Source organism: Haematobia irritans, chromosome 1, assembly GCF_050003625.1.
Source record: "Haematobia irritans isolate KBUSLIRL chromosome 1, ASM5000362v1, whole genome shotgun sequence".
Classification (NCBI taxonomy): Eukaryota; Metazoa; Arthropoda; class Insecta; order Diptera; family Muscidae; genus Haematobia; species Haematobia irritans.
The window spans coordinates 247,622,408-247,766,586 of NC_134397.1; the positions used below are offsets into that span (position 1 = coordinate 247,622,408).

General features: G+C 33.6%; 1 long non-coding RNA gene across 1 annotated transcript; it reads right to left on the reverse strand.

Moving 5' to 3' along the window:
* Window positions 1–106,001: 106,001 nt before the first annotated feature.
* On the reverse strand, window positions 106,002–106,803 carry LOC142219610 (uncharacterized). The gene is made up of 3 exons (XR_012717663.1): window positions 106,651–106,803; window positions 106,324–106,556; window positions 106,002–106,256 (listed from the first exon to the last, which is right to left on the reverse strand). It is a non-coding gene; the product is annotated as an uncharacterized LOC142219610 (long non-coding RNA).
* Between the last annotated feature and the right edge of the window lie 37,376 nt (window positions 106,804–144,179).

Genomic DNA, 144,179 nt, shown 5'->3' on the forward strand with positions numbered 1-144,179 from the left:
TATAAATAAATTTTTGACAACATTTTTCTATAGAAATAAAATTTTGAAAAAATTTTCTATAGAAACAAATTTTTTAACAAAATTTTCTATAGAAATAACATTTTGACAAAATTTTCTATAGAAATAAAATTTTGACAAAATTTTCCATAGAAATAAAATTCTGATAAAATTAGCAATAAAAATAAGTTAGTTAAATAGAAATAAGTTTAGACTTGACTCCCTCACATTGTGCAATTATTTATATTATTATATTATTAGTGTCGTGTTGTCCAGTTTTATAGTAATATAAAAAATTATTTATATTATTATATTATCAGTGTCGTGTTGTCCAGTTTTATAGTAATATAAGTATTTTTTATAATGTAAAAAAAAATTGACAAAGTTTTCTATAGAAATAACATTTTCCCAAAATTTTCTATAGAAATAAAAGTTTGATAAAATTTTCAATAGAAATAAAATTCTGATAAAATTTGCTATAGAAATACAATTTTGTCAACATTTTCTATAGAAATACAATTTTGACAAAATTTTCTATAGAAATACAATTTAGACAAAATTTTCTATAGAAATAATATTTTGACAAAATTTTCCATAGAAATAAAATTTTGACAAAATTTTCTATAGAAATAACATTTTTACAAAATTTTCTACAGAAATAACATTTTCACAAAATTTTCTATAGAAATAAAATTTTGACACAATTTTTTATAGAAATAACATTTTGACACAATTTTTTATAGAAATAAAATTTTGACAAAATTTTCTAAAGAAATAAAATTTTTTTCTATAGAAATAAAATTTTTAAAAAATTGTTCATTAGAAATAAAATTTTTTTTCTGCAGAAAAAAAGATTTGATAAAATTTTCGATAGGAGTAAAATTTTTACAAAGTTTTCTATAGAATTAAAAAGTTTGACAAAATTTTCTATAGAAATAAAAAAATTTAACAAAATTTTCTATAGAAATACAATTCTGACAAAATTTTCCATAGAAATGAAATTTGGAGAACATTTTGTATAGAAATAAAATTTGGACAAAATTTGTTCATACAAATAAAATTTTGATAAAATTGTCTATAGAAATAAAATTTTGACAAAATTTTTTATAGAAATAAAATTTTGACGAAATTTTCTATAGAAATAAAAGTTTTATAAAATTTTCTAAAAAAATAAAATTCTGATAAAAGTAGCTATAGCAATTAAATTCTGATAAAATTAGCTATAAAAATTAGATATCGACAAAACTTTCTATAGAAATAAAATTTTGACAAAATTTTCTATAGAAATAAAATTTGACAAAACTTCCTTTAGAAATAAAATTTCGAAAAAAAATTTCTATAGAAATACACTTTTGACAAAATTTTCCATAGAAACAAAATTTTAAAAAAATTTTCTATAGACATAAATTTTGACAAAATTTTTCAATTGAAATAAAATTTTGACAAAATTTTCTAGGGAAATAAAATTTTCACAAAATTTTCTACAGAAATAAAATTTTGAAAAAAATTGTCTATAGAAATAAAATTTTGACAAAATTTTCCATAGACATAACATTTTGACAAAATTTTCTATAGTAATAAAATTTTGACAAAATTTTCTAGAGAAATAAAATTTTGAAAAAAAACAAATTCTATAGAAATAAAATGTTGACAAAATTTTCCATAGAAATAAAATTTTGACAAAATTTTCTATAGAAATAAAAGTTTGATAAAATTTTCTATAAAAATAAAATTCTGATAAAATTAGGTATAACAATAAAATTCTGATAAAATGAGCTATACAAATAAAATTTTAACAAAATTTTCTATAGAAATAAAATTTTGACAAAATTTGCTATAGAAATAAAATTTTGACAATTTTTCTATAGAAATAAAATTTTGACAAAATTTTCTACAGAAATAAAATTTTGATAAAATTTTCTATAGAAATAAAATTTTGACAAAATTTTCTATAGAAATAAAATTTTGACAAAATTTTCTATAGAAATAAAATTTTGACGAAATTTTCTACAGAAATAAAATTTTGACAAAATTGTCTATAGACATAAAATTTTGACAAAATTTTCTACAGAAATAAAATTTTGACAAAATTTTCTGTAGAAATAAAATTTTGACAAAATTTTCCATATAAATAAAATGTTGACTATATTTTCTATCTAAATAAATTTTTGACAACATTTTTCTATAGAAATAAAATTTTGAAAAAATTTTCTATAGAAACAAATTTTTTAACAAAATTTTCTATAGAAATAACATTTTGACAAAATTTTCTATAGAAATAAAATTTTGACAAAATTTTCCATAGAAATAAAATTCTGATAAAATTAGCAATAAAAATAAGTTAGTTAAATAAAAATAAGTTTAGACTTGACTCCCTCACATTGTGCAATTATTTATATTATTATATTATTAGTGTCGTGTTGTCCAGTTTTATAGTAATATAAAAAATTATTTATATTATTATATTATCAGTTTCGTGTTGTCCAGTTTTATAGTAATATAAGTAATTTTTATAATGTAACAGAATCGTAAGTCTGAACTAAATATTTGAAATCAAAAAACTAATTAATGTATACAAAATTGTTGACAGAAAATCCAAAATAAATACACTCTCCTGATGAAGCTGAAAACCCATACCAGCGAAAGGTCGAGAAAAAATAAAATGAAAACACATCGTTTTATTTACAAAAAAATTAAAAACTACTGACCAAAAAGCCTATTAGAAAAAAATCCAAAACTAAAACAAATAAATTGGTCATAGAAAAAATTCCAACAATAAAAATAAAATTTTGACAAAACTTTCTACAGAAATACAATTTTGACAAAATTTTCTACAGAAATACAATTTTGACAAAATTTTCTACAGAAATACAATTTTGACAAAATTTTCTACGGAAATACAATTTTGACAAAATTTTCTACAGAAATACAATTTTGACAAAATTTTCTAATTTGGCAAAATTTTCCATAGAAATAAAATTTTGACAAAATTTTCTATAGAAATAAATTTTGACAAAATTTTCTATAGAAATAAATAAGTATTTAAAATACAATTCTGAGAAAATTTTCCATAGAAATAAAATTTTGACAAAATTTTTCGATAGAAATAAAATTTTGTCAAAATTTTTCATAGAAATACAATTTGGACAACATTTTGTATAGAAATAAAAATTTGTCAAAATTTTTTCATACAAATAAAATTTTGATAAAATTGTCTATATAAATAAAATTTTGACAAAATTTTTTATAGAATAAAATTTTGACAAGATTTGATGTAGAAATAAAATTTCGACAAAATTGTCTATAGAAATAAAATGTTGACAAGATTTTATATAGAAATTAAATTTTGACAAAATTTTCTATAGAAATAAAATGTTGACAAAATTTGCTATAGAAATAAAATTTTGACAAAATTTTCTATAGAAATAACATTTTGACAAAATTTTCTGTAGAAATAATATTTTGACAAAATTTTCCATAGAAATAAAATTTTGACAAAATTTTCTACAGATTTTATAAAATTTTTTATTTTAAAGAAAATTTTCCTTAGTATAGTAAATTGAGCATCCTAAGTTTTTTTATAGAAATAAAATTTTGATAAATTTTTTTATAAAAATAAAGTTTTGACAAAATTTTCTTTACGCACCATCATGGTGGTGGGTATGTAAAATTCTGCCAAGCCCTATTTATGATTGCATATAGATTTTTTTATAACAATCTCTGAATTTTTATGTGTTACATACAGTCTATTATATTTGCCTTCAGCTTTAGTTAAAATAACAATCGCAAATCAGAAATAATAAATTCAATTCATGAGGTTTTATTTTTTCAATTCATCATATAGATGTAACAATATTGAGTTTTTAATATCCTTTTCCGGTTTGATTTTCTACATGGAATAGCATTTATTAGACATTGGAATTGAAATTTGTGTGAAATAAATTTAACAGAGAATAATAAAATAATAAATTTTCTTTTAAACCTTTGTTTTATGACGAATATTGCGTAGCTTAAAGACTAAATTTTTCGGTTTATTTAAAGAGGATATTTTTAAAACAAAAATGTTGTTCTTTATATTAAGGAACATTTGCTTTATTTCAAAGACATACGATTTTAACGGAGGTACGTAGATTTCCAAAATTTGTGCCCTATCTTTTAATAACAAAATTTTTTTAAGCAAAACTTTTAAGCTTTCATTTAATTAAAATTTTATTATTTTAAAGAAAATTTGTCCTTAATATAGTGTAAATTGTACATTCTAAAATTTAGGTCGTGTAACCCTTAATACCAGGTAAATAATTGTTCAGCGTAGTGGTCAAGTAAGCACCTCTGATAAAAATCTTGCTTGCAAGCCAAAATTGAATTTTACTTTCTTATACCAAATGTTAACGCTATTTCTGTCTCTTAAAAAATTCTTTTTTTTTGCTAGTTTAAAATTAAAAAAAAAATCCTAAAACATTTTGGCTTTTGTCAACATACACACTCTAAACACCACATCCTAAAAAGGAAATATATGGAAATACAAAGAAACTAAAAGAAAATGTTGACAACTACTTCGAAAACCAAGGGCGTTGATGATGAGATGATGTTGATGACAATGGCATCGTTGACAAAATCCTAAATCGAGCTTAACTCAATGCTTGACTGCGGTAATAAAGTTGAATTCTTGTTTCCGTTGCATATCCTGTGTCTGCTCATGTTGATGTTCATCATCATCATCATCATTATCAGCCGCGTCGTTTGTCATATGGTTTTTTGTATTTCATTTCCGTGCCAGCAGCTAGACAAAATGTGATAGAGTCCAAATTCTATTCTAACACTATTCCAGATGCAGATGGCAAAAAACTAAAACACGTATCGCATTAGACAATAGATTTTTGTGACGGAAATAAATACACGAAAAGAATTTTTTTTACGTCTTTCGACTGAGATATATTTAAATCGATACAGGGTGGCTGATATGTATTGCAACCAACTTCAGTTTGTTATCATGGCAAAACATCGGGAGCCATCGTGGAGCAATGATTAGGTTAGGTTAGGTATAGTGGCAGTCCGATATTTCAGGCTCGCTTAGAATATTCAGTCCATTGTGATACCACAGTAATGAACTTCTCTCTTATTACTGATTTCTGGCCGATTCTATGTTAAGCTCAATGACAAGGGACCTCGTTTTTGTAGCAGAGTCCGAACGGCGTTCCACATTGCAGTGAAACCACTTAGAGAAGCTTTGAAACACTCAGAAATGTCACCAGCATTACTGAGGTGGGATAAACCACCGCTGAAAAAATTCTTGGTGTTTGGTCGAAATTGGGTTTGAACCCACGACCCTGTGTATGCAAGGCGGGCATGCTAACCATTTCACCACGGTGGCTCCATTGAGTAGCATGACCGGACTGCCGCTATACACCCTCAAAAAAAAATCGCTTCTGTAACGTATACCCAAAAAACATTTTGCTTCAAGCATATATATTTTGCAGGGTTGGTCCAACCAAAATATTGTTTGTATTCTTCAAACATATTATGTTTTACCTTAAATTTTCTTTGTGTAAATATATACCCAGCGGGAAAATTGCGAAGTACCGCAAAAATCATGCCTTCTTAACCCATGATTTTGGGATCCTTAACACCTTCCCATATGCCTTCTCCTATCATGCATGCTAAAATGCCTTGCACTTCCTTTCTAAAAAATGCCCGCAAACATTATTCTGTGCCTTCTTTGGGAATTGGAAAAAGAAGGACCTGCATTGTTGTTATAAGAATGAAAATTCAGTTTTTTATATAATCATCAAACAAACATTTGTATCAACATTTTTAACAGGACACGGTTTTAATCCGATTTGCCTCAAAATTAGAATTTGCTGTTATTTCGCAAGATGATTTATATTTAGATATAGTTGTTGATTTTAGTTCTAGAGCATTTAATGCACTATTCTCATCCATTTGCCAGAAATTTGGAAATTAGTATCGCTCCCCGCCTTCCAATGTATTTAAAATAGAATATATTTTTTTACCCTCCACCATAGGAACAAACAAATCAGAAAAGTGAAGTTTTGTATTCGAAACAGCATTTCTGACGATGTCTTAAAATTTACTTATTTTTGGGATTAAGTTGGACATATAGTTAGTTGTAGATCAATTTACCCACATATTTTCCATTGGTTTTACTTTATACGTTTGTTTTGATCGTGATATTTTTCTATTTGTCTTCTAACATATATTATTTGTTGTTGTTATATTACAGTTTTGTAATGTTGTTGTGAGAACATACACACAGAATAATTTATTTGACTTCAAATCTTTTGAACTTTCCTTAAGGATTTCGTTATTGAATCTGAAATATTGTTTTTTTTTTTAATATAAAGTCACTTTTTGGATGTTAACTAGCTCTAGATCTAGGCTCTGTGAATTTAAAGCTAGGATACAGGTCTCATTTATTGAATTTTTGTTCACTTTTTGCGATATATCAACACAGGTATACAGCTATAAATAAATTTCGAATAAAAAATACATTTTAATGCAACAAATGTTTTCGGATTTTCAAATAAATGTTTAACCAAAAATGCAAAATTCTCCAAATAAGTATTAGCCTACTTTGAAGTTTTTTTATCTTTAATACAAGGGTTCAATATCACAGTTAATTACAAGATTATTCACTTAAATCATTTTTTTCTTCTTTATATTAAGTGAAATCGGCCTTACTTTAAGGTCCTATAACTTTGATATAGGCACGATCATTTCAAAGATTCGTGTACTAAATTTAAATAAAATAGATTTTAGTTTAAGATTATGAACTTTTTTCAATTATTGTTTGTTTGTATATGTGCAGTTTTATCTCTACATGGTCACTATAGTTTGTTCTCCCTTGTTTTTGAAAAATAAAATAAAAAAAAAATAAAAAGTATAGCACTTGTTGCATTTCATATCAGCCACCCTGTACATATGGATAGGTATATATAACTCCGATCACGTTTGAACTGAATATAGTAAAAGTGCTTGCCACTCAAAAAAAAGTTTGTTCAAATTTCAAAAAATTGGCTGAGTAATATGGGATATAAACTCAAATCGGACGATTAAATATACGGGCGCTATATATATACCTGACACGATCTCTTTGAAAATTGACAGAGATACTACTATTAACAAGAGCAAACGCTTTGCCAAATTTCATGTAAATCGGTTGTTCCCTTGAATTAATACCAGTTTGGGGGTCAAATACCCCACTGTGCGACAGGATACTTTGTACAAGTAGCTACTATTTATGTAGGTCGGATGGTATTGCAAATGAGCTATATCGGACCACATTTAGGTGTAGCCCACGATCCTCTTGGAGGAGACAATTTTATCACATCCGTGGCCTGTAACAACCAGGCAAAAATTAGTCCTAACCGATCCCCCGATTTTATTTCCTGCGCTTTCTGGAGATGAAAAATTCATTCGATCCAGTTGAAATGTGGTACGTGGTGTTAGTAACTGGCCTCTAACAACGATGCAAAAGTGGCCCATATCGTTCCAAAGATATATATATAGCCTCCATAAAAAGCAATTTACATTATTTATTTATTACAATAAACTTATTTATACGGGCACTAGCAAGTAGAGGCTATCTGCCTAAGCAATTTCCATATTTGGTTTCCTGCGCTTCTGCAGGGGCATATTTCATACAATCCAATCGAAATTGTAAATTTTTATGTTAACCGATCAAGAACTGATTTAGCTTATATAGGTATTTAATCTACCTCCATGTACATTAAGGCAATGTTAAGAGGTTTTAAGATACCTTGTCTTTAGTAGAACTTTCTTCGTAATACATGGTGGATGGTCCATAAGACTCGGCCTGCCTGACATTCCGGTCGTATTTACTTATTTTTATAGTGCGGTTAAATAAATAAACATAAATCTTTCTAAATAATTAATAATTAAATTAATAATAACAAAAATCTATAACTTTGCCTATAGTAGAATCTGTTCGAACCCACCAATGATCCCATACTCATTATTTGTTGGCTGCCAAGCTATTAATTTGCTTATGTCTAGTTACTCCTAACTTTGGCCTTCTAGAAGTCATTCTCTGTAACATATAAAAGATCCGATACCCATTATACGTTCACTTCCAACAGAAGGGAACGCGGAATGACCTCTCGTGTAGCTTAAGTTCACCTTTTGGCGCCCACATCACATAAATGTGTCGTAGGCCAGTGGATGAGTGTAGGACTACCAATAACGAGGACCCCGGTTCAAATCCCGACGGAGCAGAAAAATAAAAATACACTTGAGGTAAATATTAAAATCAAAAAAAGAAGATAAACTGTATAGGAAAAGTAAGTCAAATTAAATTCTAACGTAAAATGTATGAGGGCAAATGTTCAGTTCATAGACAACCTTGCCTTCAAAATATTTATTTTTACACGCTTTCTTTTACGCCTTCCTGGCCAGGCCTGTTTGAGGGCCTTCTTTGGAAGGCATGATTTTTGTACTTAGTATGAAGGCCTGATAACATGGCATCGACGACACCACCTCTAGAAGGCATACGAATAGAAGCGAGAGGCAAGGCCTTGGTCTCCAATCCAATCCAATGTTATTTTGAAATGAACACGTAATGCAGTGCCCAGGCCTTATAGCTACCCGAACAGCACTTCCATCATCGATTCCACGTCGCTTCCATTTCCCGCTGGGTATTTAAGGCGCCAATTGGTTACTTCGTACTATAGAAATAAAATTTTGACAAAATTTCCCAAAGATATACAATTTTGATAAAATGTTCTCTCTTTCTAAGCACATAACAGGTTGGCTGATAAGTCCCCGGTCTAACAAAGAAAAACGCATTTTTTTTGTCAAAATTCGTTTTTATTATTCAACATAGTTCCCTTCAAGAGCGATACAACGATTATAACGACCTTCCCATTTTTATACCCTCCACCATAGGATGGGGGTATATTAACTTTGTCATTCCGTTTGTAACACATCGAAATATTGCTCTAAGACCCCATAAAGTATATATATTCTGGGTCGTGGTGAAATTCTGAGTCGATCTAAGCATGTCCGTCCGTCCGTCCGTCTGTCCGTCCGTCCGTCTGTCCGTCTGTCCGTCTGTCCGGCTGTCCGTCCGTCTGTGGAAATCACGCTAACTTCCGAACGAAACTAGCTATCGACTTGAAACTTGGCACAAGTAGTTGTTATTGATGTAGGTCAGATGGTATTGAAAATGGGCCATATCGGCCCACGTTTACGTATAGCCCCCATATAAACCGATCCCCAAATTTGGCTTGCGGAGCCTTCCGGAGCAGCAAAATTCATCCGATCCGGTTGAAATTTGGTACGTGGTCTAAGTATACGCTCTCTAACAACCATGCAAAAATTGGTCCATATCGGTCCATAATTATATATAGCCCCCATATAAACCGATCCCCAGATTTGACCTCCGGAGCCTCTTGGAGCGGCAAAATTCATCCGATCCGGTTGAAATTTGGTACCTGATGTTAGTATACGGTCTCTAACAACCATGCAAAAATTGGTCCATATCGGTCCATAATTATATATAGCTCCCATATAAACCGATCCCCAGATTTGAACTCTGGAGCCTCTTGGATGAGCAAAATTCATCCGATCCAATTGAAATTTAGTACGTGGTGTTAGTATATGGTCTCTAACAACCATGCAAAAATTGGTCCATATCGGTCCATAATTATATATAGCTCCCATATAAACCGATCCCCAGATTTGACCTCCGGAGCCTCTTGGAGGAGCAAAAGTCATCCGATGCGGTTGAAATTTGGTACATTTCGTTAGTATATGGCCTCTAACAGCCATGTAAAAATTGTCAAATTTTATTACTATAGAAAGTCTTGTCAAAATTTCATTTCTATAGAAAGTTTTGTAAAAAGTTTATTTCTATAGCAATGTTTGTCAACATTTTATTTCCATAGAAAATTTTGTCAAAATTTTATTTCTATAGAAAATTTTGTAAAAAATTTATTTCTGTAGAAAATTTTGTCAACATTTTATTTCTATGGACAATTTTGTCAACATTTTATTTCTATAGAACATTTTGTCAACATTTTATTTCTATAGAAAATTTTGTCAACATTTTATTTCTATAGAATATTTTGTCAAAATTTTATTGCTATAGAAAATTTTGTCAACATTTTACTTCCATAGAAAATTTTGTCAACATTTTATTTCTATAGAAAATTTTGTCAAGTTTTTATTTCTATAGAAAATTTTGTAAAATTTTTATTTCTATAGAAAATTTTGTCAAACTGAATTATATGCGTATTTAATCGGCCTTTTTTTGTTTAATATATACCCCTTATGGACTAACTTACAATTTAGAAGACAGTGTTAAAAAGTTTTACGATACCTTGCCATCGGCAAGTGTTATCGCAACCCAAGTAATTCGATTGTGGATGACAGCCTTTAGTAGAAGTTCCTACGCAATCCATGGTGGAGGGTACATAAGATTCGGCCTGGCCGAACTTACGGCCGTATATACTTGTTTGATACTATTTTAGTAGTACTCCTTCAGTTTTGCCTCAAAATAAGCCTCAGTTTCGGCGATCACCTCTTCATTGCAGCCAAATTTTTTCCCTGCGAGCATCCTTTTGACCTCTGAGAACAAGAAAAAGTCGCTTGGGCCAGATCTGGAGAATACGGTGGGTGGGGAGCAATTCGAAGCCCAATTCATGAATTTTTGCCATCGTTCTCAATGACTTGTGGCACGGTGCGTTGTCTTGGTGGAACAACACTTTTTATACCCTCCATCATAGGATGGGGGTATATTAACTTTGTCATTCCGTTTGTAACACATCGAAATATTGCTCTAAGACCCCATAAAGTATATATATTCTGGGTCGTGGTGAAATTCTGAGTCGATCTAAGCATGTCCGTCCGTCCGTCTGTTGAAATCACGCTAACTTCCGAACGAAACAAGCTATCCACTTGAAACTTGGCACAAGAAGTTGTTATCGATGTAGGTCAGATGGTATTGAAAATGGGCCATATCGGTCCACTTTTACGTATAGCCCCCATATAAAGGGACCCTCAGATTTGGCTTGTGGAGCCTCTAACAGAAGCATATTTCATCCGATCCGGCTGAAATTTGGTATATGGTGTTGGTATATGGTCTCTAACAACCATGCAAAACTTGGTCCACATCGGTCCATAATTATATATAGCCCCCATACAAAACCGATCCCCAGATTTGGCTTGCAGAGCCTCTAACAGAAGCATATTTCATCCGATCCGGCTGAAATTTGGTATATGGTGTTGGTATATGGTCTCTAACAACCATGCAAAACTTGGTCCACATCGGTCCATAATTATATATAGCCCCCATACAAAACCGATCCCCAGATTTGGCTTGCGGAGCCTAAAAGAGAAGCAAATTTCATCCGATCCGGCTGAAATTTGGTACATGGTGTTGGTATATGGTCTCTAACAACCGTGCAAAAATTGGTTCACATCGGTCCATAATTATATATAGTCCCCATATAAACCGATCCCCAGATTTGGCTTGCGAAGCCTCAAAGAGAAGCAAATTTCATCCGATCCGCCTGAAATTCGGTACATGATATTGGTATATGGTCTCTAACAACCGTGCAAAAATTGGTCCACATCGGTTCATAATTATATATAGTCCCCATATAAACCGATCCCCAGATTTGGCTTGCGAAGTCTCCAAGAGAAGCAAATTTCATCCAATCCGGTTGTAATTTGGAACATGGTGTTAGTATATGATCTTTAACAACCGTGGCAGAATTGGTCCATATCGGACCATAATTATATATAGCCCCCATATAAAACGTTCTCCAGATTTGACCTCCGGAGCCTCTTGGAGGAGCAAAATTCATCCGATCCGGTTCAAATTAGGAACATGGTGTTAGTATATGGTCGCTAACAACCATACCAAAATTGGTCCAATCACACAAAAATTGGTCCATATCGGTTCATAATCTTGGTTGCCACTAGAGCCAAAAATAATCTACCAAAATTTTATTTCTATAGAAAATTTTGTCAAAATTTTATTTCTAGAGAAAATTTTGTTCAAATTTTATTCGGTTCATAATAAAATTTTCATCATTGTCAGAATTTTATTTCTATAGAAAATTTTGTTAAAATTTTATTTCTATAGAAAATTTTGTTAAAATTTTATTCGGTTCATAATCATGGTTGCCACTCGAGCCAAAAATAATCTACCAAGATTTTATTTCTATAGAAAATTTTGTCAAAAGTTTATTTCTATAGAAAATTTTGTTAAAATTTTATTTCTGTAGAAATTTTTGTCTAAATTTTCTTTCTATAGAAAGTTTTGTCAAAATTTTTATTTCTATAGAAAAATTTGTGAAAATTTTATTTCTATAGAAAATTTTGTTAAAATTTTATTTCTGTAGAAAATTTTGTAAAAATTTTATGTCTACTTTCTCAAACTGAATTATATACGTATTGGATCGATCTTTTTTGATTTAATATATACCAGGTATGGACTTACATACAATTTAGAAGATGGTGTTAGGAGGTTTTAAGATACCTTGCCATCGGCAAGCGTTACCGCAACTTAAGTAATTCGATTCTGCATGGCAGTGTTTAGAAGAAGTTTCTACGCAATCCATGATGGAGGGTACATAAGCTTCGGCCTGGCCGAACTTACGGCCGTATATACTTGTTTCTTCTCCATATGGGGCCGTTTTGCCGCGATTTCGACCTTCAAACGCTCCTATAACGCCAAATAAAGGGTGATACGGTCAAAATTTGGTCAATATAAACTTGACGTATTTCTTTAAATTTTGCATTTAAAAAACATGAACACCCCTCATTTTGATGGCGTGTGTGTGTGTAGAATGTTGCTCCTATTTTGATTTTGGACTCACTCACTCTTCAGTTGTCAAAATGCCGTCCAAGCAAGAAGAGCAGCGTATCAAAATTTTGCTCGCACATCGCGAAAATCCGAGCTACTCGCACGCAAAGCTGGCAAAATCGCTAAAAGTTGCCAAATCAACCGTTACAAATGTAATTAAAGTGTTTGGGGAACGTTTGTCGACAGCCAGGAAGTCTGGATCGGGGGGAAATCGAAAACGGGAAGCCGCTGAGACGACAAAGAGAGTTGCCGGTAGTTTCGAGCGAAACCCTAACCTCTCTCTCCGAGATGCCACAAATAAGCTGGGTGTATCGTCTACAACCGTGCATCGAGCCAAAAAACGAGCCGGACTATCGACTTACAAGAAGGTAGTGACTCCAAATCGCGATGATAAACAAATACGACGGCCAAAGCGCGATCCCGGAGGCGGTACACGACGATGCTGACGAAGTTTGACTGCGTGGTAATGGACGACGAAACCTACGTCAAAGCCGACTACAAGCAGCTTCCGGGACAGGAGTTTTATACGGCAAAAGGAAGGGGAAAGGTAGCAGATATTTTCAAGCACATAAAACTGTCAAAGTTCGCAAAGAAATATCTGGTTTGGCAAGCCATCTGTACCTGTGGCTTGAAAAGCATCATTTTCATAGCTTCCGGGACTGCTAACCAAGAAATTTACGTGAAAGAGTGTTTGAATAAACGTCTGCTGCCTTTCCCGAAGAAACACGGTTGTTCCGTACTGTTGTGGCCGGATTTGGCATCTTGCCATTACGATAAAAAGGCCATGGAGTGGTACGCCGCCAACAACGTGCAGGTGGTTCCCAAGGACAAGAACCCTCTCAACACGCAAGAGCTCCGCCCAATTGAGAAATACTGGGCTATTGTCAAGAAGACCAAAAAACTGCTAAGGACGAGCAGCAGTTCAAGGCAAACTGGCTTTCTGCGGCGAAGAAGGTGGACAAGGTGGCTGTACAAAATCTGATGGCAGGTGTCAAGCGTGAGGCCCGACAATTCGGTTTTGGAAAAGCGAAAGCCTAACTGAATATTTTTCCTGAATTTTATACTAATTGAACTTGAAAAAGAAATTTAATTTGATTTTTTAAATAAACGATTTCACCGATTTACACGCGTTTTCCCTTGACCAAATTTTGACCGTATCACCCTTTAATAGTCACTGTTGATGGGTTTTCCCTTCTCAAGATAATCGATAAAAATTATTCCATACGCATCCCAAAAAACAGAGGACATTAATTTGCCAGCGGACTTTTGAGTCTTTCCACGCTTCGGAGACGGTTCACCGGTCGCTGTCCACTCAGCCGACTGTCGATTGGACTCAGGTGTGTAGTGATGGAGCCATGTTTCATCGATTGTCACATATCGATGGAAAATCTCGGGTGTATTACGAGTTAACAGCTGCAAACACCGCTCAGAATCATCAACACGTTGTTGTTTTTGGTCAAATGTGAGCTCGCGCGGCACCCATTTTGCACAGAGCTTCCGCATATCCAAATATTGATGAATGATATGACCAACACGTTCCTTTGATATCTTTAAGGCCTCTGCTATCTCGATCAACTTCATTTTACGGTCATTCAAAATCATTTTGTGGATTTTTTTGATGTTTTCGTCGGTAACCACCTCTTTCGGGCGTCCACTGCGTTCACAGTCCTCCGTGCTCATATCGCCACGCTTGAATTTTGCATACCAATCAATTTTTGTTGATTTCCCTGGGGCAGAGTCCGGAAACTCATTATCAAGTCAAGTTTTTGCTTCTATCGTATTTTTCCCCTTCAGAAAACAGTATTTTATCAAAACACGAAATTCCTTTTTTTCCATTTTTTTCACAATAACAAAAGTTGCTTCATAAAAGACTCTCTATCTCACAAACTAATTGACTTACAGACGTCAAATTTTGACACGAATCGTTTGAAAGTTGGTACTATATAAAAATAATATGCATTTAATACTAGCGATGCCATCTATGTGTCAGACCGGGGACTTATCAGCCAACCGTTATTATATGTTTAAATTACATTAATATATGTTTGCAACCAAACATATTATATTTACAAAAAATGTTATGTTCCAAACATAATATGTTCTAACATATTAACATATATGTCCCAAAAATGTTATGCTACTTTAATAACATTATATATTTGCACTTAAATATAATATGTTTTTGAGTTCCAAACATATAATTTGTACATCCCAACATATGAAAAACAGTCTTCTTCGTCCGTGTACCTAACCGAAGGTCATAATTCTTGCCAAAGATAGCAAATTCGGGCAAATCTAAACTGATTTAAAATTTTATGAAAACAAAAAAAAAAAAATAAAAATTAAGTCTTTATTTTGTTGCATTACATATCAGGCACCCTGTGTACTTGATTTTTTCTGCATTGTATTAACTGTGTTGTTTTCTATTTTCAGAATAATGGTGTGTCGAAGTTGTCACTGTAAATAAGGTAAGTGTATGATTTTTTATAGTAATAAAGGGTGATTGCTTTAGAGCTATAAGAATATTTTTTTTTTAAACAAAAGAAACAAGATAAAATTGAGAAATGAATATCGAAAAAAGTCGAAATCGATTATTAACCTAAAATCGATTTTATATTTACAACTAATTTCTAATTTGGACTACCAAAAATCGATTTTGGATTTTAAACTATTTTTTAATTTTGACTATGGATTTTAATGTTTTATTCAATGTGAGGAAGAGAGCACATAGAATTCTATCACCAAAAATAATAAAAATTCTGATTTGATTAAATAAAATATCAAATTGTTTGAAATAAATCCATTGTGTCTCAATTTCATTGAATTTATACAGATAATTATTTGAGGAAATAATGATAAATGATTCGTACATGTAAAAAATTTTATATTGAAGATTTGAAAAATACATTAAACAAATTAAAAAAATAACATGTTTGACTGGAACAATAATTTTTGCCATTTCTTACCAACTATTGTTGATAACACTCTCAAAAGGACAAATACTTTTCATAAATTCGAATATTTTGTATATAATCATTATTTCTATGAAATTCGAATATTCGAATTTTGATTGGTACAAAATAATCGAAAATCGATTTTGATTAAAGGTTTGTACTATAGATCCATAAGACCAACACACACTCATACACAATCCACCCCTATGTATCATGATGAACAGCTTAGTGGCAGTCTTTGGCTGCATATGAATGAATTTTGTTGACAAAAATTAATTAAATACTTGATGCAACGAGCGATAATTCTCAGTCACTTCATTGCAATCATTACTTATATGATGGACGTTTTGCTAACCAAAGGCAGACTGGGATAGGCGACAGACTGAGACATCGGACAAACACCTGCATCTACTTTATACAGCTAGGTGCGGATCGTGCTACGAGTGGCTCATTGTTCCCTGATATTTTCTTTGTGTCGACTGAGGAATTTATTACCAGACGCGAAATAAATACTACATAAAGACCTTCAGGCCAACTATTCCACCACAGAGACCTTCAGGCCTACTGGTCGCCCACAGAGACCTTCGGGTCTACTGGTCGCCCACAGAGACCTTCGGTCCGACTGTTCTCCCACACAGAAACCTTCGGGCCTATTGTTCCAACTACAGTTCCACTTCGACCTACTGTTCCCCCACAGAGACCTTCAAGCCAACTGTTTCACCGCAGAGACTTTCAGGCATACTGTTCCACCACAGAGACCTTCGGGCCTACTGTTCCACCACATAGACCTTCAGGCATACTGCTCTACCACGGAGACCTTCGGGCCTACTGTTCCCCCCACAGAGATCTTCGGGCCAACTGTTTCACCACAGAGACCTTCCGGCCTACTGTTCCACCACAGAGACCTTCGGGCCAACTGTTTCACCACAGAGACCTTCCGGCCTATTGTTCCACCACAGATACTTTCGGGCCTACTGTTCCACCACAGAGACCTTCGGGCCTACTGTTCCCCCACAGATACCTTCAGGCCAACTTTTCCACCACAGATACCTTCGGGCCTACTGTTCCCAAACAGAGACCTTCAGGCCAACTGTTCCACCACAGAGACCTTTAGGCCAACTGTTCCACCACATAGACCTTCAGGCCTACTGTTCCACCACAGAGACCTTCCGTCCTACTGTTCCACCACAGAGACCTTCGGGCCTATTATTCCACCACAGATACTTTTGGGACTACTGTTCCACCACATAGAACTACAGGCCAACTGTTCCACCACATAGACCTTCAGGCCTACTGTTCCACCACAGAGACCTTCGGGCCTACTGTTCCACCACAAAGACCTTCAGGCCTACTGTTCCACCACAGAGACCTTCAAGCCAACTGTTCCACCACAGAGACCTTCGGGACTATTGTTCCCCCACATAGACTTTCGGACCTACTGCTCCACAACAAAGACCTTCAGACCAACTGTTCCACCACATAGACCTTCAGGCCTACTGTTACACCACAGAGACCTACGGGCCTATTGTTCCACCACAGAGACCTTCCGTCCTACTGTTCCACCACAGAGACCTTCGGGCCTATTATTCCACCACAGAGACCTTCGGGCCTACTGTTCCACCACAGAGACCTTCGGGCCTATTGTTCCACCACAGAGACCTTCAGGCCTACTGTTCCACCACAGAGACCTTCAGACCAACTGTTCCACCACATAGACCTTCAGGCCTACTGTTACACCACAGAGACCTTCGGGCCTACTGTTCCACCACAGAGACCTTCCGTCCTACTGTTCCACCACAGAGACCTTCGGGCCTACTGTTCCACCACAAAGACCTTCAGGCCTACTTTTCCACCACAGAGACCTTCAAGCCAACTGTTCCACCACAGAGACCTTCGGTCCTACTGTTCCACCACAGAGACCTTCGGGCCTATTGTTCCACAACAGAGACCTTCAGGCCTACTGTTCCACCACAGAGACCTTCACACCAACTGTTCCACCACATAGACCTTCAGGCCTACTGTTACACCACAGAGACCTTCGGGCCTATTGTTCCACCACAGATACTTTCGGGCCTACTGTTCCACCACAGAGACCTTCGGGCCTACTGTTCCCCCACAGATACCTTCAGGCCAACTTTTCCACCACAGATACCTTCGGGCCTACTGTTCCCCCACAGAGACCTTCAGGCCAACTGTTCCACCACAGAGACCTTCAGGCCAACTGTTCCACCACATAGACCTTCAGGCCTACTGTTCCACCACAGAGACCTTCCGTCCTACTGTTCCACCACAGAGACCTTCGGGCCTATTATTCCACCACAGATACTTTTGGGACTACCTTTCCACCACAGAGAACTACAGGCCAACTGTTCCACCACATAGACCTTCAGGCCTATTGTTCCACCACATAGACCTTCAGGCCTACTGTTACACCACAGAGACCTTCGGGCCTACTGTTCTACCACAGATACCTTCAGGCCAACTGTTCCACCACAGAGACCTTCGGGACTATTGTTCCCCCACATAGACTTTCGGACCTACTGTTCCACAACAAAGACCTTCGGGCCTACTGTTCCACCACAGAGACCTTCAGGCCTACTTTTACACCACAGAGACCTTCGGGCCTACTGTTACACCACAGAGACCTTCGGGCCTACTGTTCCACCACAGAGACCTACAGGCCAACTGTTCCACCACATAGACCTTCAGGCCTACTGTTCCACCACAGAGACCTTCGGGCCTACTGTTCCATCACAAAGACCTTCAGGCCAACTGTTCCACCACAGAGACCTTCAGGCCTACTGTTTCACCACAGAGACCTTCAGGCCAATGTTCCACCACAGAGACCTTCGGGCCTACTGTTCCACCACAGGGACCTTTTGGTTTACTATTCCACCACAGAGACCTTCGGGCCTACTGTTCCACCACAGAGATCTTCGGGCCTACTGTTCCACCACAGAGACCTTCAGGCCAACTGTTCCACCACAGAGACCTTCAGGCCTACTGTTCCACCACAGAGACCTTCAGGCCTACTGTTCCACCACAGAGACCTTCAAGCCAACTGTTCCACCACAGAGACCTTCAGGCCAATGTTCCACCACAGAGACCTTCGGGCCTACTGTTCCACCACAGGGACCTTTTGGTTTACTATTCCACCACAGAGACCTTCGGGCCTACTGTTCCACCACAGAGATCTTCGGGCCTACTGTTCCACCACAGAGACCTTCAGGCCAACTGTTCCACCACAGAGACCTTCAGGCCTATTGTTCCACCACAGAGACCTTCAGGCCTACTGTTCCACCACAGAGACCTTCAAGCCTACTGTTCCACCACAGAGACCTTCAGGCCAATGTTCCACCACAGAGACCTTCAGGCCTACTGTTCCACCACAGGGACCCTCAGGCCAACTGTTCCACCACAGAGACCTTTTGGTTTACTATTCCACCACAGAGACCTTCGGGCCTACTGTTCCACCACAGAGATCATCGGGCCTACTGTTCCACCACAGAGACCTTCAGGCCAACTATTCCCCCACAGAGACCTTCGGGCCTACTGTTCCACCACAGAGACCTTCAGGCCAACGGTTCCCCCACAGGGACCTTCGGGTCTATAGACACCATTTTCGGCACTCCTATTTGTGGCCCTAAAATACCTCTAGATTTCCCATTTCAGGGAAATCGGATATAAACTATGGTTCCTAGAAGCCCAAGAAGTAAAATTGGGAGATCGGTCCTTATGGAGTCTACACCAAACCATGGACCGATACACACCATTTTCAGCATACCTACTTTTGGTCCTAAAATACCTTTAGATTTCAATTTTAAGCCAAATCGGATAGCAAATACAGTTTCTAGAGCCCAAGAAGTAAAATCGGGAGATCTGTCTGTATGGGGGGCTATACCAAACCGTTATCAATCAATCCCATTTTATCATTAAATAGTCCTGACATAATTATAAAGCCGTGACCGAAGTTTCACGATGATAGCTCTATCGGAAGCATTTTTGGCCGCTATCTCCATATAGCACCGACCACTGTGGATTGGTAAAATTTTTGATGTTTTGGAAGATTTTGTACAATATTCCTCTCCAACTATGAAATGCTTCATAAATTTTCTATAGAAATAACATTTTGACAAAATTTTCTATAGAAATTGTATTTTGACAAAATTTTATATATAAATTGTATTTTGACAAAATTTCCTAAAGACATAACATGTTGACAAAATATTCTATAGAAATATAAAACGTTGACAAAATTTTCTATAGCAATACAATTTTGGTAGATTATTTTTGGCTCGAGTGGCAATCGTAATTTTTGATTGGAGATCGGTTTATTTGGGGGCTATATATAATTATGAACCGATATGGACCAATTTTTGCATGGTTGTTAGAGACCATAAAATACTAACACCATGTACTAAGTTTCAACCGGATCGGATGAATTATGCTCCTCCAAGAGGCTCCGGAGGTCAAATCTGGGGATCGGTTTATATAAGGTCTATATATAACTATGAACCGATATGGTTGTTAGAGACTATATAACAACACCATGTTCCAAATTTCAGCTGAATCGGATGAAATTTGCTTCTCTTAGAGGCTCCGCAAGCCAAATCTGGAGATCGGTTTATATGGGGGCTATATATAGTTATGAACCGCTGTGGACCGATTTTTGCATGGTTGTTAGATACTATATACCAACACCATGTTCCAAATTTCAGTCGAATCGGATGAAATTTGCTTCTCTTTGAGACTCCGCAGCCAAATCGGTTTATATGGGGGCTATATATATATATATATATAGACCGATGTGGACCAATTTTTGCATAGTTGGTAGAGATCTTATACCTACACCATCTACCAAATTTCAGCCAGATCGGATGAAATATGCTTCTCTTACAGGCTCAGCAACCCAAATCTGGGGATCAGTTTATATGGGGGCTATACGTAAAAGTGGACCAATATGGCCCATTTGCATTACCATACGACCTATATCAATAACAACTACTTGTGCCAAGTTTCAAGTCGATAGCTTGTTTCGTTCGAAAGTTAGCGTGATTTCAACAGACGGACGGACGGACGGACATGCTCAGATCGACTCAGAATTTCACCACGACCTAGAATATATATATTTTATGGGGTCTTAGAGCAATATTTCGATGTTTTACAAACGGAATGACAAAGTTAATAAACCCCCCATCCTATGGTGGAGGGTATAAAAATACCCTCCAATTGCTAATTGCAATTTTTTCAGTGTACTCAAATTTCCATATACCATACTAACTTGAATATATTTTAATTCTCTTACACGTATGTAGCTATCCATGTGACTATATGTAGGTGTTGGTGTATATATATGTGAACAAAAACTCCCGTATATTTACGCTAACACTCTGCGAATTCAACTTTAATTCGGAAAAGTTGTCTCTATTTACCATTCGACATACCATTCGGTGGCTTGGAATTCAATGGTGTCGCCTAAGGTTGTTAGGAAATTTGTTAACAACAACCCTTAAAATTTAATTATTAAACAGATGCAGCATAGTTTTGTGTGCAAAAGAAATTAAAACTAAGATTTGAATTTCCCGTCAAAAAATGGAGATAAATGTGAAAGTTTTGTTAAGCAAATTGTCAAAGAATGTGGTTTCCAAATTTGTTAGGGGGCGAAATTTTTGTTTGTATCCTAAATTTAATGAAAAAAAAACAGAAAATTGTTTTTAATATTTTGTAAATTGCATATCCTAAAGTTTAGGTTGCATACTCTTTAATATCACGTAAATATTTTTTTTAGTGCAGAAAGATTTTAAGTAATAAGTTAACATTTTGTAAAAACTCCCACAATTCATTGTGGTCATTTAAAAAGTCATTCAATATAACTGAAAAATTATCAGGGTTTGCATTTCAAATCCAAATAACTCTTCCTGCCTTTCATTTTCATCTGAAGTATAGAATTTGATGTGAACATTTCAATTAAATTCCCCCGAAAAAAAAAAAAAAAAAAAAAAAAAAAACACAATGGTGAACTTGCTGGGTGCCACCATGTCTGTCTGTTACAGGACAAAATGTAAACAAGTCGAAAGTAACTCGTAACCATTATGTGATTCACGTAAACAAGGACCTAAAGACATGTATGCATACTAAGTGTCCTTTTTTTTGTGTAGTTCCATATTTGCCGACGTACATATGCCTTCCGCGTATGCGAAAAGAAGGAGTTGAAAACACGTAAACTACATCCGTGCATAGCGAAACCAAAAATTACATGGAGCACGTAATTAAAGGCGTGATGCATAAAAACCAGTAACAAAATTATCCACGCAAAGAAAAGAACCCCCACTCTTCTGCAGGGAAAGGTGTCCAACATTATTTTCATCCTTGAAGCAAATGCACCCTCCTCCCTCCCCCGCCATTAACTTTAACTTTTATGCAATAAAAGGCCGCTAAGTAGGTAAGTGTCTAAAGGTCATACAGGTCATAGCTCTATTGGAAAACTCACATCTCAGTCCCCAAATTCTAAGGTATCCTACTCATGGTTGCCACAGCTGATGGAATTCTACCAAAAATGGTAGATTTTCTACAGCTTGTTTGCAAAACAAGAGATATTTCAAAAATTTCCTCTAGAAATGAAATTTTGACAAAAATTTCTATAGAAATAAAATTTTTAAAAAATTTTCAATAGGAATAAAATTTTAACAATGTTTCTATAGAAACGAAATTTTGATAATATTTTCTATAGAAATACAATTTGACAAAATTTTTTATAGGAATGAAATTTTGACAAAATTTTTTATAGAAATAAAATTTTGACAAAATTTTCTATAGACATAAAATATATTCAACATTTTTTATAGAAATATAATTTTAAAAAAATTCTTATAGAAAAAAATTTTGACAAAGTTGTTTATAGACATAAAATATAGACACATTTTTTTATAGAAATAAAAGTTTGACAAAATTTCTTCTAAATGTGAAATTTTGACGAAATTTCTATAGATATGAAATTTTGACAACATTTTGACAAAAATTTTTATAGAAGTAAAATTTTCACAAAATTTTATATAAAAGTAACATTTTGACAAAAGTTTTTATAGACATAAAATATAGGCAACATTTTTGGTAGAAATATAATTTTTACAAAATTCTAATAGAAATAAAATTTTGACAAAATTTTATGTAAAAACAAAATTTTCTATAGAAATAAAATTGTGAAAAAAATTTTCATAAAAAATAAAATGTTGACAAAATTTTTTATAGAAATAAAATTTGGACAAAATTTTATATAAAAATAAAATTTTGACAAAAAGTTTTATAGACATAAAATAAAGACAATATTTTCCATAGAAATATAATTTTTACAAAATTCTAATAGGTATAAAATTTTGACAAAATTTTATACAAAAATAAAATTTTGACAAAATCTTCTATAGAAATAAAATTGTGAAAAAATTTTTCATAGAAATAAAATTTTAGCAAAATTTTTTATAGACATCAAATATAGACAACATTTTTTATATAAATATAATTTTTACAAAATTCTAATAGAAATAAAATTTTGACAAAAGTTTTTATAGAAATAAAATTGTGAAAAAATTTTTCATAGAAATATAATTTTGACAAAATTTTTTATAGACATAAAATATAGACAACATTTTTCATAGAAATATAATTTTTACAAAATGCTAATAAAAAGAAAATTTTGACAAACTTTTTTATAGAAATGAAATTTTGACAAAATTTTCTATAGAAATAAAATTATGAAAAAATTTTTCATAGAAATAAAATTTTGACAAAATTTTTTGTAGACATAAAATATAGACAACATTTTTTATATAAATATAATTTTTACAAAATTCTAATAGAAATACAATTTTGACAAAATTTTTTATAGAAATAAAATGTTGACTAAATTTTTTATAGACATAAAATATAGACAACATTTTTCATAGAAATATAATTTTTACAAAATTCTAATAGAAATTAAATTTTATATAAAAATAAAATTTTGACAAATTTTCTATAGAAATAAAATTTTGACAACATTTTTTATAGACATAAAATATAGACAAAATTTTTTTATATAAACATAATTTTTACAAAATTCTAATAGAAATAAAATGTTGACAAAATTTTTTAAAGAAATAAAATTTTTAAAAATATTTTTGAGTGTTGTTGACCTATTTTATGTTTATTCTGATTATTACTTTTGCTCGGCTTGAGGTCATTTGACAAAATCTATATATATAAAATTCAATCTATGTTTGTTTATTTGTTTTGATTGTTTGTTTGTATGTTCCGAGTTGGCTCCGAAACGGATGAACCGATTTACTTGAAACTTTCAGAGATCGTAGGGGGCGTTCATGTGGTGAAAATAGTGTACCTCATTTTTTGACACCTGGTCGTGGAGAGGGACCTCCCCTTTGTCGGACTTTTTGAAAATTGGACCAAAGTTGACCGATTTGCTTGCAATTTTCATTGAAGGTTGGGTTTGGTATCTAGACAAAGATCCGCTACTTTATATTTCGATATTTGGTGGCGGAGGGGGGCCTCCCCTTTGTTCGACTTTTTTTTAAGTACAGTGAAAAAACTAAAATTCTCTAAGTTATCTGAGATTTGCAGAGAACATGTGGTGAGGTTATGGAATTAATATAGGGTACCTGATGATTTCATATGTGGATGGGGAGGGAGACCTCCCCCCGTGCCCTACTTTTTGAAACTTGGAACAAAATTATGCGATTTGCTTGAAATTTTCATTGAATGTTGGGGTTGGCATCTAGACAAAAATCCGCTACATTATTTTTCGATATTTGGTCGGGGAGGGGGGACCACCCCTTTGCCCGATTTTTTGTTTGTTTTTGAAGTACAGTGAAAACAAAACTGAACTCCCCCGACTTAAATTTTACGGAAAAAATGGGTGAGGTTATGAAATTAATATCAGGTTCCTGATTTTTTAATAAAAATAAAAGGGCATAGGGAGACATCCGCAACTCTTAAGTACATACAGAGAAACAATTAAACTTTACCGAGTTACTTGAAATTTACAGAGGACTGGGGAGAGGTTACGATATTAATAGTTTATACATGATTTTGTGATATTTGGACGGAAGAGAGGCCGCCCCTTTAGGCTTATAATTTGCTTGACATTTTCTGCGACGTTTACAAAAGATACGCTACATCACTTTTAGATATTTGGTCGGGGAGGAAGTCCTCCTCTAAAACTGCAAAAAAAAACCAAAAATTCTTAAGTTTTCTTGAAATTGACCAAGGCAGTGGGGGAAGGTTATGAACGGAGAGGTAACCTTCCTTGCCCCACACTTAAAGGAAAGCTTCAAGAATTTTCAGGGAAGTTTAGGGGTGCTATTCACTACGGTGTTGGTCGATATTGTATCGGGGAAAGTGACGTCCCTTTAAAACAATAGAGCAAAATTTAAACATCTCCGATCTACTTAAAATTTACAGGGAACGTGAGAGGAGGTGATTAAATTTATACATGATTTTTAAATTAGTATATGACTTTTCGATATGAGGTTGGGGAAGGGGAAAATTGAAATAAACTTTGTCGATTTACTTCGATAGAATTTAAAGGGATCATTGCGTAGTTGTGAAATGAATATAGGGTACGTGATAGTCCGATATCAGGTCGGAGTGGAGCGAAGGTTGGGAAAGGGTTCCCTTTTGTCGGTTTTTTTTTTTTAATTGAAAGTAGAGGGTTGTCCGTAAATGGGAACTCGGTACATAATTTTATGATTTTTGTACAGGCTTCTGCCAGACTTCTTTTTAGTATAGAACTTAAATTTACATGAAATTGGCAGCCAACGTAGATGGTGCATCATTTTTCAACATTTTAGCAAATGTTAATGTGGTAAAATTTTTTACTACTTTAGCTTTTTCCGATTTATTGGATGGGAACCAGCAATTCTTTGTATGTTATTATAATATAGTGCTTAATTTTCAGATATGTTGAGGAGAAGGATACCTTTCCTTGACAAACCATAGGATACCTTTCCTTGACAAACCATACTTAAAATTCACAAGAAATATAGAAGATTGTCCAACTACTTGAAATATCACAATGGACTGAATAGTCTAAGTGAGCCTGAATCTTAATCGGTCTGCCACTTTAACATAACTACTTGAATACATAACATTATTTAAAAAATTTGGAGCAAAGGGTACATCCTCTCCCCGACATTTTTTAAGACGAACCGTTTTACATATGCGTATTTGTACCTATAAACGAAAAAGCAAGTAGTTCGATTTGTTTGAAAGAATACAAATCTTTACGAATTTGTTTTCAGCACGAAGGATATGGTTGACTAAGTTAACGCAAAATGTTCCTACAAATACGCTTCGGAAGGCGCAGCGAAGCGGGCCGGGTTACGCTAGTTTTATATAAAAATAAAATTTTGACAAAATTTTTTATAGATATAAAAGTTTGCCCAAATTTCTCCTAGATGCGAAATTTTGACGAAATAAAAAGTTGACAAAAGTTTTTATAGAAATAAAATTTTTAATAAAAAATATAATCTTGATAAAATTTTTATAGAAATAAAATTTTGACAAAATTTTTTGTAGAAATAAAAGTTTGACAAAATTTCCTATGGAAATATTTGACAATTTTTTTTAGAGAAATAAAATTTTGACAAAATTTTTTATAGAAATTAAATTTTGACAATATTTTTTATAGGCAAAATTTTATTTAAGAAAAAAATTTTGACAAAATTTTCTATAGACAAACATTTTGACAAAATTTCCTACAAAAATAAAATTTTGACAAAATTTTCTATAGAAATAAAATTGTGACAAAATTTTCTATAGAAATAAAATTGTGACAATATTTTTTATAGGCAAAATTTTATTTAGGAAAAAAATTTTGACAAAATTTTCTATAGACAAACATTTTGACAAAATTTCCTACAAAAATAAAATTTTGACAAAATTTTCTATAGAAATAAAAATTTGACAAAATTTTTATAGAAATAAAAATTTGACAAATTTTTTTGTAGATATAAAAGTTTGACAACATTTTTTATAGAAATAAAATTTTTTTTAATGGAAAGAAATTTGGATAAAATTTTTATAGACATAAAATTGTGACAAAACTTCCTATAGAAATAAAATTTTGACAACATTTTTTATAGGCAAAATTTTATTTAGGAAAAATATTTTGACAAAATTCTCTATAGACAAACATTTTGACAAAATTTCCTACAAAAATAAAATTTTGACAAAATTTTCTATAGAAATAAAATTGTGACAAAATTTTCTATAGAAATAAAATTGTGACAAAATTTTTTATAGAAATAAAATTTTGACAACATTTTTTATAGACATAAAATATAGACAACATTGTTTATAGAAATATAATTTTTACAAATTTTTAATAGAAATAAAATTTTGACAAAATTTTTTATAGAAATAAAATTTTGACAACACATTTTATTGTAATAAAAGTTTGAACAAATTTCTTCTAGATATGAAATTTTGACAAATTTTTTATAGAAATAAAAATTTGACTAATTTTTTTGTAGAAATAAAAGTTTGACAAAATCTTTTATAGAAATAAAATTTTTTTTAATGGAAAGAAATTTGGATAAAATTTTTATAGACATAAAATTGTGACAAAACTTCCTATAGAAATAAAATTTTTACAAAATTTTTTATAGGTAAAATTTTATTTAGGAAAACAATTTTGACAAAGTTCTCTATAGACAAACATTTTGACAAAATTTCCTACAAAAATAAAATTTTGACAAAATTTTCTATAGAAATAAAATTGTGACAAAATTTTCTATGGAAATAAAATTGTGACAAAATTTTTTATAGAAATAAAATTTTGACAACATTTTTTATAGACATAAAATATAGACAACATTGTTTATAGAAATATAATTTTTACAAATTTTTAATAGAAATAAAATTTTGGCAAAATTTTTTATAGAAATAAAATTTTGACAACACTTTTTATTGTAATAAAAGTTTGAACAAATTTCTTCTAGATATGAAATTTTGACAAATTTTTTATAGAAATAAAAATTTGACTAATTTTTTTGTAGAAATAAAAGTTTGACAAAATCTTTTATAGAAATAAATTTTTTTTTAATGGAAAGAAATTTGGATAAAATTTTTATAGACATAAAATTGTGACAAAACTTCCTATAGAAATAAAATTTTTACAACATTTTTTATAGGCAAAATTTTATTTAGGAAAACAATTTTGACAAAGTTCTCTATAGACAAACATTTTGACAAAATTTCCTACAAAAATAAAATTTTTATAGAAACAAACTGTTGACAAAATTTTCTATACAAATATAGTTTTGACAAAATTTTTATAGAAATTTTAATAAAGTTTTTATAGAAATAAAACGTTGACAAAATTTTCTATAGAAAACAAATTTTAACAAATTTTTTAAAGAAATAAAATTATGACAAAATTTTTTATAGACATAGAAGTTTGACTAAATTTTCTATAGAAATATTTGACAAAATTTTTTAGAGAAATAAAACGTTGAAAAAAATTTATATAGGAATAAAGTGTTGACAACATTTTATGTAGGAATAAAATTTTGAAAAAAATTTTATAGACATAAAATATAGACACCATTTTTTATTGAAATATAATTTTGACAATAATTTTATAGAAATAATTTTTTTTCATGTTAGCCTGATACTGAAACAGGCGATTAACGTTCTAATGCATGATATATTAATTTACAATTAATTGTTATTCGAGCTTTATGGACAAATTAGATTCAGGAACTTGACCAATAGAACCATTGAAAAGAAAACGCCAGATACAAATCTATACACGCCTAAACTGTACATGTTTCAGTTCGGGCGAATGAACTTTTCCACAGCCTTTAGTATAGATCTGGCTGGGATAGATAACTCAATTTTGGGCCCTTCTTGCTAACTTCTTATGGAGAAAACATTTGGGAATTTTCCTCTTAAAATTGAATCATTTTTTCTTTTCAATGGTTCTATTCGCCCGAACTGAAACATGTACAGACTAGACGTGTATAGATTTGTACCTGGCGTTTTCTTTTCAATGGTTCTATTGATCAAGTTCCCGAATCTTATTTGTCCATAAAGCTCGAATAATAATTAATTGTATATTAAGAAATACAATTTTGACAAAATTTTTATAGAAATAAAATTTTGACGAAATTTTCTATAGAAATAAAAATTTGACAAAAGTTTTTATAGAAAGAAAATTTTACAAAATTATTTATAGATACACAATTTTGACAAAATTTTCTATGGAAATAAAATTTTAACAATTTTTTTTTTACAGAAATAAAATTTTGACAAAATTTTTTATAGAAATAAAATTTTTACAAAATTTTTTATAGAAATAAAATTTTCAAAATGTTTTTTGTAGATACAAAATTTTGACAAAATTTCCTATAGAAATAACATTTTTATAAATTTTCTAAAGAAATAAAAAGTTTATAGAAAAAAAATTGTGAAATCATTCTATAGAAAAAAAATTGATAAAATATTCTATAGAAAAAAAAATTGACAAACTGCAAAATACGTTTAGTTTTAAATTTGGTAGAATTTTCGTAAAATTTTGGAAGATTTTTTCTCGCGCGGGTGGCAACCGTGATCCTACTCCCCTCACCACCCACCAGAACATTCGTAAGTCATGGTTCACCAGAAAAATGCCATGCCAATGAATGGTTCGAGAGAGCGAAAAATATTTAGCCGGCAAAAAGGTCTTTTATATGACTGACAGAGTGCGGTGCGGTTTGCCTTACACACGGTAATAGAAAAGACATTAACATTTCACAGGACCATAAAAAGGTCCACTTTTATTACAGCGGCATAATTAATGGAATGAAAACATAGTAGCTTCAATGAAGTAACAACTAACATAGAAATAAATTCGCATTAAATTTTTTTGGAATTTTGTATGATACTACAGTAAATGAATTGTTAATCTTGAATGGCCAAAGCAGCAGGGTTTCCCAAGATGCTAATAATTAGAAAGTGATCGGTGGAGAGGGTGGAGGTTATTTTTCACTATTACGAAATTGTAAAAATTTCATTTTAACGGATTAGTTGGATTTTCAATATACATTCCAACATAGAATAAGGATATGATCCCATTTTGATTGAGTTTACAGTAGAACGATATATAACATAAGCTTCATAGAGATTTGATCCTTGCACAGCGGGATGAAATCGAAAAATATGTCTTTTTTTTCTCAAAAGTATGATATTTATGTGGGGGTGCAAATAATTCATTAAAATTGCATGCATAATTTTAAGACTACAAGGTGGATGAATTGTAATGCGTAATCCGTTTGCCAGACATCGAAATATCGAAATTTTGCACAAATTCGACTTATGCTTGAAGGCAGGTCAAAGTCAAAATTTTGCTTCTATAGAAAATTTTGTCCAAATATGTTTTCTATAGATAATTTTGTTAAATGATATTTCTATAGAAAATTTTGTCAAAATTTTATTTTTATAGACAGAGATTTTTATAGATAGAGATAGACTTTTATTTTCGTAGAAAATTTTGTTAAAGTTCTATTCCTATAGAAAATGTTGTCAATATTTTATTTCTATAGAAAATTTTGTAAAAATTTTATTTCTATAGACAATATTGTCAAATTTCTAATTCTATAGAACATTTTGTCAAAATTTTCTTTTTATAGGACATTTTGTCAAAATTTTCTTTTTATAGGACATTTTGTCAAAATTTTCTTTTTATAGGAATTTTGTCAAAATTTTATTTATAAAGAACATTTTGTCAAAATTTTATATCGTTTGAAAATTTTGTCAAAATTTTATTTCTATAGAAAATTTTGTGAAAATTTTATTGCTATAGAAAATTTTGTCAAAATGTTATTTCTATAGAAAATTTTGTCAAGATTTTATTTCTATAGAAAATTTTGTCAAAATTTTACTTCTTTGGAAAGTTTTGTCAATATTTTATTTTTATATAAAATTTTGTCAAAATTTTATTTCTCTAGAAAATTTTGTCAAAACAACTAACATAGAAACAACTAACATAGAACTTTATTTCCATTGAAAATTTTGTCAACATTTTATTTCTATCGAAAATTTTGTTAAATTTCTATTTCTATAGAAAATTTTGTCAATATTTTGTTTCTATACAAAATTTTGTCTAAATTTTATTTCTATAGAAAATTTTGTCCAAATTTTATTTCTATAGACAATTTTGTCAAAATTTTATATCGTTTGAAAATTTTGTCAAAATTTTATCTCTATAGAAAATTTTTATTTCTATAGAAAATTTTGTCAAAATTTTATTTCTATAGACAATTTTGTAAAAATTTTATGTGTATAGAAAATGTTGTCAAAATTTTATATCGTTTGAAAATTTTGTCAACATTTTATGCCGTTTGAAAATTTTGTCACACTTTTATCTCAATAGAAAAATTTGTCACAATTTTATCTCAATAGAAAAATTTGTCGAAATTTTATTTCCATAGAAAATTTTGTCAAAATTTTATTTCTATAGACAATTTTTTTTAAAATTTTATATCTTTTGAACATTTTGTCAAAATTTTATCTCTATAGAAAACTTTTATTTCTATAGAAAACTTTGTAAAAATTTTATTTCTATAGACAGTTTTGTCAAAATTTTATTTCTATAGAAAATTTAGTCAACATTTTATTTCTATGGAAAGTTTTGTCAATATTTTATTTCTATAGAAAATTTTGTCAAAATTTTATTTCTATAGACAATTTTGTCAAAATTTTATTTCTATAGAAAATTTTGTCAAAATTTAATTTCTATAGAAAATTTTGTCAAAATTTTATTTCTATAGAAAAATTGTCAATATTTTATTTTTCTAGATAATTTTGTCAATATTTGGTTTCTATACAAAATTTTGTAAAAGTTCTATTTCTACAGAAAATTTTGTCAATATTTTATTTCTATAGAAAATTTTGTCAAAATTTTATTCCTATAGAAAATTTTGTCAAGATTTAATTTCTAAAGAAAATTTTGTCAAAATTTTATTTCTATAGACAATATTGTCAATTTTTTTTTTGTTTTATAGAAAATTTTCATTTTATAGGAAATTTTGTCAAAATTAGAATAGAAAATTTTGTCAAATTTTTATATCTGTAGAAAATTTTGTCAAATTTGTCAAAATTTTATTTGTAAAGAAAATTTTGTCAAAATTTTATATCGTTCGAAAATTTTGTCAGAATTGTATCTCTATAGAAAATGTTGTCAAAATTTTATTTCTATAGACAATTTTGTCAAAAATTTATTTCTATAGAAAATTTTGTCAACATTTTATGTCTATAGAAAATTTTGTCAAAATTTTATTTCGGTGGAAAAGTTTGTCAATATTTGATTTTTATAGGAAATTTTGTCAATATTTTATTTTTATAAAAAATTATGTCAAAATTAAATTTCTATAGAAATTTTTTTCAACGTTTTATTTCTATAGAAAATTTTGTCAAAATTTTATTTTTATATTTTATTTCTGTAGAAAATTTTGTCAAAATTTTATTTCTATAGAAAATGTTGTAAAATTTTTATTTTTATAGAAAATTTTGTCAAAGTTTTATTTCTATAGAAAATATTGTCAAAATTTTATGTCTATAGAAAATTTTGTCAAAATTTTATGTCTATAGAAAATTTTGTCAAAATTTTATTTCTATAGAAAATTTTGTCAAAATTTTATTTCTATAGAAAATTTTGTCAAAATTTTATTTCTATCGAAAATTTTGTCAAAATTTTATTTCTACAGAAAATTTTGTCAAAATTTTATTTCTATAGAAATTTTGTCAAAATTTTATTCCTATATAAAATCGTGCCTCTTGATTTTATTACTATAGAAAGTTGTACCTCTTAATTATTGAAGAGGAATATTTTCCAAAACCAACCCAAACATCAAGAATTCTACCAAACTACGAAATAGTAACAAATCTACCAATTTTATGGTCCGATTCCTACTTCAACCGAACACCAAATATTTTTTTATTTATATTCCAAAAATATTCGGAAGATTTCAAAAAGATGTCCGACATTACATACTGCTATAGTGCATTTTACTATGAAACTTCAAAATGTGGTGGTGGGTGGTTTAAGATTCCGAACTTACGGCCGTATATTGAAAACATAGACTCCGCAAGTACTTTCTTACTATTTAGAAGACAATTTTAAGATACCTTGCCATGGGCAACTGTCACCACAAACCATGAAATTCGATTGTGGATGACAGTCTTTAGTAGAACTTGTTGAAGCGTCTATAAGATTCGGCCTGGCCTAAATTTCGACCGTATATACTTGTTTCACGTAACTTTTTTACTTTTTGCATACTTAATTGTGCAATTACGGAACCGTAATAAAACTCTAGAAATAATGAATCAATTTGACTATTCCACCAAATGTGACATAAGCCTTTCGGCGAATTTTGAGACTTTTCATCAATTCCGCCACTAGTGATTACAGGTCTGAGGGTATAGGAAATTTCATTTCAACATGTCATTGTATATGAGTATGTGTGCCACACGCATATACTCAACTGTGAGAAACTTACATATTTCCATCACTATTTGAAAAGTTCTGAAGAGGGATTGCCTAACGGAAGAGGTAAAAATATTTGATAAAGGTATTGTCATCGTCGATGAGATGGGGAGGGATGGCATGGAGACCAGAAACTATTTCCATTGGCAATTTAAATGAACACTGATGATTGTACGCTAGAAAAAAGGGTACACGCAAAAAACACAATATGTTTATGGTAAACAGTTTCATAGCAAATTGAGATAGGTACACAGACAAAACTATTATTATTACTCAAATTTTAATTGCATCTAAAAAAATAAACATTTAAACGTATTAATATGTAATATAATTATATCAATTAATAGTTAATTGGTTCAACTAACTTTGTGATTGGCATACAATTTTTATTTCTGTGAATGGTAAGTCAAAACTCTATGAAAAAAACAAGTAAGGAAAGTCTTAAGTCGGGCGGAGCCGACTATATTATACCCTGCACCACTTTGTAGATCTAAATTTTCGATACCATATCACATCCGTCAAATGTGTTGGGTGCTATATATAGAGGTTTGTCCCAAATACATACATTTAAATATCACTCGATTTGGACAGAATTTGATAGACTTTTACAAAATCTATAGACTCACGATTTAAGTTGGCTAATGCACTAGGGTGGAACACAATTTTAGTAAAAAAATATGGGAAACATTTAAATCTGAAACAATTTTAAGGGAACTTCGCAAAAGTTTATTTATGATTTATCGCTCGATATATATGTATTAGAAGTTTAGGAAAATTAGAGCCATTTTTTCAACTTTTCGACTAAGCGGTGGCGATTTAACAAGGAAAATGTTGGTATTTTGACCATTTTTGTCGAAATCAGAAAAACATATATATGGGAGCTATATCTAAATCTGAACCGATTTCAATCAAATTTGGCACTCATGACAACATTACTAATTGTACTCGTAGTGCAAAATTTAAACCAAATTGGGTCAAAACTCTGGCTTCTGGGGCCATATAAGTCCATATGGGGCGAAAAATGTATAATGAAGCTATATCAATATCTGAACCGATTTCAATCAAATTTGGCACACATATCTACAATGCTAATTCTACTCCCTGTGCCAAATTTCAACTAAAACGGACCAAAAAATTGGCCTCTGTGGTCATATGAGTGTAAATTGGGCGAAAGCTATATATGGAAGCTATATATAAATCTGAACCGATTTCACTCAAATTTGGCACACATGACTATACTACCAATCGTACTCCTTGTGCAAAATTTCAAGCTAATCGGGATAAAACTCTGGCTTCTGGGTCCATATAAGTGCATATCGGCCGAAAGATATATATGGGAGCTATATCTAAATCTGAATCGATTTCAACCAAATTTGGCGCGCATAGCTACAATGCTAAATCTACTCCCTGTGCAAAATTTCAACCAAAGTGGGCCAAAACTCTGGCTTTTAGGACCATATTAGTCCATATCGGGCGAAAGATATATATGGGAGCTATATCTAAATCTGAACCGATTTCAATCAAATTTTGCACACTTGACTATACGACTAAGTGTTATGTTTGTACAAAATTTCAAACAAATCGGTATAAAACTCTGGCTGCTGGGTCCATATTAGTCCATATCGGGCGAAAGATATATATGGGAGCTATATCTAAATCTGAACCGATTTCTACCAAAATCAATAGGGCTCTATTCTGACCCAAATTAGGAACATGTGCCAAATTTGAAGGCGATTGGACTTAAATTTCGACCTAGACTTTGATCACAAAAATGTGTTCACAGACAGACGGACGGACGGACAGACGGACATGGTTATTTCGACTCAGGGACCCACCCTGAGCATTATTGCCAAAGACACCATGTGTCTATCTCGTCTCCTTCTGGGTGTTACAAACATATGCACTAACTTATAATACCCTGTTCCACAGTGTGGAATCCATGAAATAAATCCCCCAAAAAACAAAAATGAAATATTGTGACGTGGTTTTTTCGTTGGCTGAGGTAGACCAGTGGTTGTCCAGGGTCAACTTTAAGGACCCGCGAACCTTAGCAAGCCAATCGCCGAAACACTTAGTGCGGTGGTTGAGTTTCTGTTTCTTAGTGTGGACTGACATTGGTTGTTGTTGTTGTAACAGTTTTTAATGTAGTTTCATCCATTTTGTTCTATGCTTGTTAGTTCAACTAGTATCCAGATCAAGGAACTCTGCGACAAGGATGGGGTGTGTCCAGAGTGATCTGGTGGTGAGACGGGTAGGCTTAGCTGGACAAGCGAAAAGGTGACGAGTGTCATGTGGCCCTTGACTACAGATGGGACACACGTCAGCTACGCTGCTATCAATCACTAATAAGAAGGAATTGATGCGGCTGCACTAGCCTGATTTTAGTTGAGCCTGCCGTGGGAGTTCTCTTTCCTCCGGTGCTATGGGCGGCGGTCGGACTCCGAGAACAGGATTAACCTTGTAGCTTCTCACCGCTTCAGCTACAGTGTCCTCATGAATCTTGTTCAGACCTGTCTGGTATGCTGCCTGATCTAGAGGCTCTCTTTTATAACGCTGGATCTCGGGCTATAGGTGGTGAAGGTCAACCCTTACATTCCTGGGTGGAGGTTGTCTATCCACAAGATGGTGATTTGGATGACAACTACGATAGCAACCCAAGAGGTACTGCTTTGACAACATGTAATTGTGTGGATGATCTTGGTCTCCGCATAAAGGTGATCCAGAGGTGTTCTACCAGGTCTGGATGTTATTCCACTGCGTGTCGCTTGTCTGAGGTGTCCACACTGGCGCTGCATAGTTTACCACTGACCGGCCTTATATGTAGTCAACAAGGTTTCTTTGTCCGCACCCCAAGTGCTGCTGGCAAGCGACTTGAGGACCTTGTTTCTACCGCGGAGCTTATCACAAATTGCATGGGTGGACGACTTAAAAAACCTGTCTAATGTAACTCCGAGAATCTTGAGATAATTTGTGGTCGGAATTATTTCGCCGTCGCCTCTGACATTCAACTGCCTGCGTACTTCTGCCGTCCATGCAGTGAATAGTGTGACTTAGGATTTGTTGGGAGATATCCTCAAATTTCTTGCAGTGAAATAACTGGTAAGATCAGCGAGGTAGACGTTCAATCGGTCGCATATGTCATCAACAATGGGCCCGAACGCCATGATTGTACAATCGTCCGCATATGATACAATCTCGACGCCGCCAGGAGTGGAATCGAGGACAGGTAGAGATTAAACAGTGCCGGAGATATCACCCCAGGGTTTTTACTTCCTGTCCCTGAATTCCACATACGACTGCCGTCCGCACATATAATTCAGAACCCAATGCTTGGTTACTGCCGGTAGGCACGTATTCTCGATGTCCTCGAATAGTGTGGCATGGTTGACCGTATCGAATGCCTTCGAACGGTCAAACGCCACGAGGACCGTCCTGTGACACGGCTTGGGCCGTTGATGTGTGCTGAAATGGCATGCAAGGCTGTCGTCGTGCTATGTACCTTACGGAATCCATGTTGATGGTGGGCAGATGGAAAATTCCCCACAAGGCTTGGGAGGAGTAGTGCCTCAAGTGTCTTGGCTACTGGCGAGAGAGGGATTTCGGTCTGCACGATTCACCTTTACTCGAGTCGTTGCCTGGCTTCAGTAGTGGAATCACCCTACCCATCTTCCAGTCATCGGGTATAATGAGTGATTCTAAGGACAAATTGAGGAGTCTGGTAAAGTACTCAACTCCCCGTATTCCCAGATGCTTCAGCATTAGCATTGAAATTCCGCCGGGGCCCAGCGCCTTGGATGGTTTCGCGCTGTTGATGATATTAATAACTTCGGCTGTGGTAATTTGTGGTGTGTCATCGGCTCGGAGACCACGTATGCGACGATTGGCTCTCCTTTTCGCTCTTTTCAACCGACAGAGCGAAAAGGATCCGTCACGTCGCCAAAGGTGACTGCGATTCCATCATCCCTTGTGGTGGGGTTCGAGAGGGCTCTCACTGTTGACCACAATTTACCAGTTCCTGTGCCTAAGTTAGATTGCTTCAGGTGCTCTAACCAAGTGGTCCGCTTGTGCTCGTCGACTATCTTACTAATTTCTAGATTCACTTCCCTGGTTCTAGCACCAGCAGGGTTAGCACAACGCTCGTCTGCGAGTCCCGCTTCGGCTGGGCCTCACTTGGGCAATTCGACCAGCGGGCATAAAGCGAGCGGGTGCTGCGTTGATGATGACCCGGAACACCCTCTGGGCAACATGAACATGAGAGGGGACGGGAGCTCACTGAAGTGGCGATCTGTGTATTCTCTGGCGTCTTGCCAGAAAACGTCATTTATCAGACCAGGCGATGCTAAGGATAAATCTGGCGAACTGCTGCAATCACCCATAATTCTCGACATTCTAGTCATCTATCTGCTCTGCCAAAGCTATGCCTCTCTGGTCATTACCCAGGAGAGAATGCCAAAGTTCGTGGTGGGCATTAAAGTCTCCGCATAGTCTGACGACCCACTGCTGCTGTCGTTAGCACAGCATAGTCAGTATGACTATACTCCCGCAGCGATGTTAGGCCGGAGCAGATCCGGAAATGCACCCACTCTAAGTACCAGTTACATCTCACCGAAACTGAACGGTGGTGGATCAGGTTTCGGCGGACTGAACAGTACCATGGTCTGGGGTTTTCCCCTATAACGGGCTGATTCAGAAGGTGCAGAATACTGACACCGGAACAGCAACTGCAGCATGAGTCCAATATGCTCTCGTTTAGGCTACGCTGTGACCTCCTCACCCACAAGTACCTGATAAAGTGCAGAGGAGCAAACCGCGAATACCATTCCATATGCTGAAGATCTTTGATATCCCATATTTAGCATCTCACCGTTACCCCCCACCTCCAAAACCCAGCAATTCAAGATGTTTGCCCAAACTGTGGTCGATAGCCTTACATTACGAGGCATCTCTTCGTGTAAAGACAGCTCGCTGGATATAGAAGATTACATGTTTAAACTTGTTTGGTCTCCCAGCATAAGCGTAACCTCCTTACGCAGGAACCAAGGCCATGTGGTTCGATTTGAGAAAAGACCAATTATCAATTATGAGAAAATAAGAGTGACATTGGACACCCTGTACACGGCAGCGGTTCTGAATGCAACATCCTTCTACCAGTGCAGCGTTGTGTTGGGTGGAAGACAATCACCTGTTAGCGACGACCAGAGATTAGATCGGTGCTATCCCAGGTAATATCTGTCATCTATCACCTGAACAGTTCTGATCTGAATCAAGCAATTCAAGGAGTTTGTGGACGTTCGGCTCATATCACAAGCCAATTTCCGAGTGACCTGCGAAACCAACAGGCCTGACAACTACTTCAATCTGAATTCATCATGTAAAGGCTGGATGTAGAAACTGAAATGTCTAACTCCGTTTGGACTCCCAATGTAAGCGATACGCAATGGAGAAGGGCAGCGTTGTGTTCGGTCGAAGACCACGACGAGAGACGGCTTCCTTGAGAGACCATATCATTGCAGCTTGTATCTAGTATCTCCGGATAACCAAGGGGCATCTCTTCGCGTGTCGTGCGAAACCATCAGACTTGATATTTATTTCAATCCAGTAAAGGCATCCCGCTATTTGTAGAAACTTAAATGTTTAACCCTATCCCAGCTAATATCTGTCATCTGTCACCCGAACAGTTCTGATCTGAACCAGTCAATTCAAGGTGTTTGTGGACGTTCGGCTCACATCACAAGCCAATTTGCGAGTGACCTGCGAAACCAACAGACCTGACACCTATTTCACTCTGAATTCATCATGTAAAGGTTGTTCGCTGGATGTAGAAACTGAAATGTCTAACTCCGTTTGGACTCCCAATGTAAGCGGTACGCAATGGAGGAGGGCAGCGTTGTGTTCGGTCGAAGACCACGACGGGAGACGGCTTCCTTGAGGGACCATAGCATTGCAGCTTGTATCTAGTATCTCCGGATAACCAAGAGACATCTCTTCGCGTGTCCTGCGAAACCATCAGACTTGACATTTATTTCAATCTAGTAAAGATGTAGAAGCTTAGATGTAGAAGCTTAAATGTTTAACCTTGTTTGGACTCCCAGTACAAACGAAACCCAATGGACAAATCGTCAAACAGTGCAGAACACTGCTCTGCAATTTGCCACTGGATGTCTCTTCAAGACACCACGACAGCATCTACCGCATGAGTCCAAAATGCTCTCGATGATGCAATGCATTAACCACCCCATCCAGCAGCACTTCATAAAGAGCAGGGGGCAAACCACCGAAACTATGAAACCTCCAGGAGGGCACTGTCTGAACAAGCCGGTCGGAGACCGCCATCTCTGATCAAACACGAGAGACGACTGGCTAGAAAGACCAGATCGCTGATGTCTCATCAAATATCTGTCATATCCAGGTAGCTGAACAGCATCTGCAGCATGAGTCCAAAATGCTCTCGTTGAGGCAACACTTGACCTCCTCATCGACGAGCACCAGATAATGGGCAGAGGAGCAAACCACCCAAAGTAGGTCTCATCCTGTAGGGCACCATCTGAACGAGCCAAGTCATCCGGTACGATTTCAGAATAGACCTACAGTCAATTAACCATCTGATCGGCGATGAGATTGGAAGCCAGCACACGGTGGGGGTGATGGGTTTAAGATCTCCACCTGGTAGCGACAACGAGGGTCGGTTATCTAGAGAGATGAGATCGCTACTATTCCAGCCAATATCTACCATTTCCAGAAACTCGAACATTTACCTCTAAACCATAAACCCAGAAATTCAAGATGATTGCCCGAATTGATGACGTTTGCCTCATATCAAAAGGCATCCATGAGAAACCAACAGTAAATCTTCAAATGGCGATGCAGATTGCCACTGGATGTCCCTTCAAGCCACGAGAACAGCATCTGTAGTATGAGTCCAAAATGTTATCGATGAGAAAGCATAGTGAGGGGGTCACTCACTAGCATCGCACTAAGTGCAGAGAGGCAAACCACCCAAACTATGCCACGTCAAGAATGGCACCATCTGAACGAGCCAAGACAAATACGTTCGACTTCAGAAAGGTCCTGAGGTCAGTCAACCACCTGATCGGCGATGAGATTGAAGGCCATGCACATGGACACGGTTCATAAGGCAATGTCTTCCCTCCAGTGTAGCGTTGTTTTGGGTTGAAGACCACCACCTGTTAGTAACGTCGAGGGGCGGATATGTAAGAAGGCCAGATCGCTGCTATCCCAGCGTACATATGGCATCTCCAGGTACCTATTACCTCTCACATCTGAACCCAACAATTCAAGATGTTTGCCACCGTGGTGCAATGGTTAGCATGCCCTCCTTGCATACACAAGATCGTGGGTTCGCTTCCTGCTTCGACCGAACACCAACAAGTTTTTCAGCGGTGGATTATCCCACCTCAGTAATGCTGGTGACATTTCTGAGGGTTTCAAAACTTCTCTAAGTGGTTTCACTGCAATGTGGACTCGGCTATAAAAAGGAGGTCCCTTGTCATTGAGCTTAACATCGAATCGGACAGCACTCAGTGATAAGAGAGAAGTTTACCAATGTGGTATCACAATGGACTTAATAGTCTAAGTAAGCCCGATACATAGGACTGCCACCTAACCTAACCTAAGATGTTTGCCACAAATAATGACAGTTCGCTTCACATCACAAGGCAATCTTCTCGGATAAGCGTTACTGCCGTATAATCGATACTCAATGGAGAAATCTTCAGCCGGTGCTGCAGATTGCACCTAGATGACGCTTCAAGGATCTGCAGCCTGAGTCCAACATGCCCTCGATGACGAAACATAGTGAGTGACCTCCTCACCCACCAGCTCCTCATAAAGAGCATAGGGGCAAACCACTCAAACTATGCCACGTCCAGGAGGACACCCTCTGAACAAGGCAATTGAGCCAACAAAATTAATTTCATTAATCCTATGAAACGTTTCATTAATGTAATGATTTTTCAATAAAAAAATGAAACATTTCATAGCATTAATGAAAATTTTCATAGTCTAAATGTAATTTTTTCCATATGCGAATGGAAATATATCATTGACTTAATGTTAATGAAATTTCCTTTCTGCCTAGCAAATATTTTCTCTCAGTGTTCTCGGCACCGTCGTCGATATTACTGGGGTTTACTTTTAATGAAATGACAAAGTTGTTGATTGTGCTGAAATGCAAATTGTTACCAGTTTGTCGTCGATTATTCGTTTAATGTACCCCTCAACATTACCCCAGATTGAAAAGTTTCCTAGGACAGCTGTTGCTGGAGTTATTGTTCATCGCTAATTTAGGAACATGGATTCGAACATCCTTCCCCAATGGCAGTTTCCTTTTAATTATTGTGGGTTAGGAGTATAATGTGGTGTAATATGGTGCGGCCTAGCCTTGGTGTGATGTGGCATGGCGATGATGGTAGAGGTGGCAGTGGCGGTGGTATGGTAGCTAGTGATGATTTTACTGCGGTTGATTTACAACGACAATGTCATTGATGGCGTTGATTGCCGTTGTTGTGGAATATTCCATTGCTGCTGATGTTGTGGAATTTCAAATTTGCTGATACTGATGATATTGTGCTAAAGATTTGCAGTGTTGTTATATTTTGTCAGTAAATTGCTTCCTCTGTCACGGCAATTACTTACTATTGCTGCTGGCTTATGATTTATGGCTATGGCCATATTGGCGATGGCACCTCGAATAGAGCAACCATATTTGCCAATTGAACATGGTGCTAATAACAATAACATGGTTGCCATCTACGATGTTATGATCTTAATGAAAAGAATTTCGTCGGCGAAATTGAGAAAAAATATAGAAAATAATTTAGAAAAATTCATTGTAAATCTTCAACCAGTGCTGCAAGATTGTCACTGGATATCACTTCAAGACACCGGAACAGCATCGGCAACATGAGTCCAAAATGCTGTCATTGAGGCAACATCGTGACCTCCTTACCCATCAGCACCCCATAAAGGTTAGGTGGCAGCTCGATGTATCAGGCTCACTTAGACTATTCAGTCCATTGTGATACCACATTGGTGAACTTCTCTCTTATCACTGAGTGCTGCCCGATTCCATGTTAAGCTCAATGACATGGGACCTCCTTTTTATAGCCGAGTCCGAACGGCGTTCCACATTGCAGTGAAACTACTTAGAGAAGTTTTGAAACCCTCAGAAATGTCAACAGCATTACTGAGGTACCTCATAAAGTGCAGAGGGCAAATCACCCAAACTATGCACGTCCAGGAGAGCACCATATGAACGAGTCAATACCCATACGGTTCGACTTCAGACTATACTTAAAGTCAGTTCACCTGATCGGCGATGAGATTGGAGGCCGTGTACTCGGCAGTGGTTCAGAAGGCAATATCATCCGTTGCGTTGTGCAGGGCACCTGTCTGTGACGGCGGAGGCGGTTACCTAGAAAAACCAGATAGCTGCTATCCCAGCGTACATATGGCATCTACAGGTACCTGCACCATTACCTCTCACTTCTGAACCCAGCAATTCAAAATGTCTGCCCAAATTATGGATGTTCGCCTCACATCACAAGCCACCTTTTCGAATGTCCTGTGAAACCAACAGGCCTGACACCTACTTCAATCAGGAGTCATCAAGTGAAGGCAGTACGCTGGATGTAGAAGCTTAAATGTCTTACATCGTTTGGAACCGCAGTATAAGCGATACTCAATGGAGAAATTTTCAACCGGTGCTGCAGATTGCCACTGGATGTCACTTCAAAACAATTGAAGAGGCTTTGCAGCAGGAGTCCCAAATGCTCTCGATGTGACAAAACTGTGACCTCCTCACCCACTACCACTTCATAAGGAGAAGAGGGCAAACCCATCCAAACTATGCCACGTCAGGAAGTGCTACCATTGAACAACCCAAGACGGATATGTTTGACTTCTGAAATGAACAACAGTTTATTAACCAGTTAATTAGCGATGATATTCGAGGTCCTGAACACGGCATCGTTTCAGAAAGCAACAGCTTCCTAGAAGTATATCGTTTGCTGGGTTAAGGACCACCCCCTGTGGATGACGACAAGATACGGCTACCTAGAGAGACTAGATCGGTGACATCCCAAGATCTGAACCCTGATCTGGTCTGTAGTCTTGTCTGTAGTATTTGGGCCCATTGCCGGCGAAGCACCTTCTTGAGGTAATCGGAACTTTTGTATTTTTACTGCCAACCATATTTTCCCAAATGACCCATGAGCAAATGCCCGACGGATTGATACCCTGAAATTTTGGTGGCCATTCTGCGGTAGAAATGAAGCGAAGAACAGTTTTTTTAAAATCATTTTTGGTTGATGCATCCTGAGGGCGATGGTGCTGGATGCTGTTGGAATGTCTATGGTCTGCGGCCGATATGTGTCTGCCCAGGGCTTTAATACTGTCTTTAGGGACATTATAGGCATAAATCGGAACCCACGGTCGATGAATACGGGCTGAGAGGTACCATCGACTGTTAAGGCAGCCCACACCATTACCATCGTCGGAACATTAGTGCTGGTGGCCCCTTAAAAGTATATATTTTCAGTTGACCTCTTTGGCAAGAAACCCTGATCATTTTGTTTGTTCACAAACTGCTCCATTTAAAAATGACTTCTGTAACGACGAGTTTTCGGTCGCTAAAGAATTGCTCGCTGGGGAAGGCTTCGTTACAGAAATTTGTTTTTATAGTGACAGAGAAAGAAAATACGGTGTTTTGCGTTGGTATTGCAGTTTATTGATGGTAAATCGTCTACAATCTAGGTGGTATATGATAACTAAAGAGACGGCTGGTGAGAGCACGTTTCGGGATGTGGTACAGATTCGATAGGGCCGGATGGACTTGGTATGGTGGCCTGGGTAAGCACACCAGACTGGGCTGGTCGCGTGTTTGGCCTGATCAATGCTATGGCAGGAATGGGCGAGCTAACTAAATACGCTCTGTAAGTCTGGGCAGGATCCTGGAACAGCGCTGGCGAATCTGGATGTTTGAATGGCGACCTGGCTATTCACTTCATTGTGATACCACATTGGTGAACTTCTCTCTTATCACTGAGTGCTGCGCGATTCGATGTTAAGCTCAATGACAAGGACCTCCTTTTTGTAGGCGAGTCCGAACGGCGTTCCACATTGCAGTGAAACCACTTAGAGAAGCTTTGAAACCCTCAGAAATGTCACCAGCATTACTGAGGTGGGATAATCCACCGCTGAAAAACTTTTTGGTTTTCGGTCGAAGCTATGGACTAGGAACAGCGAAGTGGATAGATACGACTACAATTGGAACTGTGACCTTGGTTAGTACAGAGTCAATGGGATCGTGAAAATCTAGAGTGACTATGACCTGGGCAAGTACACGAGTCAATGGGATCGTGAAAATTTGGAGTGACTGCGAACTGGGTAGGTTAGGTTAGGTGGCAGCTCGATGCATCAGGCTCACTTAGACTATTCAGTCCATTGTGATACAACATTGGTGAACTTCTCTCTTATCACTGAGTGCTGCGCGATTCCATGTTAAGCTCAATGACAAGGGATCTCCTTTTTATAGCCGAGTCCGAGCGGCGTTCCACATTACAGTGAAACCACTTAAAGAAGCTTTGAAACCCTCAGAAATGTCACCAGCATTACTGAGATGGGATAATCCACCGCTGAAAAACTTTTTGGTGTTCGGTCGAAGCTATGGACTAGCAATAGCGAAGTGGATAGATACGACTACAGTTGGAACTGTGACCTTGGTAAGTACAGAGTCAATGGGCTCGTGAAAATCTAGAGTGACTGCGACCTGGGCAAGCACACGAGTCAATGGTGGCAGCTCGATGCATCAGGCTCACTTAGACTATTCAGTCCATTGTGATACAACATTGGTGAACTTCTCTCTTATCACTGAGTGCTGCCCGATTCCATGTTAAGCTCAATGACAAGGGACCTCCTTTTTATAGCCGAGTCCGAACGGCTTTCCACATTGCAGTGAAACCACTTAGAGAAGCTGTGAAACCCTCAGAAATGTCACCAGCATTACTGAGGTGGGTAATCCACCGCTGAAAAACTTTTTGGTGTTCGGTCGAAGCAGGAATCGAACCCACGACCTTATGTATGCAAGGCGGGCATGCTAACCATTGCACCACGGTGGACCTCGGTAAGTACACAAGTCAAACGGCGAACGTGGTCCAAAGGGATCGTGAAAATCTAGGGTGACTTTATGTATACTAGTCGAACTTAGGGCGGAGACGATGGGATCATGAAGATCTAAAATGACTGTGACCTTGATAAGTACGCAAGCCAAATGGAGAATGAGGATCCGTGCGATCGTGAATATCTAAGGTTACTGACAAGGCAGACGTCGATGTGGGCCAGGGGATCGTGGAGATTCAAGGTGACTGTGATCTTGATAGTTATAACAGGTTGGCTGATAACTCCCCGGTCTGACACATAGATGGCGTCGCTAGCATTAAATGCATATTATTTTTATATAGTACCAACCTTCAAATGATTCGTGTAAAAATTTGACGTCTGTAAGTCAATTAGTTTGTGAGATGGAGCGTCTTTTGTGAAGCAACTTTTGTTATTGTGAAAAAAATGGAAAAAAAGGAATTTCGTGTTTTGATAAAATACTGTTTTCTGAAGGGAAAAAATACGGTGGAAGCAAAACTTGGCTTGATAATGAGTTTCCGGACTCTGCCCCAGGGAAATTAACAATAATTGATTGGTATGCAAAATTTAAGCGTGGTGAAATGAACACGGAGGACGGTGAACGCAGTGGACGCCTGAAAGAGGTGGTTACCAACGAAAACATCAAAAAATCCACAAAATGATTTTGAATGACCGTAAAATGAAGTTGATCGAGATAGCAGAGGCCTTAAAGATATCAAAGGAACGTGTTGGCCATATCATTCATCAATATTTGGATATACGGAAGCTCTGTGCAAAATGGGTGACGCGCAAGCTCACATTTAACCAAAAACAACAACTTGTTGATGATTCTGAGCGGTGTTTGCAGCTGTTAACTCGTAATACACCGGAGTTTTTCCGTCGATATGTGACAATGGATGAAACATGGCTCCATCACTACACTCCTGAGTCCCATCGACAGTCGGCTGAGTGGACAGCGACCCGTGAACCGTCTCCGCAGCGTGGAAAGACTCAAAAGTCCGCTGGCAAAGTAATGGCCTCTGTTTTTTTGGGATGCGCATGGAATAATTTTTATCGATTATCTTGAGAAGGGAAAAACCATCAACAGTGACTATTATATGGCGTTATTGGAGCGTTTGAAGGTCGAAATCGCGGCAAAACGGCCCCATATGAAGAAGAAACAAGTAGTTACGGCCGTAAGTTCGGCCAGGCCGAATCTTATGTACCCTCCACCATGGATTGCGTAGAAAATTCTACGAAAGACTGTCACCCACAAATTTCAACTCACATGGTTGTTAAATATCATATACTACCACCACGTACCAAATTTCAACTAGATCGGATGAATTTTGCTTCTCCAAAAGGCACCGGAGGTCAAATCTGGGGATCGGTTTATATGTGTGCTATATATTATTATGGACTGATAGGAACCAATTTCTGCATGGTTGTTAGATACCCTATACTAACATCACGTACCAAATTTCAACCGAATGGGAAGAATTTTGCTCTTCCAAGGTGCTCCGGAGGTCAAATCTGGGGATCGGTTTATATGGAGCCTATATATAATTATGGGCCGATATCGACCAATTTTTGCATGGGTGTTTGAGGCCATATATTAACATCACGTACCAAATTTCAACTGCATCAGATAAATTTTGGTCTTCCCAGAGGCTCCGAAGGTCAAATCTGGTGATCGGTTTATATGGGGGCTATATATAATTATGGACCGATATGGACCAAATTTTGCACGGTTATTAGAGACCATATACTAACACCATGTACCAAATTTCAGCCGGATCCGACCAATTTTTGCATGGTCGTTAGAGACCATATACTAACACCATGTACCAAATTTCAGCCGGATCGGATGAAATTTGCTTCTCTTAGAGGCTCCGCAAGCCAAATCGGGGGATCGGTTTATATGGGGGCTATATATAATTATGGACCGATATGGACCAATTTTTGCATGGTCGTTAGAGACCATATACTAACACCATGTACCAAATTTCAGCCGGATCGGATGAAAATTGCTTCTCTTAGAGGCTCTGCAAGCCAAATCGGGGGATCGGTTTATATGGGGGCTATATATAATTATGGACCGATGTGGACCTATTTGCGCATAGTTGTTAGATACCATATACTAACACCATGTACCAAATTTCAGCCGGATCGGATGAAATTTGCTTCTCTTAGAGGCCTCGCAAGCCAAATTTGGGGGTCCGTTTATATGGGGGCTATACGTAAAAGTGGACCGATATGGCCCATTTGCAATACCATCCGACCTACATCAATAACAACTACTTGTGCCATGTTTCAAGTCGATAGCTTGTTTCGTTCGGAAGTTAGCGTGATTTCAACAGACGGACGGACGTGCTCAGATCGACTCAGAATTTCACCACGACCCAGAATATATGTACTTTATGGGGTCTTAGAGCAATATTTCGATGTGTTACAAACGGAATGACAAAGTTAATATACCCCCCATCCTATGGTGGAGGGTATAAAAAATGTTGTTCCACCAAGACAACGCACCGTGCCCCAAGTCATTGAGAACGATGGCAAAAGTTCATGAATTGGGCTTCGAATTGCTTCCCCACCCACCGTATTCTCCAGATCTGGCCCCCAGCGACTTTTTCGTGTTCTCAGATTCTCGCAGGGAAAAAATTTGGCTGCAATGAAGAGGTGATCGCCGAAACTGAGGCCTATTTTGAGGCAAAACGGAATGGTATCAAAAAATTGGAAGATCGTTATAATCGTTGTATCGCTCCTGAAGGGAACTATGGGGACTTATCAGCCAACCTGTTACTTTATATAGTGGGAAACCGATATTTCGATGTGTTACAAACGGAATGACAAACTTATTATACCCCCGTCACCATTCTATGGTGGTGGGTATAAAAAGGAAGAATGTTACATTCAATAATTTTTAAAGGCAGTATATTACCGCTATCTGGTAGTACTTTAGCGCTAGAATGGTTCCAATATGCGAAATTATTATGTGCATTCTAAAGCACATTAAAGTTGCAATGATTTCCTCATGTAAATGCACTGTTTCTTAAAGCGCTGAATTTCACACAAAGAAGAAGCGCATTGAAGTGGGACATTTCCTTATAAATTCATCAGTGTATTCCTCGCAGAGTTAAGCGCTGATAGACTTCCCTTACAAAGCTGCTGAAAATTTAGCAAGTTTTTTGCTGGGTATTTAGTTATTTTATATTTGTTTTTTGAATTTTAATCATTTTCTTAGAATTGAAAAATTTTAATTAGTTTCCTTGAGATACAAAAGTCTATTTCTATTTCTATTCGATTTAAGATTTTTTTCTTTCTCTGGTCCACCAAGAAGTAGCAAAGTGGAACATTTGCCAATCTGTCCATCCAGTGTCGGATTTGCCAAGTCAAATGTTGCTGAGCTGTGTTTTTCCTTCTCTCTGGGCTTATCTGTTTCCTCGTCTTCTTCTTTTGGAATCATGGCATGCAATTAGGATTACAGGACAATGAATGTTGATGTGGACCATGGTAATAGGAAATCATATAATCGGATGTTTACAATCTAAACCATCTGACCTAAGGTAAGGTGGCATTTAAAGAGGATGAGATTCCTGAATTTTTGCATGTGGAAAATAATTTAACATAATCTTTAAGTTAATTATAAAAAGATTAAGATGTTAATTCTCCAGTAAGCCGGTTTTCACAAACGTGTATTAAGATTGATTTGTTAGGGATTATAATCAATCTTTCCTACAAAAAATAAAACCAAACAAAACCGAAGACAGTGAGTGTGTTGTCACTGATAATGGCCTTTTGTACACCTTCACTTGTCACAATGAATTAAATTTCATTCCACGCGCATTGGCCTTTGCTTGCTCTGTTTTTTCGGAGGTTTTATTTTGAATTGTCCGTTTCAAAAATTTCAAATTAACATCTTCGTCATTATCAACATCACCATCACCATCATCATCGCCAATTAGCACTTTAATTAAGATTGTTATCGAATTTTGTTGATACCATCATTAATATTGACTTTAAGTTATTTACGATGGGAGTTCGTTACTTCCATATTGCCAAAGAATTTTAATTAATTTTTCTGTCATGGTGTATTGAGATACAATTAAGAAATTCCATAAATGTATTGCATGAATTTTAATTTTAATTTGATTTTGTTTTATTTTTTTTTTACAAATGACCTTAAACGTTAATACACGTGCCGCATGGAAGAAGAATTTAACATTTGTTTATCTAATTAAATAAAATTGCTTTTATTTGATTATTGGCTTAGATAAATATATAGGAAAAATCATAAATAGTGGTATGAAATCGACAAAAACAAAATTAAAATAAAATAAAATCCTACTGTTGGTTAAAGGGGCCGGGGATCGTGCACGGAAACGCAGGATGACTGACGAAGATTTTACTTCACAGGCGCTGGGAACGAAGTTTGTCTGATGAAGATTATAATTCGCTGATGAAGGAGCAGGAGGAGGGAGGTGTCAGACGAAGATTATACTTCGCTGATGGAGGGACGCCAGACGAATATTATTCTTCGCTAATGGAGGAGAAGGAGAGGGGTGACAGAAGAAGATTATACATCGCTGATGGTGGGGAAAAGAAGAGTGTCAGACGAAGATTATACTTCACTGATGAAGAGGGTGGTGTTAGACGAAGATTATACTTCACTGATGAAGGGGGCGGTGTTAGACGAAGATTATACTTCACTGATGAAGGGGGCGGTGTCAGACGAAGATTATACTTCTCTGGCCGACCTGCGCTGGATGGAAGATCCTCTTTTGAGGTTTGACAGTGAGATTTACTCCGACCCAACTAAAATTTAATTTTATTTGCGTCGCCTACCAGCTGCTTCGTCCTGCTGTTCAGCTACTCCTTTTATAGCCACAGGCGGTCGTCCATGCACGACCTACACAACTCACTGGCCAAGAGACTTTTTCACGCAACACAATTTTTAATACTTTTTACATTTTGGCAGTTCTAGAGGAGGAAATTAGAAGCCGGCAAGGCTTGATCTTTAACAATGTGTTGTTACCACGGTTACCACTCGACCCAAAAATAGTCTACCAAAATTTGAAGAACAGTTTCTATAGGCAATTTTGTTCCTATAGAAAATTTTGCCAAAATTTCATTTCTATAGAAAATTTTGTCAGAATTTTATTTCTATAGAAAATTTTGCCAAAATTTCATTTCTATAGAAAATTTTGCCAAAATTTAATTTCTATGGAAAATTTTTTCAACATTTTATTTCTGTAGAAAATTGTGTCAACATTTTATTTCCATAGAATATTTTGTCAAAAATTTTATTTCTATTGAAAATTTTGTCAAAATTTTATTTTTATAGAACGAAAAATATTGTAGGGGAAAATTTTTGGGAATGTAGGGAAAACCGCAAATTTTTCTTGGCAACAATGCTTTGAAAGGAAACTTTATTCAATTTTCTTTTAATTTAAATAAAACAAAACATTAGTTAAATAGGATAACTCACAAATTATTCTTCAATAATACTATTTAAAATGAATAATAGTAAAATGAATAATAATCGAGCTACATGTCGACTTTTGCCCTTATAACCACTATAACCTTCTAACCTACAGATCCCAATATTAGATTTTAGACGAACACTACTCTTTCGGGCTCCCGGTTTCCCACTGAGACCTTTGTTGTATTACTACCTACTGTACCCTAACTGAGAGCTTCAGTGTTGCAGGAGCACCACAGAGACTTTCGGTGCTACAGGCCCCCTGGTTAGACCTTGTGTCCCAAGACAAACACTTCCGATGCTACAGATCCCCAACTGAACAACACTTCTCCCATTGTGACATTCCGGTCTATAGTTCCCCAATGAGATCTGAGACATTGGAGCTGATAGTTGTCCCACAGAAACTTTTTTGTCTTTCAGTTCCACCCCTTAGAACATCGGGTCCACAGATCTCTCACAGAGGCTTTCAGGTCAACAAATCAGCCACAGAGACTTTCGGGCCGACAGTTTCCCCTCAAAGACCTGCGCGTTTATAGTCCCCCACTAGATCTGTCGGCTCATAGGTTCTACAGATGCACCACAAAGACTTAAGATGCTACAGTTCATCAGCTGAAACCTTGTGGTTCAATTGAGACATTCGGGCCTATAGTTTGCCCATGAAACCTGAGGCATTCGAGCCTATAGTTCTCCAACAGAAACCTTCTTGTCCTTCAATTCCAACCCTTAAACCACTAGGTCTACAGTTCTCTCACAGAGTTCTTAGGCCGACATTTCCCTCTCTGATACCAGGGCTTCTACATTTCCGCCACTAAAACCTTTGGATCGTAAGATCCACCACTGAGACCTTCGAGCCTATAGGTCCCAACAATTTCGCTTTCGACTCATAACTTCCACCACAGAGACCTTTTTTCCTACAGTACCCCAACTGAGACCTTCAGTGTTACAGGTGCACAATAGAGACTTTCGGTGCTAGAGATGCCCTACTGAAACCTTGTGGTCCAACACAAAGACTTTCTATACCACAAAACACCAATTGAAACTTTTTGGTCCACCACTTCTGTCCCCATTGAGACTTTTGTACCTATAGTTCCCCCATCACCGTGGTGCAATGGTTAGCATATTTTTCAGCTATGGATTATCCCACCTCAGTAATGCTGGTGACATTTCTGAGTGTTTCAAAGTGGTTTCACTGCAATGTGGAAAGCCGTTCGGACTCGGCTATATGAAATCTGAAACATTCGAGCTTATAGTTCTCCCACAGAAACCTTTTTGTCTTTCAGTTCCACCCCTTAGATCTTCGGGTCTCTAGTTCTTTCACAGAGACCTTCGAATCAACAAATCCGCAACAGAGACCTTTGGTGCAACAGTTCCCCTCTGGAACCTGCGCGTCTACAGTTCCGCTACTAAAATCTTCGGCTCATAAGTTCTACCACTGAGACCTTCGAGCTTATAGGCCCCAACAGTTTCGCCACTAAAAATATAAGTAGGGAAAACTGTATGGTTGATGGTGCATAGTTTCCCTCCTGAAATTATTGGCCAGACACTTGCTCCACTGAGACCTTCGGGGCCACGGTTGCTCTCAGATACTTTCGGGTCCATAGAAACAATCTGGTCCTCCAATTCTGCCATTTTGGGTCTACAGTTCTCTCACTTCGATGTCAATAGATTCTCTACACACCCTTTGAACCTTAAGTTATCCCACTGACGGCTTTGAGTACACAGTTCCCTCACTAAAGACTTCCATTCGAAAGTTTCACCACTGACACCTTTGGTGCCAATAGTTTCGCCACTAACAATTTCAGGCCTACAGTTGTCCAAATTGGTCCAGCGCTTCTCTCACACACCTTCGTCAGGCAGTTGCACTATTGAGACCTTCAGTACTACAGTTCTCCCTCCGAAAACACTTCGTCCTATAGTGTCTCCACTAGGATCTGACAGATAAACACTGAGACCTTCAGAACAAAAGATCCTGAGATATCCACGACAAAAAGCCCTGAGACCATCGGTCCTACAATTGCACAACTGAGACTTTGAAGCCTACCGATTCCTGAGATCATCGGTTTTACAATTACATAACTGAGACTTTCTATCCCACCAATCACCCTATAGATCGGGCCTACAGTTCCACAGCTAAGACATACGATCATACTATTACCTAGGATGCCTCTGTAGTGCCTGCAGATGCCTCAGACCTTTGGATCTACAATTTCACAAGTGACACCATCATGCCACCCGATCTCCCTACAGATGGGGCCTACCATCATACTGATCTCCAGAACTCCACCATGGTGCCTTCAGATCTCTGAGACTTTCGGTCTTACAATTGCACCACTAAGACCTTCAAGCCTACAGAACCCTGAGACCTTTGGTCCTATAATATCACCACTGAGAATTTCTTAGCTAACGATCTCCCTACAGTTCCCGACAGGATCTACCTTCATATTGATACCCTGGACGCCAACATTCACTTTGAAAACTGCTGTGGCCGCAAAAGACAATATTAAAATAATTCCCAACCGATCTCCCTACAGATGGGGCCTACCATCATACTGATCTCCAGAACTCCACCATGGTGCCTTCAGATCTCTGAGACTTTCGGTCTTACAATTGCACCACTAAGACATTCAAGCCTACAGAACCCTGAGACCTTTGGTCCTATAATATCACCACTGAGAATTTCTTAGCTACCGATCTCCCTACAGTTCCCGACTGGATCTACCTTCATATTGATACCCTGGACGACACCGTGATGCAATGGTTTGAGTGCCCGCCTTCATACAAAGGTTCATGTGTTCAATCCCAGTTTCCACCAAACGCCTAAAAGATTCTCAGGGGTTGATTATCCTCTCAGTAATGCGGGTGGCATTTCTGAGTGGGCAAAGCTTCTCTAAGTGGTTTCACCCCATAGTCAAATGGGGTTCGGAATCGTCTACAAAAAGCAGGTCCCACGTCTTTGAGCTAAATATCAAATCGTGCAGAACTCTTTGATAAGAGAAAAGTTCACCACCAGTAGGACGACAATGGACTGAATAGTCCAAGTGAACCACAAATATCGGGCTGTCATATACCTAACCAAGTGAACCTAATCCAAGTGAACATACCTAGTCCAAGTGAATATGCGGTCTGCCATTTGCACTATTACGATATTTAGTCTTACAGTTCTTCCACAGAAATCTTCTCGTACCATAGTTCTCTCACAGAGAGCTTTGAGTCCACAGCTCTTCTACGGAGAACTTCGGGTCTAAAGTTCCAATTAAACTGCAAGCTAATGGGCTCTATACTGAATGTTTTCGGGGCAAAAATTCTCTCACTAATTTCTTCGGGCCTACAGTTACCTAAGTAAGCCCTTGGGTCTGGTAGTTATACCACTGTGACCTTCGATCCAAATGATCCCCAACTTCAATTTTTTGCCCAACACTTCTATCACTGGGACTTTCAGGGCCACAATTTGCTATAGATCTCGTAGCCTGAAGTTTCCAACTAACAACTTCTGAACTACAGATATCCAACTGAGACCTTCGTTTTTGCAGGTGAACCATTGAGACTTTCGAACTTACAGATTCCGAAGTGAAACCTTCGGTCTCACACTTCTTCCACTGAAACCTTCGGGCCCACAGTTCAGGATTTGCACCACCGAGACCTGAGAGACTACATAACACCTCTTACACCATCGAACCTACAGTTTCCCCACTGAAATCTTCAATCCTACAGTTCTTCTAAAGAAACCTTCCGGTCTACTATACACCCACTGAGTCCTTTGTGTCAAGAAATTTCCCACTGAAATGAAGACTGACACCTTTGGACTACCACTTAGAAAATGGGGTCTATAGTTCTTCCACAGACACTTTCTGGTCCATAGTTCCCCCAATGAGCCCTGCGTGTCAGCAAATCCCACATTAAGACCCTCGCGTCTACATTTCTTCCACTGAGAACTACAGCTTCAACTCTTAGGACATTGGGTCTATAGCTCTTCCACAGACACCTTCTGATCCATAGATACGCCACAGAACTCTGTCAAAAAATTCCCCATAGGAACTCTCGCGCCTACATTTCTACCGCTGAAACCTTTGGATCTACAGTTTCAACTCTTAGACTTTGGGGTCTACAGTTCTTCCACAGGCATCTTCTGGTTGATTCTTCCCCTATTGAAACCCTACATTTCTTCCACTGAGAGCCCGTTATTTCAGACTCACTTAGACTTTTCAGTCCATTCAGTGAGGAACTTCTCTCTTATCAATGAGTACGGCGAAACCACGTAGAGAAGCTATGAAATATTCAGATATATCACCAGCATTACTGAGAGGTTAGTTTCGTGCTCACAAAACATCTTTTGCGGGAAGCATACGAAACGTGTTTTGCATACACGGTTACCGCAATTAAGCCTTAACATCGACTATAAGGCGGAATATTCCTGGGAAGAAGCTTATCCTGTGTATTTGGTAAGACCAGCTGGGTGTGATGTGCTGCGTATAGCGCAGACATTGCTTGTTCCGATCGATGATGCATGACTTGGCTGATCAGCATTTTCGTTCCTATGACAAAACCAAAAATTGGGGCAATTCGCGGATTGAGTAAAAAGTCGAGTCATTTTTTGTTGCTGTATCCGTATGCTGGCATAAAGATGGGTGCGTGGCTAACAATGGACAATACTTCGAGTCATTCAATTTTTTTTTTTTTTGGTATAACTTCTCAAATAGTTTAAAAATTACTCATTTTTCATTTGCGCTCTCAGTTTATGGAATGGAAATCAGACGCCTCGCTGATAGCCCATTTTCCAAACCTTTTGCTTGAAGATAATGAACGATTTATCTTCTGGATTAATTCACGACAACATTCACTTTGTAAAACTGCTGTGGCCGCAAAAGACAATATTAAAATATTTCACAGCCATATGCATAAATAAGGACAATAAATACAAGTTTGCTTCATTTTGAGTTTCTCATATCCAGCAATAAGTAGTAGCTGCCTGGATAATGGAGCAAAAGCTTTCGAAGATGCCTATCTTCAAAAATATGAAATATTTTATTTTGTTTTAAACACGAAATTCATTAGTGGCGAAGTACTCAAATAGCAATACACTCTCACACACACACACATAGACAGCCATATGTTCTTATACAAATAAATGAATGTCCTTAAATGCATATCATCTTCAGACGTGCTCTTATGTGATTGTCTGAGGAGAGTGCTGAAAGTCAGGTTTTGTGTCCATTGATGCATACGATTAACAGAAACTTTGCAAAAAAAAAACAAAAAACACTGGAGTTCTTAAGAAACACGGCTGTAGATATTTGTGAAAAAGATTTAAGAGGATTTTTAACACATAAGCATGTATGTGTTACTATTTTCTCCACATATTCTTTCACACATGGGCACACACACATAGATATGCTTCATTTGTTGGAGTATCATATCTCGCCTTAGTGAGAAAATAACAAAAGATTCAGATTTCAGATATTCGTAGTCTGGTACGACAACATAAACAACAATGAGAGAGAACTAAGGAAGACAACATCACAGAAGAGTCAACGAGAAAAAAATTAACAAATATTACAGAACAACAACAAAAAAGAAGAGAATACTCACACTACAAAAGGACACAATTATTCTTAAGTGCCAAAAAGTAGATGTTGCAAATATTTCACCAGGAATATGGAAAGTTCTGCATCTCTTTTTCTGTTTCGTTTTCTATTTAAATTTGAGTATGAACCAACATCCGAAAAGCATTCAACTGGAGTGTTAAATTTAGGTGTGAGGAATAGACTGTTGGACTGAAAACTAAGTATAACAAAAAAAAAACCAAAAAACGTCACAAAATGAAGTGATATTGTTAAACAAAAAGTTGAGTGTACATGTGCATTCATATATGGGGATAAATATGAGAAAAAGTAATTGTCAACACTTTCACCAGTGTAAAGGAAACGAGAGTTTTCGACATTGCACTATGGGGATAATGGCAGGTTTTTGATGCATTTAATCAACGGAAGCGCCCAGTACATGGACCACAAGAAGGAATATGAAAGTTGCCTTTTATTTGACGGGATTGAGTAACCCTAGTATTGCAATCTGTCAACTTATAACTCTATCGGAAGGCTAGATTAGGTATAGAATGTAACGACGGGTATTCCCGACCTTGGTTACGATAAGACTTTCGGAGGCCAGGGTACGTTAAAGAAATTTTTTCTACAGACTGAGATAAATAGAAGGCACACTTTTGCGGTTGTAAGGTAATATGCTTTATTAAAGTGAGAAATTTTTGTATTGCAAAGTTAGAATTTCGTAGGAGAAGATGGTTGTGCCAAATATTACGGCGCCCTCCTGGATGCGGTGAGTCGAGACCTAAGAGTCCTCAACTTGCTTGAATCTTGCACCCGACTCATCTTAACGCGATTCGTTCGCATCCTACCTTTGTAGATAACCACCACGCCCCATCACCTCTTCCTAATCCAGGCTATAGTAGCACCCTCCTAACGTGGTTCATCCGCTTACGCGATTCGTCCGCTTACGCTGTTCGACTGCCTACGCGAGCATTTTTGTATTACCAAATTAGAATTTAGTAGGAGAAGATGGTTGTGCCAGATATTATGGCGCCCTCCTGGATGCTAAGTCGAGACCTAAGAGTCCTCAACTTGCTTGAATCTTGCACCCGGCTCATCTTAACGCGATTCGTTCGCATCCTACCTTTGTAGATAACCACCACGACCCATCACCTCCTCCCATCTCCTCTTCCTCGTTCAGGCTATAGTAGCACCCTCCTAACGTGGTTCATCCGCTTACGCGATTCGTCCGCTTACGCGGTTCATTTGCTTACGCGATTCGTTCGCTTACGCTGTTCGACTGCTTACGCGAGCATTTTTGTATTACAAAATTAGAATTTAGTAAGAGAAGATGGTTGTGCCAGATATTATGGCGCCCTCCTGGATGCAGTGAGTCGAGACCTAAGAGTCCTCAACTTGCTTGAATCTTGCACCCGGCTCATCTTAACGCGATTCGTTCGCATCCTACCTTTGTAGATAACCACCACGACCCATCCCCTCCTCCCATCTCCTCTTCCTCGTCCAGGCTATAGTAGCACCCTCCTAACGTGGTTCGTCCGCTTACGCGATTCGTTCGCTTACTCTGGTAGACTGCTTACGCGAGCATTTTTGTATTACAAAATTAGAATTTAGTAGGAGAAGATGGTTGTGCCAAATATTACGGCGCCCTCCTGGAAGCGGTGAGTCGAGACCTAAGAGTCCTCAACTTGCTTGAATCTTGCACCCGACTCATCTTAACGCGATTCGTTCGCATCCTACCTTTGTAGATAACCACCACGCCCCATCACCTCTTCCTAATCCAGGCTATAGTAGCACCCTCCTAACGTGGTTCATCCGCTTACGCGATTCGTTCGCTTACGCTGTTCGACTGCTTCCGCGAGCATTTTTGTATTACCAAATTAGAATTTAGTAGGAGAAGATGGTTGTGCCAGATATTATGGCGCCCTCCTGGATGCTAAGTCGAGACCTAAGAGTCCTCAACTTGCTTGAATCTTGCACCCGGCTCATCTTAACGCGATTCGTTCGCATCCTACCTTTGTAGATAACCACCACGACCCATCACCTCCTCCCATCTCCTCTTCCTCGTTCAGGCTATAGTAGCACCCTCCTAACGTGGTTCATCCGCTTACGCGGTTCATTTGCTTACGCGATTCATTCGCTTACGCTGTTCGACTGCTTACGCGAGCATTTTTCTATTAAAAAATTAGAATTTAGAAAGAGACGATGGTTGTGCCAGATATTATGGCGGCCTCCTGGTTGCGGTGAATCGAGACCTAAGAGTCCTCAACTTGCTTGAATCTTAACGCGATTCGTTCGCATCCTACCTTTGTAGATAACCATCACGCCCCATCACCTCTTCCTCCTTCAGGCTATAGTAGCACCCTCCTAACGTGGTTCGTCCGCTTACGCGTTTGCTCACGCGATTCGTTCGCTTACGCTGTTCGACTGCTTACGCGATTCGTCCGCTTAAGCGGTACGTTCGCTTACTTAGATTGGCGCTTACTCAGTTCGGCTGCTTACGCGATTCGTCCGCTTACGCTATTCGCTCGCATCACTCAGGTGCTAGTATAGCCGAACCCCTCTCCTGTCCCTCTTCTCATTACAGAAACCGACACGACACCATCACGAACACCGTCGACATCATCGTCATCCCCGTACACCATCGCCCCGACACTATCGCCATCTCCGTTCACGAACACCGTCGGCTCGACACCATCGTCATTCCCGTACACAAACACTGTCGGCCGGAGACTATCGTCATCAACACCATCGCTACCCCCGTACACGAGCACCGGCAATCGACTCCATCGGCGTCGCACCATCGTCACCAGTCAACATTGCACCGTTTTCAACTTCAACTGATGTTTCAACATCATCAGTTTCAACCCAGCACCGCCTTATCGTCGTCACCAGTCAACTCCGCACCGTTTCAACATCACACCGTCTCATCATCGTTATCCGTCAGCATCGCACCAGTTCTCAACACCCTCCAGGCCAGCACCGTCCACAAATCACCACAATCAGAACTTCAACAATCGTCGCGGCCACATATAATAAGAATTGTAAATAAAAACCCGCAAAGGCATAAAGTAGTGAGTGATTATTAAAGATTCGTGGACCCTTAAAAGGTAATCCTGGATGGCCACTGGCCTACCTCAGCCCACGAGGAAGACCACGTTACAACGTGGCTAGAGTGGTCGTATCTGTAGAATAGGAAAAGATGAGCGAAAGTAAGAACAAGTGGCTAGAGTGATCACACACCTCTGCCTGGAATATTTACTTTACCTTTCGTTCCCCTCTCCAATACAATTCCCAAATATATTCACTAAGATGCTCACTTACCTCGTTGGTGTTACTTCATAAGAGGACCTGTAGATCAAAATTTCAAGTGAATGAACTGTATACCGGAAGGTCTCAATTGAATAACTGTAGGACTGAGGGTCTCAGTGAGGTAAATGTTTTCCGCAAGATCGCAGATGGGGAACTGTCATCCGTAAGGTCTCAGTGTGGTAACTGTAGGCTGGAAGGTTGGAGAACTATAAGCTGAAAATCCTTGGAGAACTGTAGGCTGGAATGTCTCATTTGGGAAGTGTAGGTTCGAATTCGAGGTTAGGTCTCACAAGGAGAACTTTAGACGAGAAGATCTCAGTGGGAGAATTGCAGGCCGGAACGTCTTTTGGATGGTTTCGGTGGGCGAACTATAGGCCAGTAGGTCTCTCTTGGGAACTATAAGTTCGAGTGCACTGACGAAAGACCGGAATGTCTCAGAAGGAGACCATAAGCTATCAGTTATATAACTACATGCCGGAAGGACTTGTAGGTCGGAAGTTCTTAATGAAGAAGCTGTACACGCAAAGATGCATTGCGTGACTTGTAGGGCGGTAGGTCTCACTTGGGAACTGTAGGTTCGAGTTTAATGAGGGAAGACCGGAAGTTTTCACAAGGAGAAATCTCGGCCAAATAATCTCAGTGGGGGAATTGCAGGTCGGAAGTTCTTATTGAAGGAGCTCCAGAGGGGGGAAGTCTCAGTGCGAGAACTGTAGGCTGGTAGGGAGCCACCGTGGTGCAATGGTTAGCATGCCCGCTTTGCATACACAAGGTCGTGGGTTCGACTCCTGCTTCGACCGAACACCAAAAAGTTTTTCCGCGATAGAATATCCCACCTCAGTAATGCTGGTGACATTTCTGAGGGTTTCAAAGCTTCTCTAAGTGGTTTCACTGCAATGTGGAACGCCGTTCGGACTCGGCTATAAAAAGAAGGTCCCTTGTCATTGAACTTAACATGGAATCGGGCAGCACTCAGTGATAAGAGAGAAGTTCACCACTGTGGTATCACAATGGACTGAATAGTCTAAGCGAGCCTGATACATCGGGCTGCCACATAACCTAACCTAACCTAACCTTGGTCTCACTTGGGAACTGTAGGTTCCGTGAGAGAAAACCGGAAGGTCTCACAAGGCTGGAATATGTCACAGGAAAGGTCTCAGTAGGTTAATTGTAGGTCGAAATGCCACTATGTGATATTGTAAGAAAGTGAAATAGGCCTCAAAGTCCCAGTGGCTGGTGGATCGCTGACGGGAAATTGTTTTTGGAAGGTCTTATTGAAAGAGCTGTGGATGGGAAGCTTTCATTGGTGGACGAAAGATTTTATTAGATGAACTGTAGATCAGAAGGTCTCAGTGACGGAATTGTAGGTCGGAAGATCTTTTGGCAGGAGCTGCGGGGGGAATAATCTCAGTGGGAGTAATTATAGGCCGGTAGGTTTCACATGGAAACTGTAGCTTCTAGTTCAGCAAGGTAAGAAGGGAAGCTATCAAAGTGAGGAAATTGTAGGTCAAAAGGTTATATTGAAGAATCTGCGAAAGGGAAAGTCTCAGTGGGGGAACTTTAGGCCGGTAGATCTCACTTGAGAACTGTAAGCTTGAGCTCAGTTAATTAAGGTAGAAAGGTCTCGCAAGGAGACCTGGAGGCCTCAAGGTGTCAATGATGTAATTATAGGCCGGTAGGACATTTTGGGGGAACTGTAAACTGGAATGTCTTACAGAAATGGTCTAAGTAGTTTATGCGTATGCCGATAGCTCTTAGTAGGATAATTCTAATAATGAAGATGTCATTGAGGGTAATATAGGCTCCAAAGTCCCACTAAGGGAACATTAGGCAGGAATATCTCAAAGGGAAAGTTGTATGGGGAAGGTCTTATTGAAGGACTTGCGAAAAGGTCTAAGCAGACTAATTTTACGGCTAAAAGACTCTGCGGGAAAATTATTATTACTAAGGATTGTAGACCAGAAAGTCTTATTGAAGGAACTGTGGACGCGAAGGTTTCAGTGGCACCGAAAGGTCTCATGGGGGGAAATGTAGGTCAAATGGTCTCAGTATGGGAACTGTTGGTCAGATGGCCTCTGTAGGGGAAATGTAGGCCTTTAGGTTTCATTTGGGAATTGTAGGTCCGAAGGTTTCAATGAAGGAATTGAAAGCCGGAAGGTCTTACAAAGATTACTATAGGCCGGAAGGTCTCAGTGGGATAACTCAAGCCAGGAAGACCAAAGAGGGGGAATAGTTGGACGAAAGATTTCAATGCCTGAACTGAAGGTATCAGTGGGCGAACTCTAAGCCCCAAAGACTCAGTGAGAGAAGTCCGGAAGTCTTATTAAAGGAACTGTGGACGTGAAGATTGTAGTGGGGCCGAAAGTTTTTCTTAGGGAAACTGTAGGTCAGATGGCCTCAGTTGGGGGAAACTAGGCCACTAGGTTTCATTTGGGAACTGTAGGTCCAAAGGTTTCAGTGAGGGAATTGAAAGCTTGAACGTCTCACAAAGAGAACTGAAGGCCGGAAGGTCTCAGTGAGAGAACTATACGTCAGAAGATATAAGAGGGGGAACTGTTGGTCGAAAGGATTCAACGCGTGAACTGAACTGTGGCTCGAATATATCAGTAGGCGAGCTATAAGCCTCTAGGATTCAGTTAGGGAAATGGGAGTAGTATGGACCGCAAAGTCCCAGTGAGGGAACGCTAGACTGGAATATCTCACTGGGGGAATTATAGGCTCGAAAGACTAATTGAAGGATCTGTGAAAAGGTTTAAGAAGAATAATTATAGGGCGAACGAACTTAGTGGGAGGATTCTTACCAAGAAGGTATCTTGGGGATTGTTTATTGAAGGAGCTGTGCACCGGAAGGTTTTAGTGGGACTGAAAGTCCTCATTAGAGGAAATGTAGGTCAGTTGGCCTCAATAGGGGAAGTGTTGGTCGATAGGTTTCATTTGGAAACTATAGGATCGAAGGTTTCAGTGAGGGAATTGAAAGCTGAAAGGTCTCAGTGGGAGATCTCTAGGATAGATCTTAGAGGGGGAACTGTTGGTTGGAAGGATTCAATGCGTGAACTGTAGGCCGAAGGTATCGATGGGCGAACTATAAGCCCCAATGACTCAGCGAGAGACGTAGGAGTATCTCACAGGGGGAATTGTAGGCCGGGCGTCTTATGAAGGAACTGTGGACGAGAAGGTTTTAGTGGGGCCGAAAGTTATAATTAGGAGAACTGTAGGTCAGATGGCCTCAGTAGGGGAACTGTAGGTCAAATGACCTCAGTAGGGGAACTGTAAGTCAAATGGCCTCAGTACGAGAACTGTAGGTGAGATGGCCTCAGTTGGGGAATATTAAGCCACTAGGATTCATTTGGGAACTGTAGGTCCAAAGGTTTCAGTGAGTGAATTGAAAGCGGGAAGATCTCACAAAGAGATCTATAGAAGAAAGGTATATATTGGAGAACTCTAGGTCGGAAGACCTATGAGGAGGGACAGTTTGCCAGAAGAATTCAAAGCGTGAATTGAACTGTGGATCGATGATACCAGTGGCCGAATTATAAGCACCAAGGATTCAGTGCGAGAAATTATGGACCGCAAAGTCCCAGTGAGGGAACACTACGTTGGAATATCTCACAGCGGGAATCGTAGGCCGGAAAGTATTATTGATGGTCCTATGAAAAGGTCAAATCAGAATAATTGTAGGGCGAAAGGTATGAGCGGGAGAATCGTAAACATGAAGGCATCTGGAGGAATTGTAGGCAGGAAAAACCTTATTGAAAGTACTGTGGATGGGAGGATTTCAGTGGGGCGAAATGTAGGTCAGATGGCCTCAATAGTGGAACTGTAGGTCAGATGGTCTCAGTAGGCGAACATTGGGCCTATAAGGTTCATTTGGAAACATTAGGTCCAAAGATTTCAGTGCGGGAATTGTTAGAGAACTATTGGGCGGAAGGTCTCTGTGGGAGAACTCTAGGTCGGAAGACCTATGAGGGGCCGGAAGGATCCAATACGTAAACTGTAGGAAAGTTTAGTCCACTGATAAGCCCTATGGACTCAGTGAGAGAAGTAGGAGTATATCCCAGGCAAAATTGTAAGCCGGAAAGTCTTATTGGAAAAACTGTGGACGGGGAGGTTTTAGTGGGACCGAACGTTCTCATTAGGGGAACTGTAGGTAAGATGGCCTCAATAGGAGAACTGTAGGTCGATATGTTTCATTTGGGCACTGCAGGTAAGAATGTTTCAGTGAGGGAATTGAAAGCTGGAAGTCTGAAAAATAGACCTATAGGGTGGGAGGTCTCTGTGGCAGAACCCTATGTTAAAAGACATCATTTGGGAACTGAGCCCTAAGGACTCAGTGAGAGAATTTTAGGGTGTAAGGCCCCTGTAGTGGATAACCTCAAATGTCTCAGTGACGATATGTTGTGCAATGGAATATAGAGCCACCGTTGTGCAATGGAACATGGAGCCACCGTGGTGCATACACTCCTTGCATACAAGGGGTCGTGGGTTCAATCCCTGCTTCGACCCAACACCAACAAGTTTTTCAGCGTTGGATTATCCTCTCCAGCAGTAATGCTGCTGACATTCCTTCTCTAAAGGGTGATACGGTCAAAATTTGGTCAAGGGAAAACGCGTGTAAATCGGTGAAATCGTTAATCATATTAAATTTCTTTTTCAAGTTCAATTAGTATAAAATTCAGGAAAAATATTCAGTTAGGCTTTCGCTTTTCCAAATCCGAATTGCCGGGCCTCACGCTTGACACCTGCCATCAGATTTTGTACAGCCACCTTGTCCACCTTCTTCGCCGCAGAAAGCCAGTTTGCCTTAAACTGCTGCTCGTCCTTAGCAGTTTTTTTGGTCTTCTTTAGGTTCTGCTTGACAATAGCCCAGTATTTCTCAATTGGGCGGAGCTCTGGCATGGTGGGAGGGTTCTTGTCCTTGGGAACCACCTGCACGTTGTTGGCGGTGTACCACTCCATGGCCTTTTTACCGTAATGGCAAGATGCCAAATCCGGCCAAAACAGTACGGAACAACCGTGTTTCTTCAGGAAAGGCAGCAGACGTTTATTCAAACACTCTTTCACGTAAATTTCTTGGTTGACAGTCCCGGAAGCTATGAAAATGCTGCTTTTCAAGCCACAGGTACAGATGGCTTGCCAAACCAGATATTTCTTTGCGAACTTTGACAGTTTTATGTGCTTGAAAATATCTGCTACCTTTCCCCTTCCTTTTGCCGTATAAAACTCCTGTCCCGGAAGATGCTTGTAGTCGGCTTTGACGTAGGTTTCGTCGTCCATTACCACGCAGTCAAACTTCATCAGCATCGTCGTGTACAGCCTCCGGGATCGCGCTTTGGCCGTAGTATTTTGTTTAGTATCGCGATTTGGAGTCACTACCTTCTTGTAAGTCGGTAGTCCGGCTCGTTTTTTGGCTCGATGCACGGTTGAAGACGATACACCCAGCTTTTTTGCGGCATCTCGGAGAGAGAGGTTAGGGTTTCGCTTGAAACTACCGGCAACTCTCTTTGTCGTCTCAGCGGCTTCCGGTTTTCGATTTCCCCCCATCCAGACTTCCTGGCTGTTGACAAACGTTCCCCAAACACTTTAATTACATTTGTAACGGTTGATTTGGCAACTTTTAGCGATTTTGCCAGCTTTGCGTGCGAGTAGCTCGGATCTTCGCGATGCGCGAGCAAAATTTTGATACGCTGCTCTTCTTGCTTGGACGACATTTTGACAACTGAAGAGTGAATTCCAAAATCAAAATAGGAGCAACATTCTACACACACACACCTTCAAAATGAGGGGTGTTCAGGTTTTTTAAATGCAAAATTGAAAGAAATACATCAAGTTTATATGGACCAAATTTTGACCGTATCACCCTTTAAGCGGTTTCTCTGCTGTGCGAAACACATTTTAGACTCGGCTATAAAATGAAGGTCCCTTGTCATTGAGCTCACATAAACATGGAATCTGGCAGAAGACATCTTTAGTCCGACAGACTTATCCCAGTGACTGCAATATTTAACACTTGTCAAAAAACGACGTTGTCATGAGACCTTCAAATTAGGCCTCAACGATGACGATGATTAGATGCATTAGACTGAGATTTTTACCCATTCTCTCGAGAAGATTTTTGATTTCGACAATTTTGTATTTTTCACAATATCATAAAAATCTGTTTTGACCAACTAAAGGAGAAATCGAATAGAACAGGTCTAGTCTATTGGAAATTCCTAAAAGTAAAACCCACTGTTCATATTTTCTACTCTCTTCGAGTAGTACGTTGTTCATCACACATCTGTGATTCTGGGGGAACAAGTGCGAAAAAATGATGTAATAGTGTTAGTGTGAGTGAACATTTCGTTTTGTCCTACCACTTCTATTACACAATGAAGTACATTTTGTTTTGGTTCCTTTGTAATTGTTTCCAGATTACTAAATATTTGTGCTGAATGTGTATGGGTGTGTGTATTCATATGTATTTGTCAGTATGTATGTGTTTCTATATCCTTTTCTCAATTAAAATCAAAATAAGGAATAACACCAACATAAAGCTTCCTACCGATTCCCGATGTATTTCTCCTTATGCTTTGGAAAAAACAATGTCCTTAACCAGGATCCTTGTTTTATGCTACGGAAAATAAAAGAGATTCCATTTTTATAGAGTTTTTTTGTTGCTTTTCTCATGCAAATATCCTTCATTTGAAGATGGCTTTGTAAAGTCACCGCTACCGCCGCCTCCGCAGCCAAAGAACTTACCTTACAAATGCGATGCTTGGTGCCTTTTGTTTGATGAAGATGAAGAAAATGAAATGGGCGTTTGAGCTGGGGCAAAATAAAGTTAGAAACTGTAGCCAAGATGCTTCTAACGCCATCATAGCGTGCTAATTTTTTTCTTCAAAGATGCTTTGCTTCGTTCTCGTTACAAAAGAAGCCGCCGTTGGGTCATGGAACACCTTTGGCCTGGTGTGAAAGAGTATGCGTTTGCATCTTCTCGCCAGTAGCCCTTAATGGAGCTGAGAAGTCTGGAGCATAATTCAATTTCAGTTTTCAGATGGAAATGGAAAGCAACCCAGCAACCTAATTAAATTCACAAAACAATCAAGGAGACAACAGCGACGGCAATGGTGTTACAGACTGAAAGGATGACGCTGAAGTTGGTAAAGAACGCGTAGCCCAATATATAGGGGTTGATGATGGTGATGTACGCAATTTGAAATATCTTAGCCATGTTGGGCCATAATTGCACGCATCCTTCAGAACCTCCCATACTCCTCGACCCATTATTCCATTTCAATGAACAAATACCAGTATCCAAAGGTGCTGACTCAATCAATGAAAAATGAATGGAATGTCTGCTACCAGCAGCAAACTAAGTTCATTTGCTTACAGTCATGTACAAAAGGTTTTTCAAACAGTCTGCCGTGTGAATATTGAAATGAAATTGTTTTTTTTTTTGTTCTTTAAATTAGAAAGAAAAATAGAATTTAATTCAAATGAGCTGATAATGAGGTAAAAGTACTTTTTGGAGAATAACAGCAGGAGATATTATTTTTTTTCTTTATAAGAGGTCGATTCTATAGCACCTAATGAAAACCAATCTGACTATGGATGTCTTTTATAATTCGCGATTAGAGAAGAAAAACAAATATTAATTATCCAATTAATTAACAAAATTTTCTATAGAAATAAAGTTTTGAGAAAATTTTTATAGAAATAAAATCTTAAGAAAATTTTCTATAGAAATAAAATTTTGAGTAAACTTTTATAGAAATCAAATCTTGAGAAATTTTCTATAGAAATAAAATTTGGACAAAATTTTCAATAGAAATAAAATTTTGACAAAATTTTCTATAGAAATAAAATTTTGACAAAATTTTCTATAGAAATAAAATTTTGACAAAATTTTCTATAGAAATAAAATTTTGACAAAGTTTTCAATAGAAATAAAAGTTTGATAAAATTTTCTATATTTTCTACAGAAATAAAAATTTAACAAAATTTTGTATAGAAATGAAATTTTGACACAATTTTCTATAGAAATAAAATTTTTACAAAATTTTCTATAGAAATAAAATTTTGACAAAGTTTTCTATAGAAATAAAAGTTTTATAAAATTTTCTATAGAACTGAAGTATTGACAAAATTTTCTATAGAAATGACATTTGGACAAATTTTTTTAAATAAATAATATTTTGGCAAAATTTTCTATAGAAATAAAATTTTACCAAAATTTTCTATAGAAATAAAATTTTACCAAAATTTTTTATAGAAATAAATTTGACAAAATTTTCTATGGAACTAAAATTTTGACGAAAATTTCTAGAGAAATAGAATTTTTGAAAAAATTTTCTATAGAGATAAATTTTGACAAAATCTCTTAAAGAAATTTTTATAGAAATAAAATCTTAAGAACATTTTCTATAGAAATAAAATTTTGAGTAAACTTTTATAGAAATAAAATCTTAAGAAATTTTCTATAGAAATAAAATTTTACCAAAATTTTCTATAGAAATAAATTTCACAAAATTTTCTATGGAACTAAAATTTTGACGAAATTTTCTAGAGAAATAGAACTTTTGAAAAAATTTTCGATAGGAATAAAACTTTAACAAAATTTTCTATAGAAATAAAATTTCGACACAATTTTCTATAGAAATAAAATTTTGACCAATTTTCTACAGACATAAAATTTTGACAAAGTTTTCTATAGAAATAAAATTTTAACAAAATTTTCCATAGAAAAAAAATTTGACAAAATTTTCTATAGTATTAAAATTTTGACAACATTTTCAAATTTTCTATAGGAATACAATTTTGACAAAATTTTCTATAGAAATAAAATTTCGACAAAATTTTCTATGGAACTACAATTTTGACAAAATTTTCTATAGAAATAAAATTTTTACAAAATTTTCTGTAGGAATCAAATTTTGACGAAAGTTTCTATAGAAATAAAATTTTGAGAAAATTTTCTATAGAGATACATTTTGACAAAATCTCTTAATGAAATAAAATTGTGATCAAATTTTCTATGAAAATAAAGTTTAGACAAAAATTTCTGTAGAAATAAAATCGTGACGAAATTTTCTATAGAAATAAAGTTTTGACAAAATTTTCTATAGAAATAAAATTTTGACCAATTTTCTACAGACATAAAATTTTGACAAAGTTTTCTATTGAAATAAAATTTTAACAAAATTTTCATAGAAAAACATTTTTGACAAAATTTTCAATAGAATTAAAATTTTGACAACATTTTCACATTTTCTATAGAAATACAATTTTGACAAAATTTTCTATAGAAATAAAATTTCGACAAAATTTTCTATAGAACTAAAATTTTGACAAAATTTTCTATAGAAATAAAATTTTTACAAAATTTTCTAGAGAAATCAAATTTTGACGAAATTTTCTATAGAAATAAAATTTTGAGAAAATTTTCTATAGAGATAAATTTTGACAAAATCTCTTAAAGAAACAAAATTTTGATCAAATTTTCTATGAAAATAAAGTTTAGACAAAAATTTCTATACAAATAAAATCGTAACGAAATTTTTTATAGAAATAAAATTTTGACAAAATTTTTTATAGAAACAACATTTCGACAAAATTGTCTATAGAAATAAAATGTTGACAACATTTTCTACAGAAATAAAACTTTGACAAAATTTTCTATAGAAATAGCATTTTGAAAACATTTTCAAATTTTCTATAGAAATACAATTTTGACAAAATTTTCTATAGAAATAAAATTTCGACAAAATTTTCTATAGAATTAAAATTTTGACGAAATTTTCTATAGAAATAAAATTTTGACTAAATTTTCTATAGAAATAAAATTTTGGCCAATTTTCTATAGAAATAAAATTTTGACAAAGCTTTCTATAGAAGTGAAATTTTAATAAATTTTTCCATAGAAATAAAATTTTGACAAAATTTTCTATAGAAATAAAATTTTGACAACATTTTTCAAATTTTGTATAAAAATACAATTTTGACAAAATTTTCTATAGCAATAAAATTTTGACAAAATTTTCTATAGAAATAAAATTTATAAAAATTTCTATAGAAATAAAATTTCGACAAAAGTTTCTATAGAAATAAAATTTTCCATGGAAATAAAGTTTTGCCAAAATTTTTATAGACATAAAATATTTTTCTAAAGAAATAGAATTTTGACAAAATTTTCTATAAAAATAATATGTTAACAAAATTTTCTATACAAATCAAATTTTGATAAAAAAATTTCTATAGAAATCAAATTTTGATAAAAATTTTCTATAGAATAAAATTTTGACATTATTTTCGATAGAAATAAAATTTTGACAACATTTTTCATAGAAATTAAATTTTGAAAAATTATAACATTCTTTTTTTCATAATAGCCAAAAATATTGATGAAAAACTTCAAGATAAGATATTTTTTTAATTTGGTAGATTTATGGTAAAATTTTGGTAGATTAAACAAGGGAGCAATGGTTCTGTTGATTAAGAGCTGAATATTATTTGAATATTATTTGAGACGCTGAATCGAAATGTGCACTTGGTTTTTTTTTCGATCAGCTCCAGATATACCGTTATGTTCAAAATTAAGGGACTTCCGCTACATATATTGGAATAACTTGAAAACGGTTCACCATATTAAATTAAAACGGCCGCAAGTTCGGCCAGGTCGAAACTTATGTACCCTCCACCATGGATTGCATAGAAACTTCTACTAAAGACTGACATCCACAATCGAATTACTTGGGTTGCGGTAACACTTGCCGTGTTCTTAATTGTAAGTTAGTCCATACGGGGTATATATTAACAAAAAAGGCCGACTAAATATGTATATATGTAATTCAGTTTGAAAAAAATTTCTATAGAAATAAATTTTTGACCAAATTTTCTATAGAAATAAAATTTTGACAAAATTTTCTATAGAAATAAATTTTTGACAAAATTTTCTATAGAAATAAAATTTTGACAAAATTTTCTATAGAAATAAATTTTGATAAAAGTCAATAGTTTTTTCAAGCTTAAGATCTTCGTTTCCTTTATTTTTTATTTTTAATCCATTATTCCTGATATTTCGCAATTTTCACTGAATTGCTTCTTCAGAGGGGTTATTTGATCTATAATATTATTATTATTAATTAGTTAAGTAACAATTAGCATTTTATAAATACATATAATATAATAAACTTCTTAATTTTAAACTACAATCTACCAGGCGAACATAACATTAGCAAGCAACAACTATCTTTAACTTACATATGAGACAATGATCACAAAACAATTATTATTCTAATGGAGCATCACTGCTCTCGTCTACTTTATCTATTGCACTGGTTGTCTAATGTTGTTGTTCGGATTATTCCTCGTCAGTTGGTCATCGTTTTTGCATATCATGTGCCTGTATATGTGTGCTATGCTGTCAGTGTCCGTTTTGTAATTTATTCGTCGACGGACACTGACAGCATAGCACACATATACAGGCACATGATATGCAAAAACGATGACCAACTGACGAGGAATAATCCGAACAACAACATTAGATTTTGACAAAACTTTGTATAGAAATAATATGTTGACAAAATTTTCTACAGAAATAAATTTTTTAAAAATTTTCTATAGAAATAAAATTTTGACAAACATTTCTATATAAATAAACTTTTGACAAAACTTTCTATAGAAATGAAATTTTAACAAAATTTTCTATAGTAATAAAATTTGACAAAATTTTCTATAGAAATAAAATTTTGACAAAATTTTCTATGGAAATAAAATTTTGACAAACATTTGTATAGAAATAAACTTTTGACAAAACTTTCTATAGAAATGAAATTTTGACAAAACTTTCTACAGTAATAAAATTTGACAAAATTTTCTATGGAAATAAAGTTTTGGTAGATTATTTTTGGCGATATGGACCAATTTTTGTGTAATAAGTCATCGGCTATATATAACTAAAGACCGATATGGACCAATTTTTACATGGCTGTTAGAGGCCATATATTGACAAAATGTACCAAATTTCAACCGTATCGGATGACTTTTGCTCCTCCAAGAGGTTCCGGACGTCAAATCTGGGGACGGTTTATATGGGAACTATATATAATTATGGACCGATATGGACCAATTTTTGCATGTTTGTTAGAGACCATATACTAACACCATGTACCAAAGTTCAACTGGATCGGATGAATTTTGCTCTTCCAAGAGGCTCCGGAGGTCAAATCTGGGGATCGGTTTATATGGGGGCTATATATAATTATGGACCGATATGGACCAATTTTTGCATGGTTATTAGAGGCCGTAAACTAACATAAGGTACCAAATTTCAACCGGATCGGATGAATTTTGCCCCTCCAAGAGGCTCCGGAGGTCAAATCTGGGGATCGGTTTATATGGGGGCTATATATATTTATGGACCGATATGGACCAATTTTTGAATGGTTGTTAAAAACCGTATACTAAGACCACGTACTAAATTTCAACCGGATCGGATGAATTTTGCTCCTCCAAGAGGCTCCGGTGGTCAAATCTGGGGATCGGTTTATATGGGAGCTATATATAATTATTGACCGATATGGACCAATTTTTGCATGGTTGTTAGAGGCCGTATACTAACATCAGGTACCAAATTTCAACCGGATCGGATGAATTTTGCCCCTGCAAAAGTCTCCGGAGGTCAAATCTGGGGATCGGTTTATATGGGGGCTATATATAATTATGGACCGATATGCACCAATTTTTGCATGGTTGTTAGAGACCATATACTAACATCAGGTACCAAATTTCAATCGGATCGGATGAATTTTGCCCCTCCAAGAGGCTCCGGAGGTCAAATCTGGGGATCGGTTTATATGGGGGCTATATATAATTATGGACCGATATGAACCAATTTTTGCATGGTTGTTAGAGACCGTATACTAAGACCACGTACCAAATTTCAACCGGATCGGATGAATTTTGCTGCTCCGGGAGGCTCCCCAAGCCAAATTTGGGGATCGGTTTATATGGGGGCTATACGTAAACGTGGTGCGATATGGCCCATTTTCAATACCATCCGACCTACATCAATAACAACTACTTGTGCCAAGTTTCAAGTCGATAGCTTGTTTCGTTCGGAAGTTAGCGTGATTTCCACAGACGGACGGACAGCCGGACAGACGGACGGACGGACGGACATGCTTAGATCGACTCAGAATTTCACCACGACCCAGAATATATATACTTTATGGGGTCTTAGAGCAATATTTCGATGTGTTACAAACGGAATGACAAAGTTAATATACCCCCATCCTATGGTGGAGGGTATAAAAATAAAGGAAACGAAGATCTTAAGCTTGAAAAAACTATTGACTTTTATTAAAAAAGAAAAAGATCGAATAAAACACCAAGAAACAAAAAGAAATAAATTTTGACAAAATTTTCTATAGAAGTAACATTTTGACAAAATTTTCTACAGAAATAAAATTTTGACACAATTTTCTATAGAAATAAAATTTCGACAAAATTTTCTATGGAACTAAAATTTTGATGAAGTTTTCTATAGAAATACAATTTTGACAACTTTTTCAATTGTTCTTTAGAAATAAAATTTACACAAAAATTTTCTATGGAAATAAAGTTTAGACAAAATTTCTATAGACTTTAGACTTTCATTACTTGTTTTTCTTTTGATCTCTGCTTAAAACCATGCATTGACTAAACTACAAGTGTAGCTTAACCAACAGTGGAAAAGAATGTTTGTCAAATATATTTGGGCAAAGCCCTATAGTCTGCAAGATGGACGCACGTTTCGGAATTACCACATTTTTCATCAGCACCCTCTACGGTTCACCATATTAAATTTAAAAAATTCCGAAACTCCCAAACAATATTCTCTTTAAGCCGTACTTACATTGTTTTTCAATTTTCCAAGTAGTTTTGTAATGTAATATGGTGAACCGTTTTCAAGTTTTAATTTTGAACATAACGGTATATCTCGAAAGTCTAGCTGAGAGAAAAAACCAAGTGCATATTTGGATTCATCGACCTCAAATTACTAAAAATTTCAAATCAACACAAAAAAGTACAATTTTGCTCCCCTGTGTTATTTTTGGCACGAGTGGCAACCGTGCTTGAGTCCCATGTCATTATTATCCTCCGATTAATACATTCCAATTGTTAAACGCTACTTATTTCCGTTTTGGAAGATACAAATTTTAACTTTATCATTTTCCACATTCAAACGACCAAGGATATCTTAAGATTTCTATTTCCGATCAACGTGACTGATTAGATGGTATTGCTGATCTTCTTAATTTACCAAATAAATGGCTGATATTTGCATTGCACTTCATTGTTGATATTGGTGTTGTTTGAGTGTGTGTGTGTTTTTGGTTTCGCCAAGAAATTCATTCGACCAATTTTCCGTTGTGGCCATTCTTGGCGTTTTCAGTTTCCTATGTTGAGATTTTTATCTTGAAAGCGATGACAATGACTTGATTATTGTTTGTTGAGTATGGTGCGATTGTTGTTGTTGTTGTTGAAGAGATGTGAATAGAAAATGGCTGAGAGAACATGATGATGTTTGTGCGTGGATGGCTGGCTATACAATGGATATATGTGTGTGTTTGTGTTGTGTTGTTGTCGTTGTTCATGCTTTTATAACTTTAAATGAGTCGGTCGTGCATTCATTGGTTACTTTTCTAATTCCATTATTTTCCTTTATTTTACTCATGCACTTACAATTACCCGCTCTGAACCTCTCATCTTCTCTCCCACAAGTTCTCTGCTACACTCTCTACATAGGCACCTAATATAGAAACCTATTTCAACCTATGGGAAACTGAACGAAAATATCCTCAACTTGGAATACTAATTCGTTGTTGTTGCTGGTGACTCAAGTCCCTGCTGTTATTCTTGCCACTTGTAACCATTTACCCCATTGTTTATCTTCCTGGCCGCCTCTCCCATTGAGGTATGGCACTATGTGTACGTAATTGTCTATGTGAGTATGCCAAATGAAAGTTAGTCCATGCTCCAGACTTGTGTGCATTTGTCCGGGTGATTGTGTTTGTATGAGCGTATGTGTCTGTGTGTGTTTTCATTCGTTTATTTATTTTTGTTAAAAAGTTTTAGAGCTGCTGCTATTTAGAGTACACCGTTCTATTCTTATATTGCCAATGGTATTTCTACCGATGAAGCTGTTTCACTGTTTTACTGAGATCCATCCTTTATACAGGGTGTCACAGAAGATCAAATGTCACCTGGTCTTTAGAAAGCAAGGCTTATCGCTATGTAGCGTATTAGGCCTTCTTAGGCTCCGTTCTTAGGAAGTCATATGTACTAATAACGTACATGGCGTAGAGTGTTCTTCAAAGGGGAGGCTTTTATAGACCGGCTCGTGGAGTCCTAGTAACCTACAAATTAAAAAAAAATACACTTCAGCTTTCATACAAAGAAATATTTTCATATCTTCATCCATTCAAAAGTTGTAGAATTATAATTAACAAGTATATACAGCAGTAAGTTCGGCCGGGCCGAATCTTAAATACCCACCACCATGAACCAAATATTAGGGTTTCCTTTGAAATGTCAGGAGGGATTGAGGACTTGAGGACACTTTCCGAAGATAAATTTAAGTATTTCACCTATGAGGACTATATCAGATTCTGGATTTATAAGAACCATTTTTGTTCGAGTTTTAGAGGAATCGTTAACATCCCTTGTAAGTGTGCAAGAAAATTATAAAATAACGTCTTGATTTTAAATTTTAAATCTGTAGAAGTAAATTTTACATAGAGTTTCAAGCAATTTTCATGATCAGTGCGGTCTATATGGTGGCATTACCAAATGGACCGATAAAAACTTAATCCGATACACGTTTTTGTGAGCCTAAAATACCACAATATTTACAATTTCAGACAAATCAGATAAAAACTACGGTTTCTAGAAACACAAGGAGTTAAATCGGGAGATCGTTCTTATGGGGGCTATACTAAAATATGGACCTATACTCACCGTTTTCGGCACACCTCTTTATGACCCGAAAATACCTCTAGATTTCCAATTTCAGACAAATTGGATAAAAGCTACAGTTTCTATAAGCTCAAAACCCCAAATCGGGACGTCTTTTTATATGGGGACCATACCAAAACATGGACCGATACTAACAATTTTTGGCACACATATTTGTGGTCCTACAATACCTCTAGATTTCCAATTTCAGGTGAATTGAATAAAAACTGCGGTTTCTATAAGCCCAAGAAGTAAAATCGGGAGATGGGTCTATATGGGGTCTATACCAAAATATGGACCGATACTCACAATTTTTGGCACACGTATTTGCGGTCCTACAGTACCTCTAGATTTCCAATTTCAGGTAAATTGAATAAAAACTGCGGTTTCTATAAGCCCAAGAAGTAAAATCGGGAGATCGGTCTATATGGGGGCTATACCAAAACATGGACCGATACTCACCATTTTTGGCACACCTCTTTATGGTCATAAAATACCTCTAGATTTCAAATTTCAAATTGGATAAAAACTACGATTTCTATAAGCCCAAGATGGGGACTATATCAAAACCTGGACCGATATAGCCCATCTTCGAACTTGACCTGCCTGCAGACAAAATACGAGTTTGTGCAAAATTTCAGCACGATTGCTTCATTATTGAAGACTGTAGCGTGATTACAACAGACAGACAGACAGACAGACAGACAGACAGACAGACAGACAGACGGACATCGTTATATCGTCTTAGAATTTCTCCCTGATCAAGAATATATATACTTTATATAGTCGGAAATCGATATTTCGATGTGTTACAAACGGAATGACAAACTTATTATACCCCCGTCACCATTCTATGGTGGTGGGTATAAAAAATAATTTGAAGCAACAGAGCACCGGGCCATAGGGAATGTATAGAAAGAAATAAATTGATATGAATGTTATTCGACTCGCTATGTTCATTAATTTTCTTCGCATGTGGCTCGACCTTTTCGCCCTCCATTGGATTGTGCCTGTTTGAGACACTGTGGAAATCTGTACATGGTCCTTCCGACGCACTTCAATGTTGTGGGTTTCTGGATATCTGATCCTTATAGTTTTTTCCCGAGAGACTGGAAGGTGCTTATGCTTCCGGATTCTGTTTCCTTAAAGACGAAGAAAAAGTTCAAGGGAGGTTATGTCTTTCCCGCCGACGAATAAAATTCCGACCACGTAAGATGCACCTTAGAGAAGGCTTTTTTACATTTAATACTTACTATCCATAAATTTTTCTATAGAAAATGTTTTCAAAATTTTATTTCTATAGAAAATTTAATTTGTGTAGAAAATTTTAACCTAACCTAACCTATAGGTTAGGTTAGGTTAAAGTGGCTTATAAGTTTGTCATTCCGTTTGTAACATATCGAAATATCGATTTCCGACTATATAAAGTATATATATTCTTGATCAGGGAGAAATTCTAAGACGATACACACAAAAAAATTTCACGAAAATTTGTCCAATTAAAATTTTAATTGAGTTTTAAAAAATATTCAATTAAAAATTTAATTGATTCAACTAATCTTTTTATTGAAACAAAAATCAATCACAAAAATAATAGTATCAATTAATTTTTTAATTGGATCAATTAACTTTTTAATTGACCTTCAATTAATTTTTTAATTGATACTATCATTTCTGTGATTGAAGACATTTCAATTAAAAATTAATTGGATCAATTAATTTCGTAATTGAATCAGAAAAATTTTTTTTTTGTGTGTATAAGCATGTCCGTCTGTCTGTCTGTTGTAATCACGCTACAGCCTTCAATAATGGCGCTATCGTCCTGAAATTTGGCACAGATTCGTCTTTTGTTTGCAGCCAGGTAATGTACGAAGATGGGCTATATCGGTCCAAGTTTTCATATAGTCCCCATAAAAACCGACCTCCCGACTTGGAGTCTTGGGCTTATAAAAACTGTAGTTTTTATCTAATTTCTAAGAAATTGGAAATCTAGAGGTATTTTAGGACCATCAAAAAGTGTACCGAAAATTGTGCCTATCGGTCCATGTTTTGGTATAGCGCCCATATGGACCGATTTCCCGATTTTGCTTCTTGGGCGTCTAGAATGTTTATTTTCTATCCGATTTGCCTGAAATTGGAGGTATTCTAGGACCATAAAGAGGTGTGCCGAAAATGGTGAGTATCGGTTCATGTTTTGATATAGCCCCCATATAGACCGATCTCCCGATTTTACTTCTTGGGCTTCTAGAATCCGTAGTTTACATCCAATTTACCTGTAATTTGAAATGTAGAGGTATTCTAGGAAAATAAAAAGATGTACCGAAAATGGTGATTATCGGACCCTTTTTCGATATAGCCCCCATATAAACCGATCTCTCGATTTTACTTCTATAATCCGTAGTTTTAATCCAATTTAACTGAAATTTGAAATCTAGAGGTATTCTAGGAAAATAAAGAGATGTACCTAAAGTGGTGATTATCGGACCATGTTTTGATATAGGCACCATATATACCGATCTCTCAATTTTATTTCTTGGTTTTCTAGAATCCGTAATTTTTACCCAATTTGCCTCAAAACGGAAATCTAGAGGTATTCTAGGACATTAAAGAAGTGTGCCGAAAATATAAACCGGCCCTCCGATTTGGGGTCTAGATTCTAGAACTACAATTAAATTTTCTGAATACTGTGTGTATCCTTCCATGTTTTGGTACAGTTCCCATTACTCCGAACTCCCGATTTAACTCCATGGTTTCTAGAAATTCTAGTTTTTATCCGATTTGCCACAAATTGAAAATATATTGGCATTTTGGACCCATAACAAAGTGTATATGATTTAGTTTTATAAGGCCTCCATATAGACCGATTTCACTTATTGAGGGTATAGAAGGCGCACTGATCATCAAAATTGCTTGAAACTGAATGCAAAATTTCCAGATTTTACTTCTCATAGTCATTTAAATTTAAATAATTGGGATGAAAATCCACAGATTTGAGATTCCAAATCAAGACGTTATTTAGTCATTTTCTTGCACAATTACAAGACATCTTTATGATTCCTCTAAAACTCAAACAAAAAACTACTGTATATTAGATAGGGTCACGGCCTAAAGGAAAAACAAAAAGTTGAAGCGGTCACCCCCCAGTTTTGTAGCATATTCGAAGACAATTTCAGAACACCAAAACTTTGTTTTTTCCGTGCGCCCTACGACCCCCCGAAATACAATTTATTGTGCTGTGTCGTATATATATGAAAAAATATGAAACTTTTGTTAAGATCTATATATGAAACTTTTGTTAAGATCTATATAATGGTTGTAAGAAATGGATATCATAGGGGTATACGAAGCGAAATAAAAAAATTAAAAATCAAATTTGACGTCGGAGTCAAAAATGGCCAATGCACGAAATATAGCCCCTGATCAACCACGAACAACAATATGCGTTTCTTTTCAATCGGACTTCAAATGACGACACAGCACAAGAAATTGTATTTCGGGGGGTCGTAGGGTGCACGGAAAAAAAAGCTTTGGTGTTCTGAAATTGTCTTCGAATATGCTACAAAACTGGGGGGTGACCGCATCAACTTTTTTTCGCGACCCTATCTACTGTATACACTTGTTTTTCTAGAAAATTTTGTCACAATTATTTTTTTTTATAGAAAACTTTGGGAGCCACCGTGGTGTAATGGTTAGCATGCCCGCCTTGCATACACAAGGTCGTGGGTTCGATGCCTGCTGCGAACGAACACCAAAAAGTTTTTCGGAGGTGGATTATCTCACCTCAGTAATGCTGGTGACATTTCTGAGGGTTTCAAAGCTTCTCTAAGTGGTTTCAGTGCAATTTGGAACGCCGTTCGGACTCGGCTATAAAAAGGAGGTCCCTTATCATTGAGCTTAACATGGAATCGGGCAGCACTCAGTGATAAGAGAGAAGTTCACCAATGTGGTATCACAATGGACTGAATATTCTAAGTGAGTCTGATACATCGGGCTGCCACCTAACCTAACCTAACCTTTATAGAAAATTATGCCATAATTTTATTTCTATATAAAATTTTCTCAAAATTTTATTTCTATATAAAATTTTCTCAAAATCTTATTTTTATATAAAGTTTTCTCAAATGTGTTTTTATCTAAAATTTTATCAAAATTTTATGTCTATTGAAAATTTTGTGAACCCTTTAATTCTATATAAGATTTTTGCAAAATTTTATTCCTATAGAAAATTTTGTCAAAATTTTATTTCTTTAGAAAATTTTGTCAAAATTTTATTTCTATAGAAAAATTTGTCAAAAATTTATTTCTAAAGAAAATTTTGTCAAAATTTTATTTCTATAGAAAGTGTTGTCAAAATTTTATTTCTATAGAAAATTTTGTCAAAATTTTATTTCTATAGAAAATTTTGTCAAAAATTTATTTCTACAGAATATTTTGTAAAAATTTCATTTTTATAGAAACTTTTGTCAAAATTCTGTTTCTATAGAAAATTTTGCTAACAATTTATTGCTATAGAAAATTTTCTCACAAATTTTATTTCTATAGAAGATTTTGTCAACATTTTATTTCTATAGAAAATTTCGTCAAAATTTTATTTCTATAGAAAATTTTGTCAAAATTTTATTTCTATAGAAAATTTTGTCAAAATTTTATTTCTGTAGAAAATGTTGCCAAAATTTTGTTTCTATAAAAAATTTTGTTTCTATAGAAAATTTTGTCAACATTTTATTTCTATAGAAAATTTTGTCAACCCTTTAATTCTATATAAAATTTTGTCAAAATTGTATTTCTATAGAAAATTTTGTCAAAATTGTATTTCTATTGAAAATTTTGTTAAAATGTGATTTCTATAGAAAATTTTGTCAAAATTTTATTCCTATAGAAAATTTTATCAAATTTTTATCAACATTTTATTTTTATCAAAATTTTATTTCTATAGAAAATTTTCTCAGAATTTTATTTCTATAGAAAATTTTCTCAAAATTTTATTTCTATAGAAAATTTTCTCAAAATTTTATTTCTATAGAAAATTTTCTCAAAATTTTATTTCTATAGAAAATTTTCTCAAAATTGTATTTCTATAGAAAACTTTTTCAAAACTTTATTTCTATAGAAAATTTTTTCAAAATTTTATTTCTATAGGAAATTTTGTCAAAATTTTATTCCTATAGAAAATTTTATCAAATTTTTATCAACATTTTATTTTTGTCAAAATTTTATTTCTATAGAAAATTTTCTCAAAATTTTATTTCTGTGGAAAATTTTGTCAAAATGTTATTTCTTAGGAAAATTTTGTTTCTACAGAGAATTTTTCCAACAATTTATTACTATAGAAAATTTTCTCAAAAATTTTATATTTATAGAAAAACTTGCCAACAATTGTCAAAATTTTATTTCTATAGAACATTTTGTAAAAATTTTATTTCTATAAAAAATTTTGTCAAAATTGTATTTCTATAGAAAATTTTGTTAAAATGTGATTTCTATAGAAAAGTTTGTCAAAATTTTATTCCTATAGAAAATTTTATCAAAATTTTATCAACATTTTATTTTTGTCAAAATTTTATTTCTATAGAAAATTTTGTCAAAATTTTATTTCTATAGAACATTTTCTCAAAATTTTATTTCTATAGAACATTTTATTTCTATAGAAAATTTGTCAAAATTTTATTTCTATAGAAGATTTTGTCAACTTTTTATTTCTGTAGAAAATTTTGCCAAAATTTTATTTCTATAGAAAATTTTGTCAAAATTTTGTTTCTATATAAAGTTTTGTCAACCCTTTAATTCTGTATAAAATTTTGTCAAAATTTTATTCCTATAGAAAATTTTATCAACATTTTATTTTTGTCAAAATTTTATTTCTATAGAAAATTTTGTCAAAATTTTATTTCTATAGAAAATTTTGTCAAAATTTTATTTCTATAGAAAATTTTGTCAAAATTTTATTTCTATAGAAAATTTTGTTAAAATTGTGTTTCTATAGAAGATTTTCTCAAAATTTTATTTCTATAGAAAATTTTCTCAAAATTTTATTTCTATAGAACATTTTATTTCTATAGAAAATTTGTCAAAATTTTATTTCTATAGAAGATTTTGTCAACTTTTTATTTCTGTAGAAAATTTTGCCAAAATTTTATTTCTATAGAAAATTTTATTTCTATAGAAAATTTTGTCAAAATTTTGTTTCTATATAAAGTTTTGTCAACCCTTTAATTCTATATAAAATTTTGTGAAAATTTTATTTCTACAGAAAATTGTGTAAAAATTTTATTTCTACAGAAAATTTTGTCAAAATTTCATTTTTATAGAAAATTTTCCAAAATATTCTATTTTTATAGAACATTTTATTTCTATAGAAAATGTTGTCAAAATTTTATTTCTATAGAAGATTTTGTCAAAATTTTGTTTCTATAGAAAATTTTGTCAATATTTTATTTCTATAGAAAATTTTGTCCAAATTTTATTTCTATAGAAAATTTTGTTATTTCTATAGAATTTCATTATTATAGAAAATTTTCTAAAAAATTTTATTTCTATAGAACATTTTATTTCTTTATTTTTTTATTTATTTATTTTGTCAAAATTTTATTTCTATAGAAAGTGTTGTCAAAATTTTATTTCTATGGAAACTTTGTCAAAAAGTTATTTCTCTAGAAAATTTTTTCATAATTTTATTTCTATAGAAAATTTTGTCAAAATTTTGTTTCTATAGAGAATTTTTCCAACAATTTATTACTATAGAAAATTTTCTCAAAAATTTTATATTTATAGAAAAATTTGCCAACAATATTTTCCCAATTTTATTTCTATAGAACATTTTTTCAAAATTTTATATCTATAAAAAATTTTGTCAAAATTTTATTTCTATAGAAAATGTTGTTAAAATGTGATTTCTATAGAAATTTTTGTCAAAATTTTATTCCTATAGAAAATTTTATCAAATTTGTATCAACATTTTATTTCTATAGAAAATTTTCCCAAAATTTTATTTCTATAGAAAATTTTGTCAAAATTTTATTTCTATAGAAAATGTTGTCAAAATTTTGTTTCTATAGAAAATTTTGTCAACATTTTATTTCTATAGAAAATTATGTCAAAATTTTATTTCTATAGAAAATTTTGACAAAATTTTATTTCTATAGAAATTTTGTCGAATTTTTTTTCTATAGAAAATTTTCATAAAATTTTATTTCTATAGAAAATTTTGTCAAAATTTCATTTCTGTTCTCTCCTTAGTTACTGGTACAAATATGGGTTATTACATATGTTAAATTTTTGCTACACCTTGTAGTCCTTATTGTGTCATTGTTTTTGCTGTTGCTGTATTTTTGGACTGCCATAGTTTAGCCTGTGGTGAAATGTAGAATAAGTACGTGTAGATTTTATGTTACTGATTGGCATTTGTAATTAGTCGAAAAGTAAATAAAGAAACTTGATTTTGTCGTTTTTTCCCCGCCGTATTAAATGTTTAACGGGTCTCGTGTCTCAGGCTTCTTTAACATTCTGTAACATTCTCACGCTTCCCCCGCCCACAAACTCAGGACCCCTCATTGACACTCACTTAGATTCACGGTGTGCAATGTATCATGATTAATGAACAAAAAGAGTTTTACTTCAGATGTAATGATGGGTCCCTAAAATCATCTAAAGTAACAGGGTGAAAATAAGGGCAAAATTCGGGGGTGGGAGAAGGCCCAAACAAATAGTCGAAAGTGTAACAAATTTGTACAAAATTTTCAAAATTGTTGTTGAAATCTTAATTAAAGTCATACGTTAAGTCGTGTATGAAATCACACGCCACATACCCCGGAAGACCCCCACCATGTACCACCATTTGACAATGACACTTTATACAAAGGACATTTTGCATACACTTCAACGCCCATGTATTATAAAGGATCCCATACATATCTTGCGACTACACCTAGATTTACTTACAGGCAGAAATTCCTTATTCACATTCCTTTCACCCGCATTCCGGATTTACTGAAAATCCATTCTCAATAATCCAGCATTCTCGGTTTTGTGAGTGTTTGGGAGATGGGGCAACCGTAGGAGGGCTGGAGGATTCTTTTCGTTTTTGACACTCCATGGTTGAAAGTTAATTTGTGTTTGTGTCGACGGCGATATTAGTGGCATCAATAAATCACCTCCTTGTATCCTAATACACAACTCACAGCATCATCATAACATCAGTTCCCCGCCATACATCATCAGTGGTTTATTATGATAACGACAACGACAAGGATAAAGCGATGACTGTGTGGCCTGTTGGTTGTTGGCTGGCGAGTAGTACATTATTTGGTATTTCTATGACCCTGCCTCTCCCCCGACTCCATTCCACCATTGTAATGATTTGCCTTGTCTGCCCACATATCTTTTTGGCAAAGCCCATAAATTTAATGGGCGATTTTATGGCAATTGTTATGATGAATGCACATAAATAGAAGACCACAGTTAGCCTGCCATCGACTAAGTTTTCCAACTATCTGGAGTTACAAAACATATGAATACTTGGATGCCAGAGAGTGAGACTGTAATGGAAGTTCGTGACCCAATCACGCTTGCTACAGTTGGTAGAATTCTACCAAGAGTGGCAGACCACCAAGAGTGGCAGACCAAGAGTGGCAGACCATTGCACCACGGTGGGAGCCACCGTGGTGCAATGGTTAGCATGCCCGCCTTGCATACACAAGGTCGTGGGTTCGATTCCTGCTACGACCGAACACCAAAAAGTTTTTCAGCGGTGGATTATCCCACCTCAGTAATGCTGGTGACATTTCTGAGGGTTTCAAAGCTTCTCTAAGTGGTTTCACTGCAATGTGGAACGCCGTTCGGACTCGGCTATAAAAAGGAGGTCCCTTGTCATTGAGCTTAACATGGAATCGGGCAGCACTCAGTGATAAGAGAGAAGTTCACCACTGTGGTATCACAATGGACTGAATAGTCTAAGTGAGCCTGATACATCGGGCTACCACATAACCTAACCTAACCTAACCTACCAAGAGTGGCAGTACAAAAATGTCTACCAAACAGTAGAATTCTTGATATTTTGGTAGATTTAGCAAAATATTCCAACTAAGAGGTACTTCAGTTTTCTATTGAAATCAAATTTTGAAAATTTTCTGTAGAAATAGAATTTTCAAAAAATTTCTATAGAAATAAAATTAAAAAAAAAAATTCTGTCGAAATAAAATTTTGCCGAAATTTTCTATAGAAAAAAATTTTTACGAAATTTTCTATAGAAAAAAATTTTGACAAAACTTTCTATAGAAATAAAATTTTGACAAAATTATCTGTAGAAAAAAAATTTTGGCAAAATTGTATATATACATTTTTTATAGAAACAAAATTTGGACACAATATTCTGTAGAAATAAAATTTTCTATAGAAATAAAATATTGACAAAAATTTCTGTAGAAATAACATTTTGTCTAGAAATAAATTTATGACAAATTCTTATGTACAAATAAAATTTTGATAAAATTTTCTATAGAAATAAAATTTTTGGCAAAATTTTCTACAGACATACTATTCGACAAAATTTTCTATAGAAATTTTGACAAAATTGTATATAGAAATAATATTTTGATAAAATTGTCTATAAAAAAAAATGGACTACATTTTGTATAATAAATAATATGCTGAAAAAATCTCCTAAAGAAATAAAAATGTAGACAACATTTTCTATAGAATTAAAATGTCAACAAAATTTTTTTTAGAAAAATAAAATGTTGATAAAATTTTCTATAGAAATAAAATTTTGACTAAATTTTCTATAATAAATAATATGCTGACAAAATTTCCTGTAGAAATAAAAATGTAGACAAAATTTTCTATAGAAATAAAAATTTAGACAAAAAATTTCTATAGAAATAAAATATTGACAAAATTTTCTGTAGAAATGATTTTTTGAAATAAAAATTTAGACAAAATTTTCTATAGAAATAAAAATTTAGACAAAATTTTCTATAGAACTAAAATTTTGACAAAATTTTCTATAGAAATAAAATATTGACAAAATTTTTTGTAGAAAAGATTTTTGACAAAATTGTTTATAGAAATACATTTTTTATAGAAATAAATTGTGGTCACAATTTTATTAGAACTGAAATTTTCTATAGAAATACAATTTTGACAAAATTTTCTACAGAAATAAAATTTGAAAAAATTTTCTATAGAATAAAATTTTGACAAAATTTTCTATAGAAATAAAATTTGGACAAAATTTTCTATAGAAATAAAATTTTGACAAAATTTTCTATAGAAATAAAACTTTGACAAATTTTTCCACAGACATAAAATTCGACAAAACTTTCTATAGAAATAAAATTTTGACAGAATTTTCTGTAGAAATAAATTATTTACAAAATTTTCTATAGAATTAAAATGTTGATAAAAATTTTCTATAGAAATAAAATTTTGCAAAATTTTTTATAGAAATCAAATTTTGACAAAAATTCCTGTAGAAATAAAATTTTCTACAGAAATGAAATTTTGACATAATTTTCTATAAAAACAAGATTTTGACAAATTTTTCTATAGAAATAAACTTTTGACAAAAATTGCTATAGAGAAAAATTTGACAAAATTATCTCTAGAAAAAAAAATTGACAACATTTTCTATAGAAATAAAGTTTTCTACAGAAATAAAATTATGACAAAAAAAGAGGAAAAAGGGTACCAACTGTGAGCTCTTTAAAAATAAAATATTGACAAAATTTTTTTTAGAAATAAAATTTTGTCAATTGTTTTTTTTTTTTCTATAGAAAATTTAGTCAATTTTTTTTTCTATAAAGAATTTTGTCAAAATATTATTTCTATAGAAATTTTTGTCAAAATTGAAAAAATAAAATTTTGACAAAATGCAATTTCTATAGAAATAAGAATTTAGACAAAATTTTCTATAGAAATAAAATTTCAACAAAATTTTTTATAAAAATAAAATTTTGACAAAATTTCATTTCTATAGAAATAAAATGTTGACAAAATTTCCTATAGAAAAAAATGTTGACAAAATTTTCTATAGAAATAAATTATTGACAACATTTTCTATAGACATAGAATTTTGATACAACTTTCTATAGAAATAAAGTTTTGACAAAATTTTTATAGAAATAAAATTTTGACAAAATTTGCTTTAGAAATAAATTATTGACAACATTTTCTATAGACATAGAATTTTGATAAAACTTTCTATAGAAATAAAGTTTTGACAAAATTTTTATAGAAATAAAATTTTGACAAAATTTTTTTATAGAAATAAAATTGTGACAAAATGTGACAGAATATTCCATAGAAAAAATTTTTGACAAAATTTTTTATAGAAATAAAATTGTGACAATATATTCTATAGAAATAAATTATTGACAAAATTTTCTATAAAAATAAAATTTTGTTTTTTTTTTTTTTATTTTATTATTATTTCGGCTTGAGGACCTTTTAATAAAAAATCCTTTTTACGATTTTTGATTACTTGTTAACTTTATTCTCCAATATTTCGACTAACATCGTTAGTCTTCGACGGGGATCTACATAAATAACAAATATTAGTACACAATGTACGAGTAACACAAACAATTTATATTTACATTAAAGTATTTTTAGGAAATAATCAAAAAATTGTAGAGAGTGATTACGTCTGCTTTTTAGAAAATGTGATTGCCAACTAAATATGTCTGCATCCGAGTTTTTTTGTGATGTATCTATACATTTGAGAACATTTATCTGTGTCTGTTTTAAAGTTTAATCCCTTCTCGCTGGGAACGTCGGTGATATAAAGCATCTCTAAGGTATATCGTCGGAACGGATTACTCTCATGCACTAATACATCTACATCGTCAAAATTCGGGCTGTGTCCAGTTTGTGTACAGTGGGTTGCGAGTGCCGTCTTTTGATCCAATGGCTTATCTCTAGCCTTGTGGTCAGATTTGTGGGATGAAATTCTCGTCTTTAATTTAGTTCCTGTAGTACCAACATATATCTTTTGGCATATGTCGGACCCGTCTCCATTACATTTTATTTGGTATACTAAATTTGATTTGTCCTCCTTTTTAACTTTTGATTTTGTTTTCCCATAGAATTGGTCCATTGTATTGTGCGTTCTGAAAGCGAGTTGAATCTTGTCCTTGTCATAAATTTCAGAGTTTTTGAATCTTTCGGAGAAACCAGGTATAAAAGTGACAGATTTTCCATAGAAATAAAATTTAGACAAAATTTTCTATAGAAATAAAATTTTGACAAAAATTTCCATAGAAATCAAATATTGACAAAATTTTCTATAGAAATAAAAGTTTGAAAAAATTTTCTATGGAAATAAAAGTTTAACAAAATTTTCTATAGAAATAAAATTTTGACAAAATTTTCTATAGAAAAAAAATTTTGACAGAATTTTCTATTGAAATAAAATTTTGACAAAATTTTCTATAGCAATAAGATTTCGTTTTGTTTGTTATTGTTGGTTTCTCTTCAATCATTATTGTTGTTTTTGATCTCAGTTTAAAACCATGCATTGACTAAACTATAAGTGTAGCTTAACCAACAGAGGAAAAGTATGCTTGTCAAATTTATTTGGGCAAAGCCCTATAGACTGCAAGATGGTTGGATGTACAGCTGTTTCGGAATTATCACATTCCTCATCAGCATCCTTTACTTGCAGCAAAACTATCAACCAATTATCAGAATAAATTCGGGTAATTCACTCAACCCAAAGTGAAGTACACTTGAACCTTCCGAAAAAAGGTTTGATAGTCGGCTACTGCCATAGGTTAGGTTAGGTTAGGTTATGTGGCAGCCCGATGTATCAGGCTCACTTAGACTATTCAGTCCATTGTGATACCACATTGGTGAACTTCTCTCTTATCACTGAGTGCTGCCCGATTCCATGTTAAGCTCAATGACAAGGGACCTCCTTTTTATAGCCGAGTCCGAACGGCGTTCCACATTGCAGTGAAACCACTTGGAGAAGCTTTGAAACCCTCAGAAATGTCACCAGCATTACTGAGGTGGGATAATCCACCGCTGAAAAACTTTTTGGTGTTCGGTCGTAGCAGGAATCGAACCCACGACCTTGTGTATGCAAGGCGGGCATGCTAACCATTGCACCACGGCTACTGCCATGAGGAATGTGGTAATTCCGAAACAGCTGTACATCCAACCATCTTGCAGTCTACAGGGCGTTGCCCAAATAAATTTGACAAGCATACTTTTCCTCTGTTGGTTAAGCTACACTTATAGTTTAGCCAATGCATGGTTTTAAGCTGAGATCAAAAACAACAATAAGATTTTGACTGAATTTTCTATAAAATAAAATGTTGACAAAATTTTCTATAGAAATACAATTTTGACTCTAGCTCTTGCTCTCTCGTCATAAAGGGTGGTTAAATTGTAAGGGCCGATGTTGAATGTGAACCACACCTAAACGCCAAGTTTTTTCCGAATTTTATTTGACATTTCTCTATTTCAGACTTACTCAATTTGAACCATGAAGAGATACACAAACCAACAACGTGTTAAATGGTTCCAAGAAATGGCAACAATGGATGAACAATTTTCGAAGAAAATCATCTTCAGTGATGAGGCACATTTTCACCTCAGTGGATTCGTTAATAAACAGAATTGCCGCATTTGGTCCAATGAGAATCCAAGAGTGATTGACGAATAACCAATGCACCCACAAAGAGTGACTGTTTGGTGCGGTTTATGGGCTGGCGGCCGTATTTTTTCCAAAATGAGGCCGGTCAGGCAGTTACTGTGAATGGTGTTCGCTATCGTGAGATGATAACGAACTTTTTATGGCCCGAATTGGAAGATATCGATGTGGACGATATGTGGTTTCAGCAGGACGGTGCCACTTGCCACACAGCTAACGAAACAATGGCTCTTTTGCGCAACAAATTCATTGGCCGTGTTATCTCACGTAATGGCGATATCAATTGGCCGCCAAGATCATGTGATTTGACACCGATGGACTTTTTTCTTTGGGGTTATTTGAAAGAAAAGGTGTACGTCGATAAGCCAGCAACAATTCAAGAGTTAAAGGATGAGATAATTCGGCACATTAACGGCATAGAACCTCCATTAGCCTCAGCGTCATCGAAAATTTGGACCATCGGATGAAGGTGTGCCACCGAGGTCGCGGCGTCCATTTGGCCGATATTTTGTTCCATACATAATTGAGTAATACCAATATATCATAATAAAATAAAATTACAATAATTTCCTAAATAGTTTGTGTTTTATTCAAAATCAACACCGGTCCTTGAAATTTTAACCACCCTTTATTACCTAGTCATTGCTTCTTCTGATTATCACTTGTTCCATTCGGTGACGTACGACCATCAGCACGAGTCGTTTTTACGAGAAAAGAAAAACTTGGTTGGATTCATTGATTGATTCAAACGTTTTTTTTATCGTCGCAGTACTCATATGTTTTGCAGAAAGATGTGAAATACTTCAAATATACTTCATTGGAGAATACTTCAATTGATCATTTTTTACTAGAGATCTGCATCGAATAACTTTTCACTACATGTATGCAATTCGCTGTCGAATATAGTACATACACTGTCTTTATCTCAGGGCGCAAGTAGTGAAGTGAAGAGAACACTTGCTTGTCAAATACCACCAAGTACTTATCCGAAACAATATGTGTTCCGAAAAAAAGGAACAATAAAAATGTAAGTACTTGAGAAAAAGTACAACATGGATTCTCTTCACTTCACGTGGTACCACAAGTATTGCTCAGTTATGTGCGAAGCAAAACTTTCCATTATTATTAATCATAGATATGTATGTATATCACATATTTCATATATTTATGTATGTCACACACTTACCTTAAAGTTTGCCGTTCTTTATAACAAACCAAAACATATAAAGGGTGATTCTTTTGAGGTTAGGATTTTCATGCATTAGTATTTGACAGATCACGTGGGATTTCAGACATGGTGTCAAAGAGAAAGATGCTCAGTATGCTTTGACATTTCATCATGAATAGACTTACTAACGAGCCACAACGTCGAATTTTCAGTGAATGGGCCCTAGAAAAGTTGGCAGAAAATCCGCTTTTTTATCGACAAATTTTGTTCAGCGATGAGGCTCATTTCTGGTTGAATGGCTACGTAAATAAGCAAAATTGCCGCATTTGGAGTGAAGAGCAACCAGAAGCCGTTCAAGAACTGCCCATGCATCCCGAAAAATGCACTGTTTGGTGTGGTTTGTACGCTGGTGGAATCATTCGACCGTATTTTTTCAAAGATGCTGTTGGACGCAACGTTACGGTGAATGGCGATCGCTATCGTTCGATGCTAACAAACTTTTTGTTGCCAAAAATGGAAGAACTGAACTTGGTTGACATGTGGTTTCAACAAGATGGCGCTACATGCCACACAGCTCGCGATTCTATGGCCATTTTGAGGGAAAACTTCGGAGAACAATTCATCTCAAGAAATGGACCGGTAAGTTGGCCACCAAGATCATGCGATTTGACGCCTTTAGACTATTTTTTGTGGGGCTACGTCAAATCTAAAGTCTACAGAAATAAGCCAGCAACTATTCCAGCTTTGGAAGACAACATTTCCGAAGAAATTCGGGCTATTCCGGCCGAAATGCTCGAAAAAGTTGCCCAAAATTGGACTTTCCGAATGGACCACCTAAGACGCAGCCGCGGTCAACATTTAAATGAAATTATCTTCAAAAAGTAAATGTCATGGACCAATCTAACGTTTCAAATAAAGAACCGATGAGATTTTGCAAATTTTATGCTTTTTTTTAAAAAAAAAAGTTATCAAGCTCTTAACAAATCACCCTTTATTATGGAGAGTAACTGTTTTTTGTATTTCTGAAACTGCACGTGGTACATGGAGTACTCTATGAAGTTTTGTTCTCGCAACATACTCGACGTGATCACTCTGAGTACACTTCAATAAGAGAGAAAGAGGAATATGTGTTTGTTGGTAGTGAAGACATCAGAGTAGCAACAAGAAGTTACTCGTGGCTTTTGGTGTTCATAAAAATGTGTACCAATAGTTTTGCGACTCTCTCAAATAGATGTACTCATGTAGCAAGTACACGTGTACTCTGCATTTACAAATGGAATTGTGCAGACCTCTATTTTTTACAATTTTTTTTCAGATTAAATTCCCAAGCTTTGGAAAAAAATTCCGAATTTTTAATTTGCGCTTCTAGTATATTCCATGTTTCCCTATCTGATGTAAGAGCTCTCATTCGTATATCAAATGAAAGAAATTTGATTTCGGTTCTTCTACTTTGAAAGGCAAATCACTTCACTTAGTTTGCTGTTTACTAGGAGTGGAAAGTATTGAAACTAAATACTCTCATCATTATTAAATTAAATATAGTAATTTTTGAAAACTACGCATATACGAATAGAACGAACAAAGTTAGTGTGAAAGCAAGCTAAATGTCGAAGCGATTAATGTTGAAAAAAACTTGGAATTATATTTTCACCCACGTTGAGAATTATATTTATTAAATGTTGCTAAAACTCATAATCCCTTGTCGCTTTAAAGGGTGATACGGTCAAAATTTGGTCAAGGGTAAACGCGTGTAAATCGGTGAAATCGTTATTTAAAAAATCAAATTAAATTTCTTTTTATACCCTCCACCATAGGATGGGGGTATATTAACTTTGTCATTCCGTTTGTAACACATCGAAATATTGCTCTAAGACCCCATAAAGTATATATATTCTGGGTCGTGGTGAAATTCTGAGTCGATCTAAGCATGTCCGTCCGTCCGTCCGTCTGTCCGTCTGTCCGGCTGTCCGTCCGTCTGTGGAAATCACGCTAACTTCCGAACGAAACAAGCTATCGACTTGAAACTTGGCACAAGTAGTTGTTATTGATGTAGGTCGGATGGTATTGAAAATGGGCCATATCGCACCACGTTTACGTATAGCCCCCATATAAACCGATCCCCAAATTTGGCTTGGGGAGCCTCCCGGAGCAGCAAAATTCATCCGATCCGGTTGAAATTTGGTACGTGGTCTTAGTATACGGTCTCTAACAACCATGCAAAAATTGGTTCATATCGGTCCATAATTATATATAGCCCCCATATAAACCGATCCCCAGATTTGACCTCCGGAGCCTCTTGGAGGGGCAAAATTCTTCCGATCCGATTGAAATTTGGTACCTGATGTTAGTATACGGCCTCTAACAACCATGCAAAAATTGGTCCATATCGGTCAATAATTATATATAGCTCCCATATAAACCGATCCCCAGATTTGACCACCGGAGCCTCTTGGAGGAGCAAAATTCATCCGATCCGGTTGAAATTTAGTACGTGGTCTTAGTATACGGTTTTTAACAACCATGCAAAAATTGGTCCATATCGGTCCATAATTATATATAGCCCCCATATAAACCGATCCCCAGATTTGACCTCCGGAGCCTCTTGGAGGGGCAAAATTCATCCGATCCGGTTGAAATTTGGTACCTGATGTTAGTTTACGGCCTCTAATAACCATGCAAAAATTGGTCCATATCGGTCCATAATTATATATAGCCCCCATATAAACCGATCCCCAGATTTGACCTCCGGAGCCTCTTGGAAGAGCAAAATTCATCCGATCCAGTTGAACTTTGGTACATGGTGTTAGTATATGGTCTCTAACAAACATGCAAAAATTGGTCCATATCGGTCCATAATTATATATAGTTCCCATATAAACCGTCCCCAGATTTGACGTCCGGAACCTCTTGGAGGAGCAAAAGTCATCCGATACGGTTGAAATTTGGTACATTTTGTCAATATATGGCCTCTAACAGCCATGTAAAAATTGGTCCATATCGGTCTTTAGTTATATATAGCCGATGACTTATTACACAAAAATTGGTCCATATCGCCAAAAATAATCTACCAAAACTTTATTTCCATAGAAAATTTTGTCAAATTTTATTACTGTAGAAAGTTTTGTCAAAATTTCATTTCTATAGAAAGTTTTGTCAAAAGTTTATTTCTATACAAATGTTTGTCAAAATTTTATTTCCATAGAAAATTTTGTCAAAATTTTATTTCTATAGAAAATTTTGTCAAATTTTATTACTATAGAAAATTTTGTTAAAATTTCATTTCTATAGAAAGTTTTGTCAAAAGTTTATTTATATAGAAATGTTTGTCAAAATTTTATTTCTATAGAAAATTTTTAAAAAATTTATTTCTGTAGAAAATTTTGTCAACATATTATTTCTATACAAAGTTTTGTCAAAATTTCATTTCTATACAAAATTTTGTCAACATTTTATTTCTATAGAAATTTTTGTCAAAATTGTATTGCTATAGAAAATTTTGTCAACATTTTACTTCCATAGAAAATTTTGTCAACATTTTATTTCTATAGAAAATTTTGTCAAGTTTTTATTTCTATAGAAAATTTTGTCAATGTTTCATTTCTATAGAAAATTTTGTCAAAATTTTATTTCTATAGAAAATTTTGTCAAACTAGATTATATACGTATTTAATCGGCCTTTTTTTGTTTAATATATACCCCGTATCGGCTAACTTACAATTTAGAAGACAGTGTTAAAAAGTTTTACGATACCTTGCCATCGGCAAGTGTTATCGCAACCCAAGTAATTCGATTGTGGATGACAGCCTTTAGTAGAAGTTCCTACGCAATCCATGGTGGAGGGTACATAAGATTCGGCCTGGCCGAACTTACGGCCGTATATACTTGTTCAAGTTCAATTAGTATAAAATTCAGGAAAAATATTTAGTTGCGCTTTCGCTTTTCCAAATCTGAATTGCCGGGCCTCACGCTTGAGAACAATCATCATCTCAGATTTTGTAGAGCCACCTTGTCCACCTTCTTCGCCGAAGAAAGCCAGTTTGCCTTGAACTGCTGCTCGTCCTTAGCAGTTTTTTTGGTCTTCTTTAGGTTCCGCTTGACAATAGCCCAGTATTTCTCAATTGGGCGGAGCTCTGGCGTGTTGGGAGGGTTCTTGTCCTTGGGAACCACCTGCACGTTGTTGGCGGCGTACTACTCCATGGCCTTTTTACCGTAATGGCAAGATGCCAAATCCGGCCAAAACAGTACGGAACAACCGTGTTACTTCAGGAAAGGCAGCAGACGTTTATTCAAACACTCTTTCACGTAAATTTCTTGGTTGACAGTCCCGGAAGCTATGAAAATGCTGCTTTTCAAGCCACAGTTACAGATGGGAGCCACTGTGGTGCAATGGTTAGCATGCCCGCCTTGCATACACAAGGTCGTGGGTTCGATTCCTGCTACGACCGAACACCAAAAAGTTTTTCAGCGGTGGATTATCCCACCTCAGTAATGCTGGTGACATTTCTGAGGGTTTCAAAGCTTCTCTAAGTGGTTTCACTGCAATGTGGAACGCCGTTCGGACTCGGCTATAAAAAGGAGGTCCCTTGTCATTGAGCTTAACATGGAATCGGGCAGCACTCAGTGATAAGAGAGAAATTCACCACTGTGGTATCACAGTGGACTGAATAGTCTAAGTGAGCCTGATACATCGGGCTGCCATATAACCTAACTTAACCTACAGATGGCTTGCCAAACCAGATATTTCTTTGCGAACTTTGACAGTTTTATGTGCTTGAAAATATCTGCTACCTTTCCCCTTCCTTTTGCCGCATAAAACTTCGTCGTCCATTACCACGCAGTCAAACATCGTCAGCATCGTCGTGTACAGCCTCCGGGATCGCGCTTTGGCCGTCGTATTTTTTTATCATCGCGATTTGGAGTCACTACCTTCTTGTAAGTCGATAGTTTTTTGGCTCGATGCACGGTTGTAGACGATACACCCAGCTTATTTGCGGCATCTCGGAGAGAGAGGTTGGGGTTTCGCTTGAAACTACCGGCAACTCTCTTTGTCGTCTCAACGGCTTCCGGTTTTCGATTTCCCCCCGATCCAGACTTCCTGGCTGTCGACAAACGTTCCCAAACACTTCAATTACATTTGTAACGGTTGATTTGGCAACTTTTAGCGATTTTTCCAGCTTTGCATGCGAGTAGATCGGATTTTCGCGATGCGCGAGCAAAATTTTGACACGCTGCTCTTCTTGCTTGGACGGCATTTTGACAACTGAAGGGTGAATTCCAAAATCAAAATAGGAGCAACATTCTATACACACACACCTTCAAAATGAGGGGTGTTCAGGTTTTTTAAATGCTAAATTGAAAGAAATACGTCAAGTTTATATTGACCAAATTTTGACCGTATCACCCTTTAATGTTGAAAAAAACTTGGAATTATATTTTCATACAACCGTAACGTGGGTGAGAATTATATTCATAGTGCATGCAATTATATGTTACTAGAACTCAGAATCCCTTGTCGCATTATGTTTTCATTTTCACCCAGAGTGCGCCGTTGCCCTCATCGGGGATTTTGTTTTAGTGGATGGCGACGAAAGTTTTATTTGTATATTTGGTAGTGAATTCCCAGAAATTTAGGGATTTTTGTGGAGGTTTTCGAAATCTGTTCACTATCATAAATCATAGCCTTCATTCCCAGCAAAAAAAGCGTTGCCAAAAAAGTAATGAACATGTTCTTTTTGGATCCGGAAGTGGTGCAAAATTGACGCAGAAGCGATGAATTTTACACGGGCTTGTTATAGGACGGAAGTCCTCCATTTCAACAGCCGTTGCACTGAATTTGCATCACTTTTTTAGGTGTGATCCGAATTCAATATTTTGGATGTAAATTAAAAAATTCTGTGATATTTTGTCAAATAAATAATTTTCATTATTTTTTATAATTTTTAATGGATTCTAACGCTTGTCGGAAACGTTAGACGTCAAATATTTTCAAAAATTCACAAATTTTTCAGATTGGATTTAGTATTTTTTTCGACAAAATTTAAATGATTTGTACCATTTTATGAATTCTTAGTCTGTTTTTAATCTTTTTGAAACAAAAAAAGTTAAAATTTCCCATTAAAAGTATGCAAAAACCAAGTTGTAAAAAATTAAATTAAAATAACTTCCTGGGTAGTTAAAATAAAGAACACCATTGGGAGTGCATCTTCTGGAAGTTCTTTTAAAGTTGTGCCTTTGGAAGAACTTCCAAATTTTTTTGCTGGGTTCTTAAGAAGGGACCCAAAATATGAAATAAAAGTTTCCTCCTCTTCATTCCATTTTTACATTTCTTTTGGGGGACGCTTTAAATTGCAATTTATTCTGCGTGCCTAATAAATTTTTCTACTATTTTGAAATTATTTTTTGAAGTCGAAATGTTGCAGTATTTTTCAAACTGTAAAATTTCAGGTAGTACTTTTCAAATTTCAAGGAATAATTTTAAAACTTTAAAAATTTTCTGAAATAGTTTTCAAACTTACTGCCCATTTCAAAATAACTCTCCGATAATTAGAGAGAATCTTTGATTTTTAATGACGCCATAAATTCAATTACAACTCAGTGTCTCAATTATTTCCAGTTTCAAGGCAAAGGAAAAAAACAAAAAACACGAGCCAGATAGAAATCACGATTTAAGACATTAAGCAACGGGATATTGGAATACCTTAAACCAACATTACAACCTCAAGTCTAGTAAAACAAATTTAAATCAGTGGAATTTAATCACATTAAAAAAAAAGTATGTTATATCTGAAAAATGCTTCTTCTATGTACTGCAAGTATTTTTCAAACTGGAAATTTTTAGACAATACTTTTCAAATTTAAACCAATAATTTTAAAACTTTAAAATCTCTAGAAGTAATTTTCAAATTTGTGAAAAACTCAAAAAATCCAAATGAATTCTCCGACCATCAGAGGGAATCTTGGATTTTTAATGACGCCATAAATTCAATTACAACTCAGTGTCTTAATTATTTTCAGTTTCAAGGCAAAAGAAAGTACAAACCAGACAGAAATCACAATTTAAGACATTATGCAACCGGATATTGGTATATTTAAAACCAGCATTGCAACCTCAATGCTAGTAATTAATTTAAACTCAGTGGAATTGAATGACAATCATTATCCACCATTTTAAGAAAAATTATTTCCTTCTCTACACCTACACTCCAGCTCACCCGCATCACTTGCATCCAGGGTATGGCTATCTTTCTCACTCTCTTTCCAAACCACAATCTGGAAGATTGTAATTTAAAAGTTCTGACATCAGTTATGTGCTGCCTTTGGGCAATTACGGAATTCTGGCAACAATATCGTTTTGATTTGTCGAAATTGCCACACCTTGACATCGACGGATGCCAAAAATGCAAAACGCTCACTCAAATGGCTATGTGAAATGGAACAGCAGTGATAGAGTTGTAAGCCAACCACGGTTGCCACAATTGGTAGAATTCTACCAAAAATGGTAAATTTTTTACTGTTTGGTAGATTGGTAGAATTCATGATGTTTCGCTAGAAATAAAATTTTCACAAAATTTTCTATAGAAATAAAATTTTGAAAAAAAATTCTATAGAAATAAAATTTTAAAAAAATTTCTATAGAAATAAAATTTTGAGAAAAATTTTCTATAGAAATACAATTTTAACAAAAGTTTCTATAGAAATCAAATTTTGACAGCATTTTCTATAGAAATAAAATTTTCTATAGAAATAAAATTTTGACAAATTTTTCTATAGAAATAAAGTTTTGAAAAAAATTTCTATAGAAATAAAATTTTGAGAAAATTTTCTATAGAAATAAAATTTTGACCAAATTTTCTATAGAAATAAAATTTCGACAAAATTTTCTATAGAAATCAAATTTAAAAAAAAAAATTGCTATGGAAATAAAATTTTGACAAAATTTTCTATGGAAATAAAATTTTGAGAACATTTTCTTTAGAAAAAAAATTACAAACTTTTCTATAAAAATAAAATTTTTACAAAATTTTCTATGGAAACAAAATTTTGACAAAATTTTCTATGGAAACAAAATTTTGACAAAATTTTCTACAGAAATCAAATTTTGAGAAAATTTTATGTAGCAATAAAATTTTGATAAAATTTCCTATAGAAATAAAATTTTGACAAAATGTTCTATAGAAATAAAATTTTGACAAAATCTTCTATAGAAATCAAATTTTGAAAACATTTTCTATGGAAATAAAATTTTGACAAAATTTTCTATGGAAATAAAATTTTGAGAAATTTTCTATAGAAATAAAATTTTGATAACATTTTCTATAGAAATAAAATTTTGAAACATTGTCTATAGAAATAATATTTTGACAAAATTTTCTATAGAAATCAAATTTTGAGAAAATTTCTATGGAAATAAAATTTTGACAAAATGTTCTATAGAAATAAAATTTTGAAAAAATTTTCTATGGAAATACAATTTTGACAAAATTTTCTATAGAAATCAAATTTTGAGAAAATTTTCTAAAGAAATAAAAACTTGATAAAATTTCTTATAGAAATAAAATTTTCTATCGAAATAAAATTTTGACAGAATTTTCTATAGAAATAAAATTTTGACAGAATTTTCTATAGAAATAAAATGTTGACAAAATTTTCTATAGAAATAAAATTTTGACAAAATTTTCCATAGAAACCAAATGTTGATAAAATTTTCTATAGAAATTAAAGTTTGACAAAATTTTCTATAGAAATAAAATGTTGACAAAATTTTCTATGGAAATAAAATTGTGACAAAATTTTCTATAGAAATAAAATTTTGACAGAATTTTCTATAGAAATAAAATTTTGCAGAATTTTCTATAGAAATAAAATTTTGAAAGAATTTTCTATAGAAATATGATTTGAAAAATGTCTATAAAAATAAATTTTGTCAAAATTTTCTATAGAAATAAAATTTTGAAAAAATTTTCTATAGAAATCAAATTTTACAATAATTTTCTATAGAAATAAAATTTTGACAAAATTTTCTATAGAAATAAAGGGTGGTTAAAATTTCCAGGGCCGATGTTGATTTTGAATAAAACACAAACTATTTAGGAAATTATTGTAATTTTATTTTATTATGATATATTGATATTACTCAATTATGTCAAATCACATGATCTTGGCGGCCAATTGACATCGCCATTACGTGAGATAACACGGCCATTGAATTTGCTGCGCAAAAGAGTCATTGTTTCGTTAGCTCTGTGGCAAGTGGCACCGTCCTGCTGAAACCACATATCGTCCAGATCCATATCTTCCAATTCGGGCCATAAAAAGTTCGTTATCATCTCACGATAGCGAACACCATTCACAGTAACTGCCTGACCGGCCTCATTTTGGAAAAAATACGGCCCGATGATGCCGCCAGCCCATAAACTGCACCAAACAGTCACTCTTTGTGGGTGCATTGGTTTTTCGACAATCACTCTTGGATTCTCATTCGTCCAAATGCGGCAATTCTGTTTATTGATGAATCCACTGAGGTGAAAATGTGCCTCATCACTGAAAATGATTTTTTTCGAAAATTGATCATCCACTGTTGCCATTACTTGGAACCATTTAACACGTTGTTGAATTGTGTATCTCTCCATGGTTCAAATTGAGTAAGTCTGAAATAGAGAAATGTCAAATAAAATTCGAAAAAAAACGTGGCGTTTAGGTGTGGTTCACATTCAACTTCGGCCCTTACAATTTAACCACCCTTTACAATATTGAAAAAAAAAAATTCTATAGACATAAAACTTTGACAACATTTGCTATAGACTTAAAATTTTGTTACAAGTTTCTATAGAAATAAAATTTTGTCAAAATTTGCTATAGAAATAAAATTTTCTATAGAAATAAAATTTTGGGAAAATTTTCTATAGAAATAAAATTTTTAGAAAATTTTCCATAGAAATAAAATTTTGACAAAATTTTCTATAGAAATAAAATTTTGACAACATTTTCTATAGGAATAAAATTTTGACAAAATTTTCCATACAAATCAAATGTTGATAAAATTTTCTATAGAAATAAAATTTTGAAAATATTTTCTATGGAAATAAAATTTTGAGAAAATTTTCTATAGAAATAAAATTTTGACAGAATTTTCTATAGAAATAAAATTTTGCAGAAATTTCTATAGAAATATGATTTTGAAAAAAATGTCTATAAAAATAAAATTTTGACAAAATTTTCTATAGACTTAAAATTTTGACAATATTTTCTATAGATTTAAAATTTTGACAACATTTTCTATACAAATAATATTTTGACACAAATTTCTACCGAAATAAAAGTTTAACAAAATTTTCTATAGAAAAAAAATTTTGGGAAAATTTTCTATAGAAAAAAAAATTTTGGGAAAATTTTCTATAGAAATAAAATTTTGTCAAAATTTTCTATAGAAATAAAATTTTGACAACATCTTCTATAGAAAAAATATTTTGACAAAAATTTCTACTGAAATAAAATTTTGAGAAAATTTTCTATAGAAATAAAATTTTGTCAATATTTTCTATAGAAATAAAATTTTGTCAAAATTTTCTATAGAAATAAAATTTTGAGAAAATTTTCTATAGAAATAAAATTTCTGTAGAAATAAAATGTTGACAAAATTTTCTACAGAAATACAATTTTGACAAAATTTTCCATAGAAATAAAATTTTGACAGCATTTTTTATAGAAATAAAATTTTGACAAAATTTTCTCTAGAAATAAAATGTTGATAAAATTTTCTACAGAAATAAAATTTTTACAAAATTTTCTATAGAAATACATTTTTGGGAAAATTTTCTATAGAAATAAAATGTTGATAAATTTTTCTATAGAAATAAAATTTTCTACAGAAATAGAATTTTGACAAAATTTTCTTTTCTTCTTTTGACAAAATTTTCTATAGGAATCAAATTTTGGGAAAATGTTCTATAGAAATAAATAGTTGGGAACAATTTCTATAGAAATAAAATCTTGGCAAATAAAAAAAATTGACAACATTTTCCATAAAAATAAAATGTTGAGATAATTTTCTATAAAAATAAAATTTTGACAAAATCTTCTATAGAAATAAAATTTTGGCAACATTTTCTTTGGAAATAAAATTTTGACAAAATTTTCTATAGAAATACAATTTATCAAAATAAGATTTTTTGTTTGGTAGTTTTTCCAAATTTTGGTAGATTACTTTTGGCTTGATTGGCAACCGTGAAGGCAACTCAACATAGATGAGATTAATTTTGAGCTGCTGCTGACGCTATTGCTGCTGCTGCCACATCAATTTGTTGGAAACAATTTTCAAATGAAATGAAAATTCTTTCACGTCTTCAACTGCAATTACTTTAGACTTTAGCGTGCCCTTGTAATGTGGAGTGTAAGTGAGTGAGTGTTTGTGTGTGAGAGAGAGAGTGGAAGAGCGAGAATGTCTTCTTCTTAGTCCCCTAAGAGTCATACTCATTTGTATGAATGAGTTTGTGTGAGTCGTGTATGTTGTATGAATGGGAACGTATGATCTGATTATAATTCATCGGATACCAGCAACGTGCTTTTGCTCAACCGCAAAATTTCCTAACACACAAATTTATTTTATCCTTGTTAAGTGAAGAAGCTTGCCTCTTCCATGGCATGAGTATGCTGCTAGGATTCGTGCATTACTTTGCATATGCACAGACTTTGGCGGGATTTGTGGTAATGAAAGGACAAATGCACTGTGATTTTACAGAATTTTTTTAATATTTTTTGGTAAGTAGAATAGTGTCAAACAGATTTTGCAAAAGTGCAAAATAATCGTCCAAGATAGTCTCAGTAAACCTTATACCAGAGAATTAGGTCGCCGAGTTGCAACGCTTTTGGCCGGAGAATGAAGCCGCCGAGTCGCGCCGCTGATTTGATTCGCCGCCGACCATTTTTTGCCAGTCGACGCCGCCGACGAATATGTCGACTCATCTCGACTCAAATTTAGCCGCCAATTAATCAAAAATATCGATTTAAATCAGAAAAATGTATTAATAATTGTCGTATTTTTGCCAAAATTTTGAACTTTTCACCCACAATCAATTAATTTCAAACTGGTTTAACAGTATTGCAAAAATTTAGCTCCGAAAATTTTAACTAAATTTATTTTAATTTTAACAAAAATATATATGGGATTAGCCGCCAAGTCGCCGCCGCCGGAGGCAAAAATTTAGTGGCTTGTGCCGCCGACAAAAATGTATCGGCTTCATTCTCTGCTTTTGGCCAGTCGACGTCGGTTTCAATTAAATCGACTCATATCAACTAAAATGTAGCCGCCAATTAAAATAAAATATATTCTTTTTAATTTGGAACATATTCCCATTTTTGTTATTTTCTGACTAAAAATGGAATCTGTAAATTTCAAGACAAATCTTGCACAACAGAGGGAAATAAAATGAAAATTTGATTTTAAATTTAGTCGTGCAATTAATCTCATAGCGATTCTGATACTTTTATTAATTTTTATATAGAGAATGAAGCCGACCCATTTTTATCGGCGGCGGCGGCGGACACTAAATTTTTGCCTCCGGCGGCGGCGGCTTGGCGGCTGAGCCGATATAAATTTGTTCACTCGGCGGCGGACAATTATCCATTATAAAATCAATTTAAAGTTAATCGAATGAGATTAGTTGTACAACATATCTTACAAACAAATTTACTTTTCGTTAAAATGTTCTGAGCTAAATTTTTGCTAAATTATTATAGCAGCTTAAATGATTGGTTGTGTTCAAAATTTTGGAAAAAAATACGACAATTATATATAAATTTTTCTGATTTAAATTGATATTTTTGATTAATTGGCGGCTAAATTTGAGTCGAGATGAGTCGACATATTCGGCGGCGGCGTCGACTGGCAAAAAATAATCGGCGGCGACTGAAATCGGCGGCGCGACTCGGCGGCTTCATTCTCTGTTTTTATACCCTGTCCAGAAGACGAAGCCGCCGATTTTAGTCGCCGCCGACCACTTTTTGCCAGTCAACACCGCCACCGAATATGGCGACTCATTTCGACTCGAAAATTGGCTCCAATTAATAAAGAATATTAATTTAAATCAGAAGAACGTATTTAAGAATTTCCACCCACATTCAATCGATCAAGCTGCTATAATAAATTTGGAAAACTTTAGATCGTAAAAAAAAATCCAAATGAAATATAAATTTGATTGTAAGATTGGTTGTACAACTAATCTCCTCATTACCATTCGAATAAATTCAAATTGATTTTATAATGGATAATTATCCGCCGCCGAATAGACAAATTTATATCGGCTTAGCCGCCGCCGCAAGATGCAAAAATTGAGTATCAGCCACCGCCTGCAAAATTGGGTCGCCTTCATTCTCTGACCCTGTTATATACTTAGTGCAACACCCAGAAGGAGATAAGATAGACACATGGTGTCTTTGTCAAAAATTCTCAGGGCCAGTTCCTGAGTCGATCTTGTCATGTTCGTCTGTCTGTGAATTTGATGATAAAAGTCTAGGGCGCAATTTTAGTCCAATTAACTTAAAATTTGGCACTAGTATGTGTCAGAATAAAATTCTATTGATTTTGGAATAAATCGATTCGGATTTCGATATAGCTCCCAAATATATCTTTCGCATGATTTAAACTAATAAGACCGCAGAAGGCAAAGTTTTAATCCGAATTATTTTGAAATTATGCACAGGGCCACATCGGTGAAAATTCAGAGCTGTTGGCGGAAAGAACATGGCCTTTTTTATACCCACCACCATAGAATGGTGATGGGGGTATAATAAGTTTGTCACACATCGTTTGTAACACATCGAAATATCGATTTCCGACTATAACATATAAAGTAACAGGTTGGCTGATAAGTTCAACATAGTTCTGTTCAAGAGCGTTACAACGATTATAACGACCTTCCAATTTTTTGATACCATTTTGGTAGTACTCCTTCGGTTTTGCCTCAAAATAGGCCTCAGTTTCGGCGATCACCTCTTCATTGCATCTAAATTTTTCCCCTGCGAACATCCTTCTGAGGTCTGAGAACAAGAAAAATTCGCTGGGGGCCAGATCTGGAGAATACGGTGGGTGGGGAAGCAATTCGAAGCCCAATTCATGAATTTTTGCCATCGTTCTCAATAACTTGTGGCACGGTGCGTTGTATTGGTGGCACAACACTTTTTTCTTCTTCATATGGGGCCGTTTTGCCGCGATTTCGACCTTCAAACGCTCCAATAACGCCATATAATAGTCACTGTTGATGGTTTTTCCCTTCTCAAGATAATCGATAAAAATTATTCCATGCGAATTCCAAAAAACAGAGGCCATTACTTTGCCAGCGGACTTTTGAGTCTTTCCACGCTTCGGTTAACCGGTCGCTTTTCACTCAGCCGACTGTCGATTGGACTCAGGAGTGTAGTGATGGAGCCATGTTTCATCCATTGTCACATATCGACGGAAAAAATCGGGTGTATTACGAGTTAACAGCTGCAAACACCGCTCAGAATCATAAACACTTTGTTGTTTTTGGTCAAATGTGAGCTCGCGCGGCACCCATTTTGCACAGAGCTTCCGCATATCCAAATATTGATGAATGATATGACCAACACGTTCCTTTGATATCTTTAAGGCCTCTGCTATCTCGATCAACTTCATTTTACGGTCATCCAAAATCATTTTGTGGATTTTTTTGATGTTTTCGTCTGTAACCACCTCTTTCGGGCGTCCACTGCGTTCACCGTTCTCCGTGCTCATTTCACCACGCTTGAATTTTGCATACCAATCAATTATTATTGATTTCTCTGGGGCAGAGTCCGGAAACTTATTATCAAGCCAAGTTTTTGCTTCCACCATATTTTTTTCCCTTCAGAAAACAGTATTTGATCAAAACACGAAATTCCTTTTTTCATTTTTTTCACACACACAAAAAATTTTTTTTCTGATTCAATCACCAAATTAATTGATCCAATTAATTTTTTAATTGAAATGTCTTCAGTCACGAAAATGATAGTACACACAAAAAATTTGTTTTTGATTTCAATCACGAAAATCGCGGATTCAATCATTTTTTTAATTGAAATGTCTTCAATCACGAAAATGATAGTATCAATCACACATTTTGATTGAAAACCAACACGATTTTCAATTAAAAATTTAATTGACTTTTGTCACGGAATCAATTAATTGTGTGATTGAATCAATTAAAAACGTGATTGATTTTTAACATAAAATTCAATCACAGTTTTAATTGAATCATTTAAAATTTTAATTAATTTCGCGACAAAAATCAATCAACTATTTGATTCATTCAATTAAATAATTAATTGAAATTGGCTATAAATTTCAATCAAAAAATTTATATATTGCGACCCCAAAATCGTATTTAGTTTTATTTGAAATAAAAGAAAATGTGTTTCTTATAAAACATATTTAATATATTATTATTTTTTGAATTATGAAATAGACAAATAAATTTGGTTCTTGTCATTTTTGTTTTGTTCTAACATAACTTACAAATACAATTATTATCAATAACAACTATAGGGTGAAAAAATAAATTATATAAATCATTATCTTCTTATAATAACCATGTCAGCATGTTCCTTCTAATATGTAAATGCGCCTAAATTTCCAATAAATCAGCAGCCTGTAAGCTAAATTAGTTTTTCTGAAAGTAAACAGAATAATTCGAATTTAATTTTGTTCAACTAAAAATTAATTTTGTTAAACATCACCTGCATAGAATATCAAGTTCAATTCTTAGTTCCAGGTTGCAGATTTATAATCTTCTTTTGCAGTTGCAGTATTTTAGCATTAAAGGTGAGCTCGGTAATTTAATTTTGGTAACAATTCCTTTCCAAAATTTCCACGCAATGAAATCGTCTATTAAAATTTGAACCAATCGAAGACAAAATTAATGGGAAAGCAATGCAATATTTGGTATTATATTGATGATACTTTGCAAATTCTGGAAATAGAAAAAATATAAATGGAAAATACATATTTTTATTATTTTCGGATATTTTTAATATTTTTAAATCCAAAAGAAAGAACTTTTTTACCATTACATAATTCAGCTCATTAGTTTATATACCAGATATACTGCTCTCTACTTGGTTCAAACTGAAAAAGGCAGGTAAAACAAAAATGCAATTTAATGCCAACGCCACTTCGCAACTTCAAGGTGAATCTTCCAACAAACCCATACCGCTCTTGGCTTTAAGAAAACTAATAGTGAAAAAAATTTATAATTTTAAAAGATCAATACCCACTTGTTTTATTGCAAACATATTCTTATATATTTGATAAAATGATGGAGTTGATGGGATTGATTGGTCAATTTTACGAAATAAAATTGGTCACTAAAAGAAATGAATAAAAAATATATTATTTTAGTCCGTTTAATGTAAAAAGGCTTCAATGGAAAACGGTATTCACATTTCACAATTTCTTACCTTCAATAAACGTAGATTGTTTTCCATTTTTACAATACCACAAACGCAGGTAATTTCAAATGCGTTCTCTCATAAAGGGTGATTCTTTTGAGGTTAGGATTTTCATGCATTAGTACTTGACAGATCACGTGGGATTTCAGACATGGTGTCAAAGAGAAAGATGCTCAGTATGCTTTGACATTTCATCATGAATAGACTTACTAACGAGCAACGCTTGCAAATCATTGAATTTTATTACCAAAATCAGTGTTCGGTTCGAAATGTGTTTCGCGCTTTACGTCCGACAAATTTTGTTCAGCGATGAGGCTCATTTCTGGTTGAATGGCTACGTAAATAAGCAAAATTGCCGCATTTGGAGTGAAGAGCAACCAGAAGCCGTTCAAGAACTGCCCATGCATCCCGAAAAATGCACTGTTTGGTGTGGTTTGTACGCTGGTGGAATCATTGGACCGTATTTTTTCAAAGATGCTGTTGGACGCAACGTTACGGTGAATGGCGATCGCTATCGTTCGATGCTAACAAACTTTTTGTTGCCAAAAATGGAAGAACTGAACTTGGTTGACATGTGGTTTCAACAAGATGGCGCTACATGCCACACAGCTCGCGATTCTATGGCCATTTTGAGGGAAAACTTCGGAGAACAATTCATCTCAAGAAATGGACCGGTAAGTTGGCCACCAAGATCATGCGATTTGACGCCTTTAGACTATTTTTTGTGGGGCTACGTCAAGTCTAAAGTCTACAGAAATAAGCCAGCAACTATTCCAGCTTTGGAAGACAACATTTCCGAAGAAATTCGGGCTATTCCGGCCGAAATGCTCGAAAAAGTTGCCCAAAATTGGAATTTCCGAATGGACCACCTAAGACGCAGCCGCGGTCAACATTTAAATGAAATTATCTTCAAAAAGTAAATGTCATGGACCAATCTAACGTTTCAAATAAAGAACCGATGAGATTTTGCAAATTTTATGCGTTTTTTTTTTTAAAAAGTTATCAAGCTCTTAACAAATCACCCTTTATATTTTTTCAAACCTTTACCACGTGGCCGTTTGTTGTTGCACACTTTATTTATTTCAACCCTTTGCTATGATTTGTTGTTGCGTTCAAAATATTTATGCACACATTTTGAATGCAGCGGACAGAATGTCGCCAATCATGTTTTTCAATTTACGCGAAAAACAAAAACCCAACCGTTCGTTACGAGTTACTTCCACAGACTGATCTCTCCATCATACATTGTTGAATAAATACCTATTCTCTTGTTCTCTTTTCGCTCTTTCCATTTCTCAAAATTATTCAGTTTCAGTCACAAAGGTGATTGGATCAATCACATGTGTAATTGGAAACGGAAAAAATTTCAATCACGTTTGTAATTGAAAATTATTTCCGAATTGATTAACAAATTGATTGAATCAATTAATATTTTAATTGGAAACGTAACAAATATCAATCATTTTTTTAATTGGTTTTGATTCGGATTTGATTAAATAATTAATTGAATCAATTAACATATTAATTGAATCCGTTTCCAAATTCAATTAAGTGTTTAATTGAAAAAAAAATTGGTGATAATTTTTTGTGTGTATATAAAAATAATATGCATTTAATACTAACGACGCCATCTATGTGTCAGACCGGGGACTTATCAGCCAACCTGTTACATATGTTCTTGATCAGAAATTCTAAGACCAACCATGTCCGTCTGTCTGTTGTAATCACGATTGAAGGCGTGATGGCGCTATCGTCCTGAAATTTGGCACAGATTCGTTTTTTGTTCGCAGGCAGGTCAAGTTCGAAGATGGGCTATATCGTTACAAGTTTTGATATAGTCCCCATATAAACCGACCTCCCGATTTGGGGTCTTGGGCTTATAGAAACCGTAGTTTTTTATCCAATTTACCTGAAATTGGAAATCTGGAGGTTTTTTGGGACCACCAAAAAGTGTGCCGAAAATGGTGCCTATCGGTCCATGTTTTGATACAGCCCCCATATAAACCGACCCCCCCGATTTGAGGTCTTGGGCTTTTGGAAACAGTTTTTTCTATCCGATTTGCCTGAAATTGGATATATAGAGGTATTAGAGGACCATAAATAGTTGTGCCAAAAATGGTGTCTATTGGTCCAGGTTTTGGTATAGGCCCAAATCGGATTTGCCTGAAGTTTGAAATCTAGAGGTATTATAGGATCACAAATAGGTGTGGCGAAAATGAGGCGTATCGGTCCATTACTTCTTGGGTTTCGAGAAACTCGTTTATACCCTCCACCATAGGATGGCGGTATATTAACTTTGTCATTCCGTTTGTAACACATCGAAATATTGCTCTAAGACCCCATAAAGTATACATATTGTCGGTCGTGGTAAAATTCTGAGTCGATCTGAGCATGTCCGTCCATCCGTCTATTGAAATCACGCTAACTTCCGAACGAAACAAGCAATCGACTTGAAACTTGGCACAAGTAGTTGTTATTGATGTAGGTCGGACGGTATTTCAAATGGACTATATCGGTCCACTTTTACGTATAGCCCCCATATAAACGGATCCCCAGATTTGGCTTGCCGATCCTCTAAGAGAAGGCTGAAATGTTGTACATGATGTCAGCATATGATCTCTAACAACCATGCAAAAATTGGTCCACATCGGTCCATAATTATATATAGCCCCCATATAAACCGATCCCTAGATTTGGCTTGAGGAGCCTCTAAGGGAAGCAAATTTCATCCGATCCGGCAATTTTGTACATGGTGTCAGCATATGATCTCTAACAACCATGCAAAAATTGGTCCACATCAGTCCATAATTATATATAGCCCCCATATAAACCGAAGCAAATTTCATCCGATCCGGCTGAAATTTGGTACATTATGTTAGTATATGGTCTCTAATGACCATACAAAAATTGGTTCACATCGGTCCATAATTATATATAGCCCCCATATAAACCGATCCCCAGATTTGACCTCCGGAGCCCCTTGGAAGAGCAAAATTCATCCGATTCTGTTGAAATTTGGTAAGTGATGTTAGTATATGTTATCCAACAACCATGCAGGAATTGGTTCACATCCGTCCATAGCCCCCATATAAACCGATCCCCAGATTTGACCCCCGGTGCCTTTTGGAGAAGCAAAATTCATCCGATCTGGTTAAATGTGGTACGTGGTGGTACTATATGATATTTAACAACCATGCCAAAAGTGGTCCATATCAGTCCATAGTCATATATAGCCCCCATATAAAACGATCCCCAGATTTGGTTTTGGAGCCACTTGGAGGAGCAAATTTCATCCGAGTCAGTTGAAATTTGGTTTATTGTGCTAGTATATGGCCGTCAACAATAATGCCTAACTAAATCGGTCTATGGTTATATATAGCCCTCACATAAATCGACCCCTAATCACACAAAAAATGGTCCATATCAAGTTTATAATTGTATATAGCCCACATATAAGCGACCCCCATATTTCAATTCTGGCTCTCTACGTACCGTGCAAAAGTCCATATCGATTCGTAATTATTTGTAGACTTACATATACGTACCTTTTTTTGTCTAATAAAGGGTGATTTGTTAAGAGCTTGATAACTTTAAAAAAAAAAAAAACGCATAAAATTTGCAAAATCTCATCGGTTCTTTATTTGAAACGTTAGATTGGTCCATGACATTTACTTTTTGAAGATAATTTCATTTAAATGTTGACCGCGGCTGCGTCTTAGGTGGTCCATTCGGAAAGTCCAATTTTGGGCAACTTTTTCGAGCATTTCGGCCGGAATAGCCCGAATTTCTTCGGAAATGTTGTCTTCCAAAGCTGGAATAGTTGCTGGCTTATTTCTGTAGACTTTAGACTTGACGTAGCCCCACAAAAAATAGTCTAAAGGCGTCAAATCGCATGATCTTGGTGGCCAACTTACCGGTCCATTTCTTGAGATGAATTGTTCTCCGAAGTTTTCCCTCAAAATGGCCATAGAATCGCGAGCTGTGTGGCATGTAGCGCCATCTTGTTGAAACCACATGTCAACCAAGTTCAGTTCTTCCATTTTTGGCAACAAAAAGTTTGTTAGCATCGAACGATAGCGATCGCCATTCACCGTAACGTTGCGTCCAACAGCATCTTTGAAAAAATACGGTCCAATGATTCCACCAGCGTACAAACCACACCAAACAGTGCATTTTTCGGGATGCATGGGCAGTTCTTGAACGGCTTCTGGTTGCTCTTCACTCCAAATGCGGCAATTTTGCTTATTTACGTAGCCATTCAACCAGAAATGAGCCTCATCGCTGAACAAAATTTGTCGATAAAAAAGCGGATTTTCTGCCAACTTTTCTAGGGCCCATTCACTGAAAATTCGACGTTGTGGCAGATCGTTCGGCTATTCGTGATGAAATGTCAAAGCATACTGAGCATCTTTCTCTTTGACACCATGTTGAAATCCCACGTGATCTGTCAAATACTAATGCATGAAAATCCTAACCTCAAAAGAATCACCCTTTATATACCATGTATGGACTAACTCACAATTTAGAAAACGATGTTCGATTGTCGATGACAGTCTTTCGTAGAAGTTTCTACGTAATCCATGGTGGAGGGTACATAAGATTCGGCTTGGCCGAACTTACGGCCGTATATACTTGTTTTTTTTTATTTAGAGAAAATATCAAAAAGTCGACTTTAGGTTAGGTTAAGGTTAGGTTAAAGTGGCAGCCCGATTAAGATTCAGGCTCACTTAGACTATTCAGTCCATTGTGATACCACATTAACTAAAAGTACCTATTACATATGGGCACTTCTAGTTTTAACCGCTGAACCTTCTCGATTATTTTCTTCTGTTGAACCAACCAGATTGTTCCAAAAACATCAGCAGACTGCTTAAGTTAACGTTTTCCAGATCCGCCAGTAATCTGAAGCTATATGCCCCTAATATTTGCTTACGCCTTACACAAAATGCAGAACACTCACACAAGAGGTGTTTTTTTTATTCCTTTTCCTCCGCATCATGACAGCTCATACAATAGTCATTATACTTCGCACCAACAGTTTTTGCAAAATCGCCTATCAGGCAGCGACCCGTTATAGCAGATATCAGGAGTGATATCTGGCGTCTCGAGAAAACTAGCATATCTAGTGTGCGGTTTAAATTTAAATGGGGCCATATTTGCTTGGTGTCGTTACAGCCCTTGCAATTCTCCCATCGAACATTTGCCATCATGACAGCCTTCTCACGCAGTAAGAGCTTGCAGGTAGCCAGAGGCATACCAACAGATTCTAGTTCCCCTGGAATATGTAAGATAGTTCCTAGCCTTGCTAGCTCATCTGCTTCGCAGTTCCCCGGTATGTTCCTATGGCCAGGCACCCATATTAGGTGAATATTGTGCTGCTCAGCCATCTCATTGAGAGATTTGCGGCAGTCGATGGCCGTTTTCGAGTTGAGGAACACAGAGTCCAAGGATTTTATTGCAGGTTGACTGTCTGAGTATATATTAATGTCAATATTGCTTGGAGCATTACTTCTCAGCCAATTCACCACTTCTCTTATTGCCAATATTTCAGCCTGAAAAACGCTACAATGATCAGGTAATCTTTTCGCTATTCGAAGTTCCAGATCTTTAGAATATACTCCGAAACCCACTTGGCCATCCAATTTGGAGCCATCAGTGTAGAAATCTATATATCTTTTATTCCCCGGGGTCCGTGTACACCACGCCTCACTGTTGGAAATTAGAGTCTCAAACCTTTTGTCGAAAAGTGGTCTCGCCAAAGTGTAATCCACTACGTTAGGCACATCTGGCATTATTTTGAGGACCGAACTGTTACCGTAACTTTTTCCGACCACAGCAATAGCTCGCGAAACCGCACAGCCGTTGTTGCAGCTGACTGTTTGGCCAAAATGTCTAAAGGCAATAGATGCAGTATGACATTAAGGGAATTTGTTCCTGTCTTGCTGAATGAACCTGAGATACACAAGCACGCCATACGCTGAACTTTGTCTAAACTTGTTGAATGATGAAGTGCCGGCCACCAGACTACAACACCATATATCATGATAGGTCTAACCACTGCCGGGTATAGCCAATGCACAATTTTTGGTTTTAGTCCCCACTTATTCCCTATTGCCTTTTTGCACTAGTATAAAGCTACCGTTGCTTTCCTCGCCCTTTCTTTAATATTAAGCTTAAAGTTCAGCTTCCTGTCCCAAAATAACGCCAAGGTATTTTGCACACTCACTAAAGGGAATTTCAATACCCCCTAAGGAAATGGGCCTAACCGTGGGAGTTTTGCGATCTTTGCAGTACATGACTAGTTCTGTCTTTGAAGGATTTACCCCAAGACCATTATCTTTCGCCCATTTCTCAGTCATCCGGAGAGTTCTCTGTATAACTGTGGATGGGAATTTTCCCCTGACTGCTAGCGCCACATCATCTGCGTATGCCACCACTTGTATCCTTTCTTTTTCTAGGGAAACCAGAATGTCGTTTATAGCAACATTCCAAAGAAGAGGTGATAGAACTCCTCCTAGAGGAGTGCCTCTGTTCACATACCTTTGTATGTTTGCTTGTCCTAGTGTGGCTGAAATGCGTCTCTTCCTTAGAAGTTCGTCTAACAGCCTAAGTATAGCTGGATCAACATTCAGAGTTGTCAGTCCATTTAATATCGAGCTCGGATGTCGACTCGAAAGTCGACTTTACAATTATCGATAAAGTGGAAATTCGGTTATACCCAAAAATTTTTAAATTGTCGAAAAGTCCAAAGTCGAAGTTCCAATTTTTCATATCTGAAAAAAAAAAAAATCAATTATTTTCAAATATACCCAAAATTTTTAAATTGTCGAAAAGTCCAAGGTCGATTTTTAAAATTGTGCAAAAATCGTATTATTCAATTACCAAATCGTAAAATTATCTATTTTGACAACATTTGAAAATTCGTTCGATTTGAACGTCGATTTTTTGAACAATCGCAAAATATGTAAGTCGACTATGATAAACATCGACCTTTTTAAGTGTAGAAAAATTCGACTTTAAATTATTGGCAAAAGTGGATATTCGATTTCTACAAATTTTTAAAATGTCGGAAATTTGTACTTTTCCATTTTGTGGAGAAAAAGTCCACAGTGCATTATAGTGGCTAGGGAAAAATTAAAGACGTCTAGGTTCCAACGATGCATATGTCATATTCTATGAATATATTTAGTTTGAACTCACAATGTTTCATACCATGGGCTTTAGATATGTTACTAGGACGTCATACCTACACACACACACGTATACAAGTTTATTTGCAAGGACCATCTTACACACACACCGATAGACATATCCAAAGTGTGTCCATGAGTGTTGAAGGGGAATATATTACATGCTTTGGAAAACCTCAAATAGACGATAGAAGAACTCATGCATACAACCACCGCAAAGGGTATAACCATTTGTGGTACTGTTCCAAACATGATGACAAAGTGGAGCAAGACGACCGAAGTACCGAAATGTGAAGTTTCTTCTACAGGAAGAACGTGAGATAAAGGCCAAGCAAAGTACGGCTTAACAAGAGTTCGTCCACATATGAAGGTGCGAGTGTGTGTGTGTGTGGGGTGGAGGGGCAAATAAGGAAAAAGTGCATATCGAAATTTTGGCCCCTTACTTACTTCGCTTAAAAATCGTGGCGTTGAATGTATGAGTATCAATTTTGAACTTTTCTACAAATTTAGAGCAAATTTATTCCAAGCTTCCTTTGATTAGAAGGAAAAAACTTAAAGAATATTAAAACTTTGGCATGCACTCGTTCAAAAATCATCTGAATAAATACATATGTTACAAATATTTTATTTTGTTTCTTTGAAATTTATTTCTAATGAATGAGATTTGAAGAAAGTTTTTGCTGTAACATAACTTTGCCTTCAATTGCATGGGATATGCATACAAAATTAGGAAAAAAGTAACAATGTAATAATTAAATTTAGGTCGGAATATATCGGGGATCACGGGTGGCATTTATATTTTTAATTTCTAGACTCGAAAATAAAAACAAAATAAATTTACTTGGATCCACAGATTTTGAATTTGAAACTGATTTCAAGGATTCAAAATTCTATTGAAATGTATTGATTTGGACCAATAGAGTTGTTCCTTAAATTATGGAAAATTTGCCAGACTTTAAGGACATATGAAACAAGTATATACGGCCGTAAGATCGGTCAGGCCAAATCTTATGTACCCTCCACCATGAATATGATAGAAACTTGTACTAAAGACTGTCATCCACAATCGAATTACTTGGATTGCGGTAACACTTGCCGATGGCAAGGTATCTTAAAGCTTCTTAACACCCTCTTCTCAATTGTAAGTTAGTCCATACGGAGTATTTATTAAACAAAAAAAAAGCCGATTAAATACGTGTATAATTCAGTTTGAAAAAATTTTCTATAGCAATAAAATTTTTGTCAAAATGTTCTATAGAAATGAAACTTTGACCAAATTTTCTATAGTAATAAAATTTTGACAAAATTTTCTGTAGCAACAAAATTTTTACAATATTTTCTGTAGAAATAAAATGTTGACAATATTTTCTATAGAAATAAAATTTTGACAAACTTTTCTGTAGAAATAAATTTTTTACAAAATTTTCTATGGCAATAACATTTTGACAAAATTTTCTATAGAAATAAAATTTTGATAAAATTTTATATAGCAACCAAATTTTGACAAAATTTTCTATAGAAATAAAATTTTGACAAAATTTTCTATAGCAATAAAATTTTGACAAAATTTTCTGTAGCAACAAAATTTTGACAAAATTTTCTATAAAAATAAAATTTTTACACAATTTTCTATAGCAATAAAATTTTGACAAAATTTTCTATTGGAATAAAATTTTGGCAAAATTTTCTGTAGCAACAAAATTTTGACAAAATTTTCTATGGAACTAAAATTTTGACAAAATTATCTATGGAAATAAAGTTTTGACAATATTTTCTATAAAAATAAAATTTTGACAAAATTTTATATAATAATAAAATTTTGACAAAATTTTCTTAGAAATAAAATTTTATATAAAAATAAAATGTTTACACAATTTTCTATAGCAATAAAATTTTGACAAAATTTTCTATTGGAATAAAATTTTGACAAAATTTTCTATAACAACAAAATTTTGACAAAATTTTCTATGGAACTAAAATTTTTAAATTATCTATGGAAATAAAGTTTTGACAAAATTTTCTGTAGCAACAAAATTTTGACAAAATTTTCTATAAAAACAAAATTTTCTTAGAAATAAAATTTTGGTAGATTATTTTTGGGGATCGATCGGCAATATATAACTATAGACCGATTTGGACCAATTTTGGCATGGCTGTTAGCGGCCTTATACTAGCGCAATGTACCAAATTTCACCACGTACCAAATTTCAACCGGATCAGATGAATTTTGCTCCTCCTTTAAATGGGGGTTATATATAATTAAGACCGGTATGGACCAATTTTTGCAAATTTCAACCCAATCGGTTGAATTTTGCTCATCCATCAGGCTCCGGAGGTCAAATCTGGGGATCAGTTTATATGGGGGCTATATATAATTATTGGCCGATATAGACCAATTTTGTCACGGTTGTTAGATACCATATACTTACACCATTTCCCAAATTTCAGCCGGATCGGAAGAAATTTGATTCTCTTAGAGGCTCCGCAATCCAAATCGGGGGATCGGTTTATATGGGGGCTATATATAATTACTGGCCGATATGGACCAATTTTTGCATGCTTGTTGGAGACCATATACTAACACCATGTACCAAATTTCCGCTTCTCTTAGAGGCTCCGCATGCCAAATCTGGGGATCGGTTTATATGGGGGCTATATATAATTATGGACCGATATGGACCATGTGTGGCATGGTTGTTAGAGACCATATACCAAATTCATGTACAAAATTTCATTCGGATCAGATGAATTTTGCTCCTTCAAGAGGCTCCGCAAACCAAATCTGAGCGTCGGTTTATAAGGGGGCTATACCTAAAAGTGGTCCGATATGGACAATTTGCAATACCATCTGACCTACATCAATAACAGCTACTTGTGTCATGTTTCAAGTCGATAGCTTGTTTCGTTCGGAAATTATAGTGATCTCAACAGACGGACGACGGACGGACGGACATGCTTAGATCGACTCAGAATTTCACCACGACCCAAAATATAGTATATACTTTATGGGGTCTTAGAGCAATATTTCGATGTGTTACAAACGGAATGACAAAGTTAATATACCTCCCATCCTATGGTGGAGGGTATAAAAATATTGTCGTGAGGCAAACGATTTATTTCTATTGAAAATTATGTAGAAAAAATTTTGTCAAATTTTTATTTCCATAGAAAATTTTGTCAACATTTTATTTCTATTGAAAATTTTGTCAATTTTTTATTTCTCTAGAATATTTTGTCAACATTTTACTTCTATAGAAAAATTTTTTTTTAAATTTTACTTCTATAGAAAATTTTGTCAACATTTTGTTTCTATAGACAATTGTGTCAAAATTTTATTTCTCTAAATAATTTTATCAACATTGTATTTCTAAATTTTATTTATATAGAAACTTTTGCCAACATTTTTTTTCTGTAAAAAATTTTCTCAAAACTTTATTTCTATAGAAACTTTTGTCAAATTTTTATTTCTATAGAAAATTTTGTCAAAATTTTATTTCTATAGAAAATTTTGTCAAAATGTTATTTCTATAGAAAATCTGTCAAATTTTTATTTCTATAGAAAACTTTGTCAATAATTTATTTCTATAGAAAATTTTGTCAACATTTTATTTTTATAGAAAATTTTGTCACTATTTTATTTCTATAGAAAATTTTCTCAAATTTTATTTCTATAGAAAATTTTATTTCCATAGAAAATTGTCGCAAAATTTTATACTTTAAAAAATTTTTCCAAATTTTATTTTATAGAAAATTTTGTAAACATTTTATTTCTATAGAAAAATTTGTCAAAATTTTATTTCTATAGAAAATTTTGTCAAAATTATATTTCTATAAAAAATTTTGTCAAAGTTATATTTTTATAGAAAATTTTGTCTATAATTTATTTCTATAGAAAATTTTGTGAACATTTTTATACCCTTCACCACTACTGTGGTACTGGGTATAATAAGTTTGTGCACTTGTATGTTACGCCAAGAAGGAGTAATCATAAACCAAACTTTTAGTATACGGATCGGCTTAGAATTAAATTCTGAGTCGATTTAGCGATGTCTGTCTGTCTGTCTGTTGATGTATTTTAGTGTGCAAAGTAAACTAAACTTCTAATACAAATATATCGAGCGATAAATCATAAATAAACTTTTGCGAAGTTTCCTTAAAATTGCTTCAGATTTAAATGTTTCACATATATATTTTTTACTAATATTGTGTTCCACCCTAGTGCATTAGCCGACTTAAATTTTGAGTCTATAGATTTGTAAAAGTCTATCAAATTCTCTCCAGATCGAGTGATATTTAAATCTATGTATTTGGGACAAACATTTATATATAGCCCCCAACACATTTGACGGATGTGATATGATATCGAAAATTTAGATCTACAAAGTGGTGCAGGGTATAATATAGTCGGCCCCGCCCGACTTTAGACTTTCCTTACTTGTTTTTACTAACATTGTGTTCCACCCTAGTGCATTAGCCGACTTAAATTTTGAGTCTATAGATCGCAAATATAGATCTACTAAGTGGTGCAGGGTATAATATAGTCGGCCCCGCCCGACTTTAGACTTTCCTTACTTGTATTTCTATAGAAAATTTTTTTAAAGTTTTATTTATATCGAAAATTTTGTCAAAATTTTATTTCTACAGAAAATTTTTTCAAAATTTTATTTCTATAGAAATTTTTGTCAAAATTTGATTTCTATAGAAAATTGTGTCAAAATTTTATTTCTATAGAAAATTTTGTCAACATTTTATTTCTACAGAAAATTGTATCAACATTGTATTTCTATAGAAAATTTAGTCAAATTTTTATTTCTAACGTATAGAAAATTTAGTCAAATTTTTATTTCCGTGGAAAATTTTGTAAAATTTTTATTTCTATAGAAAATTGTGTCAAGATTTTATTTCTGTAGAAAATTTTGTGAAAATTTTACTTATATAGAACATTTGATCAAAAATTTCTATTTTTAAGGACAATTTTGTTAAAATTTTATTTTTTTTGAAAATTTTGTCAAATGTTATTTCTATAGAAAATTGTGTTAAAATTTTGTTTCTTTAGATAATTTTTTCAAAATAGTATTTCTATAGAAAATTTGGTCAAATTTTTATTTATATAGAAAAATTAGTCAGTTTTTATTTCTATAGAAAATTTTGTCAAAATTTTATTTCCGTGGAAAATTTTGTAAAATTTTTATTTCTATCGCAAATTTGGTCATATTTTTATTTGTATAGAAAAATTAGTCATTTTTTATTTCTGTAGAAAATTTTGTCAATATTTCTGTCAAAATTTGTCAAAATTTTATTATTATTTCTATAGAAAAATTTCTCAAAGTTTTATTTCTATAGAAAATTTTATTTCCATAGAAAATTGTCGCAAAATTTTATTCTTTAAAAAATTTTTCCAAATTTTATTTTATAGAAAATTTTGCCAAAACTTTATTTCTATAGAAAATTTTGTCAAAATTATATTTCTATAGAAATTTTTGTCAAAATTATATTTCTATAGAAAATTTTGTCAATAATTTATTTCTATAGAAAATTTTGTGAATATTTTATTTCTATAGAAATTTTGTCAATAATTTATTTCTATAGAAAATTTTGTGAACATTTTATTTCTATAGAAAATTTTGTCAAAGTTTTATTTATATAGAAAATTTTGTCTAATAACAACATTAGACTTCTGTAAAAGATTTTGTCAAAATTTTATTTCTATAGAAGTTTTTGTCAAAATTTTATTTCTATAGAAAATTGTGTCAAAATTTTATTTCTATAGAAAATTTTGTCAAAATTTTATTTCTTTAGAAAATTTAGTCTAATTTTTATTTCTAACGTATAGAAAATTTAGTCAAATTTTTATTTCCGTGGAAAATTTTGTAAAATTTTTTTTGTATAGAAAATTGTGTCGAGATTTTATTTCTTTAGAAAATTTTGTGAAAATTTGATCAAAAATTTCTATTTCTAAGGACAATTTTGTTAAAATTTTATTTTTTGGAAATTTTGTCAAAATGTTATTTCTATAGAAAATTGTGTTAAAATTTTGTTTCTTTAGATAATTTTTTCAACATAGTATTTCTATAGAAAATTTGGTCAAATTTTTATTTCTATAGAAAAATTAGTCAATTTTTGTTTCTATAGAAAATTTTGTCAAAATTTTATTTCCGTGGAAAATTTTGTAAAATTTTTATTTCTATCGCAAATTTGGTCAAATTTTTATTTCTACAGAAAAATTAGTAAATTTTTATTTCTATAGAAAATTTTGTCAATATTTCTGTCAAAATTTGTCAAAATTTTATTTCTGTAGAAAATTTTTTCAAAATTTTGTTTCTATAGAAAATTCTGTCAAAATTTTGTTTCTATAGAAAATTCTGTCAAATTTTTATTTCTATAGAAAATTTTGTCAAAGTTTTATTTCCATAGAAAAATTTCTCAAAATTTTATTTATATAGAAATTTTTGTCAACATTTTATTTCTGTAAAATAAATAAAACTTTGTCAAAATTTTGTTTCTATAGAAAATTCTGTCAAAATTTTATTTCTATAGAAAATTTTTTCAAATTTTTATTTCTATAGAAAATTTTGTCAAAGTTTTATTTCCATAGAAAAATTTCTCAAAATTTTATTTATATAGAAATTTTTGTCAACATTTTATTTCTGTAAAAAATTTTGTCAACATTTTATTTCCATAGAAAAATTTCTCAAAATTATATTTCTATATAAAATTGTATTTCTATATAAAATTTTAGTTCCATAGAAAATTTTCTCAAAATTTTATTTCCATAGAAAATTTTCGCAAAATGTTATTCTATTGAAAATTTTCTCAACATTTTATTGCTAGGACAATTGTGACATTTGTATTTTGCAATTTCTACACTGAAAACAAAAACACAATTAATTTACTTGGACCCAAAGATTTTGAATTTGGAATTGATGCAAAGTATTCACGTAGACAAGTTTATTGACTTTATATCATAGAAATGTGTCTCCGGTGTTAAGGTAAGTTCGCATTCACATTTTAAGGACATGAAATCTTTCACCTTATGACAACATTTTTTTCAGTGTATGAAGAACCATCTAACAGGGCTTCACTAATACCGGTAATATTTGTTTTTTTTTTTTGCAAATAATTAAATCTCTTTTTCAAATGCATCCACTTTATTTCGGATAAATTTTCTATTATTCATATAGAACCAAATTGAACAAATTGTCCGGGATCAATTGCTGGACGCATTACGAACACAAATGCTTTTATATGGAAAAGCATGCATGTACACGCACGTGTGGCCATGTGGCCACTTGTGGCAGCAATGTCAACTTTGTGGTCGAACTGTAATCAATTTAAAATGGCAATTGATTTTTTTTATGATTTCATTAAGACCCCAAAAATAAACGTTCCAACAACACGCTTGTGCATTGGGGTGGTTCGAGGTTTTATATGTTATTTAGAGTGGAAAACAAATATAAAAATTGGATAACATCATAACTTCATCAAAACTTTAATTAGTCATCGTTGTACAATGACTGTGCTGGCTTGTCTACACTCAAAAAGGGCGTGAACGTTGGAATGGGGCATAATCTCCCCCAAAGTTGTCCGTAAAATATCATTAAATTTTATTTTTTTCACTGTACTTAAAAAAAAGTATGACAAAGGGGAGGCCCCCTCCTCGACCAAATATCGAAAAATAAAGTAGCTGTTCTTTGGCTACACGCACCCTTCAACCTTCCCTGAAAATTTCAAGCAACTTGGATAATTTTGTTCAAATTTTCAAAAAGTCGGGCAAGGGGGAGGTCCCCTTCCCGTCCAAATATTTAAAAAAAAAAATCAGGTACCCCATAATAATAAGATAAATTCATAACCTCTCGGCGTGTTCTCTGTAAATCTTATGTAAATGAGAGAATTTTTGTTTTTTTACTGTACTTAAACAAACATCGTATAAAGGGGTGGTCCACCTACGCGACCAAATATCGAAAAATAAAGTAGCGGGTCTTTGTGTAGACATCATCCCTAACCTTCCTTGGAAATTTCAACCAAATCGGAAAACTTTGGCCCAATATTGAAAAGTCGGGCAAGGCAGATGTCCCCCTCCCATCAAAAAATGAGGTACCCTATTTTCACCACATGATTACCCTCTACGTTCTCCGAACAATTTTCATGTGAAAAAATAAAATTATTTTATAACAAAAGCAAATGCGATGAATTCAAGTTATACATTTTTATAATGTGGGCTGTATGTAAAAACAAGAAACTTTTCTTTGCTGTAAACCTCATGGACCCCGAGACCTTTCCAACGAATGCAAAACCGTGGAATCGATTCGTCCGTTCTGGAGTTGCATCAGAGATGGCGCTGTATAAAAAAAATTTCCCCGATTTTCCGTTGAAACTTTTCTTGAATTTTCTTTGCTATAAACCTTACGAAGCCCGAGACATTTCCAACGAATGCAAAACCGTGAAAATCGATTCGCGAGTTCTGGAGTTATTGCGTCAGGCAGGAAAACTTGACTTATTTTTATACCCTCCACCATAAAGGGTGATACGATCAAAATTTGGTCAAGGGAAAACGCGTGTAAATCGGTGAAATCGTTTATTTAAAAAATTAAATTAAATTTCTTTTTCAAGTTCAATTAGTATAAAATTCAGGAAAAATATTCAGTTAGGCTTTCGCTTTTCCAAATCCGAATTGCCGGGCCTCACGCTTGACACCTGCCATCAGATTTTGTACTGCCACCTTGTCCACCTTCTTCGCCGCAGAAAGCCAGTTTGCCTTGAACTGCTGCTCGTCCTTAGCAGTTTTTTGGTCTTCTTTAGGTTCCGCTTGACAACAGCCCAGTATTTCTCAATTGGGCGGAGCTCTGGCGTGTTGGGAGGGTTCTTGTCCTTGGAAACCACCTGCACGTTGTTGGCGGCGTACCACTCCATGGCCTTTTTACCGTAATGGCAAGATGCCAAATCCGGCCAAAACGGTCTTCAGGAAAGGCAGCAGACGTTTATTCAAACACTCTTTCACGTAAATTTCTTGGTTGACAGTCCCGGAAGTTATGAAAATGCTGCTTTTCAAGCCACAGTTACAGATGGCTTGCCAAACCAGATATTTCTTTGCGAACTTTGACAGTTTTATGTGCTTGAAAATATCTGCTACCTTTCCCCTTCCTTTTGCCGTATAAAACTCCTGTCCCGGAAGCTGCTTGTAGTCGGCTTTGACGTAGGTTTCGTCGTCCATTACCACGCAGTCAAACTTCGTCAGCATCGTCGTGTACCGCCTCCGGGATCGCGCTTTGGCCGTCGTATTTTGTTTATCATCGAGATTTGGAGTCACTACCTTCTTGTAAGTCGATAGTCCGGCTCGTTTTTTGGCTCGATGCATGGTTGTAGACGATACACCCAGCTTATTTGCGGCATCTCGGAGAGAGAGGTTAGGGTTTCGCTTGAAACCAGTGTTGCCAGGTAATTTTTGATTCTTCCCCCCAAATCTTAAGAAAAAACCCCTAAATTGGTCTAGACTTTATTCAAAAACCCCCAAAAATTTTATGTATGTAAATAGTACAAAAAGAGGTCCAAAATTTCGTTAAAAATCCTGTAGTGATACACTTTAAAAATTAAATTTAACACAAATATATAAACTGAAACAAGATTTTTTCTGAGGAACAAAATTTTAGACAAAATAAGTTTTTTTAATGCTAACAATTTTCTTTTGAAGTAAATAAAAATCATCGAATTTGTGACAAGTGGGGTACTTGTCACAAATTCGGGTTCGATTCCTGCTTCGACTGAACACCAAAAAGTTTTTCAGCGGTGGATTATCCCACCTCTGTAATGCTGGTGACATTTCTGGGGGCTTCAAAGCTTCTCTAAGTGGTTGCACTGCAATGTGGAACGCCTGTCGGACTCGGCTATTAAAAGGAGGTCCCTTTACATTGAGCTTAACATGGAATCGGGCAGTAATACGAGAGAAGTTCACCAATGTGGTATCACAACGGACTGAATAGTCTAAGTGAGTCTGATATATCGGGCTGCCACCTAACCTGACCTTGTTTTTAATTGTATCAAATATTAAATATGCCCCTTCAACAGATGGGTTTAAAAAAGAATGTCATTGCATACTTGCTTGTATTTAGGAACATAGGTTGACTTCCCTTATTTTTTTCTCACAATTCATGCCAGAATTGTTCCAAATTTTGTTGAGAATTGCTCCACTTAATAAGATCTAAGATATTTTTTACCCCCAAAAATCCCCCCAAATAAATGTTACCCCTAAAAATCCCCCTAAACGTGTAAAAAACCCCTAAATTTGGGGGGAAAACCCCCAACCTGGCAACACTGCTTGAAACTACCGGAAACTTGTCGTCTCAGCGGCTTCCGGTTTTCGATTTCCCCCCGATCCAGACTTCCTGGCTGTCGACAAACGTTCCCCAAACACTTTAATTACATTTGTAACGGTTGATTTGGCAACTTTTAGCGATTTTGCCAGCTTTGCGTGCGAGTAGCTCGGATTTTCGCGATGCGCGAGCAAAATTTTGATACGCTGCTCTTCTTGCTTGGACGGCATTTTGACAACTGAAGAGTGACTTCTAAAATCAAAATAGGAGCAACATTCTACACACACACACCTTCAAAATGAGGGGTGTTCAGGTTTTTTAAATGCAAAATTGAAAGAAATACGTCAAATTTATATTGACCAAATTTTGACCGTATCACCCTTTAGGATGGGGGTATATTAACTTTGTCATTCCGTTTGTAACACATCGAAATATTGCTCTCAGACCCCATAAAGTATATATATTCTGGGTCGTGGTGAAATTCTGAGTCGATCTAAGCATGTCCGTCCGTCCGTCCGTCTGTTGAAATCACGCTAACTTCCGAACGAAACAAGCTATCGACTTGAAACTTGGCACAAGTAGTTGTTATTGATGTAGGTCGGAGGGTATTGAAAATGGGCCATATCGGTCCACTTTTACGTATAGCTCCCATATAAACGGACCCCCAAATTTGGCTTGCCGATCCTCTAAGAGAAACAAATTTCATCCGATCTGGTTGAAATTTGGAACATTGTGTTAGTATATGGTCTCCAACAACCGTGCCAGAATTGGTCCGTATCGGTCCATAATTATATATAGCCCCCATATAAACCGTTCTCCAGATTTGAACTCCGGAGCCTCTTGGAGGAGCAAATTTCATCCGATTCGGTTGAAATATGGAACGTGGTGTTAGTATATAGTCTCTAACATCCATGCAAAAATTGGTCCACATAAGTTCGTAATTATATAAACCGTTCTCCAGATTTGACCTCCAGAGCCTCTTGGAGGAGCAAAATTCACCCGATCCGGTTCAAATGTGGAACGTGGTGTTAGTATATGGTCTCTAACAACTATGCAAAAATTGGTCCATATCGGTCTATAGTTATATATATCCGATCCACAATCACACAAAAATTGGTCCATATCGGTTCATAATCATGGTTGCCACTCGAGCCAAAAATAATCTACAAAAATTTTATTTCTATAGGAAATTTTGTTAAAATTTTATTTCTATAGAAAATTTTGTCAAAACTTCTACATAGAAAATTTTGCCAAAATTTTATTTCTATACAAAATTTTGTCAAACTGAATTATAAAAGTATTTAATGGGTCTTTTTTATACCCTCCACCATAGGATGGGGGGTATATTAACTTTGTCATTCCGTTTGTACCACATCGAAATATTGCTCTACGACCCCATAAAGTATATATATTCTGGGTCGTGGTGAAATTCTGAGTCGATCTGAGCATGTCCGTCCCTCCGTCCGTTTGTTGAAATCACGCTAACTTCCGAACGAAACAAGCTATCGACTTGAAACTTGGCACAAGTAGTTGTTATTGATGTAGGTCGGAGGGTATTGAAAATGGGCCATATCGGTCCACTTTTACGTATAGCTCCCATATAAACTGACCCCCCAAATTTGGCTTGCGATTTCTCTAAGAGAAGCAAGTTTCATATGATCCGGCTGAAATTTGGTACATGGTGTCCGTATATGGTCTCTAACAACCATGCAAAAATTGGTCCATATCGGTCCACTTTTACGTATAGCCCCCATATAAACGGACCCCCAAATTTGGCTTGCGATTGCTCTAAGAGAAGCAAATATCATCAGATCTGGCTGAAATTTGGTACATGGTGTTAGTATATGGTCTTTAACATCCATGCAAAAATTGGTCCAAATCGGTCCATAATTATATATAGCCCCCATATAAACCGATCCCCCGATTTGGCTTGCGAGGCCTCTAAGAGAAGCAAATTGTATCCGATCCGGCTGAAATTTGGTATATGGTCTCTAACAACCATGCAAAAATTGGTCCACATCGGTCCATAATTATATATAGGCCCCATATAAACCGATCCCCAGATTTGACCTCCGGAGCCTCGTGGAAGAGCAAAATTCATCCGATTCGGTTGAAATTTGGTACGTGATGTTAGCACATGATATTAACAACCATGCCGAAAGTGGTCCATATCAGTCCATAATCATATATAGCCCCCATATAAACCGATCCCGAGCCACTTGGAGGAGCAAATTTCATCCGAGTCAGTTGAAATTTGGTACATTGTGCTAGTATATGGCCGTTAACAGCCATACCTAACTAGGTCCATGTCGGCCTATAGTTATATATAGCCCTCAGATAAATCGATCCCCAATCACACAAAATTTGGTCCATATCAAGTTCATAATTGTATATAGCCGCCATATAAGCGACCCCCATATTTCAATTCTGGCTCTCTACGTACCGCGCCAAAGTCCATATCGATTCGTAATTATTTGTAGACTAACCTATTCATACCTTTTTTGTCTAATATATACCACGTATGGACTAACTCACAATTTAGAAAACGATGTTAAGAAGTTTTAAGATACCACAACCCAATTAATTCGATTGTGGATGACAACCTTTCGTAGAAGTTTCTACGCAATCCATGGTGGAGGGTACATAAGATTCGGCCTGGCCGAACTTACGGCCGTATATACTTGTTTAATTTAATATATACCACCTATGGACTTACTTACAATTTAGAAGACGGTGTTAGGAGGTTTTAAGATACCTTGCCATCGGCAAGCGTTACCGCAACCCAAGTAATTCGATTGTGGACGACAGTCTTTCGTAGATGTTTCTACGCAATCCATGGTGGTGCGTACATAAGATTCGGCCTTGCCACACTTACGGCCGTATATACTTGTTATATATAAGATTTTATTTCTATATAAAATTTTATTTCCATTAAATTTTCTCAAAATTTTATGTCCAAGAAAATTTCTCAAAATTTTATTTCTAAGAAAATTATCTCAAATTTTTTTTTTGATAAAAATATTTTCTCAATTTTTTTTTCTATAGAGAATTTTCACAAAATTTTATTCTCTGGAAAATAAACTTTCTAAGCAAATTTTCGCATTTTGTCAAAAATTTTTTCTATAGAGAATTTTCACAAAATTTTGTTCTCTGGAAAATAAAATTTCTAAGTAAATTTTCGCAAAATTGTATTTCTATACAAAATTTTACTTCTATAGAAAATTTTCAAAAGTTTTATTTCTATAGAAAATTTTCTTAACATTTTATTTCTATGAAAAATTTCTCACATTTTTATTTCTAAGAAAATTTTTTAAAAAATTTATTTGTATACAAAAATTTTACTTCTATAGAAAATTTTCTCAAAATGGTAGTTCTGTAGAAATTTTCGGAAAATGATCTCCAAATTTAATTCTATAAATTTTTTCTTTCAAAATTTTATTTCTATGAAAATTTTCTCAAAATTTTGTTTTTAAAGAAAATTTCCCAAAATTTTATTTCTAAAAAAAATTTTCCAAAATTGTATTTCTATGCAAAATTTTATTTTTATACAAAATGTTGTTTCCATCAAAATTTTTTTTCTATAAAAAAATTTCTTAAAATTTCATTTCTATAGAAAATTTTTTAAAAATTTTATTCTTAGAGAAATTTTTTCACAATTTTATTTCTATAGAAAATTTTGTCAAAATTTTATTCTTAGAGAAATTTTTTCACAATTTTCTTTCTATAGAAAATTTTGTCAAAATTTTATTCTTATTTTTATTTTTTCAAAATTTTCATTTCAAAATCTTAGAGAAATTTTTTCAAAAGTTTATTTCTATAGAAAGTTTTGTCATAATTTCATTTCTATAGACAATTTTGTCAAAAGTTTACTTTTATTGATAATTTTGTCAAAATTTTATTTCTATAGAAAATTTAGTCAACATTTTATTTCTATAGAAATTTTTGTCCAAATTTTATTTTTAGAGAAAATTTTCTCATTTTATTTTATTTCTATCAAAATTTTGTTTTTATGAAAATTTTCTCAAAATATTATTTCTAAGAAAATTTTCTCAAAATTTTTTTTCTATAGAAAGTTTTCTCAAAAATTTCTTTCTATAGAAAATTTTCTCTAAACTTTATTTCTGTAGAAAATTTCCCAACATTTTATTTCTATGAAAATTTCCCCAACATTTTATTTCTATACAAAATTTAATTTCTGCAGAAGATTCTCTCAAAATTTTATTTATATAGAAAATTTAAGTACCTATAGAAAATATTCTTAACATTTTATTTCTATGAAAATTTTTTCTCATTTTTATTTCTAAGAAAATTTTCGCAAAATTTTATTTCTAAGAAAATTTTGGCAAAAATTAATTTGTATACAAAATTTTGCCTGTAGAGAAAATTGTCTCCAAGTTTAATTCTATGAATTTTTTTTTCTTTCAAAATTTTATTTCTATGAACATTTTCTCAAAATTTTGTTTTTGTAGAAAATTTTCTCAAAATTTTATTTCTAAAAAAAAATCCCATAAATGTATTTCTACGCAAAATTTTATTTTTATATAAAATGTTGTTTCCATCAAAATTTTATTCTATTAAAAAATTTCTCAAAATTTTATTTCTATGAAAATTTTTGCAAAATTTTATTCTTACAGAACTTTTTTCAAAATGTTATTCTTAGAGAATTTTTTTCACAATTTTACTTCTATAGAAAATTTTGTGAAAATTGTATTCTTAGTGAAATTTTTTCAAAATTTTATTCATAGAGGAATTTTTTCAATAGTTTATATCTTTTGTCAAAATTTCATTTCTATAGACAATTTTGTCAAAAGTTTACTTTTATAGAGAATTTTGTCAAAATTTTATTTCTACAGATACTGACAACATAAGTGCTGCTTACAGTGTTGCAATCCTGAAACCCCGGCTGTGATATTAGTTTTAATTTATGTTTTATGTTGTTTTATATGTTTCGTGTATACTGTAATTCAATGTAACTTAAGTTAAAACAATATTACGAATTCCCCTGAAGAAGACAACAAACAATTGTCGAAACGTTGGGAAAAATGCAATAAAGTCTTTTTATGTGCGGAAAATAACCTTTGGTCTGATAGCTTAAACATATGGTAAAATTCTAAAACTAAAAAACGGACCAAAATAATAAATCAAAAACAATAGAAAATTTTGTCAACATTTTATTTCTATAGACAATTTTGTCAAAATTTTATTTCTATAGAAATTTTTGTCCAAATTTAATTTTTACAGAACATTTTCTCAAAATTGTTTTTCTATCAATTTTTTTTTTCAAAATGTTGTTTTAGTGTGTCAACATTTTATTTCTACACAAAATTTAATTTCTATAGAAGATTTTCTCAAAATTGTATTTCTATAGAAAATTGAAGTACCTATAGACAAATTTCTTAACATTTTATTTCTATGAAAATTTTTTCAAATTTTTATTTCTAAAACAAATTTTTCACATCTTTATTTCTAAGAAAATTTTCGCAAAATTTTGTTTCTAAGAAAATTTTCGCAAAATTTTGTTTCTAAGAAAATTTTCGCAAAAATTTATTTGTATACAAAATTTTACTTCTATAGAAAATTTTCTCAAAATGGTAGTTTTGTAGAAATTTTCGCAAAATGTTCTCCAAATTTAACTCTATGAATTTTTTCTTTCAAAATTTTATTTCTATGAAAATTTTCTCAAAATTTTGTTTTTAAAGAAAATTTCCCAAAATTTTATTTCTAAAAAAAATTTTTCTAAAATTGTATTTCTATGCAAAATTTTATTTTTATATAACCATTCTTTCCGTCAACATTTTATTCTATAAAAAAAAATCTCAAAATTGTATTTCTATGAAATTTTTTCCAAAATTTTATTCTTAGAGAATTTTTTTCAAAATGTTATTCTTACAGAAATTTTTTCACAATTTTAGTTCTATAGAAAATTTTGCCAAAATTTTATTCTTAGAGAAATTTTTTCAAAATTTTATTCTTAGAGAATTGTTTTCAGAAGTTTATTTCTATAGAAAATTTTGTCAAAATTTCATTTTTATAGGCAATTTTGTCAAAAGTTTACATTTTTTTAGAAAAATTTGTCAACATTTTATTTCTATAGAAAATTTTGTCAAAATTTTATTTCTATAGAAAATTTTGTCAAAATTGTATTTCTATAGAAATTTTAGTCCAAATTTAATTTTTACAGAACATTTTCTCAAAATTTTATTTCCATCAAATTTTTTTTCAAAATTTTGTTTTTATGAAAATTTTCTCAAAATATTATTTCTAAGAAAATTTTCTCAAAATTTTCTTTCTGTAGAAAGTTTTCTCAAAATTTTCTTTCTACAAAATTTTCTCTAAATTTTATTTCTGTAGAAAATTTTCCCAACATTTTATTTCTATACAAAATTTAATTTCTACAGAAGATTCTCTCAAAATTTTATTTATATAGCAAATTTAAGTACCTATAGAAAATTTTCTTAACATTTTATTTCTATGAAAACTTTTTCAAATTTTTATTTCTAAGAAAAAATTGTCACATTTTTATTTCTACGAAAACTTTCGCAAAATTTTATTTCTAAGAAAATATTCGGAAAAATTTCTTTGTATACAAAATTTTACTTCTATAAAAAATTTTCTCAAAATGAAATTTTCTGTAGAAATTTTTTCTTTCAAAATTTCATTTCCATGAAAATTTTCTCAAAATTTTGTTTTTGTAGAAAATTTTCTCCAAATTTTATTTCTAAAAAAATTTCTCGAAATTGAATTTCTATGCAAATTTTTATTTTTATATAAAATTTTCTTTCCATCAAAATTTTTTTCTAAAAAAAATTTTTTTTCAAAATTTTATTTCTATGAAAATTTTTGCAAAATTTTATTCTTAGAGAATTTTTTTCACAATTTTATTTCTATAGAAAATTTTGTCAAAATTTTATTCTTAGAGAAATTTTTTTCAAAATTTTATTTCTATAGAAAATTTTGTCAATATTTTATTTCTATAGAATTTTTTGTCAACATTTTATTTCTATAGAAAATTTTGTCAATATTTTATTTCTATAGAATTTTTTGTCAACATTTTATTTCTATAGAAATTTTTTTAAAAATTTTATTTCTATAGAAAATTTTGTCCAAATTTTATTTCTATCAATTTTTTTTCAAAACTTTCTATCTATACAAAATTTTCTCAACATTTTATTTCTATGAAAATTTCCCCAAAATTTTATTTCTATACAAAATTTAATTTCTATAGAAGATATATAGATCTCCAGCTTGAAGAAAATCAAAGAAAATAATAATAGAAGATTTTCTCAAAATTTTATTTCTATAGAAAATTGAAGTACCTCTTAGTGAGAAAGGAATTATTTGTACAATCAACCAAAACACCAAGAATTCTACCAATCTACCAAACTGTGAAAAATGTTAAATTCATCGCCTCTGCGCCAATTTAGCAGCACTTCCGGATCCAAAAAAAAACATTTGTACTACTTTTTTCGCGAAGCTTGTTTTGCTGGGTTACCAGCGTACCATTTTAACTGATACTTGTATTTGTTTGCATGTGAAATCTCTAATCTTGCTGGATCAAAAATGTTTTCCAGTTTATTTTCGATTTTCCCTAATTTTCACAACTATCGAAACTTAAGAGTAGGAGGTGGAACTGTGAATGGTTTGCGTTAAATGTGGACATGGTTTCCGATATGTTAGTTACATATGCGGTACATATTGTTCGACTTATGGTGATGGTATCCTTGTGACATTTCATATGGCCAATTGGTTGAACATTGTGGCCGATTTGCCAACGAAGAGCACAAGTGTTTCTATGAATGTATTCTGATTTTTCCAATGAACGAAAGGCCACACAACTCTCTCATATAAAAGCCATATTCCTCCTCCTCCGCCTCCTCTCTATCACAAAAATCTAGCCACATTCATACAAATTAAATAGTGTGTCCTGTTTTTAAATAAATTGCTTCATAATTGGATTACCAATATTGTTTTATTGTTTTGTCCATTAGTATGGAGAATGGGGGAAAACACACACACATACACACACATGTCATTTTGAATATCGTATGCTTTGACTATTGATAGTTGAATGGTTAGCCAGGATATGTGATAAGGGAGAGTCCTCCTCTGTGGGAGAGGAAGGATGATAATCAATCGTAAATAACATAACATGCGTTATATATCACCACATAATTGTATGACCAACCAGACCATCGATATCATTGCAAAACATATGCAATAAACGTTTTGGGTTATTTAAACCACATTTGTTGTGCCATTTTCCTACCCATCTTTGTTTGTTTTTCTATGGCCAGTATATCCATTTTACATAATTTATTAGGAAATATTCATTTTATTTTATTGTTAAAAACAATAATTTTTCTCCCTGCGAAGGGAGTATTATTGTGGCACTACAAGTGAATGCTGTTCATATTGATGGATGCTAGTATGTTGATTATAATCAATTTAGATGGCTCAATGTTTTTGCCGGAACTGGAGCGGAAGCAATTAAGTTCTAATTTTGGGTTTGATATTCCTTGAAATTGACAATCTTTTTGACAACAAGTAGAAGTTATTATTGATATATGTGTAATGGTTGAAATAGCAAAAAATGACCAGATTGCATTGGTAAAGGGTGATTTTTTGGAGAGCTATAGAATAATGGTATTTATTTATTTAAATTTGTGGAAATACAACATTAACTGGAGGCTACTTAACATGGAGAAGTATATATACATTTTTATACCCTGCGCCACACTGTGGAACAGGGTATTACAAGTTAGTGCATATGTTTGTAACACCCAGAAGGAGACGAGATAGACACATGGTGTCTTCGGCAATAATGCTCAGGGTGGGTCCCTGAGTCGATATAACCATGTCCGTCTGTCCGTCTGTCCGTCTGTCCGTCCGTCCGTCTGCCTGTGAACACATTTTTGTGATCAAAGTCTAGGTCGCAATTTAAGTCCAATCGCCTTCAAATTTGGCACATGTTCCTAATATGGGTCAAAATAGAACCCTATTGATTTCGGAAGAAATCGGTTCAGATTTAGATATAGCTCCCATATATATATCTTTCGCCCGATATGCACTAATATGGACCCAGCAGCCAGAGTTTTATAACGCTTTGCTTGAAATTTTGTACAAACATAACACTTAGTCGTATAATCAAGTGTGTAAAATTTGATTGAAATCGGTTCAGATTTAGATATAGCTCCCATATATATCTTTCGCCCGATATGGACTTATATGGCCCCAGAAGCCAGATTTTTGACCGTATTTGGTTGAAATTTTGCACATGGAGTACAATTAGTAGTATAGTCAAGTGTGCAAAATTTGATTGAAATCGGTTCACATTTAGATATAGCTCCCATATATATCTTTCGCCCGATATGGACTAATATGGTCCTAAAAGCCAGAGTTTTGGCCCAATTTGGTTGAAATTTTGCACAGCGAGTAGATTTAGCATTGTAGCTGTGTTGTATCATTCGCCCGATATGCACTTATATGGTCCCAGAAGCCAGAGTTTTATCCCGATTAGCTTGAAATTTTACACAAGGAGTACAATTGGTAGTAGATATAGCTTCCATGTATATTTTTCGCCCGATATGGACTTATATGGCCCCAGAAGCCAGAGTTTTATCCCGATTTGGTTGAAATTTTGCACTAGGAATACAATTAGTAATATAGTCATGTGTGCGAAATTTGATTGAAATCGGTTCAGATTTAGATATAGCTCCCATATATGTGTTTTTATGATTTCGACAAAAATGGTCAAAATACCAACATTTTCCTTGTTAAATCGCCACTGCTTAGTCGAAAATTTGTAAAAATGACTCAAATTTTCCTAAACTTCTAATACATATATATCGAGCGATAAATCATAAATAAACTTTTGCGACGTTTCCTTAAAATTGCTTCAGATTTAAATGTTTCTCATATTTATTTTTTACTAAAATTGTGTTCCACCCTAGTGCATTAGCCAACTTAAATTGTGAGTCTATAGGTTTTGTAAAAGTCTATCAAATTCTGTCCAAATCGAGTGATATTTAAATGTATGTATTTTTGACAAACCTTTATATGTAGCACCCAACACATTTGACGGATGTGATATGGTATCGAAAATTTAGATCTACAAAGTGGTGCAGGGTATAATATAGTCGGCACCGCCCGACTTTAGATTTTCCTTACTTGTTTAAATTAATTTTAGTAATTTTTACAAAATGACTGCGGGAAGCAGATATCGCATGAGACTGTCCGAAAGGTTCAATTAAAACAGCAAGAAAATAGCCTCTCCGTTCTCAACAAAATATTAAAAAAAAAAACTACTACAGTTTGTAATAGAACACATTTCGATACAGCACTCAAATCAACCAACTGCACTCAAATCGATGATTTGAAATTGGCAAAGGAACAGAGAAATGTTTGTACAAAGATTTATTTCGGCAAAAGCCGACTATCACATACCTTTTTCCGGAAGGTTCAAGTGTGGTTTACTTTGGGTTTGGTGTACTACCAGAATTTGTTCTAATAATTGGTTGATAGTTTTGCTGCAAGTAGAGGATGCTGATGAGGAATGTGATAATTCCGAAACGTGCGTCCATCCAATCATCTTGCAGTCTATTGGGCTTTGCCGAAATAAATTTGACAAACATTCTTTTCCTCTGTTGTTTAAGCTAACATACTCTTGTAGTTTATTCAACGCATTGGTTTTTAAGCTGAGATCAAAACAACACATATGATTGAAGTATAAACCAACAATAACAAAACGAACAAAAAATGACAAAGTTTTCTAAAGAAATAAAATTTTGAAAAAATTTTCGTAAGAAATAAAATTTTCCTAAGAAGTACAATTTTGACAAAATTTCCTATAGCAATAAAATGTAGACAATATTCCCTATACAAAAAAAAATTTGACAAAATTTTCTACAGAAATAAAATTTAGACAAAATTTTCTACAGGAATAAAATTTATACAAAATTTTCTATAGAAATAAAATTTTGACAAAATTTCCTATAGCAATAAAATGTGGACAAAATTCCCTATAAAAAAAAATTGACAAAATTTTCTTTAGAAATAAAATTTAGACAAAATTTTCTATAGGAAAATTGAATTTTGTAATTAATTTTTGTAATTTGTAGCCTTGAAAACGGTTCTGACGAAGTCAACCGAAATATCGGAAAATAAAAAAAAAAAGAAACCAACAATTTCAAGTTTAATTTATAGACCTATAGCCGAGATTATGAGATATAAAATCGTAAAAATTAAAATAAACAAAATAAAACAACAAAACGGAATAAAATTTAGACAAAATTTTCTGTAGAAATAAATTTTTTGCCAAATATTCTATAGAAATAAAATTTTGACAAAATTGCCTATAGAAATAAAATGTTGACACAATTTCCTATAGATATAAAATTTAGACAACATTTTCTATAGAAATAAAATTTTGACAACATTTTTTATAGAAATACAATTTTGACAAACTCTTACATAGATATAAAATTTAAACAACATTTTCTACAGAAATCAAATTGACACAAAATTTTCTATATAAATAAAATTTTGACAAAATTTTCTTCAGAAATAAAATTTTGATAAAATTTTGACAAAATTTCCTGTCGAAATAAAATGTAGACAAAATTTACTATATAAATAAAATGTTGACAAACTTTTCTATAGATATAAACTTTAGACAACATTTTCTACAGAAATAAAATTGACACAAACTTTTCTATATAAATAAAATTTTCACAAAATTTCCTTCAGAAATAAAATTATGACATTTTCTTGAGAAATGAAATTTTCAAACATTTTCTTAAGAAATAAAATTTTGATAAATTTTCGTAAGAAATAAAATTTTCTTAAAAAGTACAATTTTGACAAAATTTCCTGTAGAAATAAAATGTAGACAATATTTCCTATAGAAATAAAAATTTGACACAATTTTTTATAGAAATAAAATTTTGACAAACTTTTCTACTGAAATAAAATTAGACAACATTTTCTACAGAAATAAAATTGACAAAAGACATTTTCTATATAAATAAAATTTTGACAAAATTTTTTTAAGAAACAAAATGTTGACAAAATTTTCTTCAGAAATAAAATTTTGACAAAATTGTTTATAGAAATAAAATTTTGATAACATTTTTTATACAAATAAAATTTAGACAACATTTTCTATAGAAATAAAATTTATATACAATTTTCCATAGCTGATGGCCTTAGCAGCCAATGCTACTTTTATCTTTTTATCATACATTTACTTTATGATTAAAATAAACAATAAATAAATCATATAGATATAAAATTTCGAAAATTTTTCTATAGAAATAAAATTTTGACAAAATTTCCTATAGAAATAAAATGTAGACAAAATCTTCTAAAGGAATACAATTTTGGCCAAATATTCTATAGAAATAAAATATTGACAAAATTTCCTGTAGAAATACAATTTTGACCAAATTTTCTATAGAAATAACATTTAGACAAAATTCCCTATAGAAATAACATTTTGGCAAAATTTCCTACAGAAATAAAATTTAGACAAAATTCCATATAGAAATAAAATTTTGGCACAATTTCCTATAGAAATAAAATTTAGACAAAATTTTCTATAGAAATAAAATTTTGACACAATATCCTATAGAAATGAAATTTAGACAAAAATACCTATAGAAATACACTTTTGACAAACTTGTATATAGATATAAAATTTTGACAAAATTTCTTAAAATATAATGGAGACAAAATTTACTATAGAAATAAAATTTTGACAAAATATTCTATAGAAGTAAACTTTTGATAAAATTTTATATAGAAATAAAATGTTGTCAAACTTTTCTATAGATATAAAATTTAGACAATATTTTTTACAGAAATAAAATTGACATAAACTTTTCTATATAAATAAGATTTTCACAAATTTTTTTTTCATAAATAAAATTATGACTAAATTTTCTTAAGAAATGAAATTTTGAAACATTTTGTTAAGAAATACAATTTTGACAAAATTTTCGTAAGAAATAAAATTTTCCTAAAAAGTAAAATTTTGACAAAATTTCCTGTAGAAATAAAAATTTGACAAAATTTTTATAGGAATAAAATTTTGACAAACTTTTCTATGGAAATAAAATTTAGACAACATTTTCTACAGAAATAAAATTGGCACAAAATTTTCTTCAGAAATTGACAAAATTTTCTATTGAAATACAATTTTGATAAAATTTTTTATACAAATAAAATGTAGACAACATTTTCTATAGAAATAAAATTTATATAAAATTTTCTATAGCTGATGGCCTTAGCAGCCAATACTACTTTTCTCTTTTTATCATACATTGACTGTATGATTAAAATAAACAATAAATAAATAATAAATTTTCTATAGATATCAAATTTCGAAAAATTTTTCTATAGAAATAAAAATTTTACAAAATTTTCTATAGAAATAAAATGTAGACAAAATCTTCTAAAGGAATACAATTTTGGCTAAATATTCTATAGAAATAAAATTTTGACAAGATTTCCTATGGAAATACAATTTTGACAAAATTTCCTATAGAAATAACATTTAGACAAAATTCCCTATAGAAATAAAATTTGGACACAATTTCCTATAGAAATAAAATTTAGACAAAATTGTCTATAGAAATAAAATTTTGACAAAATTTTCAATTGAAATAAAATTTTGACAAAATTTTCTATAAAAAAATTTGATAAAATTTTCTTAAGAAACAAAATGTTGGAAATATTTTCTTCAGAAATAAAACTTTGCCTAAATTTTCTATAGCAATAAAATTTTGATAAAATTTTATTGATATAAAATTTAGACAACAGTTTCTATAGAAATAAAGTTTAGATAAAATTTTCTATAGAAATAAAATTTAAACAAAATTTTCTATAGGAATAAAATTTAGATAAAATTTTCTATATAAATAAAATTTTGACAAAATTTTTTATAGATATAAAATTTTGATTAAATTTTTTATAGGAATAAAATTTAGACAAATTTTCTATAGAAATACAATTTTGGCAAAACTTTCTTCAGAAATAACATTTTGACAAAATTTTCTTAAGAAATACAATTTAGACAAAAATTTTCTATAGAAGTAAAATTTTCTATAGAAATAAAAGTTTGAAAAATTTTTCATAAGAAATAAAAGTTTAAGAAATAAAAATTTTATTTTATTTATTTGCGAAAAATTATTTGTTGGTAGTTAATTTTTACTAATATAGTCTAAAGTCTAATGAAATTTTAAGTATGTATGTCTCAAACATTTCCATATGAATTAAACGTGGCTATACAATTCAATGGCCGTACACATAAGTTCAATATGAACTAATGCAGATTAAAGTTTTCGTACGATTCCTAAAAATAGTAGGAATGAACGATAGTATGATTAAATGTCAACCACATCATATGAAAATGTTTCCCTTTTGAGGCTTCAAAAGTCAAAGTTGGGGGTTGGTTTATATGAGGGCTATATATACTTAGGAGTCGATGTTTTTGTTATATGGTATGTACTTACACCACGTACTGTTTTTCAACCACTTATTTTATTTATTTAAAAAATAATAAAAATAAAATAATGAATTGGATTTATTAAACACTTCAGTAGTACATCAAATATACCACGATTTTATTAAATGTCAAATTGAATAGAGCTAATGAAGTTCCATTAGTTGTGATTATTAATTATTGAAATGGATATTTTTGCAAATAACTGTGACCAAATGAATACACAAACAGTTGCAAAAAAAAAAAAGAAATACGAAACAAAAAAAAAAAAAACTATAATCCATTGCTATTATGGAAAATTATTATTATCACTCATGCAATATGGATGAGACGAGATTCATTTTACAGCTTGATAGTTTGGCAACAAATATTGCCTTTATTACCTTTGGGACTCGGAACTCATCCAAGCATCAAATGTGGCTGTTTGTTTGACCTTGATTGTAATGCACATTCCTGAGAATCGAAGCATTCGATTCAATTCATTACCAATCCAGTTATTATCATCTGCGTCATAATCATATCATTAACTTTGTCGTAATTATTAATAAATAATTTGTATAAAATAAATAAAAAACCAAACTGCTCTGTGTTGGATTGGGGGGAAGTTCTTTTATACTCCTCCATGGAAATGAAGTCTTGGGCTTTGCTGTAGAAAATCTTTAATAATTTAAGGAAAATATAAAAGAAGTGAGTCAAGTGGGGGTTGGCCCTACTGTATAATACCATAAACCAACCTTAGTGTGGTATTATTCAAATGGTTGGTATTATTAAAATAAATTAATCGGGAGGTAAACTGAAATCGCCAACAATGTGGTTGATGCTTCGCACTTCTATTTTGTTGCCAGTATTTTTCTGGGTCTTGTCCCCAAATCACTACGTTTTCGTCCCCCAAAAATCACCAATTTAATTAAAAAATCCGTAAAATTTTCGTAGGCGTAGCTCATCTTTGACAAGAGGAAAGTGAAAGGAGGGCAAGTCAATTTAGTTGAAATTTAAAATAACTCCAATTTTTTATATCCAGGACAAAACTTGTGGTGTTTAGAAACTCAAGAAGTCATATCGGGAGACCGATCTATACGGGGGCTATACCAAAGCATGAAACCGATTTAAAACTCGCCTGAATTTCCAAATCCAGGTAAATTGGAACAAAATTGCGGTAACTTGATTCTGAAGAACCCAAATCGGGGGATCGGATTTATATGAAAGCTATATCCATATCTGGAGTGATAAGCCCTTCTTGGAAATTGACTTGCTAGCAAAGGAAAATAATATATGCCAAATTTCAGAATAATAGCCGTACCGCGATTACAAATAACAAAAAAATGGAACTCTTTATATTACCTTGGAAAGACTCTCTTTTTCCGGAGCCTATTTTTCCATTGGGTTTCAGAAACTTGAAAATTTTGTTTGTTAGAAAATGGTAAATTTTTGAGGTGAAGTAGGCTAGCTTAATTTAAAATATTTTAAAAAGAGGGCGAATGATTTTCCACATTTTCTAATGGAATAATTGAATGGTGTTGCATGATATTTTTGAGAGTTTAAAGCCACGTAAAAATTTTCGTGGGTCATGACTTAATAGCGGTGCCATAAAAATGCGAGATCCTTGAATTCCTCTGATCTCATAACAAGGCACGTGACTTCGAAATTTCAAAAAAAAAAAAAGAAAAAACATCACTTGTGACCATACGTGTTTTTAAATTGTTCTCTAGTGAGTGTGTGTATGAGTGAATTTTCACTTCTTACACGCAGAGAAGGAATATGATCACCTCAACCATGTTTCAAGAGCAAAATGTTATTTTTGGATGGTGACCATGTAACATGTTTATGGCAAAAATGTTATTTTCTCGCCAAAAATAATATGCTTGCCTAAATCAGACACATAATCTCCGAGAAAATAACATGGTTGCGGCAAACATGTTACATGGTCACCATTCAAAAATAACATTTTGCTCTTGAAACATGGTTGAGGTGATCATATTCCTTCTCTGTGTGTAGAATATTCCTAACATTTACTTTATATGCCATTATTGATCCAATAAAACATATTCACGTACTTTTATATCTATGCAAATTTGAAAAATGTTCCTTTAGTTTTATTCCTCTTTGTTATTGGGAATTTCACAAAACATTTCTGCTTATCAACCACGGTTGCCATTCGAGCCAAAATAATCTAATATCTAAGTTTGGGGAAAATTTTGCCACAAAACTACCAAACAAATATTTTTATTTCTATAGAAAATGTTCTCAACATTTTATGTCTATAGAAAATTTTGTCAAAATTTTATTTCTATAGAAAATTTTGTCAAACTTTTATTTCTATTGAAAATTTAACAAAATTCTATTTCTATAGAAAATTTTGTCAAAGTTGTATTTCTATAGAAAATTTTCTCAAAATTGTATTTCTTTGTAAAAAGTAGTATTTCTATATAAGTTGTATTTCTATATAAAAAGTTTTCTGTAGAAAATTTTATCAACAATTTATTTGTATAGAATATTTTGACAAAATTTTATTTCTACAGAAAATTTGTTCAAAATTTTATTTCTATAAAAAATTTTGACAAAAATTTATTTCTATAGAAAATTTTGACAAAATTTTATTTCTATAGAAAATTTGTTCATAATTGTATTTCTATGGAAAATTTTGACAAAATTTTATTCCTACAGACATTTTGACATTTTATTTCTACAGAAAAAATTTTCAAAATTTTATTTTTATAGAAAATTTTCTAAAAACTTTATTTCTATAGAAAATTTTTTCAAAGCTCTATTCCTATAGGAATTTTGACAAGGAATATAATATTCCTATAGAAATTTTGACAAAATTCTATTTCTGTAGAAAATTTTGTCAACATTTTATTTCTACAGAAAATTTGGTCAATATTTTATTTCTATATAAAATGTTGTCAAAGTTGTATATCTATATAAAAAGCTTTCTCAAAATTTTATTTCTACAGAAAATTTTCTAAAAATGTTATTTCTATAGAAAACATTCTCAATATTATATTTCTTTTGAAAATTTTGTCAACATTTTATTTCTATAGAAAATTTTCTCAAAATTTCATTTCTATAGAAAATTTTTTCAAAACTCTATTCCCATAGGGATTTTGACAAAATTCTATTCCTATAGAAATTTTGACAAAATTCTATTTCTATAGCAAATTTTGTTAACATTTTATTTCTACAGAAAATTTGGTCAAAATTGTATTTCTATATAAAAAGCATTCGCAAAATTTTATTTCCACAGAAAACTTGTTCAAAATTTTATTTCTATAGAAAATTTTCTAAAAATGTTATTTCTATAGAAAATTTTCTCAAAATTTTATTTCTTAAGATTTGTTTTTTCAAAAATGTATTTCTGTAGAAAATTTTGTCTAAATTTTATTCCTATAGAAATTTTGACAAAATTCTATTTCTACAGAAAGTTTTGTCAAAATTGTATTTCTCAAAATTTTATTTCTTCCGAAAAGTTTTTCAAAATATTATTTCCATAGAAAATTTTGTCAAAATTTTATTTCCATAGAAAATGTTGTCAACATTTTATTTCTATAAAAAATGTTATCAACATTTTATTTTATAGAAAATTTTGTCAAAATTTAATTTCCATATAAAATTTTGTAGAATTTTTATTCCAGAAGAAACTTTGACAAAATTCTATTTCTATAGAAAATTTTGTCAAAAGAGTATTTCAATTTATTAATTTACTTTTTATTCGGCCTTTATCAATATATAATGAAATTATTAATCAGACCTCGAGCTTGATAATCATTTCATCATAAAATTCTATTTCTATACCTATACCTTTTAGGTTTTCTCAAAATTTTATTTCTATAGAAAATGTTCTCAAAATTTTATTTCTGCAGAAATTTTTTTCAAAATTTAATTTCAATTTATTAATTTACTTTTTATTCGGCCTTTATCAATATATAATGAAATTATTAATCAGACCTCGAGCTTGATAATCATTTCATCATAAAATTCTATTTCTATACCTATACCTTTTAGGTTTTCTCAAAATTTTATTTCTATAGAAAATGTTCTCAAAATTTTATTTCTGCAGAAATTTTTTTCAAAATTTAATTTCTATAGAAAATTTTGTCAAAATGTTATTTCCATACAAAAGTTTTTCAAAATTTTATTTCAATAGAAAATTTTGTCAAAATTTTATTCCTGACAAAATTCTATTTCTATAGAAATTTTGACAAAATTTTATTTCTATAGAAAATTTTTTCAACATTTTATTTCTACAGAAAATGTTGTCAACATTTTATTTCTACAGAAAATGTTATCAACATTTTATTTTATAAAAATTTTTGTGAAGATTTTATTCCTATAGAAAATCTTCTCCAAATTTTGTTTCTATAGAAAATTTTCTCAAAATTCTATTTCTATAGAAATTTTGACAAAAATTCTATTCCTGTAGAAATTTTGACAAAATGCTATTTCTATAGAAAATTTTGTCAACATTTTATTTCTACAGAAAATTTGGTCAACATTTTATTTTTATGGAAAATTTTTTCAAAATATTATTTCCGTAGAAAATTTTGTCAACATATTTTTTTTATAGAAAATTTTCTCAAAATTTTACTTTTATAGAAAATTTTCTCAAAATTTTACTTTTATAGAAAATTTTCTCAAAATTTTACTTTTATAGAAAATTTTCTCAAAATTTGACATCTATATGAAATTTTGTCAACATTTTATTTCTACAGAAAATGTTGTCAACATTTTATTTCTACAGATAATGTTGTCAACAATTTATTTCTATAGAAAATTTTGTCAAAATTCTATTTCTATAGAAATTTTTGTCAAAATTTTATTTCTATAGAATTTATTTAAAAAATTTATTTCTATAGAAAATTTTCTCCAAGTTTTGGTTTTATAGAAAATTTTTTCAAAATTCTATTTCTATAGAAATTTTTGTCAAAATTTTATTTCTATAGAAAATGTTGTCAATATTTTATTTGCATAGAAAATTTTGTCAAAATTTTATTTTTTACAAAATTTTATCAAATTTGTTTTTCTATAGAAAGTTTTCTCAAAATTTTATTTCTATCGAAAATTTTCTCAAAATTTTATTTATATAGAATATTTTGCAAAATCTACCACAACATCGAGAATTCTACCAATCTACCAAACCGTAAAATATCT